The 144,179-nt window shown below is 34.3% G+C and overlaps 1 long non-coding RNA gene and 1 pseudogene across 1 annotated transcript; both read left to right on the forward strand.

The window, feature by feature from the left end:
- Positions 1-37,434: 37,434 nt before the first annotated feature.
- On the forward strand, positions 37,435-37,534 carry LOC141519700 (U6 spliceosomal RNA; annotated as a pseudogene).
- A 21,159-nt stretch (positions 37,535-58,693) lies between these two features.
- Positions 58,694-99,291, forward strand: LOC141516382 (uncharacterized). The gene is made up of 5 exons (XR_012476679.1): positions 58,694-58,863; positions 73,556-73,633; positions 86,669-86,820; positions 95,875-96,035; positions 99,161-99,291. It is a non-coding gene; the product is annotated as an uncharacterized LOC141516382 (long non-coding RNA).
- The last annotated feature ends 44,888 nt before the right edge of the window (positions 99,292-144,179 follow it).

Below are 144,179 nucleotides of genomic sequence, written 5' to 3' on the forward strand. Positions count from 1 at the left end.
GATTGTAAACTCCTCTAGGGCAGGGCTAGAGACACTTACAGCTCCAAAACCACTTCCCAGCATTTAAAATAGTACTAAACATATAGCAGGAATTCAGTACCAATAAGAGCAGCCTCTCCCCATTCACTATAAGTGAGGCATAAGAGGCAAAGTCAACGACCTAAAAAAGAGGTTGATGTTGGAAGATTGTCAGAAATTACATGTTGGATCATATCTATAAGGAGAAAGTGAGGTTGATTTCAACATAATTGATTCCAAATACTTGATTTCCATTCTGAGAAAGGAATAGAAATTCCGTATTCTTTACTTCTCATAATGTGGTGGAGTGGAAAGAGAATTGCCCTTGGAGTTATTGAGTCTGGGTTCAAATCCAAGTACTTACACATACTAACTGGAGAACTTTGAATAATACTCCTAACTTCTCTAGGCTGTAGTTCCTTTACCTTGACATGGAAATAGGAGACTAATGTCACAGGAGGTTAAAGAGGAATTTTATGAAATCTCTCTCCATCTTCCATCTGTCCTTAGATGTCTCAAAACAAATGAGACTTCTTATAAGCAGTGTTTTTTAATCACTTGGGTTGGTAATAATTTGCAATCATACCCAGAGCACTCCTTGAATAGCACATGCCACTTTGTACTTTTCCATTGCATCCAATAATTGATGCATTATTTTGTACTGTAGTTTTTATGTCTATCAATCTTTGTGTTAAAATGTTAGTTTCCTGAAGAAAGAGATTGTGTTTTAGCTAGAAATTTTTGTCCCCTACTCCCTAGGCATAGTGCTCAATGAATAATATTAAAATGTTTATTGAATTACATTGAATTTCACTTATAGAGAAATTGATGAAAGTTCAATCATTGCTTTTTGGATCTCTAATTTCTTCTCCCAGTTGCTTCATTATTTACATAATAAAGCTCTTCTATTATGTGGATAACAAAGACAACCTTATAATCAGGGTAGATAGTAGAATCCTAGAGGAAAAGGAATAGTAGGAACTTAGAAAAGTCAGGACATCATTCCTTATCATTCCAACCGTGTCGTTGAAGGGATCTTTGACTAAATCCATATTAGAAGATTTGGTTTTACTTTCTGGCTAAATGGGAAGGTTAGTCTAAATATCATTTAAGGTATCTACCAGTTTTAATCCAATATCCTATAATGTATGACATATTAAGGTATGTAGTCAATCTCCCTGTGTTAACTTGTTTTATGCTGAACAACATATAAAGCCCAAAAGTTCTTCCTACCATCATTCCAATTCCCTCTTGCTGTCATTTAGACTCCTTTCTTCTCAGTACTGCCTTAATGAGGTGGGAGAACAGCTGGTCACCATCCTCCATATATAATCACATTTCTTGTAATTGAAGATGGTTATTGAATCACTTCAGCAATCCCCAGTTCATTTAACCTTCCTGCACAGCTCCATTTGGTATGTGGTTGAGAAAGATGGTAACAGGGGAAAATATATTTATAGCAAATGTGTGTCTAGTGAAATCCCGGTTCAGAAACTGTTTTAGGCTTGGAATATCAGATCCTCATTATCCTAATACAGGTTTGCTTTCTGCTATTGTTTTAAATCCATAGCCCATTTAGTAACAGCTAATGATATATAAAAAATGGTTTGTCATACAATTTGGATTTGGTTTTATCTGGGCTTGCAGTAATTAAGTAAAGCAATCCAAGGTAATAAGCTCTGGGAAGGGGCCAGTAGGATATCTGATCCAATGCACATGTGTCTGAAATTAAATTTAGGAGTTAGAATGTGCTTTTCTCAAATCAGAACGACAAATGAAGGCAAATGTTTTGTATGCTAAGAAAGAAAAGAATGGATAGGTTGTTGCTTTATAGGAATTAAAGGGGACAGGATAATTTCCAGAATATATATATATATATATATATATATATATATATATATATATATATATATATATATAGACTGGATGGGTATTTGGCATTCCAGAGAAGGTGAAATAGGAATGGACTTTTCACTCTAATTACCTCATCCCAGTTCTCTCAGCGGTTGCCTCCGTCCTTAGTGAACTCTGGCATTATAAAGAGGAACCCTTGGCAGCTGCCTATATGGTGTGATTTTGTAGGAGTTGAGTGGGGTCAAGGAGGGCACCTGCCTCAAAATATCAACCTCACTGCTTATTACTACTACACTTTTTTTAGGAAGCTTCATTCCTTTGGCTCTTACCTTATTTTTCTTAAGACATCTAAGAGCTGGATATTGAGTCACAAATGCCCCTGAGTAGTATATTCAGCTAACACCTGCCCTGAAAATGGAAGACAGAGATTAGGGGACTGATTGAGGGGGGAAAAAAAGGAAGGAAAAAACTTATGCTTGAGAGAGGAGAACTCTTCTACTAAAGAAGATGGAAGATGCACAACACAAACTTCATCTACTTTATCCATGAAGCTTGTCCCTTAACGAAGCACAATTAGAATTCTGGATCCAACATAAACCCAATGAAACTGGGGCAAATCATTCCCCCTCAGAGGCCTATTAAAATATTTTTTGTTTGTTTACTTTTTACAGTAGTCTTATAAGATGAAGGTATGTTGGCTTTCCAGGCAAGCAAAGGAAAAAAAAACTCCTTTTCTTGGTTGACTTTTTCAATTCGTCAACAGATATTAAAGATGACTTACCATATATATGCTGTTACAATCACTTTAGACATTTTAATCAATAATGGGAATATCCACACAAAGAAAAACTTGGTTACCATTATAAGGAACCCAATTTTACTAGAGGTAAGGGAAAGGCAAGATTCATCTTTACGTGCTTTACTTTGTTTAGTTAAAATTTGAAGAAGACAAGCATGGAGATTGGAAGGTGTTGAGGACAAATATACACATTTAGTAATCACTTATTGAGTTTCTGTTCTGTATAGGAAATGGAGCTAGATGCAATGATAAGGCAAACAGAATTCACCTTTGAGGGGCTTGGTAGTAGTATGATATATATATATAGTATGAGAATACATAAAATAAGAGTAAAATGCTATTGGAAAGATCATTTCTGGATGAGAGGATTAGTGAAGGCAGTCTTCATTGTAAAGCTGCAAATAGTTCATAAGGAAGGTTCAAATTAAGATGATAGCAGGAGAAATAGAGAGGAATATGTTTATCAGTTAACTAATTGAGTCAGAAGACATTTTTAAAATGTCTAGTATATTCCAGACAATGTTCTAAAAGGTGGGGTTACAATAAGAGTAAAAAAGACAACCTTACACTCAAGCTCACAATATAGTGGGGGATCAATAAGCAAACAACTTTTTACAAACTATGAATAAGATAGGAAATAATTAAAATAAGCAAAGCAGTAGAGTTAAGAAGAATTGGGTAAGGTTTTCTAATATAAGATACTGCAAAGGTAGATTCCATGGGACTTGACTTGGTGACTATTTGGATCGGAGATCTGAGGGAGAAGGTAAAGTCAAAGGTACCATATTTTGAAACTCAGTAGTTTCATGCTGTGCTATCACTGACAGAAATCATAAAATCAGAAAGGAGAAAATATTTTTGAGGAAGATATAATTTTGGTTTGGGGCAGACCAAGGTATTAGTGGGATATTAATTGAAAATGTCTTATATAAACAGTTGGATATGTAGATCTCAATGTATATCTATTAATAACAAAGCTTTTTTAAGCATTACAATTCTATTAAATGGAGACTTTCTTTGCATAATATAACTAGAAACATTCAACCTGACACTAGATCATTGTTCTATCAAGGATGACATTGTAGGGCATAGTGAACAGAGATCTGATTTTAAAGAAACTCAAATTAGGTTCAGATCCTGACTTGGCTCTTTATGAACAGTGGGAATGATCACTTAACTTCTCTATCCTTTAGCTACCTCATATGTAAAAATTAGGACATTATTTCTGAGATATCTTCCAGTTCTAAATCTATGACCTTAAAAGGGGTTTCTATCTCAGATAAAAAGTTGGTCTAGATTATTTGCATATCTCTTCCAGCTAAGAATATTTGCTAGTAGAAGATTCTAAATGGAGTTATGGTTGGATTAAGTTTTGTTGTTTTTTTTTTTTTCATGGAGAATGAATAGTTTTGTGGACCACTAATTATATATGAGCCTCAGCTGCCTCATCCTATTAAGAGAAGGGATAGGGATCTATGATTCCACTGGAAAAAAATATTGGTCATGAATAGTCAGAGTCAAAATAATAAAAAAAATGATTCCATTGATTTTGCAATCTCTCAGATGAAGAAAATCCTTTTACCAAGCAGTATCTTTTCTGATCAGTATCTTTTCTGAAACATAGTCCTAGAGAATTGTCTAAACTACGGTATTGAGGTCACACAGCTAGTATTGATCAGAAGTGAGACATGAATTCAGGTCTTCCTTGCTTTGACACTGGTTCTCTAATGACTAAACCACATTGTCTTTCTCCTCATCTGGAAAATTAAGTTAACACTACTTTCACTAATTGCCTCCCAAAATTTATTGTAGGGAAAGTGTAGCATGGGGGCATTTAATAGATAGAGAGGTTACAATATTGTACTTAGCGTTAGGAAGACATTATGTTGAATCCTGCCCCACTCACTTACATGGCTTCAGGACCCTGAGAAAATCACTGATCCCCTCTCACGTAAAAGCATCTATCTCACCGCTCGGGAAGTGAGATCATATGAAATAGCACAACACATAAACAGAATGTAAAATTATACACAAGTCTTAAAACACTGTATGAATGCAAGTGATTATTAAATCATGCAGTCTCATAAAAATGTATTATTATTTCTTTATCTTTGACACAGACAGCATTTATCAACAACTCAATGGTCAGAGGATATAGCTACTACAAATCTAATGTATGAAATAAAATTAATACCAAGCAAATGCTACTTCCTGTGGAGAAGTTGGCTTAGAATTACGAAAAGAATAGAAAACAAAAACAAAACTTTCTCCCAAATCTATGGCTGCTTGGTAGAAAGAGAATTTCTCTTGAATTTTTGCCAGAAAATTTTTCTGTTGTTTCCTAAGCAGACCAGACTCCCTAGGGCAGCCCAAGTATAGAAGAGTGCTGAAGCAAGCTGAATTGAACTCTAGGACTCCTTTCACCCTACCAATTCCCAACATACCCAAGGCGAGGCTGTCTTGCATCTCATAACCCAAAGTAGTCTTCCTTCCCACATCTGTGTTTGATGATGGTGCTTTCTGACAATATCCTGGAATTCAACCCAAGTTTGGCAGCAGGAGGGCATAATGGCATAAGACTTTTGTTCTCTTGCAAAAAAGCACCCAGTGCAGCAGCACTCTTGAAAATCATCTCCAAAACATTTTTATTCCAGTTTGGCAAGTTTGCACAGTTCAAACTGTGTAAATAGTTATAAGTTATGTTTTACAGAAATACTGACTGTATTACATCATTCTGGCAATTTTCCCTCTAAATACTGAGCATATGAGATGGAAGGCACCTAGCAGAATGGTTGAGATAAGGTCATTTGCCAAGGAACTCCTGGATATGACTTGTGGTTCAAGCTAAGCTGATATCTTCCTTGCCTGAGCTCCTCCAATATCAAGTCCTTGAGGCACCCAATAGAGACCTTTATTATATACAATCAATGAACATAATAAGAGACCTCATCTTTCCAGACTCAAGTTTCTATCACTACCCAGTTCTCATGATCACTTTGGAAATTAGTGGTCCAAATGTTCTCCCTGTGAAATAATTATTTCAGAATTTCAGAATTAAAATTTATATAATATCAAAATATTTTAAGTAACCAGTCAAATCAGAGAGCAGCTTCAAATCACAGAAATTAGTAATCAATGCACTAGCATTAAGCACCTACAATATACACAAAGACAAAAGTGAAAGAGTTTCTTAAGAGTTTATAATCCAGACCAGGGAAATGCTACTTCATACAGACATACACACAGGTACATATATGTATATGTATGTGTGCATGTACTTATATAAATATAAATTATAGACATGATAAGTCTCTTTGGATAAACATTATGGAATGGTGGCACATACAATTGGCATTTAATAGATATTTTCTGAATAAATAAATGTTAGTGGGAATCTATGAGGAAACAACAAAGTATTTCAAGTTTTATAAGCAAATTTCCCAGATTTTTCTCTTTTCTTCAAGTAAAAGCTTCCTTAGGTACCACATCTTGGCAAGGAGTTATCCCTGAGATTAGAAGGTTAAACCAGTGGGAGATATACTTTGCGAGAGTGTATTAGACTAGAAAAGTTCTGAGTGTGGATCTGTATACCTACCCTTGTCTCAGAGCTATCACAACTAAGACGTTCATCCTTAGGTTGTTTATAGGATATGAATTTTTCAACTTTCAGAACTTTCAAAATTATCAACAAAGGGGGTGATCTGCATTATTGGAGGAAGAGCCTATACTGGAGTTGTTTGTGGTACTTAAGCAGTTTCTTTATTTTAAGCATCATGCTATTGGGCCAGATAAAGAGTCTTATGCATAGTAGAGCAACAGCTGATTGTTTAATTTATGATATTATGCAAAGTCCTAGGAAATATGAAAAAGCTATATCTTCTAAGTAAGTTTCAATTAATCTGTAAAAAATGACTTGGTGTTTTAGTGGATTGTAAGTTCAATACATATATATATATATATATATATATATATATATATATATATATATATATATATATATAGTCAACATGATGTGAGAGACATAAAAACTAATGTTATCTTAATCTGCATTAGAAAGACACATTCATCCAGGACAGGTGATGATTCTAGATTTGTTGTTTATTCAATTTCTTGTATCACATTATCACATTTTTTTATTTAGGTTTTTTTTTTGCAAGGCAAATGGGGTTAACTTACTTGCCCAACAAGGGCAGCTAGGTGGCGTAGTGGATAAAACACCGGCCTTGGAGTCAGGAGTACCTGGGTTCAAATCCGGTCTCAGACAGTTAATAATGACCTAGCTGTGTGGCCTTGGGCAAGCCACTTAACCCCATTTGCCTTTCAAAAACCTAAAAAAAAAAATTAAAGAAAAGTTACTGGCCCAAGACCACACAGCTAGGTCATTATTAAGTGTCTGAGACAGGATTTGAACCCAGGTACTCCTGACTCCAAAGCCAGTGCTTTATCCACTACGCCACCTAGCTGCCCCTCTTGTATCACATTTTGCAAAAGACATTGCATTACTGCGAGAGGGTCTAGAGGAGGTCCACCAATACTGTGAGAGTCTCAAGATCATGCCATATGAAGAGCAGTAGAAAGAATTGGGATTATTTAGTAGAGAAATGAAGACTTAGGAAGGACACGATAGTTGTATTTAGATATTAGATAGATTTTCACATGAAAGAGGGATTGAATATGTCTTCTTAGACATGGAGAACAGAACTAAAAACATTGGTTGGAAGTTAAAAATTGACAGACATAGGTTTTTCTGTAAAGAACAAACTTCCTAATAAGTAAAATGATCTGAAAGGACAATGGGCTGGAAGACTTTAAGGTAAATGACCACTGTTTAGATGGGAGACTTGTATAGATTGTACTATGTGACTTCTTAAATACATTCTAATTCTTAAGATTCATGACTCTAGGAAATATTGCCAGTTCTTTTATGCTGATTTAAATTATTCTATGCTAAAAATAGTTGGTAGTGACAAGAGAGAGTGCAGTTTAGATGTCATTGGTGTGTGGGCAGACAAGGGAAGAAGGGAGATGTAGTAACTAAGTTTCCACCATACTACTGAACTTGTAGAAAATATTAACAACGACAACAAATAGCAAGAGTTAGTTTCTGGAGAGTCCATGCCTCAGTGGGAAGGAAGAAATATATGAGGGATGGGGGGCTATCCTATATTTGTGGCATTCTGATTTCTCTCATTGAACTTCCCACTCCCATTCTTGCTTATTCACTGTGGATTCTACGACACAGTTTAGAGCTTCATTTATATATGAAATGAATCACTGTTGACCTATTCTCAGCATCAATGTGCTCAGGAAATCACACTCATCCCCTTCCCCCTGGAATTCTGAAATGTCCACTCTATCCCTCATCTCTTAATGAATCTTTACCTCATCTTGCCAATACTCCAAGGCATCTTTGTGGCCCAGTGATTAGAGCTCTGATTCTGAAGTCAGGTAGATCTTAAATCAAACTCATCCTAAAATACCTTCTGGGAAACTTATTTAACCTCTCTCTGCTTCAGTTTCCTCATATGTACTATGGGAATAATAATAGAAACTCCCTTCCCTGGTTCTTTTTGAGGATCAAATGAGATTATATTTGTAAAATTCTTAGCATTGGCACATAATCCATATTTAATAAATGCTTTCTTCGATTCCACTTCCTGGATAGCTCCTGGCCATGTCTACATGTACCCACCCTTTATTTTGAGAGAAATGATTATTTCTCTTTGATTAATAATCAATGATTGATTCAGGATCCACGGTTTTTCCTCCTTCAAAAATTAATAGGTGTGGGAGATCTTTTTACAAAGATTTATCTAGGAAAAGATATTCTAATTTTAGGCAAATGGGTAGATTGCTGATCATCATGTTTCCAGGTTTGGAAAAATGTGTGTTCTCCCTTTTGTCAGACAGGTGATTTAGAAACTGATAAGTCTCTTTGACCAAAATGTGAGTAGTCTAAGTCATATACCCCAAGGTATTTATTGTAATATAGACTACCTCTCATAATATTCATTCTCTCATTTATTGGTAATCAATCAGAGCTGATTGCCACTGGGTTCACAGTTTATATATCTTTGGAAGATTTCCCACTCTTCCAAAGATATATAAACTGTGAACCCAGTACCTTGAAGGATCTTTAGCATTTGAGAGTGTCACTGACTTCTTTAATAAATAACAGGCTAGCCTGATTGATAAAATGATTAAACTAACCAGAAATTATGTCTCTCAAACTTTTTAAACTTCACATTTTACAACACTTCTTTATGTATTGTCTCCCCAGTTAGAATGTAAGTTTCTTAAGAAGGAATTATGTTGTATGCTTATATTTGTATCACCAACATTTATCATAGAACCCTATATAGAGAAAGCACTATATGCATATATGTATGCATGTATATGTGTATAAGAATATGTTTATATTTGTACCATTGGCACTTATCATAGAACCCAATACAGAGTAAGCACTGTATATATATATATATATATATATATATATATGTATATATGTATATATGTATATATAGTGTGTGTATGTATAAATCACAGAGAGAGAGAAATCAATAATTTATAAATGTACATATATAAATAGATAGATATTAACTTCCATCTGTCTGAAATCAATAGGCTTGAAACAGGAGAAGAAAATTTTAAAGTTTGTTACAAACAAAACAAAATCTAAGGTATCAGAGTAAAAAATATAGAGCAACTGTGGTTCTTCCATTTTATCCCCTATTGTAGGGACATTCTGCCACTCCAATGGCGTATTTGATTTTGGTTGCATATCAACCTGATTATTCTATGTCCCAGTCAAGTTTGCCTATGGTATATTACAATAGAAAGTAACTGTACTTTATACTTAAATACTGGTTCTGGACACTGCTGTCATTGACTTCACAAGGCTACTGAGAGATTTATAGTTTTAAAGACCTAATCCCATAATTATTATGTTTGAGCATTAAAATAGTCTTACAAATAACACTATGATTAAACTTAAAATATTTTAGCTCTTACTGAAACTATCCTAGACAAATGTATTTTCCTCGAAAGCATCATATTGCAATTTAGAATTTGTATTCAGAGTTCAATTTCTCCAATTCAGGAACCTCTTAAAACTCCTTGAAGGATCTTTCACACTTGGATCTCCATGGGACACATGTATAACTTCCCTCTTGCTTGGATAAATTGATTAATTTTAGTCCAATTACATCCTTCATACTTCAGTGCTTCTGTGATCTAATTGATGTAAGTACAGATTCCAGTAGTGCTCATCAATTCCAAGGCATGTCATTCTGTATAGCTCTTATTAGTTGTCCTTCTGTCCATACTCCACAAGGAATCCAGCAGGGTCCTGGGGATCTTCCTCTCAGTCTCTGAACATCACAAGACTATCACTGTATCCTGCAAGTGCATGTTATCCTTTTTATTTTTTTAATAATATCATGCAACACGCCTTCTCATCTCTAGACCTTTTTGAGGTTATCTTTAACTTTTAGTGGAAAAAAGAAAGAGAAAGGAACAAACATTTATTAAGCCTCTAATAAATGACTGGCACTGTGATAAATGCTTTGCAAATGTCTCGTTGCATACTCAAAATGGGAGATCATTATCTTAATTATACATTTGAGGAAACTGAGACAGAGAGAAGTAAAGTAACTTTCCTGGGGGGGGGAGACACCATAGCTAATAAATATCAGAACTCAGATTTAAAGGGAGGTTTTCCTGATTTCAGTTCAAGCACTCAATCTGTTTCTCCAACTAGATTACGTCTTATATACTTCTTCCCTAGTAAGATGCTGCAGCCCTTTGGGCCTAACAGATGTCCACTGGGTGGCCTTCTATTCCATATTGCTGTCCCATAACATTACTAGAGGAATATGTGCAATGAAATATAGGTGTCTGTTCCAGTGAGAAATCTTGGATCATTAAACACAGAGGAAATTTTCCCAAATGCTTTTCAACTGCCTTTCTGGATTCAGTTCTTTGTCCACCTAATGTCTTCTCAAGATGATGGGCTGAAATATCACCTCTATGAGTTCTCCATCTAAAAGCATATGACAGTTTGGATAACACATATCATTTTATCAATTTTTTTTTCCTTTGCGAAGGCAAAAAAAAAGACAACTGACCAATTAGCACCATAACTGTAAAATAGATTATAAAACTTAGGGACAACCAAGCTAACATTGACATAATATTGCAGACATGGAGAAAGTTAGACAAATGCAGAGAATGAGATTACTCTCAACTTTGCTAAAGAAGAATGAGTCCTTTGGAGATCATCTGGAGTCTTTAAGAGTTCATTTCTTAAACTACACCTGTAAGTGGTAGGCGTGGGTACTCAGGAATGTACCTGAGATTATTTTCTATTTCATTAATAGTCATTTCTGTTTGAGAAAATAAGTTTTGACAATATTCTTCATTAGCATGTCAGGAAACAAAACCAGCAAATAGTTAGATCTGTGTTGTATTCCTATAGCCACTCTTTTTTGAGATAGCCAGATCATACTGTTCCTACTTAAGAAGTTCTAGGGGTTCCCTCTTGCCTCAAGAATGAGATGCAAATTCCTCAGTCTCATAATCCCCACTACTTTTCCAAGGTTTTAAAAACATAACTAGTCTTCACATATCCTTAAACTGGAGTGTTCTATCTTCTGGCTCCCTACAGTCTTCTTACCTGTAATTCATTTCCTTGTTATCTTTACCTCAGAAAATTCCAAGCTTTTTTGAAAGATCAACTGACTTTCCATCCACCTCTTAACAGAAATCTATCTTGATTCCCCTGGTTTCTATTTGCTTCTATAATCACCATTGCCTTAAATCTACTTTGCAGTCACCCTTTCCTTAAAAATTATCCTTCCCTTTCACCAAATAATTAAATTAAACATAAACTCAATGAGGTAATGAATCATTTTTTGTCTTTGTCTAATGTCCAACATACTGACTGGAACATAGGCGGTTCAAGATAAGTGCTTCTTTAATAAGTAAAGGAGTGAAGCCAAGATTGGCAAATTAAGAAGAAAAGTTCCCATGATCACAACCTTAAGACTATGAGAGTCTAGAGACTATTAAACTCCATAATATACATAAGAATTTTTTATTTGATTCTTTTACTGGACAATATGAAAATGACCAAAAATATATGAAAATATATGAAAATGATAAAAAAATTGTAAGCATTTAAAGTTCTCATTTGTAATATAAATATTAATTGTTATTCCAATGTATTACCAAAATAAAATCTCACTACTATGGATGGAACCTTTCACTTCCATCATTTTTTTTTTAATATGAGAAGTCATATCAGCAGACCCTGATCTATTATCCCTGCAATTGGGCCACAGGGCAAAATTTTAAAAACAGTTTAATTTATACCAGTTAAGTTTAAAATAAGAAGTCAAATAGACTTTTTCCAAATATACTTACTGTCACTACTCTAAACCATAACTGATATATTGGTATTATGTGGATCTGATGTTTATACCATATAATATCTTCTCTTTTTTAGTTTTTCCTTCATAGATGCAGCTGCTATTCACCATGATCAAGAGTTTTCAATCCTGTGATCATGACCATATCTCTATCCTTTCTTTGTCTCTAAATTGTTTCACTTTCTCTAGTTTTGGTCCCTGCATTGTTCCTGAGATTGAGAAATCAATAGGAAACACCTTTCTATACCTTAAGAATACTTATTCATAGGTGAGCCACTTGCTGAGCTAAGCCACCTTGTGTGTTGGAGATAATTGGGAGGGAATGACTTATGTAAATGGATCAGGTTTGACAAATAGTCAATGACAACAAAATGACAAAGTTGTTGTATTTAGTGTATGATATGCTATGTCAGGAATCAATGAGCCATTCAGCTTCAGCTCAAATTAGAGAGCAATAAAAAGGAATTGTCAGATCTATCCATTTGTCACTCTTCTGTCACTTGCATCTCTCTCTGTCACTGTCTGTCTGTCCCTCCTCCCCTCTAACCCCCCTCTCTCTGCCTTTCTATCTGTCTCTCTTATGCACACACACACACACACACACAACATCTTCCTTGAAATTTATAATCCTCATACCCCCAACTTTTACAAGAGTCAAGCCAAAGCCTCAAGAGTGAGATTTGGCTTTGGCCTCTCAATTACTCTGGCTCTTTCAGCTCCTTGTGTTCATTCCATCCTTCGTTCCTTTTGTATGTATCTCTTTATATAGCTCAACCCATTCTTCTTACTGCCTTCTAGTAAACTCAAAGACAAGGATGGTTTAAAGGATGGTTTAATCTTTGCCTTTATTCCTCCAATGCCTAAAGTCATTCCCAGGACAGAATGACCATTTACCTGAACTGGAAAAATTAGAGATAGCATCAATAAAGAAAAATGTATTCCAATTATGCTACTAGGCAATGGGAATATCATGATAAAAAAAAAACCAACACAAAACTGTCCTTGCCCTTGTTCCCTGTGACAGGTGGAAAAGAGACAGATTAATCACAATATCTTAGAGTTTGACTTGATCTCAAAGGCCATTTAATACAAAAACTATATGAATAAGAATTATTTCCATGACATAGCTTCTTTGCTTGAAGGTACCCAGTGAGGAGGGATATCTTATTGAATATGGTAGCTCATTTATTTTTATATAATTCTTTTAGATAACTCAGGAAGAGTTTTGTTTGTATGTATATTTGTGTATATATATGTATTTTCCTTGATAAACTAAATTTGCCTCTTTGTAACTTCTAATTAATGCCTGTGGTTTAATGTTCCAGGGTCAGGCAGGACATTTTGAATCCTTCTTTCACATTCCAGTCCTTCTAATGCTTAGAGACAGGTATCTTGTCTCTATGAGTCTTCTAATCCTCATATGACATGATCGTAAGGCTCTTTACTTTTCTGATTGTGTCCAATGTGGAGTGTCTACTGTGGACCAAGGGCAGACAAATTAGAAATTTGAAATCTATATCTAAAAGAATTGATATAGATATTTATTCATATTGATATCAATATCTATGGATAGATTTCTTTGTGTATAGAGATAGTATTATTTATACAGCTTTATTTAGTCAAGGAGTTTATAATATGTTGAGGGGATGCAGCTTACCCTTAGGAAATGTCACAAGATAAAGTGGTCTATAATCAAATACTAGATTATAACCAAATAAAGCTAATATGTACTGTGGTAATTTTAAACAGGAATAGAGCAGATATATCAGTATAATAATCAGGACACATTTCATAAAGGAGTTAAGATGTGAAATTTATTTTTGAAGGATGAGAAGGATTTGAACAGGTATATGAAAAGGTCAAGGGGAAAGATTCCAGAAGGAAAATCAAATTGAGTAAATCCACATGAACTTGTCAAATTACTCATCTCCCTGGGGCATCAGTTTCCTTTTTCATGGACTCAGTCAACTTGATCTCCCTTTTACTCACACACAACTTAATCTTCTTTCTTTAATATATATGTATAATTTATTATTAACATTCTTTGTTTTTAATTTTGAGTTCTGAATTCTCTCCCTCTCTCAGTATTTCCTCCTCCACCTGCTGAGAAGGCAAGCAATATGATATCAATTATACATGTGAAATGATGCAAAACAGATTTCCATATTAACCATGCTGAAAAAAAGTAAGAAAAAAAAGCAAAAATAAATGCTTCAATTTGCATTCAGACTTCATCAATTCTCTCTCTGGTGGTGGATAGCATTTTTCATCATGAGTCCTTGGGAATTGTCTTAGATCATTGTACTGATAAGAGTGACGTAAGTCTTTCATAGTTGTTCATCTCCGCTCTTCATACTTTTTACCAATCACCTTTTATGTTTCACCTATACTTTTTAGAATCCTTTACCTTTTCTAAGATTCAACTCAATCATCACCCTCTACTTTTAGTCATTTCTTTGTTGGATAACTGGGCAAGGGACACATCTAATCCTATTTACCTTAGTTCCTTGTCTGGAAAGGAAATGGCAAACTACTCCAGTATCTTTGCCAGGAAAATCCCAAATGGAATCATGAAAATTGGACAGAATTAAAAATGACTCAACAACAGCAATTTATTGGGCAATGGCATGAAAAGAGGTCAGGGGGAAAATAACTTTTAAAAATTAAAAAAAAAATACTTTCCTTATACCCCAAATGGTTACTTGTCCCTCGTTAACTTCCTTTTCTAACTATTTTGTGTTCAAATTGGCTAAAATGATTGAAGGAGAAAGCAACAAATATTGAAGGGATATGGAAAAACTGGGACTCTAATTCACTGTTGGTGGAACTTTGAACTGCCCTAATCATTTTAGACATAATCTGGAATTATGCTCAAAGATTTAATAAATTACCTATAACTTTTGAACCAACAATATCATTGCAAGGCACCTTTCCAAAAATGATTAGAAAAAAAGTAAAAGAACCTATATGTTCTCAAATATTTATAGTAGCTTCTCTTTATGGTGGTAAAAACTGGAAATTTAAGACATGCCTGTCAACTGGGGACTGGCTGAACAAGTTGTGGTATACAATTGTGATGGAATATTATTACACTCATAAGAAATGATGAAGTCAATGATCTTAGACAAAATATTGAAGAGTGAAATGAGAGGAACCAAGAGAACAGCATATATATTTATATTATATATATATATATGTAAAAGAAATATTGTTTTAAGAACAACTTAAGTGACTAAATCATTTTGACTATTATAAATAAATACCCAATTAACTACAAAGCATCTATGAAGGAAGGTCCTATCTGCATCCAGAGAAAGAACAGCTCAATATAAATATGTATAGGATGTTTTATATATGTGTGTATGTATATATAACACACATTTACATACACATACACATACACATACACATACACATACTACATATTTGTGTCTAATGGTTGCCACTGGAGGAGAGAGATGGAAAAAGAAAAAACTATGATGTAACTATTCATATATTTAAAAAAGAATAGCAAGTTATACATGAAAGATCTATATTTTCCTGTGCAATCACCTTTTCCCCCTTATTCTACAATGTTATGGAAAGGCTTATTTTATTTCTACAGTTCAGATTAAAACAAAATTTAAAAAATTATATTGTGCTTATTTTGTATATACTTATATATATATATATATATATACATATATATATATATATATAAAATGGTATCCTTTTTATGACATTCTTTTTCACTGAAAGATGCAGAAGAACAACAACAAAAAATATTTGTGTAAGAAACATTAATAAAGTAGATTCTCAGAGTAAAAACAGAGATCTGAGAAGGAAGTAGCCTCTCAGGAAAACACTGAGAGTATCTGTGGAAGGGAACCCATGCAAAAGAAAGTTCACTGAAATGTCTTATTTCCTAGCAACTCGTTTACATATGACAACTCTGCAAGGTCTCTGAGGGTGATTACTGGAAAACCCAGATAACAATAAATATATAAATATATATATATATATATATATATATATATGTATATTTAACAATAGGACAATTGGACATTGCCCATTTATGGTATTTATGATAGAACTGAGAATTAACTATAATAAAGGTGAGTTGGTTAACATCAGGGGACTACTTACAGGTAGGATTAAGTCAATGATCAGAATTTTTTTAAAAAAGCATAGAAAACAGAAGAAGTTGAAGAAGGACAAAAGTTCTGATTTTCAAAACTATAAATGGGGGAAAAATCCTCTGCAATCTGAAAATCTGCCCATTTTTCAGAATAAATATATTTAATATATATTGAACATTTGGTATGTACAGAACACTGCATTAGATACAGTGAAAGATACAAAGATGAAAAAAAAAACAGTTTTTGCCAAAACAAAACTATGTACTTCACTGAGTTTTTTTGCATTAAAAATAAATGTTTGAATCAATCAATTAGTTGTATTTTGAGTTTTATATGATTTATACCCTGTCTAAAGGCAATATAGACCACAACAATTTTCCATTGAATGAGAATATGGAATTGGTGTTTATTACATTCTTGATGGGAAATATATATATTTTTTAAATCATGTATAGTTTGTCTCCAGCTATGACACTGACATGTACATCCAGGTGGGTTTACAGATATCTAAATCCCATCCCAGGTCTAATCCAACAGCTTGACTGTCAGTAGTTTTTGGCAAAACCCTAGAAACAGAAACTTAATAAGTAACTATAGCAGATGATCCAGTTGGTCAACTTTAGAAATCTCCTTTTTCCTGTTTTTATAGCTTCTCACTGGCTCATTGAGTCCAGACTGAGAATTTATATTGTGTGAAGGACCTAACACTGTTGGTGGTTACTGAATTAGTAATAATTTGTAGTAAGAGTAAAAGAGTTCTTAGGATTTAAGTAAGTTCAGTCTCAAAGATTTCATCCCTTTCTTACCTAGACAAATGTCTTCCTGAAGAACCAGCATAGTGTCTGCTTATCCCATCTCTATTTCAAGGCCAAAGTCCTACCAAATCTGATTTTGTAAAGCAAAAGATGAACTAATCTCCATTGAGGAGCTCTCTAATAAAAAGATGTTTAAGATATCAGCATTTCTAGGGGTCTTTGAGTTTAAACTGAGTATTTGCGAATTTCTAAGTCCTTGAAACCAAAAAGAATGAAATTGTGGAGTTTTAGTGACCATAAAGGTATTTTGGAGTCGTCCACAGGAACTTTCAAATCATAGAAGAAAAGAAACCACCTATTAGTCCCAACTATCATCTAATCACCTATCAGTTCACTCTCAATCATAAATAAAGATTTTTTTAATCTGATAAATGATGAACACTTTTGTAGGAATTATTAAATGAAATGCTGAAATTTTTAACCCTTTTAACCAAAATTACTAATTGTTAACTATCAGTTTGAAAGAATATAGTTGTTAAATAATTAGTCTCTTGTTAATTCAGTATAAAAGTAGAACTAAAGAATTGTACAGATTCATAGAAGCAGAACATATGAATGACAGAGCTTAAGTTAGAATGGGAAAAATCATTTTAGGTGAAAAGTATTTCATTTTTGCCCATTACAAAGCTTTGCATACAAATATTTGACTTATTTTATTGGATGACTGAATGAAATAGAAACAACTTGGGGGGCAGGAAGTGATTTTTTTTTTCTTTAGTGTCTTGCGTAGAGTAGTTCTTAACATTTAACCTAAATAAATTTTCACAGTTATAAGTTTAAAATTTTCAGAGAAAGCAGTTTAACATACATTTAACACTTGAATCATAATATTCATTTTTAAAATTAATAACATAAATTTTAACTTAGAGATCTTCTAGTGTCACCCTGTATTTTTTTGGATGGCGAGACTGAAATATATACTGAGATATAACATCAACATTACATTTTGGTATATTGTAGATAATGGATTGAAAAAATACAAACTACTCCTGAGTTGGTGATGGTCATAATAGGAGAATTGCAGAGTGTAGTTTTTCAGTCTATGCATATGCATGCATGTATATGTGAATATGTTTATAGATTTTATATACATATATATGTAACTATATATGTAAAGAGAGAAAGAATGAGGGACAGAGACAGAACAAGCAGCCACATAATTACCCACAAGTTTAAAAAGAAATTGAAACACTATTGCCATCTTGTACTGAACTGTACTGCACTGGAAGAGTAGGTAAATTCAGACTAACAAAAAAGATGATTTAACAAATATTTAATAAGTAATTACATACATATAATGTGTGTATACACAGACACATACATTTTCAAGCCTTCATATCTTCTATTATAATTATTTCTTGTAACAATTATTGTTGTATGTTATTTTTTATCAATTCTCTTTTTTTCTATGATCTATGAGGTCCTTAAGGTCAGAAATTTCTTTATTCTTTATTCACATTTGGAACTCTTCCTCAGCACTTTACACATAATAATTGATTGAATTTTTTCGTTCTTTATCAAAGAAGACCAGGACATCAGAGAGATGATGCCATGAGAAGTGTATGAATTGAATTTGAGGAAGGGGTGTTGTGTTAAATCACCAGTCTCATCTTCTCTTCTGGAGTCACCTGGCCTCAGAGGCAGATATAATTAGAATGACTGGAGATAGCCCTGATTGTGAGGCAAACAGGGTAAATTAAGAGCCTCCCCCAATGTCACATAGCTTGTAAGTGTCTAAGGTCAAATTTGAACTCAGATTCTCCTGACTTCAGTGCTGTAGCCCTAAGCACTGAACCATCTAGCTTCCCATGCATAATAACTGCTTATTGTCTACCATTTTAAATTATAGTCACACTAATTTCTTTTGGTTTTCTATACCAGTGACTTCTGAATATTACAAACCTTCATTCTTCTCAACAAGTGAAACTTTCTTTGCAATAAAGAAAAACTTTAGGCAAAATGAATGAACATGGCCACCATGTCATAGAGCATATGCAGATTTTATCCCCAAAGACCAACCCTTCTCCAAAGCATTCAGAGAGGTTCATATATGCATCTATTTTTATCACTAACATTGATCAACACAATTATATTACATTTGGCTTTATTTTAGATACAAATGATTGATTCTAATTGTTGTATAGAAGTGATCCCAAGTTTTCTGATAGATGATGGATAAGGGAGGATATAATTTAGGTTTCCATTTGAGATGCCATTGTTTTCATTCATTATCATGAGACATTCAGACAAAACTTGGAAGAAATTAAGTCAATTCTGTTCTCTATGAGGCAGTATGAAGAAAAGGACAGATAAAAGAGAGAAGAAATGAAAATGCAGGAATGAAAAAATAACTTTACAAGAAAGTCTGCTCTGTAACTGGCAATTATAGAAAATAAAATAAGTAAGTGGGAGTCAAATTGAGGAATTTGAGATTCAAGAGTTTACACTTTATTCAGTTGGCAAAGGGGAGTCAATAATGACTCACCATGCTGTGTTGAGCATTTAACAAAACAAGAGTGGTGACCATGGGAATGGAAAAAAAGTCTAGATCCAAAAGGTATCAAAGACTCAGAAAATAATAAAGAATGTTAATGTGAAGAGTGAGGGAGAGAAGGAACTATCTAATTTGAACACTCTTCTCCATGGCTAAAATTGAATTCATAGTAATCTAAAAGACCTGAATATGGGTTTACTTCCTTTTAGATTAATTCAACATGTTAAAAATACCTTACTTCCATCCCTTATATGGCTAAGAAATTAATTCAACGTGCAATACCTGAACAGTTGACTTCGTGCAATGATCAAGTCTGATTTGCTTCACATTTTTATAAAATTAGCTTACTTTGACGGAGCTACTAGAGCAATTGCATTCATTGTTTCTATTCTGCTCTGTCCCTCCTTCATTGAGCATAGAGTACAGAGAAAACTATTCATTGTTCAATGCCAAAAAGTTTCTGAAAAATGTTGGAAATCTGCAACTGAGCCACTAAAGAGTTGGGTATTCTCCTAATATTGATTAACAGGACCAAGTTTTGCAAAAGCTGAGGGACTTCCATGTGATTAAGTGATTTGGCCTTGACCAGTATCTCTCTCTCTCTTAGTGTCTCAAATTCTTTCTTTGGAAAATAAGATAGATTAGTTAATTGATTTTAAGGTGTCCTTTAGCTCTAATAGTCGATGATGTTAAATTTCTTTTCTCTGTTAATTGTTGGGTTGTCAAGTCAAGCAAAAACAAGGTCTTAAGTTTAACTTTCATTGATATTTTGCGATTTCTTTTGGATATTTATTTTATCAGAAAATCATCAATTTCCATTGATGTAAAAGAATGATGTGCTAATTTCAGAATTTTAATGTTCTGTATTGGAGCAAAAAATGGTAGACTACTATGGCATTGTTAAATGATAATCAGAAAACATGGACAGAAATGTGATTTTAAAAAACTTATTAAGAGGATTGTCTATCCTCATCTTTTTCCTTCTCCCTAGTAATTATATCCATCTGTTACAGAGGTTCTTTTGTCTTTTTTAGTTTTTGCAAGGCAATGGAGTTAAGTGACTTGCCCAAGGTAACGCAGGTAGGATATTATTACATATTAAGGCTATATCTGAACTCAGATCTTCCTGTCTCTAGGGTGCTCTATCAGGTGCCCCTGACACAGAGGTTCTTAACCATTTTTTTGACTTGTATTATGGATTCCTTTTTTCAATGTGGTAAAGTCTAGTTATCCCATTTCATAATAATGTTTTGAAGCAATAAAACAAAATAGAATTAAAAAGGAAACTAATTATATTAAAATATTATAATTTTTAAAATAAATTCACTCACCCCAGGTTAAGAAGTCTTCCATTCTATAAAGCAAAGTATAATGACACCACCATGGCATATACTTTATTTCAGGCATAGAGGTCTTCAAGTGAAAGAGTTGCTCCTCTTCTGTCACAGATCACAACTCTTCTTTATCTCAATAAATCATATTCATGAGTGCCTTTGTCAGAAAAAAAATGATAATGCCCTTGTGTCCAAGCCCTTAAGAAGAAAAATATCAGAACTTGAGTATGCTGATCTTCAGATAAGAAATATTTTGATAAATGTTGGTCTTATACTCAAAGCTCGAAGTTCTAGTTTGGTAGGACTTGTTTATATTATTTAGTAAAAATATATCATATGGCATATAATATATTACATTAATAATATAACATATTAATGGTATAAAATATATTGATAATTTTACATAATCTATAACATGTTAAATATTGTGTATAATATATTATAAATATGTTTATATAGTATATATATATTCAAAATATCTTCTGATAGTTATGGAATTACATTTTCAAAAACACAAAATAAAACAAGTTTATTTTTCTCTCTTCCAATGAAACTCTTGTTTAGTGTAAAATAATTCCCAGTAGTCCTAGACTTCTCTGCTACAGCACACTGCCTGGGTCATTGCCAATGTAGTTTCTTAAAACTTATTTCTAAGTAGTCGAGATACTTTCTCTGAGCATGGTGAGAATATGATGTCAAATAAATGAGATGCCTACTGGAGGTGGAATAGAGATTGGGAGCTAGCTCATGGTTTGTGCTCTGTGTCAAAGATGTTAGCTGACTTCCAAAATTATCTCTGCATTTTACGGTTATTCAGCAAATCTCTCTCCACAATTGAGAGCTCTCCTGTGCTGCTTAAAAAGGCCGTGGCATTCATCTCATTTCATTTCATGGAGCACAAGCAGCTTGTTATTTGGACTGACAAGAAGTTAGGGCTGCTATTGGCTTCTTCATTCTCCCATTTATAGCTTGATCTGGAGATTCAGAGTAACGATTTTTTTTTTGTGGGCTTCTTCTGATATGACTTTTAAAATCTATCAGATAACAACAATTCTTCCCTTCAAAAGAAATCAATTTGGGATAGTTGTTTACCATGGAACACATATCCAGGCATTGTTTGAAAGTTACTTGCAAATGTCTTTCAAGCTTTCCTCTTGATTTCTTAAGGGGGGTGGTATTTATTTGTTTTGTTTATTTTGCTTAATATTTTTTCTGGATGATTATGATTTCCTGCAACAGGAGATGGAACAAAGTCTTTTCCTTTAGGAATACACATGATCTTTGTCCTGACATCACATTGTTCAGTTTTGAAAGCTGTCAATCTTTGATTTTATCCTGCCTGACATAGCTTTCCATGTTTAACCTCTGGCTACTAATGCCCTCACCTATTTTTTTAGTGATAACCCAAAAGTCATCTTCTATAAAGTCAACTCTTTTAAATTTCTGGCAAACAATCTCTATCTGAGGGAAAGAATGGTTTTTCTTTCACAAGTGAAATTTAGCTTCAAGAACTTTTTTTCCTGTGGTTTCCACTAAAAGTTGAAAGAAATCTCAATATCAAATATGCATTTGTATATATACAAGATATATTCATGAGTACATAAACATATGTATGTTACATGAATTTTTTTATAAATAGAATCTGTGTTATATAGTTCTGTTAAGTAATTTAGGTCTAGAAGTGCATATCAAGTAGTTCTATATATTTAGAAACACTTGGACTAAATATGATTATATGCACATGTCTATACACATATATATTGTGTATACATATCTACTGTTTCTATATGTATAATATGCATACATACATACATATACTTCATGGCCCATTTCTCTGCTGACCTGTGGTTGTTGCTAATAACTTAATATTAACTACAAAAAGATAAGCTGAGCTTAGATTGTATGAGGAAAAATTAAGACCAAAGAGCTATTAGTGGGGGGTAAATTGTATAAATAAGGTGCTGAAAGAAGACTTCCTTAGTCTAGCCAGCTGCTATTGACTTCTAGCATTATTTGCTGAAGGGGTTGGAAGTGTGGGGGTAGGAAAAGGGTTATGATTCCTATGGGAATAAAAGACTTTAAGAAGGTCACTGACCTCTGGCTGTCTTTGCACAGGCAAGCCTCCTATGAGTTATGAAATGTCAACTTTGAGGCATAATGTTCAGTTTACTTCACATAATACAGTTTAACCTCCACCTGTACTTTGTTTGTGAATCTAAATTCTCATATCCCTTTGGGGTGGGAAGGAAGAAAAAAGAGAAAGAACAAAGACATAAAAATATGAATTATAGAGAGAACTCAAAGGCACCACATGAGTTATCCACCTGACTTCATATAGGATGATGACGAAGTCTTGAAGTAGTCCATGCATACAAACTGTTTTCAGTTTGTTCAAGTTAGTTCAAGTACTAAAACTCCAGCTAATTAATTGTTTAGGATAGACAGTAAGCTTTTGTGCATGTGCATGTGTCTGTGTGTGTGTGTGTGTGTGTGTATGCGTGTTTGCGTATATGTGTGTGTGTGTCTGTATATGTGTGTGTGTGTATGGTTGTGTATGTCTTGCCCAGATAATGATTTTAGTTTTAATTTTTACCTTTCAAACAGTTTTTCAATAACCCTTTTGAAGCTTTCCTTGGATGACTCATCATGATAAAGAGGTAACTTTGGGTTCTCAGAGATGGATCTGGTAAAATGTAAACTCTAATAGGCAGTTAATTCTTGAACCCTCCCAGGGTCATCTAAGAATTGCCATAACTAAAATTTGGAGAGATTCATTATTGGATTGGTTTATAAGCTTATTTTGGAGGGGGAACCTAAAGGACACCATATATTAGGTAACAATACAATTGTTCCCTGCAGTTTAGTGGGACTACCTGCACTAACCATGTCTCCCCCAACAAACATTTAAAATAATTATTGTTACCACATAGCCTTTACTTCTGTTCTAGTCTTAGTCATTAATCCAGAGAAAGTGTTGCACAATGGATAAAGGGTTGACTTTAATACCAGAAAGACTTGAAATTCAAATCCTACCTCTGTCATATAGCAGGTCAATTAAATTCTCAGGGTCCTGATCTCTCTTCAAGGTTATAAGTTGAAAAGAAATTGCCTACATGTACTGATCGAGGAAATTCCTTTTGAAAATGAAGTAATGGACCCAGTCCCCCATGCTTATGTAACAGGTTCTAATTGTATGGTTTAGTAGAAAGGACATTATATTTGGAGTCAGAATATAAGGCTTACCAGCTATTATATTATTTTCAACTATTTAAATCTTTATTACCTCCAGTCCTAATCTATTAATAGGGAATAGCAGTCTTAGCATGGGTTGCTCAGAACAAGTTCAAATATGATTTCTTATTAGCCTGCTTCCTTGATCTCAATTATCTGAAAAAGTAGACCTTGATTAATATAATAAACAGACATTTTCCCCTTCTCTGCTATAAATTCAAAGTTAAATCATCTTCTAAGGAGTGATAATATTTTTAAGCTCTTTGTTTTATTGTTGTTCATTCATTTCAGCCATATTTGACTCTTTGTGATCTCACTTGGGATTTTCTTGGCAAAAATATTAGACTTGTTTACCATTTCCTTCTCCAATTCATTTTTCAGATGAGCAAATAGGGTTAAGTGACTTGCACAGGGTCACACAGGTAGTAAGTGTTTATGGTAAGATTTGAACTCAGGTCTTCCTAATCCGGGGCATACTATTTTATTTACTGTGCTCACATAACTTTATCTGTAGATATAAAAAATTTAGATTACTTATTGCTTCTCTATGTATGATGTAGATCAGGTGAACTTAACTACTTAATAATGTGCCTAAGGAAGAAGGTGAATCATTATTTGAAACATTCGTTCTATTTCCCTATAGAAGGTGTGTAGGCACCTAGGTGGCACACTGGATCAAGAAAAATAGAAAAAAGCACATGACTAAGATGACTAAACAACAAAAATATGCAACACAATAATACTTTTGAAAATTCCCATCGCATCTCACAGATACCTTCAGAGGGTTTTGAATTTCCTAGAAGGAAAAATACATTTTAGAATTTATAGATAGGAAACAATCTTTATATCACCTCTTCATAAGCTATGTAGTTCATGATAATAGAGAATAAAAGAAAAGTCATTGACTCTCCCCGTATTATTGTTTTAGTGCCTAGAAGTTCCTCTGAGTGTGTGGGATAGGTTTGAGGGAAGGAGGAACAAAGGGTAACATGATATTATCTTTTGTTTTTCTCTTAGACATACTGTTCAGGAAATTCCCTTATTATGGAATAATATTCAGATCCCTAAATTCTGAAAGTTGGGGTTTCTCATTAGGCCACCCTTGAACTGAACAAGAAATCCTCTTTCTGTCTAAAGGTTAGATTTTAGTATTAATAAATTTAGGGTTATCCTCAAAACAACTCCACAGATCTGTCACGGTCCAAGAATCTCCTTGTGAGAAACCTGGACCAGTTCATATAATTTAGCATGTGTTTTTGCTGAAAGACAGTCATTAAGTCATTCCTGCTGGAATGAGAGCAGTGAGGAAAAATAACTTGTTCCACCTTCTGTATTTTTAGGATCAATCAAGAAGAAAATGGGGGTGGGGTGGGGGAGGATAAAATGAGAGTAAAAGTGGTCTACATGTTCCCATTTAAAGACTAACAAAAAAAGGAAGGGGGAATTCATCTTACAAGAGACCATCATCCAAAAAGTTTGAAGTACTAATTTGTTTTGTATTAATCCCACACTGATGAGGACCATTTCCTAGGATACACCAATAGCAACTTCAAACCAACAAAATTCTTTGAATGAGTAATCTCAGTCACTGAAACTCATTCTATAAAAGGTTACCCAATGGCACAAGTACCCTCCACAGAAAGTATAAAAGGTTCATCCACTTTAAGCTCATAGAGTTAGATGGAAGAGAATCCCCTGATCAACTCCCTTGAAACTTTTAGAGTCATTCTCACCTCACTAAGGATGAGTGATTGCCTCTCACAGCATCTGGGTCTGATTTGATTAGTTCCGGTTATTGTGTATGTCAATCATGGAGTTGAAGATATCCAGAGAGGAAGTTTGAACAGTTGGACAGAGAAATCAAGATCAGAGCTGAGAGAACACAGATAGGAGTGGGGGCAGTGGGAGGGGGGGGGGACTGTAAATCTCTATAACTTCCCCTCCTCCATTCCCTAATAGCAACTTTATAGAGATTCATATTGTTGCCCGTATTTTCTACCTCACAACCCAAGGTGGCAAGCAAATAAGCAATATGGCACACTGAAATATATGGGTCAAAGAGTTTGGGGGTCTTGAAATCTAGCCTTTTATCATTTTCCTGATCACTGTCCCCTCTATTAATCCCAAAACCCACAATCTAAAAACCTAATAACTGAAATCAAATGGACCATCAATTGCAATTTCACAGTCTTAGGCAAGTTAAACTTCTTCATGTTGTCAAGAAGAAGGAATGAGCTCAGAGACCTGCCCCATTTGAAGGCAGGAATGTAGCTTATTTTGCTTAAACCTATTGTACATAAGAATGTTCAAACATAGCTCCCTATTGACCCAACACACCTTGACTTGTGGAGTTCCCAGCATATCTCTAATGCCTATATTTGTTGCTTCTTGCCAGGAAGAAGCCATCAATTTCTACCTTCTATGTCACTTAGCCTCCTCTGTTGACTTAACATTTCCTGAAAAAAAAAAGCCTTCTCTGACCTAGTCCTCCAGGAAACACCAATTTAGCATGGCAAATTGTCATTATGCATCAACATTTCCAGCAAATACCAAGTTTTTGTTTTGTTTTTATTGTGTGTGTGTGTGTGTGTGTGTGTTTGAGATCTACAATTAGAAAATAGATTTAGATGTGCAGACCTATTACAGAACATAATGACAGGATGCCCTCAAGTGGCAAAATTCAACTTCCACCCAAGAGGATCCTAAGTGGTTTCTTACATAAATATGCCGCAGTGTCAAATGTAACTTCTCTCACAGAAATGGTTGCTGCCTGAGAAACAAAAGCAAATGGAGTTCTTGGAAGAAGATGAAGAGGGCTTCCCTTCATCTTCTGAGATAACCAGTTCTCTCTCTCTCTCTCATGAAAGGATCTGTTCTGACAACCTTTATGGAAATGCCACAGACTGGCTCAATAGCGGAATAGCATCCATCTGGTTATGCAACTTGTCAGCTAGATACATTTTCTAAGAATGATGACTCTTAGAAAGTGGCAAGCTAGGGAATTCTGTCTTAGAGAAGAATTCAGTTACAGTTGGTCTTAGTCATATGAAACAACTGACTTTGAAACAAGTGATGATGGGCAAATCACTTCAATTTGCTAATTAACAGCTTCCCACATGGAAGGGTTATTGTAAAAGTGCAGATAAAGTGTTGTTGTCCTTAAATTTAATATTAATAGCAGTTATTATTACTACCTTGGCTCTCCATTTCAAATTTGTCCCAAGAATAGGGGCTAGTTTAATAAGCAGGAATCAACATAAATCCCTATCTTCTCAGTGAAAAGTAACTTTAAGAGAATCATATACTAATGATAAGAGGGCTGCCCTCCAGCTTTGAATGAAGAATTACAGAAGAGTCAGCAGAATTATTCCTCATCAATATCTTGCTTGTCTTGACAGGATTGTAGAGGCCTGTATTCAAAAACTGGCTCAATTATTGGCAATATATGTGATCACAGACAAATTTAACCTCTCTTAGATCTAGGATGTTCCACAGCAAATTTAAGGGCAATAAATTATTAGCCACCTGATTTGAGCAAAACACTGTAAAATGAGGATAATATCATATGATGGATCACTGAGAAAATATATGTAAAAAACTTTGAATAAGTAAAAGGAAATAATAATAGTTAACATTTCTATGCATCTTCCATGTGCCTTAACTAACATTAAGTGACTCATAAATATTATCTCATTTGATCCTTACAACAGTCATACAATGAAGGTGCTATTACCCTTATTTTCAGTTGAGGAAACTGAGGCAGAGATTAAATGACATTTTTAGGATTGTGCATCTAGAAAGCTTCTGAGGGTAGATTTGATCTCATATATTGCTGATTCCATGCCCAATACTCTATCCACTATGGCACCCAGCTGCCAAAGTGTTCTCATTCTGCAGGTTCCTTTCTTCACTCCCATCCATCCTCTATTTCACTGTCAAATTCATCTTCCTTAGATGAAAATGTGATTCATCCTGTTCAAGAAAGTCCTGTTTTTTTAAGTTTTACAATTATAAACTGAGAATAAATAAAAATCTTTCTTTAAAAAAAAGGAAATTCCTGTGAATTTCTCCAGTGTCAAATATAAAATCCTGTTTGTATTTAAAAAGCTTTGCATTGGGGCAGCTAGGTGATGCAGTGGATAGAGCACCGGCCCTGGAGTCAGGAGTACCTGGTTCAAATCCAGCCTCAAACACTTAATAATTACCTAGCTGTATGGCCTTGGGCAAGCCACTTAACCCCATTGCCTTACAAAAACTAAAAAAAAAAAAAAAAAAAAGCTTTGCATCAACCTAGCCTCTTTCTATATCCCAGTCTTTCAGTATTCTACTTCCCTCCATATAGTATACAATTCATTAGGCTCCTTGATATTCCCTGAATAAACTATTTTCTCCCAGTTTCATTGGCTGTTTTGCAGCCATGGAGTTCCCTCTCCCCCATCTCCTTATCAACTACCTTTTAGATGAATCTTTTTCTTGTCCTCCTTAATCTTGGTACATTCTTTCTATTGGTTAATGCCACAGCATGCCATCTGTATATGCTTTTTCCATAGTTGTTTGCATGTTGCCTCCTCGATTAGAGATGAATTCCTTGAGGACAGAGGCTGTTTTATACTTTTTTGTGGGTATCCCCAGCATTTGTAGAATATGTTGATGTTTAATAAATATATTCTGATTTGGCTTGTAGGAAAACTAGTATGCTGGTAGGAACTAGGGATTTTTTAGCCTGGAAAAGATAGAATTTGATAAGGGTAATTGGGTGGGGACAGAGAAATATTAAATATTTGAGAACTACTGGGGGGAAATATATTAAATTTATTCTAATTGACCTACAATTCAGAATTTGAATCAGAATGAGACTTGGAAAAATACTTGGTCACAATTATTTATCCTAAAATCCATAATCCCTGGAAGTATTCAATCAAAAGTCTGATGACTATTTTTTATAGTGGTCACTTTTGACTTGGGCTTTATGCTCTCTATAATATCATATAATTGTAAAATGCTGTGAATCTGTGAAATGAAATTTTAAAGTGATTCATATAAAGTCTGGTGCCTTTTTTCTAATTATGAAATTATAGCATGACTTGGATATTCAAGATCAGAATGGGAAAAGTATACCTAGATAACATTCATGAGGAAAAGCCCTGAAAACTTTAAGATTGAAAATATTTAGAATTAGAAGTTATTTCAAGATAATTTGTCTGATTTCCTCATTTTATGAATGTAGAAACTAAGTTTCATAGTTTGTTTTTACTAATAAATAGGAAATCTGGAGTTAAAAGTCAGTCTTCTATATCCAGATGCAGGCATTCTTTCAGCTACCCCACATTTTGATTCACTCCAAGTTCAAAGGAAATTAGCAGTGGCACTTCTGCCAAAAATGCAATCTTGGGTTAATGTACTCGTGGGTTGCATTCAGTGATATATAGTAAAAGATAATGTCACGATTTCTCCATTGGTCAGACCTAGCTAGAGTATTATGTTCAATTCTGAACCCTTAATTGAGGAGAGATACTGACAACACATTCAATCCAATCCAATAAGAATTTATTGAACGGATTCAAGGATATCCAGGAGGTGAGGAATAGTTGTTAGAAACTGGAACTGGTTAACTTATATAAAAGAAGCTATGAGGTGAAGTGGAGTTGGAGGGGCAAGATAATTAACCGAAGACTGGAGACAACATGATGCAGTGGAAGAACTATTGTATATGGAGTCATAGGGCACATAGGTTTTGATCCACACAAAGTCAGTATCATAGCAACCTATATGATCCTGTGCAAACCACTTTACCTGTGTCATTTCCAGTCCTCTGGTCTCTCTGTTATGTCTCTCTATCATAGAGAGGGAGGGTGGGGGAGAGAGAGAGAGAGAGTGAGAGAGAGAGAGAGAGAGAGAGAGAGAGAGAGAGAGAGAGAGAGAAAGAATGAGAGAGAAACACATACTGTAATTGCTATAACTTATCAATAAGTACCCTTTTGTAAAAACCAATAGATGTCAACTAGTTGATAAATGTTGATGTTCAAACCAAATAAGGGCTCATAGGGGGAAATAATAGAAATTTCAAGCCTTTAGAGTTATCCTCCTAGAACCTTTAGTATAGAAGTGCTATTCTTCCCTTTTGGGAACTTAAATTTGTCCAAATTGGGAGAATGAATCCAGAGGAGGTGTTATATAGTTATCATTATATATTTTTAGCTTCAGGTCATTTTTCTGAGAAAGAATGACATGTTATAGAACATTATAATGAGCTGTCTTCTGGAACTTCCAAGCTCTTATTTTATAGCACTTCCTAACTTTCCTTGAATTACAGGGCTCACATATCTATTCATATTCCAGGAAGTGCTCAGCAAGCATGGCAAATGAGCATTTTCATGGTTGCATCACTTTTCCTGAAAAAATCCAATTTTGGCAAAAATCCAATTGGAAAACAGTATACTGCTGCCATTTAGATCACATCACTTCAAAATGGTTGTGAATTACCTCATAATTTATAGCAGAACTATCAGGGTTCAAGGTCCAGGTGGAAACATATACATTTGTTAGTGCTGAAAATCTACTTTCCATCCACACAAATACACACACACACACACACACACACACACACAAACAGACTCTATACAGAATTTCTCTGCTTTCATATTTCTGATCTTTCTTCTCTTCCCTATTCCTTCTCCTCTCCTCTTTTTTCTTCTTCTCTATCTCTCAAACTACTTAAGTTAATACATTTTTTCTTGTTTTCTTCTTCTGCTGCTTCTTAATCCTGCTTATTGCAAAGGATAGTTAATTAAAGAATTTTCAAATTCCTATAATTTTTAGAATTGTGAGGATAATTAAAATGCTATAGACAGGGAGAGGTATGACAAGCAGCCATTAAATAAATTTTCAAATTCAAATAATAGTGAGAATGCAAAGGTTTCTTTGCTTCCTAATTGTTCTAATGTAAAAGAGATACATTGTGGACAAGATCAAGGACAGGTTGATCCACTTGCATCCCCATGGGTCAGTTTGTGAATATCCTATTAGCATGAGGTAACAACAATATGTTTCAATCCTCTCTAATATTCCAGATTTTCATAAAATTTCCACCCTTTTACAGGCAAATTCCAGAGAGAGGAAAAACCCCTTTTTGTTTCCATTTCCTCCTTTTCCACTCACTTCTGAACCATCTGCAATCTGGATTCAGATCTCATTGCTCAACTGAACTACTCTTTCCACATTTAGTAATGATTAAGTAATGTTTAAGAAACCCCAAGGAATTTTTTTTTCTCCTTCATCTCATCATACTCTCATCTTATTGGCCTTTCAGTTTTATTTCATGTTATTCTCTTTCACTCCCTTTATGTTCCAGCAAAACCGATTGAGTTGCTCTTTCCTAAAATGTGTCCTTCTATCTGTCTTCTTCATGTCTTTCCTCAAATGCATTCTTACTCTTCATGTAGGTTACTGGGATTTAAATTCCCTCCACTCCAATTGAGGATGCCTTTCCTTCTATTTATACCAAGGAAAACTATTAATGTCTTAATCTCTAGTTTTTCAATAAATGATATAATCTTCTAGTCACATAGTTTTAACCTGTGAATTTGTTAGTTTATTTTTCCATATAACTCTATTTTAACATAATTGGATCACTTTTTAAATGCTATATTTTATGCATTTGGAACCTTATTCTGAAAAGAAACCTATAGACTTCAACATAATGTCCAAGGAGTCTCTCTCTCTCTCTCTCTCTCTCTCTCTCTCTCTCTCTCTCTCTCTCACACACACACACACACACACACACACACACACAAAGACACAAAAGCATTATAGGTATCCTCTGCCCTAAGTAGAATTGAATTGAATTGAATTTGATCTTCATGAATTGAAAAAAAAATAAATGTTCCATTGCCTTGGTTTCATTGTCTCCATAATGAGGTCATGTAAAATAGAAAATTTCATTCTATTGTCACAGTATGTTCTCCATTCAATTGTGAACTTGGTGTTTAAATAGGTTAAAGTTAGATTTCATTTTGACAGTAGAGAGCCAATGTGAAAAGTGCTCAGCTATTAGAAATCCATTAGACTCATGGCCCAAAAGTTACCACACATCCTGCTCTCTGGGATCTCTGAGACAGAAGGCTCATGTTTGGCTCCACTTGTATCACTGGATATGCCATTTCAGGATAAAGTGACAAACTGTTGCAAATTGAGAATTTACCTAAACACAAAGGTCAATCCACCTAAGAAGTCAATAATACTTTGCTATTTACATTATATTACACTCTGAAATTCTCATTTAAAATGATAATCTCCCATCTTTCTCTTTGCCTCACTTCTCATGAACTTAATTTTCATCCTCCCTATTATATTCAGATCCTTCATTCCTCACCATTCTCCTTCAATATCAACACAATTAGGCCTCACTTTCTTCTCTCCAAGGTTTTGAACTCAATTGACTACAATCTCTCAAAAGTAACCAGGAACGTTCCTTTTTCAAAGATTTTACTCCTGGTCTTTCTCTTTGCAAAATATCCTCAACAGGGTACTGAGTGGAATTTAGTAACTAAGCAAAAGAGGAATTGTTTCATTTCTTTCTCTTTTTTTGTTCTTTATTAATTTTCAATAGGCTTTTTCTCTAGTTTCTCTTTTCTGGAAGTCCCCCTGCAAACACACAGACACAGATACACACAACTTCATGTTTAGGTGCTTGAAAAATTCTTCATCTCTATATCCCTCATAAGTTTAAGTTAACAGTCTGGAAAGCATCTCTACCTTCAAGAAGTCAATATATATTCCCTTCTCAGTGATTGATATTGCTAAAATACACATCAGCACAATAAAAACTACCACCAGCTTAGTCTAAAAAGTCCCTCATTATCCATTTTCCATTGCATTTTAAAATACAACATCATAGGTATATATTTCTCACGTAAATTACTCTAGTCTACTCACATCTGTCAGGGGTTGTGTCTCAATCATTAATCATTTCTTGAAAGGGAATTACATAACTTGTCCATTCTTCCAGTAAATAAGGACTGAACTTTAACTGCAAAACAGCAGTAGGTACCCACTTCCTCATACAATCCCTACCAGAAAACAGCATTGGCTATCTAAAAGAACTGTCTTCTGAGATTTCCTTTTGCCTAACAGTTTCAGAGAGGAATGTTTCCAAGAAGATGAAATGAAAGCAGTCAGATAATCTGTGAATATGTTTCCTGAGCTACAAAGGTAAGGATAAACGAGGTAACTGTTTCAGTCTCTTACATCTCTAATATGATTTTATGAAACGTGTACCATGGCTGAAGACTAAACATCCTGGATAATCCATTACCACCTTTACTTTCTCCTTTATCCAATTAAGGTATATTGTTTTTCATAATCTATGTATTTGGTTTGGATTTGCTATGTAATTGCTTAATAATTTGGCAGTCACATTTTCCTTCCTGTTTTTATTCCTTTCTTTCCTTCTTCTTCCCCATTAACTTCCCAAACTAGATGATATAGATAAAAATATGATTTTTAAAAATAACCTTTTGTTCACTAATATGCAAGAGATTATATTTGTAAATTTCAAAATGTCGCTTGCAAAAATAAGACCTGTGTCTTTTAGACCAGAGGTGTCAAATAAGTAACCTGCAATATTTCTGAGTGAACCAGAACCAGATTAAAATGTAATCTTGACATATTCAATAAAATAAATAAAAATGCAGTAGGACATAGCTAATATGCTGTTTTCAAAGTCAATAAGCTGTCTGTCAGGGTCGTTATGTAGGTTTTATTGGCCCCCTGTTTTTATTTGAATTTGACACCATGCTCTTAGACCAAAAACTCACTGATATAGACCTTGACTGCATTTGACTTTCTTTTTATTTATTCTTTTTTCCTCCATGTAGAGCTATTCTACATGATCCATCTTGACAATTTCTTTAATTTTATTCACATTAGCACTTAAGCATAATGTAAATATCCTCAGTCATTGTTATTAAGTTTTATTAATAACTAAACTATTATTCATCTTCAAAAACTTTAATAACAATGATGATGAACTCAAATCATCCCTGCTTTAACAAATACAATTTTCTTTGTTTTCTAAAATTGAAGCATGAAATAGTCATTTGATAGAATATTATGGTTAAATTATGATTCAGAAAATCTCTTGCTCACACAGTGGATTTTTATGAGAACCTTAATTGTGGAGCTAATGCAAGCTATGGATTTATACTGATTAAATCCAGATGGCTCAATCTCTTGATCCTTAAAAGACTATATTGTCAGCTACCAATTCTTTCTATTCCACTGTGGGATCTCAGTAATCATTTCTTCCTTCTTTTGAAAGGATACTACACTCTTTGCTTCAAATTTGGAGCAACTTTTCAAGATTGTAGGGCTTGAAGTTTGATGAGACGCTAACCACATGAAAAATAAGCAGCATACCTGCCATTTAAATATCAAAAACACCCCAGTGCCCCCTGAGCTCTCATTTTCACACAAGGTAGGATTGTTTTCATGGTGCATTTGAAAGTAATAATTTAATTTGAAGGAGTAAGAAAAATCAACATAGCCAGCTCACTAGCTTCATATAAGTTTCTGTTGACAACCTAAATCTCCATGCTTAGCACAGTCCTTTATGTGCAGTAAGTAACTAATAAATACTTGTTCAACTGAATAATAACTTAGGGTAAGGAGTAGGACAAAAACAAGAAGTTAGTGAGGCTTTATTTTGAAATTTTTGCTGTTGCTGTTATTGCTCCTACTGCTATTCCTGTGGAAGCCTCCAGACTCTTTCATTGGGTAAACATCTCTTGCTTCCTTGTGTTTCTATGGGATTATAGAGGGGATTTGGGATATATCATTTAAGTTTAACATTCGAAGTATAAATTGGCAAGGATCAGATAGATGATTCTGATCTCTAAAAATGTTGGAGTTCTGACTGTATTTTTTCTGCCTTTTGTTCTGAAAGATTCTATGGTCTTTACTTTCAAAGAAGATAGGGGACTATTAACTCATTGCAAGAGCAACTAGGTGATTCTGTGGATAAGATTTACCTTCCCAAGTTCAAATCTAGCCTCAAATACTTATCAACTGTGTGATACTGGGCAAGTTACTTAATCCTGTTTGCCTTAGTTTCCTCATCTGAAAAATGAACTGGAGAAAAAAATAGCAAATCATTCCACTGTGTTTGCCAAGACAACCCCAAATGGGATCATGAAAAGTTGGACACAACTGGAAAAGACTCAACAAACACCAACAGTTTTTAAGGTATTGGAGGGAAATCATAGGATCATAAATCTAGAACCAGGAAGGACCTAAAAAAACATTTTATGCCAACTGTAACATTTTACAAAAATTAGCTAATTATGGCCCAGGGAAATTGTCTTGTGAGAATTCAGGTTTTTTTGTGTTCAGAAAATAAAGATTAAATAAAATTAATACAATTAATTAAAATTAATAAATTAAATAAATTAAAATAAATTAAATATTTTTTTAAAAAGTCTTGTCATCTTTTCTTCCCTATTCAATTGGGGAAAGCTTCAGATAAGGGCAAATTGTATACATTGTGTTTCAGTAATCTTAGTATATCATTAAGCTCTCAAATTTCAAACATGCACTAAAATTTTGGGGATGTCCTGTATTGTAAACTTCAAGTTCTAGACTGTCTAAAGTTCTTTTTGACATTGAAGGCAGCCTACATTCAGAAACAATTCTACTCATGCAATCTCATTTTCGACTGCTCTAGCTGTGCTTTTGTCCACACAGCGATGGTCTATTATCTCTTCCCAAATTTTTTTTTATGTTTCCTCACCTGAATTCTTTTGTCCATAGTCTTCCATTTATATATAAATGACCTTTCACATCCTTTCTCAGGGACAAAAATTATATCTTCTATTCAAATATTAGTTTAAAACTCACTTCCCCCAGGAAGATGTTACACTTTAGTTTCCTCCAATCTTTTCATTCTTTCAATGTGATTACATTTATGTTCCAACATAATTTAGTATCATTTCTCCCCAAGTAAAATGTAAGCTTTATGAGAGATATAACAATGTTTTATACCTTCTTACATCCCCTTTAGCTTTGCCATAAATACAAGATCAATTGAGACTTAATAGGTAATAGTGATGAGAGCAAGGAGTCAAGAAGAGAAAAGCCACATTGATGACAATGATGAAAGAATGCTAAATGGAAAAGCTAGAAAGAAAATGTGACAATCAAGAAGTTTAAGCTATCACTATGAATCTAGAGGAAAGATGGTAGTTAAAATTGAAGATTTTGATTTATAATGGAAATAGAAAAATAAAGTTAAAAATCAGCTGAAATGTCTTTTTTCTCTCATTGTATATTAGTTAGAGAGCATGCCTAACTATATACAAGTATGTTTGCAAAATTCTGTGTCTTCCTTTGGCTTGTCAAAAGAATATTCTATATATCCTGAATTGGACAAATGTCTAAATCTGTGAATGTTCAGTGGCAAATAGAGAAGATCAGAGGCAGGTTTGTCTAAGAATCAAGTAGCTATTTAATTCATATTGAGAAAGGCAAGTTTGTAAATGAAGACTTCCAAAAGCTCATCTTGCTGGAGCAAAGGCAGAGTTTATATACATAAATATCACTAGGAAGAGAGGGGAAAAGTGTATCATCTCTGGGTATTCTCAAATATTATGGGAATAGGCTTTAGCTTGATTGTCTTGAGTCTTAAGAATTGTGATTACTCAGTGTGCTCCAGAACCAGACTTCTCTAATAGAAACAGGTTTTGCAATCTGATTGGTTCATTTGGCATTTGCAAGTTCTTGATTGATCTTTTAAAGCTTCAGTGTGGTTTTGACTCTAGAATGTCCTGGGAAAATGGGAGATTTAAAATATCTAGAAAGAATAATCATTACTCATATCATATCAATTAATATGAAAAATCCCTGGATGGGCAAAAGGTCACCACTTAACTTTTCTGGAAAAGACAGTCTATGGATACTCTAGAACTACTATGAGGACTCTCCTCCTGAAATGAGAGAAATAAATTTATTTGCTAGTAGTCCAATTCCACAATTTCTCTTTACGTGAGAATTGCCTCTTTTTGCTGGATTCATCAGAAGGTTCAGTTATAGATAGGATTTTTGTTTGGTGACGATGAAATGAATCTTCAAATGGGGTGGCTGTTGATAATCTTGGATTTGGGATCAAAAAAGATGGGTTCTAATAGTTCTGTAGCTATTTATTTATTATATGACCCTAGGGAAGCTACTTAATCCTTCTTAGACTCACCTGCCTTTAACTGTAAAGTGAAGTTGATGATAGAATATATTTAAAATTTTTATGAGAACCAAAATATAAAAAAGAAAGAGAAAAAAATCAAAACATAATCATGATGCTCATTTCAGCAGCACATATACTAAAATTGGAACGATACAGAGAAGATTAACATGCACAAGGATGACACGCAAATTCATGAAGTGTTCCATATTTTTGGTAAACAACCTTTACAACTAAAAAAAATAATCATTTGCATAAGGAGCTTTACAAAATAAATGTATTATAAGTAAGCTTTAATAATGATAATAACTAACTTGATAATATCTTTTTAAGTTGCTGAAGTCCTGATAAGAAAATCAATACATCCAGTGACCTAACTGTCATGGATAGATAAATCCAACACTTATTACTACATATAGAGTAGAATAGTCACCCTCCAAATGAAGGAGTAGAGAGAAACAGAAGTATAGTGGGAAAACAGGACATTGGTGGATATTATCTGGGAGATAGAGAGTATTACAAAATATCCTGTACTCATTTGGATGTTTTTAAAAAATAGCATCATGAAAGAACTGGCTTCTAAGTAAAGAGAAGACCTTTGCATTACATCAACTGGTAAAAAGATCAGAAAGAGTGTTGAGCCTTGAGTTTGTATCATTCGTTTAAAAAGTATGGGCACACTGGATCCAGCATACTTAAATAGCAACACTAGAACCATTTAATATGATAATTGTCAATGCCAAGGTTCTAATTATCATTCTTAATATTTTGTTTATTTAAATTACTTCCCTGACTATATTTTTCCCTAGAATCACTAAAGAGTAATTCTATTTCTTAATACTTTCTAAATTTCTCTTTTAAATATATGACTCTCTATTAGAGTAGGAATGAAAAAAAAAGGTGTTTTTTAGAGATAATTGGCAATGAGGAAAGAGAAAATGAGCTTGAAGTTCCTTCCCTTTTACAATGAATTTCAAAAAAATAGGTAGGTAATATTATATTGCATTATTCAAAATTTCCTCCCTTCCTTCTTCTCATCTTCCTTTATGCTGCCTAATTCTACTCTTTTGTTTGTTTATTTTCAAAGAAATATTTGAAGATTCCTTCATACATTTTTGAATATTTTGACCTGAATCAAGCAAGGACTTATTACTTCAGCAGACTGAAAGCTGAAAATGAATCAAATGCCTGGAATTTTTCAGCCTTGTCTTAAAATTAATTTGAATAACCATCCTGTATTCCTAGGTTTTTAAGCTAAACCTTCATGCTTCCTTACTAAATTAAAACCTATCTCTCTTTTAACCTCTTCTAAACCTTCTACAACACTGATTAATTTTTCTTTCTCTTGTATCTTTCTGAATCTAGTCTTTGTGACTGCATGTTATCATTTGTATGTGACTTACAACCATACCACCTTGGTGTTAGAACCTGATATTAAAAGAATTTCAGTTCTGTGTACATAAAATATTAGATCTAGTTCTGTTTGCATCTCTTGATTACAGAATTCAGTTTTTCATTTGCCAAGTCCTCCTTACCTTTATACTTGTTTGTCTATATACTTGTGTGTGGAGGGAAGATGTATGTACACAAAATCAGAAGTTGATTTGATTTTTTTTCTCTTAAACTCCAAAATGGAAGGAGAGTGTTTTTCTTTCTTATTTTTACACTTTTCCAAGCCTGCAAAACTCTGGTGCACTGCTAACAATAAGATAATGAGATTATACATTCTTTTACTGCTCCCAAGAGGGGCAGTCACTACATATTGTTTTATACTTGTCTTTCATCAGCTCTTATGAGCTGGGGGAAGGGGAAAAGGAGATATGAAGAAAAAGGAGAGGGGAGAGACAGAGATAGAGAAAGACAGACAGAGACAGACAGACAGACAGACAGACAGACAGACACACACACACACACACACACACACGAAACACACACACAAACAGAAAGAGAGAGACAGAGACAGAGAGAGACAGAGAAGTTTCAGTGGACTATAATTTTCTCCAAGACCAAATGTCTGGGGGGCCTCCAGTGTGCTGGTCACATTCCATTCCTTTGATTGGAATTCCATGATTAAACAGAATCCACATTAGGTGGGATGCCCTGAGGTACTTGAGACTACAAGATGGGACTAGAAATTCTGTAAGAGCTGCCATTTCCCTGAGCTTTTTGTTTCTTCCTGTTTTCTGTCAGTTTTCAATCATGAAGCCCTGAAGAAAATTAAATGTTTGTTTAAGAGGTGTTCTCTCCCCTATTCTTCCTATGAGCAATTCTGACCTGTTAGTACTCTTCCATGCAGAGCTGAAGTAGGTTTTTTGTTTTCTTTTGTTTTGCCTAGGCAGAGGAATGCCTTTGAAAAGAGAATGAGAGAGAGAGAGAGAGAGAGAGAGAGAGAGAGAGAGAGAGAGAGAGAGAGAGAAAGAGATATGCCAGGGAAGGAGTTCTCACTCTTCTTTTCTTTGGACTGGTCTACCTGGAGCTCCAGGTACAATTGAATTCTGTACATCTTTGGACTGATAGCTTTGCCCACTACTTCTACTCTTCTTTCTATTATTTTGAGGATCCAGAAAGCTACTTTTCATTCATTCAAGTTTAAAATAAAATCATGTTCCTTCCACCAGAGATACTATAGTGCCACATATGGTGCCCACAACAAATGTAATTGGGAAATAGTTAATAAAATAGAAGTAAAATAAGAAGTAATAAAAAAGAGGTAAAATAAAACCTAGATAATATTGCATTATAAATTTCAGTCATTATACTACCCAAAGGAATATCCTTATGTATGGATTAGTGAAGTCAAAGAGTCAGTTTTCCCAAAACACTGGATCAGTTACTTGTAGTAACAAGTTATGACTCTACTGAAAAAAATTAAGTAGCTCCAATATTTGAGAAAGCTAAATGGCACAGTGAATAGAATATAGTGCCTGGAATCAAAAGAAACTAAGTTCAAATACTGCCTTAGATATTTACTAATTTTGTGAATGATCATGTCACACATGTTTGCCCTCAATTTCCTCATCTGTAAAATGTTGAAATAGCAGCACAACCTCCCAGAATAGTTGTAAGAACCAGTCAGTCAGCCAACAATATTTTTAAGTATATACCATGTGCCAGGCACCATGATATAACTTGTAAAGTGTATGGTGAATTAAAAAATTTAAAATACTAGCTATTACTTTTATTGTGGAAACATTCTCCAATGATGTCAAATTGAACTCAACAAGTATAAAATTTTCAGTAAATCCCAAGCAAAAATAATGATGCCTTTGAACTTGAAGCAGGAGCTCAGATAGAACCAATGAGTCAAATTGAGCCTTATGTCTTCATCTACTAGATGCAAGTCTAAATTTATCAAAGAGAAAGCTATAACTATGATTGTCAAAAGACTCACTGGCATCCTAAAATCAAATTTAAATGAGAAGAATACTTTAGAGCAATTAACACTTAAAGAAAAATAATAGCCATAATGTTCACTTTTGAAATAGTAAAATGGATAATTACTGATTTAAAAAGTTTCCAAACAAAACCTTGTACCTTATGAGTATAATAGAAGACCCACCACTACATGGAAGCTGGGGAAGATTAACACTTACTCAATACAAAAGAAGAAAACAGATACTCTTAGAAAAAAAAATGATAAACTTTTAAAACTTACAGAAACATTCCCTCAACAGATGCCACTTTGCAGAAGAAAAGTTAAGGCTAATAAATGATTTATGACAGAGGATCTTTGAAATTTAAATAATGATTTTCCATGATTTGTAGCCTATGAGGTAAAATTAAAAAGTGAAACCAAGAGGTTCTTGATAAGCAAAGTCTACATTAGCTCAACCAACAATATGCTGTCACAAAATGTTGTCAAGCCATTTGACTTATAAAAATGGAAGGGTTGGTGTTAATATAAGTAAACTATAGAAAGTTCCTTCTCAAGGAGCCTATGTAACATTACTTCAGTCTGCAAAAAAAGAGACAGGTATTGAATACCTAGAAAAATCACTTTTGTACCGAATATCCTAAGATATAATAAATATCCACAGAACAAATCAAAAATAAATATTCTATATTGTAATTGAAGCATATTGCAGAAAAAAAACATAGCTCACAATCAACCATAGTAAAAAATTATGAAAGACATTTCAAATAGATGCTGCCAAATTGAACTTTAAATTAAGGAAGAACAAAAAGTTCTCAAACTATGAACACTTAACTGATGAAATCAAATTCACATGGAATATGTAGAGATATACATTGTCCCCAATCATCCTTTCTACTACTGGGGTTGTCTGATAAGCAGTTTCCCTGAGCCTATAGAAAATGAGTATATAACCCAATATTTTGTTTATTAAATTATAAAATTCAATCACTTTATCTCCTTATGCAGTAGTTAACTGAACATAAAGTAGAATAGCTATTTACCCTAAGCTTGTTTTTATCTTAACTTCATTGATATTAAGATAAAATGAATGATGATGAGATAATGAAGTCAATAATGACAACTATCCACATTTATATAATGCTTTAAGATTGTCAAAGTGCTTCTGTATATTAACTCATTTGACATACTCAAAAAAACACATTACAAAAATATTGCAGATTGTTGTTCCCACTCCGTAAATGAAAAAGCCATAACTAAGTTTGTATATTTCATTGCATACTTCCCAAAAGAATGGTAAAGAAATTAATAATATTTGTACCTTTTGCTATTTTGGTGAGGGTGGTGGTGGTGATGATGATCATAATGATGTTGACTAGAACCTATATTTCATCTTATAATTGAGGAAAGACTTTTTATTGTACTATAACTTATTTCTGTAAGAATTGTTGTATTTATTGTTTGATATTCTGGCTATACTTGAATTTTCGATAAAATAAAGCTAAAATTTACATGGCACTTTACATGTAATTTCTATTTTGTACTCACAAAAAATATGTATCATTATTATTCCCATTTTATCGATTAGGAAATTTAGTCTGAAAGAAATGTCCAGAGTCCCAAAAGCAGCCTGAATTCAAGCTCAAATATTCCTGACTCCAAATCTATCCCTTATCCAACACATATTTTAAATGCCTTACAACTGCCATCAACTAGAAACATTTAGCTCTGAATAACAGTATTGTACCATTTTTAAGGGGGGGGATAATTCATTTGTCTATGGCTTAAGTAAAATTTATATTTTGATTTAGTAAATTAAGTTTTTATTCAGTAATTTTTTTCAAGTTGTTGGGTTAGTACTATGACAGATACTTTTTAGAAAGAGAGAGCCATTATCCATACCTATTAACCACATCTAAAAGCTAACCAAGATGAAAAAGAAATCAGAAAAGTGCATCTTAAAAGTCGTGAGGGTCTTGGAGAGGATCATTTAATTAGAAGATAAAGTTAAACTTCCTTTTATATCCTTATCATTCTTCTGGGATTCGCCAACATGTCAATTTATTTATCCAGAAAGACAGATGAAACTAGAGCCTTCAAAGCAAACAGCAGCAGCTGTTTATAAAAGGCTGGTGAGGAAAAGGACAGCTTTATCACTGTCTGCATCAGTTTAGCTGCCCAAGGTTCTATATTCATGGGATATTCAACCAGCAACTATCAAGTCATTGGAAGTCTGATGCTGAATCCAGGTATGACCCTTTAGAGTCAAAAAGACATTGTCATTCAGAATGATTGAGCTAATAATGCTGGTTGACATTGAATTAAGGGCTTCAGAGTTTACAAAATTCTTTTTGTGATCTCATTTGATCCCCATGACTGCTGGGAAAAACCTGAAGAAACTAAGGATCTGATAAGAGTATCTGGTACTTATATTAAGGTTTTTAAGGTCTCTGAAGTGCTTCACATACATTATCTTATTTGATACCCCTGACAGCCCTGTGAGGTAGGTATAAATGTTATTCATGTTTTTTACAGGTGAGAAAAATACAAGGAACAATGAAAAAGATAGAGGAAACTCAGGTTCAGTGGGTAGAATTTTGGTCTTATAGGCAGGAAGATCTGGGTTTGAATGTTGCCTATGAACTTAACTTAGGAATATGACCCTGGGTGTCATCCAGCATCCTTAGTTATGCAATGGGATAATGATAGTTAACTCATAAGTTTGGGAATATCAAATAAAATAGCATGCACAGAGCTTTCCATATTTTAAAGCATGATATACATTCTGTTTATTAGTAGAGAAGTTAATCTGAGAAAGGCTGTGTTGTTTCCAAGTCATATGGATAGTAAATGATTAAACCAGGCCTAGAATCTCAGTTTTGTGCCTCTACCATATAAGAGATTCTTAAGCTCTTCTACCAAATTGGAGATTCTTAAACTGGGTTCTGCAGGCACCAAAGGGACTGTGGATATATTTAGAGGAAGTTAGATAGGGACAAAATATATCATTATTTTCACTAATCAAAATATAGCATTTTCTTTAACCAAGATTTAACAAACATCATTCTGAGGAGGTTTATGAAGGAAAAATTAAACAAAAAAGGTTAAGAATTTGTGTCAAATGGTAAGAAGTCTCTCAGTGAAAATGATGCTGGTAAACAAGGAAAGAAATAAGTCCCATACTTTCACAATATAAAGAACAGGTATAAGACAACAAACAATTTCTCTTTCTCTTTAAATATTATTAACACACATTTTTAGGTTTTTAGTATTTTTTTTTGGTTTTAAAAAGACATTTTTAGAAGTAACTAAATTGTGCATGATATATCAGTTTTGATTTTAGAATGTGGACTTGGTATCAGTTTTTCTTAGGATGCATATCTTGGGTATCTTCAGGGTAGGGGTATTGACCTTTGGTTTCATACAGCAGCCATCACTTTCCATCACATCTCCTCCCTATTGTTCTCTCATGGCGAATAGCATGGAAAATAGTATCATTTCATAAAATGAGTAAAAGTGCTCTTTTTTTTCAGTGAATATAGGAGAAAGAAACCCAGGATAATTAAGAAATTAGCAATACTCTGGTAGAAAAGATAAAACTGCCTCTTTGAATAGTGATAGCCACCCAGCTCTCTGCTCTCCTCCCTTTACCTAATTAATCTCAAGATAAACTTACCCCTGGAGGAGAACTTTTTGACTTCTCATTTGAAAATGTCTGCTGGGGGAGAAACTGGAGATGAGAGTTTGGAATGATTAAAAAGGCTATCCTCACACATCCAGGTATAACACTTCTAGATTAATCTGTCCATTTCAAATGTTCACCTGCTAATCAGTATGCAATAGGAAGATCAAGAGTTTTATTATGAAATTTGAAGGACAATGAAAAGACAGCTGTTCAATAATTAATCATGAGAAGACCCCAGACACTGTTAATGGACACATCATATTTACCTTGTTATTAAAATACGGGTACCACAAAGATTTTTCCTGAAAAATAAGCTTATAAAAATATCTTGCTTGTCTGTGAGTTTATGTTGTTTGGGGAAATGAGAAAAATTAAAAAGCTGTAAAAGAGTGTCACATTATACATCCACTCAGGTGGAACTAGTGAGGCCAAAATTACAACCTAGTTTGATAGCGAGATAGAAAAGATGGCTCTGTATTATGTGAGAAGACTAATAAGCAGGTGGGAGGAACTTGCTGATCACAAAAAGCAGAGGTAGCGAGAAAAAATTATGGTTACTTTAGAAAACCAAGAGTTAAAAGTTATAAAAAGAACCCAACAGAAAGCCATAGAGAAATGATAGGTGTACAGCCTGGGCCAAGTCAGCAAAGATTTATTTATTGGGCTTACTGTGTGACAGACACTATTAAATCCTCACCATATAATAATTGCAATGCCAATGATAATAGCAACTAGCATTTACATATCACTTTGAAGTTTGCAAAGCACATTACATATATTATCTCATTTAGTTCTTACAAAGACCCTGTGAAGTAAGTATCTCTATATTACCTCTGTATTACAGACAAGGATTGATGTCTATTGATTTATCCAGGGTCAGACAGTTATTTAATTGTCTAAGATAAGATTCAAGCTCCCTGACCTCCAAGTTTAATTCTGGAACCATCTGCTATAGAAACATTAAAAGCCATTTTTTTTTAAAACTGGAAAATAAAATTTGAATTTGTATGCATCACTTCTTGGGCCACACTGAAATTTCACTTGGAGAATTTCTTTCAGTCATTTTTTTGTAAGATAATTGACTGTTATGCCATTGGCCTCCTACTTACAGATATCTAACAGCCCAAATCAAATCAGAGATATATCTAAGTTGGCAGAATAGAGATTTCTTTTTTCTATATGCAGTGTATGCTGACATCTTGAAAATTATAAAGTCTATTTTAATATTCAACCTCCTTCATATATCAAATGCTTATAGTTTTGAGAGAAAAAATGGTATCATTCCAAGAAATTGAGGATTGGTCCTGCAACTGTTGAAGTACCCATAGCCACGAAGGAAAATTACTGATTTCATGGGACAGTTGAAAATTCTCTTACTTTGGATTAGATGGACAGGAGTCTGAGATAAGCCATCAAAATCCCCTGGTAGGAGGAAAGGGGAATAACTTTCTTGCATCTGCTTTCCTCATCAGTATGCAAAAATATCTCTTTTCTTCAAGGATATAGGCTTGCCTCAGAGTGAATCCTTTCCTTGGTCTTTAAAGAATATGTTACAGATGGCATCTAGCCATTTTCTTCCTCAGCTAGGTTGGTCCTCTGACAATTGCCATTTTTTTCCATCTTCATGTCTGTATCTGGAGACTTTCCAGTTCAGTAGAACCTTCCAGAGTTTGTGCTGTTGACTTTGCTTTGGAGATTCAAGAGCTTTACTATGTAAATTCACTCAGCTATCAGCACTTGTCATTTTTGTCTTTGTTATCTTCTTAATTCTACTACTCCTTGTCTACTCCTACAGTCTCCACTGTAGTTCAGACCTTCTCCTTAACTCCTTTTGCCTAGGATACTTAATATCTTATATTCCATATACCAGACTCCAGAATATCCAATATCCAATTCACCCCACACATAACTGCTTGATTAATATTTCTAATACATTACTCTGTATTATTTCCTCTGTTTGAAATCTTTCAATAATTACCCAAGGCATCATAGTAGCACTTTAGTGGAAGATACAACTCTAAAGTTCCTTTAAATATTGTGAACAAACAATAACAGTGAATTTCAAATACAGTATGGATGCATTTTCTTCTAATTTGTGTCTATAATCCCAAATTTGCACACTTAAAAGTTTGCTTTAATTCCCTTGATAGCCTCTAGTCATTTCAATCTTTAAATTTCATGCCTAAATTTTTTAAAATTATCCAAGTAACAATAAACTGGAGCTGAAAAGCTTTCAGCCAAAATCCAGAGGGAATTGAGCTAGTCACAATCGAATCTTCCACCATCAATAACCAATTTAAACCATTATACCAATTAAATATCCTTCTGAAGCAATCTTAATCAACCTAGACTTGATAGATTTCCTGAAAGAATTGCTTAATTAAACTCTTTATAGAATAAGTGATTCTGCTTAATAAACCTATGCCTACAGGAAATAGAGGGGAAAAATTTGAAGTTAACATGTAGGAAGACACTAATGAGAGCTATAGAGATAGTAGCAGGAGAAGTACTCAGCAAAACTCTGAAGTCAGCACACTTGCCGTTCTTCATCCATTCTTGGTTCTTTTCTGCACTGCATCCATCCCTTTCCCTTCTCTGACCATTATAATATTCTCTCTGGAAAGGAGCTACTATCAGTAAATTTCTTTTAACTTCAGAGTGAATTTAAGTCAACATTGTATTTAGGGGCAGTGTGCTGTGGTCAATACGATGTTGATCTTGGGGTTAGAAAGTCAAGGATTCAAAAAAATACTAGTTTTATGACCTTGGACCATTAACTTCACTGTTGCTTGAGCAATCCCCTCAATTAAAATAAACCTCCCATTGTGACTTACCTAGATGTCCACTCCTACAGCAGCAAATTAAGATAAAATTGTAAATTTGTTTGATGTTTTGATACCAAGTCATCATAACAGACTGGATTTGGTTAGGTTTGCTTGTTTCATTTATTTTTTTATAGCTTCAATTTCCCCACTAAGAATGGGAAACTCATTATGACCACCTCCCTTACTATTAGATCATTGAGACAGGTTTTTTTTAAAAAAGAAGACATGAACCATCTAAGTGAAATGTATGAACTCATCACCAGATGAAAACTGTGTTGGATAATAATTACGGTATTCACAATAGAGAAGGTGTGTGAGTTCCTGTATATGTATATGTATGTATTTTCAAAGGATAACTCATTTGCTAAGCCTTGGGATAAGGATCCTACACCTAAATGCATTAAAGAAATCAAGCTATTAATATGCTACATGGTTGTGTACACACACACACACACACACACACACACACATATATATATATATATATATATATATATATATTTAAAGGGATATGCACATATGTCAATTTAACATATCAACTCCATGGATTCAGACCTGTGAGGCAGTATGATATAACAAGAAAAAGGCAGTATGATATAACTAGAAAGAGGGATAGGCTTGAATTCAGTAAGGATTTAAAATGTTATCTCTTACATTTGCTAGGTTTATGACTATAGATCAATCCCTTAAGATCTTCTTTATCCTATTTATATTTTGATACATATGAAAATATATATGCAAGTATATCTATCATACTAACATGTATATGTGGGGAGAGAGAGAGAGAGAGAGAGAGAGAGAGAGAGAGAGAGAGAGATTTGTTTGCATGTTGTCTCCTCTCATTAGATTGTTAAACTCCTGGAGGGTAGAGAATGTCTTTTGTCTCTTTTTTTGGTATCCTTAGGGCTTAGCACAATCTGGCACACAGTAGGCACTTAATAAATGGTTACTGATTGATTGATTGATGTTATCTTCTCATCCTTGAATCTGTATGATAAAAATACCTATGGTAACCATAACTATGTGAGTCAAATATTAATGCTTATTGATTCAATCAAAAGCATTCATAAAGCACCTACCAAGACCTATGTGAGTCAATAGGTATGCAAATACAAAAGTGAATCATCACTTGTCCTTGAGCAGTTTATAATTTGTGAGAAAGGATAAGGGGGAGACATAAACAGTTTTACAGCCATTTTCAATATATCTGCAGTAGGTAAAGTGTACAGCCAGCAAGACTTCTTTGCTTTTCAAAAGTATTGGAGATTCAAGATGAAGAATTCTCAGGAGTACTACCCCCTGACTCCTCCTTACCTCTGGAAATGTTCTATAATTCAAGTCTCTCAAGAATTCCCTTCATGTCTCTGTTCAAAATAAAAACTAAGTGCAGTTACCCTGGTATCTCTTACGCAATAATAGTTAATTCTCTTAGTCCTTTTGCAGTTTCTTCACCAATGACAGTTAATTCCCTCAGTCCCAATTGCTCACAAAATAACAGTTAAATATTTTCAATCTCAAATAGCATGACAGTTAACTGTCTTGTCATTTCAGACTCTTTACAGATGACAAATCTCTCAATCTTTCTCCTCAGAAAATAGCAGATTAAGCTTAATTCTTTCATAGTAACTCCACAAATGCCATCTACCAATAGAGTTAACACACCCAGTTTTTGTGAAAAAGGATCTCTCTCTCTCTCTCTCTCTCTCTCTCTCTCTCTCTCTCCTTGTTTCTTTCTGTCTGTCTCTCTCTTTTTCTGTATGTGTATATGTGTCTGTCTGTCTCTCTGTGTCTGTCTGTCTCTCCAGCCCTCTTTCTCCCTCTCCTCGTAAATATGTGTTTTGAGACAAAACAAAAACAAAACAAAACTTCTTTTCTCTGAAATTCATTTTTCTATTATATGAAATTGATGGATTGAAGTGGATAATCTATTGTTTTTTAAAATATCTATGACTATGAAATTAATAGAAATTATTTAATTAAAAACAATTCCCATATATCCTTTTTTAAAGGACCCATGTTATAGAGGTCTAAATTTATGTCCACATTATCCAGCAGCAACTGATCAAAAGAAATGCAAAAATTAAACTCATTTTTCTGTCCAATACTGAACTCTTGAAATTATTCAGCCTGAACTTTTTACTAAATTGACTTATCAATATGAAAAAAATGTTTGTGTTAGCTATGATATGTGTTAGCATACATGAATAAGGTAATAGAGAAAAAACACCATGTGATAAAATTCTATCAGAATTAGAATTGTAAAATATGTTTGAAAAAACCTCAGAGAAAATATAGTTCAAAATTTGCCTGCAAAAGAAATCCACCTCCATCCCCTACAAACATAGCCATCAAGTAGGCATTCTTTTTTTAACAAGTTCTATTTAAAGAGGAGCCTAACTAAATTTTCAAGAGACAGAATGCACACAAAGATCCAGTGAAACAATTCTCCAGCCCAAGGTAACCTTGAAGATTATGGGAAGGCTCTGTTTCACTGGGTGGAGGTGGGCAGAGCAGCCAGAATCAACACCAGAGCAAACAGCCTGGGAACACCAGCTCCTGGCAGTAGAAGCAGTTTCCTGATCTGCCAACCCAGTGAACACCAAGCACAACTTAGAATATCAACGAGGGTAACCTCTGCCAGAGGGAACATGAAGTCTAGGCCGACTTGGTCCTCAACAAAGATTTGGCCCTTAGCCCAGCAGTAGTAGTCAACAAAGCCCACATCCCAGAAAATGGAATTAGACCCACAGAGTCACCTAGAGAATCACCCTCAGCTGCTTCCAGAGCACTCAGCCCATGGAAGGTAAGGAGATGGGGGAGATGATCAAGGTCTCTCCTCTCAGACCCTGGTCATAATCTGGGCCCCCATATGGAAATAGTGGAGCAGGGATTCTCCCCCCAGCTCTAGTGCAGATGTACTTGTACTCATCCACAGACCAGAGCACAGGCAAGAGAGCTGTCAGAGCCTCTCATAATACCTGGAAGGAATTGAGGTCCTTTCAGGAGGTGTCCCAATAATACTCAAATGTTTAAGAAGCATTCCAAAACCAGAGACAGGATGGTGAAATGAGGAAACAGAGAAAAGGAACCACTGATGCACATGGAGGATCAAAATACATGTTTAGAAGATGACAAAGTCTAAGATTCTGTATCCAAAGCCTCCAAGAAAAATAGGAATTGGATTCAGGCTATGGTAGAGCTCAAAAAAGATTTTAAAAATTAAGTAAAGGAGATAGAGGAAAAATTGGGAAGAGAAATGAGAGAGATGCAGGGGGAAAAAAGAAAACCATGTGAGCAGCTTGGTGAAGAAGATCTAAAAAAGTGCTGAAGAAAATAACATGTTAAAAACCAATTTAAGTCAAATGAAAAAAGAATTCCACAAAGTTAATGAGTAGAGGAATGCCTTAAAAAAGCAGAATTGGCCAGATGGAAAAGGAGATAAGAAAATTCTCTAAGGAAAACAACTCCTTCAAATGTAGAATGGAGCAAAAGAAGTTGATGACTTTGTGTGGCAAGAAACAGTAAAACAATATCAAAAGAATGAAAAAGTAGTAGAAAATGTGAAATAGCCCATTGACAAAAACAACTGATCTGGAAAAAACAGATCCAGAAGAGACAACTTAAAAATTATTGGGCTACCTGAAAGTCATGATCAGGAAAACAGCCTTGACTTCATATTTAAAGAATTTCTACAGGAAACTTGCCCTGATACCCTAGAAGAAGAGGGCAAAACAAAAATTAAGAGAATCCACTGATCTCTTCCAGAAAGAGAACAATGCCCAGGAATATTATTGCCAAGTTCCAGAACTCCCAAGTCAAAGGAAAAATTTTACAAGCAACCAGATTGAAGCAATTCAAATAGTGTGGCAGGCTCATAGGTCTTGGAATATAATATTCTGGAAGGTAAAAGAGCTTGGAAAGCAACTGAGAATCAACTACCCAGCAAAACTGAACATCTTCTTACAGGGGAAAAGATGGATTTTCAATGAAATGGGAATTTCAAATATTCCTGTTGAAACAGCCAGAGCTGAACAGAAAGTTTGATCTTCAAGTACAAGACTCAGGTGAAGCATAGAGAGGATGGATGAGAAGGGTAAATTACAAGGGATTTAGTGATAGCCATTATGTGGGATTTAATGATAATGATGCATGGGAAGATGATTCTGATAACTCATATGAACTTTCTCACTTATTAGAGCAGTTAGAAGGAGCACTTGTAGACAAGGCACAGGAGAAAGCTAAATTTGAAGGTATAATATATTGTAAAAATGGAGTCAATTGGGTGAAAATGAAATGCACTGGGAGAAAAGGGGAAAGGAGGGGTAGAATAGACTAAGATATTTAATGTAAAAGAGTCAGGAAATAGCTTTTGCGATGGTATGGAAGGGAGGAAGGTGATTGGGGAATGAGGGAACCTTTACTCTCATCAGAAATGACTCAGAGAGGAAACAACATACACAATAGGATACAGAAATCTAGAAGTAAAAGGAGAGGAAAGGGGATGGGGGAAAGGGATGGAGGAAGGGAGGGGGAATGTAGGTTATAGAGGAGAGGGTAGATCATGTGAGGGGTAGTCAGATATAACATATTTTGATCTCTGTCTGGGTCTACGGGACTGGGTGGTTGCTAGACCTCTGGGGTGGTATGTAGGCTTCTGGCTGCTTGGCCCCAAGTGCTCTGTCCACTGAACCACTAGGCTGCCCTATAGCACACTAGAGGGCAGAGTAAAAGGAGAGAAAGAAATATAATAAATGGTAGTGGAAAGGAATTGATGGAGGAGATTACAATAAGCAAGAACAACTGTGGAAAAATATGGAAGTAACTTCTCTGCTGGATTTATTTATGATAAAGAATGCAATGGACCTCAGAGACAGAGCTAATGGTATCTGAACACAGACTGAAGTACATTTTTTTCTCTTTCTTTCACTTTATTTCTCATGAGGTTTCTTTTTTTTATTTTTGTGGGGGGAGGCATTACAACAAGACAATTTTAGTAATGTATAAATAAATAAAAATGTAAATTAAAAAATAAAGAGGTACCTAATCTGTCCAAAGGACATCTATTCAACTTGTACTTGGACCTAGCTATCAGAAAGTATTAAACCTTATTTTTCTCAGTTTTTCCTGTTTTACCCTAAGGATCAAAGTTAAATAAAGATGACAAGTATTTATTGTTTCTTAGATTCTCAACGTTGGAAAGAAGGAGTAGAGGGGAAGAAAAAAAAATAGCTGAAATTTGAAGGAAATCATGGAAGCTAGGAGACAAAGATGAAGCAAAGCAAAATTAATAAGGAAAATGGCCCAGAATAAGGAGACTAAGTGTCTTATATAAGGAATATAGCAAGGAGTTCAGTGTCACTCAGTCACAGAATACATGAAGGGGAATGAGGTGAAAGGTGAAAGAAGACTTGAAAGGTTATGAGCTTTATGAGACAGAACATTCAATATTTGATACTGAAGGAAATAGAGTTTATTGAATAGGAGAGAATAGGGAGAGGTAAATTTGTCAATCCTGTAATTTTGGACAACTGGTTGAGTTAAAGATGGCTTAGGGCAGGGAGATACTTGAGACAGGGACTTCAACCATCAGGTTCTTGGAATTGTACAGGTGGGATGTGATGAGATGCTAAACTAGGCTAAGTGGCAATATAAGAGAAGAGAACAGGTCACATACAAATTCTGTGAGAGTAGAAATAATAGAACTTCACAGTGATAGTAAGAATAGTAAGAATTTGAAGATGTCATCTAGGATGTGAACTTAAATAGCTGGGAGAAGGGTGATATTCTCAACATTATAAGGAATTATAAGGAGTTTAATTTTGAAAATATTGAATTTTAGATGAATTCTGAATTGTAGACATTACTTTCACGATACGGAACAGAGAGTAGAAGATATCAGACTTGGAGTCAAGAGAAAGATTAGAGTTAGACAAATGTAAAAGAACAAGGATAAAGTTGTATATCTCTTCCTCATCTGCTAATGTACCAAGTTTTCTATTCCTCAAATTCTCTTATTTCTTTTCTTTGAATATTAACTTCCTAATTATCGTTTAGAAATCATCTTTTCTTTTGGGCCATCTGTTGGTGATGAAGTTTTGCCTTAAATCATTCATAACAATTTGTTTTGTATTATACTTATCATATATAATTCCAATTAAAATTATTTATATTAATAATTTCCATTCACACAGTAAATGCCTAGGAAGCATAAACAACAACAACAACAAAATTCCAATAAAAAAGAAGGTACAAGGTCTTATCTTATTTTTTAATCTCCCCTATATCTAATATGATAAATGTTTGATGTTAATAAATGTTTGATGATTTTTCTGTTTTTTTTAATGTCATGAGCCAACCGTCCATGCTCCCCCAAGGAATGACGACTCTCATTGATTTGATTCCATTTTGAGATATTGACCTATTGAGGTTTTCCCCTCCATCTCTTAGTCATTATTTAAAAAGGAAATCTAAGGACTCATTCCCAAATAATGCTTTCATATGTTAATGAAAACATCAGTATAAAGGAAGCAAATTTTATTGATTTTTTTTAATGTTTATGAACTACAGGTTAGTTACCTCTATCTTATGTATTGATCTGCCAAGGTTTCTTCAGATATATTGATATAGCCTCCATCTTCCATATAGGCATTCTATATAGAATATGAGTATTAGATTTGGTATAGTCTTTATGTCCCCCACTATAGAATATCCTTAAGATATTCAGGAATCTACAAATAAATACAGACATAAAGCAATCATATAGTCATTTAAAATTTCGCAGAAGTTTAAATACTTTGGGGAGTTGCTTGACAAGTATTTCTTTCACTTTCCACCATCATTATCTGATAGTAGAATTAAGAAGGGTTACAAGGTGCTTGATGTGACTCTTTTCTTCCTTCCCGTGAATGTCTCCATGGCAGTTCATTTCCTTTGAAATGGTCATCTAATGAAAGAAATCTTAGCACAAAGGTTCTTAACCTGGGGTTCACAAATTTCAGGTAGTCCAGGAAATTTTTTCAATATATATTTTGTAGACAAAATTTCAATATAATTGTTTCCTTTATGATTCTATGTATTTTCTTGCATTTAAAAACTTTAAATTCTGGGAAGGAGTAGAAAAGCTTTTTTAGATTTCCAGAGAGGCAAATAAAGTTAAGAAATTTTACTCTAGGAGGTTTTGTTTCTGAATTTTTGAATTCTTGAATCCCTGACATTAGAATTACTTAGTAGTCAACCTGAGAGATTGGGAATATCCATTTTTAGGAACTCTTCTCCTTGAACATCTGCTCAGAATAAGAAATAGAAAGGCAAAGGAAGATAGTAAGAAGGTAGTTTCAGGAACTTCATGTATTTTACCTAAGAATTGCCACTTTTTTTTTTTACTTTTTGCCACTAAAGTGTGGTTGGTAGGGGAAGGTAGGGCAGAGAAATCTATTTCTTTCCCTTCGGCATTTCAATGATGATGTACAAGGTACATAAAGTGGTAGAAAAGGAGGTAGCTAGGTGGCAGAGTAGATAGAGCACCTGCCCTGGAGTCAGAAGGATCTGGTTTCAAATCGGCCTCAGAAACTTAATAATTGCCTAGATGTGTGACCTAGGGCAAGTCACTTAACCCCATTGCCTTAAATAAATATATATTTTAAAAAGTAGTAGAAAAAGTTTCACAACTTTTTCAAAATAGAATCATTTCACAACTGGCATTAATAAATTGCAGGGGAAGAAATGACTTTTCCAGACAGGATCTGAACCCCACCTTCTCAATTTTTCCAATCAGTTATCATTCATTCCATTCACTAGAAACTATGGGATCAAGGTACTATCTCCACTGAAACTTCCAATAGATGAGAAGTTCTTAATTTTTGTCTGTGTATCTTGTATAAAAGACTATGGGACCCTTTTCAAAATTATACGCATATATGTACATAAATACACATATAAATACATACATGTATATAATTATACTAATTGCATGTATAAAACATATGTATACACATTAAATATAATTATACATGTATGTATTTAAATACATATATATATATGTATATATATATATATACATATATATATATGTCTTTGGATGAATAATTCAGTCAAAATTCTATGGGTGAAAGATCTATAAGACGGCAAGTAGAGGAGGTAGATCAGCCAATGTTGAAATAGCATTATACTGAAAAAATTGAGTAATAATCATAAAAGGCCATGATATTTCTAATGCCCAAAACTTAATGAATTCTAGCATGGTCATTTTCCTTTAATTTGACTAGCAAACTCTGTGCTTCTAAGGAAGAATGCTGGTTTTCTTTTCTATTCCTTTTGAAGTCCCTAACCCTGGGTACTCCAACGTCTACATTAATGTAAGAATAAATAACTGTTCAACTTTAGCTTGCAACCTGATTTATATATGTCAAAAAATAACCAGACCTCTGGTAGCAAACAAACTCCTGGGAGCAGCTAGTGGTTCAGTGGATGGCTCTGAAGTCAGGAGGACCTGAGTTCTAATCCAACCTCAGACACTTAATAATAACCCAGGTTTGTGACCGTGGGGAAATCACTTAAACCTATTGCCTTGCCAAAAAAAAAACTTCTAGATAGAAGAGATATTAAGAATTATAAAATCTATTCATCTCATTTTTACAGTTGAAGAAACAGAAGCATACTTACCAAAGGTCCTAAAGCTAGTTAGTGGTAGAAATTTAACACTGGTCTCCTAACTACTTCTCACTAATAAACCAATTCATTGTGTAAAGCCTTTTGGGCTTTTCTTCACTTGATCTATGTTTTCTGATATTTTTACAGATTAGAGTCTCACATTCATAGACATGGAAGAAGCCACAGAGATGATTTAGTCAAGTTTGGTGAAGAGAAAAAGAAATTGACTGGTATAAAGTTAGACAAACTGAGACAAACAGGTTCTCTCATTTGTTAACTATTTGACCTTGGACAAAAACTCAAATTCAGGGGTATCAAGTTCCTCATTAGAATAAGGAGAATGTTGAATTCATTCAACAAAATTATTGAGCAACTCCTGTGAATAGATAGTACTATAATAAGTTGAAGGATAGGTTGGTATAAAAATAGTTTAGATATGTCATGTCTCCTGCTCCCAAGAAATAGGATGATAAAGTTCACAGAGATAATAGAGAATACCACAGGAGGAGTGACTTAGTCACAATACAAAGTGCTTATGTGTGCTCTAATGAGAAATGTCATTGTTGATAATCAAGAAAGGCTTCTTGACTAATGTGCCATTTAAATTTTATTTTAAAGAATAGATAGGAATTCAAAAGATAGCAAAAATGCAGGCATTTCAGATGTGAATATCTGACATAAAGACATAAGACATAAAGACAAAAAGACATAAGAAGAGTATTGGGTATATTTGGAGGGCAAAAACATCTCCATTTTGACCAAGATATAGAATTAATTAAAAAAAAAGTCTAGGATTTTTTTACAAGGAAATTATGGAAATACAAGATGATACAAGTCTGTTGAGAGCCTTAGCTTTCAGGTGAAGGATTTATTTAGATTTTAACAAGAATTAAGATCAAAGGACTGACACAACTAGATCTCTGCATAAGCAACAACATTATAGCAGCAGTGTGGAGACTGAATTAGAGGAAGGAGAGTGTTGAGCTTTTCAGAAGACTTCTTTATTACCCCAATACCATGTAAATGAGGGTCCGGATTAGAGTACTGACAATGTGAACAATGCAGAGAGAATTGATACAAGTGATGCTGCAGAGATATAACTGGTAGGAATTGAGAGCTAGTTAGATATTGGAAACAAAGGTAGTAGAATGATCGCAAAAAAATATCAAAGTTTCTACCATAAGTAGCTTGTTGAATAAGAGAATCACAAGTAATATTAATGAAGTCAGGAGAAAGATGTTTAAGGGAAAAGAAAATGGGTTTTAATTTGGACTTGTTGACTTTGAGATGTCATTGGGATGTCAGGCTAAAATGGCATTGGCAGTGGCAGAAGAGAGGTCTTCTCTAGAAATATAAGTCTGGGAGTCATCTAATTAGAGATAGTAATTAAATCCAGAGTTTCTGGAAAGAATAGGGCAAAGTAAAGAAGTATAGAGCATAGCTACCATAAGGATATGGGAAATACATGAGGAGTCAACCAAACAAATATTTGGAATGAGTGGTTTGGGAAGTAGGATGAGAACCAGGAGAGTATGGAGACTCTGAAAGTGTGGTAGGAGATAATATCTAGATCTAGAAGGATCAATAGGATGATAGAAGTGATCAGTAGTGCCAACTGCAAGATAAAGATCAAAGAGGAAAAACAGGTAAAAATATCTCACTGTATTTAATGATTGAGATGACCTATGAGAAAAGACTTTCAGCTGAGGGATAAACCAGATCATAAGAGATTAGAATGGATGATAAAGGAGCAGAGAAATGGGTACAAGTAAATGTTTTCAAGTAACTTAGCAGTTAAAGTCAGAAGATACATGATATTTAAGGACCCTTTTGATTACACTAGCTTATGACTACTCCTTACAAAGTTGTTGGGAAAATTAAATGACACAATCTGTGATCGGGTTGTTCTTACTCATAAAATGTTATGTAAACATGGGCTATTACAAATAGTATCTAGAGAAAATGACTTGTCAAAGATTATATAATAAATTAGTATCAGACCATGGAATGGACTCCAGAAGTTCTCAGATACACTAAATTTTTTCTGCTTAGATTCATTGTTGACTAATTCTATCCTTTTCCATCTGGTAGTATTAGAAAACTTTTCCCATTCATGCCTGAAAAGTTTTGCAGGAGCCACTCATGATGTCTAATTCAAATAAAAGTCAATCTATGCACTCATGTGCAGGGTTTATGCTAATGGTTGATTGTGGTAAAGACATTTCAAGAGCCAACAAAATGCTTCCAAACTAAAATTCTACTCTGACATTGATAATATTCTATGGTCTAGGGCTACTTACCTAAAGATGATGTGAGAAAAATGGTTGCATTCTTAAAATTATTATATGAATACTATTTTGCTACTGGTAATACATCGTGCTTAGGGGCAAATCTGCACAGAGGGAAATTTGTCCACTTGAGAATTCCTAGGGAATTTTCCATGTTTTCAAGCTTTGTTAATATCATTATTATGTATATTATCTCATTCAATCAGATTAAGTGGTTTCCCAGGCAAAATATTTTACAACCTATAAAATATTAGGTAAATGATAGTTATTGTTGTTGTTATTATAGTTTTCTGTGCTAGGAATTATGGTCAGTTCCATTTCATCACAGATATGAAAGTAAAGTCTATATAACCACACATTGGCTATGCTCTATATGGGATAGGGTTTCAATCACATGGAAACTGAGATTCCTTTCTACTCAGGAATTATATGATTCTATGAAACCTACATCTGAAATTGACAATAGAATTTAGAACATACAAGGTCATAACTGGAAGAAATCTTAGAACCAGATTATGTCAGAACTGAAAAATACCTCAGAAATCATCTGAATCACTTCTGGCCAAGATGGCAGAAAGAAGCCAGGCACTGTGGTAAAGTTTCCGGGTTTCCTCTCAGAAATAATACAAAGGAAACCTCTTAACAGAAATTCAATCAAGAAAACCCAGAAAAAGAGGCTAGAGGAAGAACATCTATCAACAAGGTCTGTCTCAGGAAACCATAGGTAAAACAGGGACAGAGAGCAGAGATCCAATGGGGGTGGGGTGAGAGCCAGACTAAACTAAAATCAGCCATGGAGACTTTGGCTGTGGGAGCAGCAGTGTGGGGAGCTCCAGTGGGGCTGGAAGGAGAATCCTAGAATAGACAGGTGCAGAGGGCAGCAGGGCATCAATTTGTTCTGATCTGGGCCCTGAGTTCCATACTTTCAGCAGAGTCCTCTTTCCAGAACAAAGACAGAAGCAGCCATCACACCCCAACCACACAATCCACCCCACTACCAGGTTCAGGCATGGGAGGCAGAGCTCCCTCAGCTGAATAAGGAGATTAATTAACTGGTCCCAAGGTCCAGGCCACATTGTTCAAGGATTACAGTATCTAGCTGTACCCCCTACCCCTCCAGGCCTAGGGACAATGGCTCAAATTAAGGTCAAAGACTTTCCAGAGAAAGTAACCAGTACCTCCTAATGCCTGGCCCACTTGGAGATACTAAACTAAATGAACAAAATTTCTACGGTTTTCAAAATCACACTTCTTTGAACCAGCCCCACCCCCACACAAGATCCTAGGGAAATGAGCAAAGGCCAGAGAAAAGGAAGGCCCATTCAAAACTACTTAGAATGCAAAGATGCAAACCAAAAGAGATCTAGAACTTCTGAGGAGACTATGAATTGGTCTGAGGAGACTATGACTTGGTCTCCAGCCCAGAAAGACTTTCTAGGAGAAATGAGGAAGGTATTTAGAAATCAATTGCAGGAGGGCAGCTAGGTGGCACAGTGGATAGAATACCGGCCCTGGAGTCAGGAGTACCTGAGTTCAAATCTGGCCTCAGACACTTAATAATCATCTAGCTGTTTGGCCTTGGGCAAGTCACTTCACCCCATTGCCTTGCAAAAAAAAAGAAAAGAAATCAATTGGAGGGATGGCTAGGTGGCACAGAGTACCAGCCCTGGATTCAGGAGTACCTGAATTCAAATCTGACCTCAAGACACTTAATAATTACCTAGCTGTGTGGCTTAGGGAAAGCCACTTAATCCCATTTGCCTGACAAAATCGTAAAAAAATAAAGAAATAACAACAGAAATCAATTGGAAAAACTGGGAAAAGAAACTCAAGAGAAAATTAACACCTTGCAAGAGAAAGTTAACATCTCGCAGCAAGAAAACAAATCTTTGGAAAATGCAATTGGAAAAATTAAAAAAGAAAATAATTTTCTCAAAACCTCAATTGGGCAAATGCAAAAAGCAAATAATTCTCTTAAGTCTACAATTAGGCAAATGGGAAAACATCTACAAAAATATAATTAACCAATTTGAAAAAGAAGTTGCAAAAGGTAAATGGTAAAATTATTCTCTAAAAAAAGCATGGAATCTGTGGAAACTAATGAATTCATGAGAGAACATGACTCTGTTAAAGAAAACCAAAAAATTGAAAATATAGAAGAAAATGTAAAATAACTCATCAACAAAACCACTGACCTCGAGAATAGATCCAAGGGAGACAACTTAAGAATCATTGTGCTTCCTGAAACCAATGAAGAGAAATATTACATGAGTTAATGATAGAAAACTGCCCTGATATCATGGAAACAGAGGGGGGGAAATAGTTATTGAAAGAATACATCCATCTTGCAGAAAGGGATCCTAAAATGAAAAAATCACCAAGGAATATTATGGACAAATTCCAAAAATATAAGATAACAGAGAAAATACTACAAGCAGCCAGAAAGAAACAATTTAGATACCAAGGAGCCACAGTAAGGATTACACAGGACTTGACTGCATCAACATTAAGGGGTCAAAGGGCCTGGAAATGATATTCCAAAGAGCAAGGGAGCTTGGAAAGCAGACAAGAATCAGCTATCCAGCAAAATGAATCTTCTATTACAAGGGAAAAGATGGACTTTTAATGAGATAAGAGACTTCCAGCTTTTCCTGAATAAAAGAACAAAGCTAAATAGAAAATTTGGGCATCAAACAGGAGACTCAAGAGATACAAGAAAAGGTAAAAAATAAAAATATAAAGAAAAAAAAACTGCTATCCAATAAGAAGAAACTGGCTATATTTCCCACCTGGAAGAAAGAGTCTAATACGTCTGGAGAATTGTAACTCTATTAGAGAGAATATACTTAGACCGAAGTAATAGACATTCATGACTTTTCCTTCACCCTGATAGAATGATTTAAAAACAATACCTCCTTAAAAAGGGGGAGGGCAGTAAAGAGATGGGAGAATGGAGGAGACTGAATGGGGTAAATCACATTACATAAAGTGGTACAAAGGACCTATTGCAATAGAGGGAAAGAAGGGAGGATTTGGGAACTGCCTGAATCTTACTCTCATCAGAGCAGGGCTAAAGTTAACATACACACACTCAGTTAAGTTGAGAAACTTATCTTACCTTTCAAGTATTAAAAGAGGAAAGGGAGATGGGTGAGGAAAAGAGGAACTAAGAGAAGGAAGGGAAGAATGAAATGGGCAAAAGGAAAGGGGAAAGAAAGGAGAGGGGGTTGAATATAAGATAGCAAACATAGTGAAGGGAGATACTCATAAGTTAAGCACTGGGGAATATGGATGAAGTAAAGGGGAAAATATAAACAGAACATAGGATAGAGGGCAATAAAGAGTAATTTTAACTTTGAATGTGAATGGGAAGAACTCTCCTATAAAACAGAAGCAAATAGTAGGCTGGATTAAAAACCAGAATCCTACAACATGCTGCTTACAAGAAATTAATTTTAAGCACAGAGATATAGGTTGAATAAAGTAAAAAAGGATGGAACAAACTATATTTTCCTTTAGATGAAGTGAAATAAGCAGGAGTGGGGTAGCAATCCCTATCTCAGAAAAAGTAGCTGCAAAAACATATCTCATTAAAAGAGATAAGGAAAGAAACTATATCCTCCTAAAAGGTACCATGGAAAATAAAAACAATTTCAAATATAAATATGTATGCACCAAGTGTTATAGCATCCAGATTCTTAGAGGAGAAGTTGAATGAGTTACAGGAATACATAGACAGCAAAACTCTACTGGAAGGAGACCTCAACCTCCTGCTCTCAGATTTAGATAAATATAACCATGAAATAAACAAGAAAGAAGATAAAGAGTTAAATAGAATGTTTGAAAATCTAGACAAGATAGCTCTTTGGAGAAAGCTGAATGGATATAGAAATGAATATACTTTTTCTTTTCTGCATTACATGGTACTACACAAAAATGGACCATAGAGTAGGGCATAAAAACCTAGTAAGCACATAAAGAAAGGCAGAAAAAATGAATATATCCTTCTCAAATCAAAATTCAATAAAAATCACATGCAATAACGGGCCAGGAAAAGATAGACCTAAAATTAATTGAAAATTAAACAACCTCATTTTAAAGAATGAGTGGATCAAAACAACAAATTATAGAAAGAATTAATGGCTCCATCTTAGATAATGATAATGATGAGACAGCATACCAAAACTTACGGGATACAGCCAAGGTAGTTTTCAAGGAATATATTACCTCTTAAAATACTTACATGAATAAATTGGAGAGAGAGGAAATCAATGAACTAAACATGAAACTAAAAAAATTTAAAGAATATATTAAACCCCTCAATTAAATACTAAATTAGAAATTCTAAAAATTAAAGGAAAAATTAATAAAATTGAAAGCAAGAAAACTATTGAATTAATACACCAAGAGTTGGTTTTATGAAAAAAACAATAAAATTGACAAATCTCTGGTCAATTTGATTAATAAAAGAAAGTAGAAAACCAAATTGCAAGTATCATAAATAAAAAAGGTAAACTCACCACCAATGAAGAGGAAATTAATGTAACAATTTGGAATTATTTTGCTCAACTGTATTCTAATAAATTTGATAATCTAAGTGAAATGGATGAATATTTACAAAAATATAAGTTGTCCAGATTAAATGAAGAGGAAATTAAAAATCTAAATAACCCTATCTCAGAATAAAGTAATTCAACAAACCATTATTGAACTCCCTAAGGAAAAAAATCTCCAGGGCCAGACAGATTCACAAATGAATTCTATCAAACATTTAAGGAACAATTAGTTCCATTTCTATATTAAATCCTTGGCAAAACAGATGAGGGCAAAACTCTACCTAACTCTTTCTTTGGCACCAATATGATGATGATACATAAACCAGGAAGAGCAAAAACAGAGAAAGAAAATTATAGATATATCTCTCCCTGATAAAATAGATGCAAAAATCTTGATTAAAATCTTAGCAAAATGATTACAGCAAGGTATCACTAGGATAGTATGCTATGATCAAGTAGGATTTCTTCCAGGATTGAAGGGTTGGTTCAGTATTAGGAAAACTTTTATTTAATTAACTATATCAGTAGCAAACCTATCATAAATCATATGATTATATCAATAGATGCTGAAAAAGCCTTTGAAAAAAGATAGACCCCCCTTCCTACTAAAAACCCTGAGGGTAGGAATAAATGAATTGTTCCTTAGAATGATAAGCAGTGTCTTTATGACAAGTATTATGTGCAGTGGGGATTAGAGGCATTCCCACTAAGATCAGGTGTGAAACAAGGATACCCATTTTCACCACAACTATTATATATTGTCAAAATGTTAGCTTCAGTTATAAGAAAAGAAAAAGAAATCGAAGGACTTTGAATTGGGAAAGAAGAAACAAAACTTTCACTCTTTTCAGAGGACATGACGGTATACCTAAATATTGCTTCAAAAATTATCTAAAAACTACTAGAAACAATTAACAATTTTAGCTAAGTCACAGAATTTAAAAACCCTGATAAATCCTCAGCATTTCTATATATTACTAGCAAGGTGCAACAGCAAGAGCTAGAAAGAGAAATCCCATTCAAAGTAACTTCAGACAATATAAAATACTTGGGAGTCTACCTGCCAAGGCAGACTCAGAAACTCTATGAAAACAATTACAAAACATTTCTCAGATTTAAATTATAAGGCAAATATCAACTGTTCATGGGTAGGCCAAGCTAATAATGACAATCCTACCTAAATTAAAATACCTATTTAGTGCCCTACCAATCGAAATTCAAAAAAAAAAATACTTTAATATGAGTTAGAAAAAATTGTAAGTAAACTCATATGGAGAAATAAAAGGTCAAGAACTTCTAGGGATTTAATATAAAAAGTGCAAAAGAATGTGACTTAGACATCCCAGATCTAAAATTATATTACAAAGTAATACAAAACTGTCTGATATTGGCTTAGAAATAGAGTGGTGGATCAGTGTAATAGACTAGGTAAAAAAGAGATAGCAGGAAATTATTACAGTAATCTGCTGTTCAATAAACCCAAAGAGCCAGCTTCTGGGATAAAAATTCTCTCTTTGATAAAAGCTGTTGGGAAAATTGGATGTTAGTATGGCAGAAACTTGGATTAGACCAGTATCTCACACCATATATGAAGATAAGATTAAAATCGGTACAGGATATAAACATAAAAGATAATATTATAAGCAAACTAGAATATCAAGGAATAGTCTACTTGTCAAATCTATGGAAAGGGAAGCAGTTTATGACCAAGGAAGAGATAGAGAAAATCATTAAAACAAACTAGATAATTTTGATTACATTACATTAAAAAAAAACTTTTGCACAAACAAAACCACTGTAACCAAGATCAAAAGAAATGTAGTAAATTGGGAAGTAATTTTACAATTAGTATTTCTGACAAAGGACTCATTTCTAAAATATACAGAGAACTGAGTCAAATTTTTTAAAGAAAACCCATTCATTCCCCAATTGGCAAGTGGTCAAAGGATATGCAAAGGCTACTTAAAGATGAGATAAAAGCAATCCATAGTCATACAAAAAATTGCTCTAAATCATGATTTATTAGAGAAATGCAAATTAAAGCATCTCTGAGGTACCACCTCACACCTCTCGGACTAGCCAATATGAACAGAAAGGAAAATGATCATTGTTGGAAGGGTAGTGGGAAATCTGGGACACTAATACATTGTTAGTGGAGCTGTGAACTCATCCCACCGTTCTGGAGAGCAGTCTGGAACTATGCCCAAAGGGCAACAAAAATGTGCATACCCTTTGACCCAGCAGTACCACTACTGGGTATATACCACAAAGAGAAGATAAAAAAAGGATAAAAACATCACTTGTACAAAAATATTCGTAGAAGCCCTATTTGTGGTGGCAAAAAATTGGAAACTGAGTGAATGTCCATCAATTAGGGAATGCCTGAACAAACTGTTTTATCTATCTATCTATCTATCTATCTATCTATCTATATATATATATATATATATAATATATATGTATATATCTGTGTGTGTATGTATGTATGTTATGGAACACTATTGTTCATTAGAAACCAGGATGAAAGAAAATTCAGAAAAGCCTGGAAGGATATGCTTGAACTGATACTAAGCAAGATGAGCAGAACCACAGCATGGTACACCCTAACAGCAACATGGGGGTGATGACCAAACTTACTGAACTTGCTCATTTCATTGGTTCAACAATCAGGAATAATTTTAGGCTATCTGAGGTAGAGAATACCACCTGTATGCAAAGAAAGAATTGTGGCATTTGGACAAATTCCAAAGACAAATATTACCTCTAATTGAACAAAAAAGGGTATCTTATTGTGAAATTTTGCTATCTCTTACATTGTATTTTTTTTTTCTTGAGGATATGAGTTCTCTCTTAACACATTCAATTTTGATCAATGTATAGCATGGAAGCAATGTAAAAACTATTAGACTGCCTCCTGTGGGGGGGGGGGAAGGAAGATTGGGGGAAAATTGTAAAATTCCAAAAACAATTAAAAAAATGTAAAAAAACAAACAAAAAAGAATAAAGTTCAAATGTCTGCAGCTCCGTAAACAACAACCCCAAGAACAACAACAACAACAACAAAATCATCTGAGTCAAGCCCCTAAACAACATGTATCATTAGTAATATTTCAAACAAATGATCAGTCTTGTTGGTTTACTCAACCTTATTGCAATTACCTTCAAATTTTATATTTATATTTATGGAACTTTAGAGAATCAGGAAATCTTCAATGGGCCAATACATAATCCAAAAAAAACATATAAGATTGAATTATTTCCAGAATGCTGAGCATACTAACATAGAGGGAGAAGGGAGGTAAAGTAAATTTTAGAAAGATTTTCATTGAAGTTAAAACAAAAACACATTTTCTGATATCCTCAATTAATCAGAAACTCAATGAACTCAATGAAACATCTATCCTTTCCTTGATGGTTCCAATTAGTTATGACAAAGGCCATCTTTGAACAATTAAGAGTTCTTCTGGTCTTACCTAGAATGAGATTCAGTTTTGAACAAACATTCTGATTTCTTTAGTGCAAAGTCCTTAACTGAAAGTATGGTATGAACAGAAAGTTACATGTTCAATATGAAGAACATTACTCTACATTCTAATTGTGTTGCTCACAGAAGAAGATGAGTGGGATTTTGGAAAGAAATTTTAAAACAAAATATTTTTTTCAAGGCTTGCCTGTGGGCTGAGAAACATACTCAGAATAGTGCAGATTGCATGAAGATATAGTCATTTAGTCTCTTGAGGTTGACTGCCAGAGGAAAACTTGATTTTCCCTCTCTATAGTACTTATACATCTAGCCCCAGATCCTTGTCACCTCCCCTGAGACAAGGAGGGTAGGAAAGGAAAGAGAAAAAGAGGACATGACAGGACAGGGAAAGAGAAGAGAGGAGGGGAGGGGAGGGGAGGGGAGGAGATGACAGGAGAGGAGAGGAGAATGGAACAATGGGAGGGGGCTGAAGGAAGGATTTATTAAGCATTGACTATATTCCAAGTACTGTGCTAATGGTTAGAAATAGTCTCTAATTTGACCTTAACACTAATCCCTAGACAACATCTAAATCAGAGCCACAGCTCTTTTACAATAGCCTAATAGGAAGAGCCCAATCCAGCAGAGAGGGCAATGAGGACCTGAGCATTCCATATGTCCATCTCAGTGTTAATTGCCACCCTAAATCCCCACCTCCAAGATACACCATAATGCTCCTGGCACCAATTTTCAAAGACTCTTTGTTCTTCTCCTTGGGGATTCAGTTTCACCCTAACAAAAAACACAGATGCAGGTTTGTTTCAAAGTCACAGTTACTGAGTGTTAGGAGAAAGAATGGGATTGTGCCCTCCAGAAAACACCTTCCTCTTGGTTCCCTTGAGTCCAATCTAGTCCAATCACTAATGAGAAATTCTCTGCACCAGATAAAACTAATGATCATCTAGCTTCTACTTTGATATTGCTGGAAAGCAACCAACTGGAGAGCTCTCACTTTTGAAGAGTTCTCATTATTAGGCTGTTTTTAAGCCCAAAGATACCTTTTGGGTAGATGAACCCTGGAAACCCTAATATCAGGGAACGGGAACATAATTACAACATAGAATGTGATCAGGGGCAACAGGAAGGTGACTTTTCCTTTGGCTCCTTCTGCTCAACCTACTTTTCAATCTCAAATTCTACCATAATCATGATGTTCAGCTAAGTGGTACTTAACTCCTCCCCAGTAGGTCCCAGGATCTTGTTTCTGGTGGGGAGATAGACTAGTTCTGGGAGTCAGAAACAGGTGGACTCTGTTACTCAAAACTGAATAAATTGAAAATAATAGAGAAGGCACTGGAATTAAGAAGAGTTGGGGCAAGCTTCCTGGTAGAAAGAAAGATGATAGTTGGGACTTAAAGGGAGCCGGGAGGGCAGGGAGACCATTCTAAGACAGTCATAGAGATGATGGGAGTTGAAGGATTGAGTGTCTTATTCATGGAGCAATCAGGAGACCACTGTCATTGATCCTGTATTGGGCAGTAAAGTGTAAGGAGACTGAAAATTGACAGAACTGGCCATTTATGAGATAACTATATTTTAGGAATTTAAATTCAAATCATTTGTTTTTAGAGATAGCATGGTAGAACACTGTCTCCTTTAGTAGACCTGTTTGTGAATGCTTTTCCCTAAACCACCCTAAACTTCTGGTTCTCTGTGTGTAAAACAGGAACAATATTACCTCTTATCTCTCAAGGTTATTGTTAGGGAGGTGTCTCTGAAATCATAAAGTGCTATAGAAGTACTAGTTGTTATTTGACATATGACAATAGGCAAATTATTTTACCTTTTGAGTTTTCACTTTCCTCATCTATGGGCTAGATCCAGATGTTCTCAGAATCTCTTCTGGACTCTTTTGGTATTTTACTAATTAAACTACATAAATGTCATCCAAAGTACATTTCCCTTGTAGCAAATTCTACTTCAGGGCTATTCATATAAATAGATTCCAATGGAATATTTTAAATCTTTTGTCATATTTCTTGGGCAGGAAGAAAATAGGACACTTCCCTAAATGGATGTATTCATAATTAGGCCCCAGAAGATAAGCAAATCAAAAATGGAGAGAACTAGAAAATAATGTGTTTATACTCAGGTAGTCTGTACTGATAGGCACATTAAGGTGCTTACAAATATGTTTTCATAGACTGTGTGATTTTAAGTTGATGATTACATTGTTTCTCTGTGTGAATTATCAGGTTGATAGCCTGGTATTGAGAGCCTCCACAATTTTCCCAGACTGTCCAGTCTTATCTCAAACTGTGCCCCTCCACATGATCTATATTCCAGACCAACAAGACAAATCAGCTTCTCCCAGTGTCTGCCCTCATAGATTTTTATCCCCAGATCAGGAATCCCATACCAATGATTATCCCCTCTTATTGAAGTATTAAGATTTCTGATAAAATCCAATTCAAATGCTACTTCCTTCAGGAAGACTTTTACAATTACCTCAGCTGATCCCTCCCTTCTCTTCTTAGACTTCAACTGTGATAGTAATTTCTTCTTTTGCATTTAAAATTTACTGATTAAACCATTGAATTTTTTTACATTACATTGTCTGAAAGTCTTAACTTTCCAATTGTAAGCCTATTGAGATCAAGGACCATATGCAATTTGTGTTTTTTTTTTTCATTTTCTCTAGTGCATTATTGTTTAACATTTTCCTATCATAGACCACTTTGGTAGTCAGTTGAAGACTGGAATCTTTCTCAGAAACCATTTGTTGTTGAAGGAAATGCTTAATTCAATTTAGAGGTTAGTGAAAATGAGATGTAATTCTTTTCCTTATCTGAGTATATGGGACTCCTGAAATCTATATACTAACTCTTTGGGGACCCATGGACTCCAGATTAAAAACATTTGTCTAGTTTCTATCACAATGTGCAAAATAGCAGCTTAAAAGATAACATTTCTAATTAAAGATCATATTGAGAAAAAGAAAGAGAACTGTTCCCATTTATGAGTAATAGACCCACAATTCATCTTTTGCTTCTTCCCTTATCTGTGAGTCATATTGGGTTATTTTATTCTACTTCCTTGCTAGTGTCCCAAGAGGGGTGATTATTTAGTTGAGAACAATGGTTATTTAGATGGCATCACCACTGGCAAATGCTTTGTGCATCCTCATCTGAAAAAAGCTGATCTTGACATCAATGAAGATCACTTTGTGGTAGGGAAACAACAGATGATTGGAGGCAAGTGGGTAACTGCATCTTCTCCTCAGTGGCAGTGCCAATTTGATTAGTCTGGTTCATTTATGCAGTGCTGCTTGATTTTTTTTCTTTTATAAAGAATTCTCTTCCTGACTACTTTCCCTATTGCTTTAGGTCCTGTCTCACTGCCATTGTGTATTAAAAATTGTAAAAGAATCTAGAAGATATTGTTTACTTTGGTCAAACTCATACTTTATCATTATCATTATCATTATTATTATTATTATTATTATTATTATTATTATTAGGCTGATTCTACTACTACAGCTTCTAGTAATCAATTATTTCTTTTTTTCTACTATAACTACTAGTTAACTAATTTACTATTTGTTTATTTTGGAATTCATGTATTAGCTGAATTTCTTCAAGAACTCATCTTTCATGTCTGTCTATTCACTGACTCATTTGAATTTAAAGTAGAAAATAAGAAAGCTGAAAGAATGTAATTCATTCATAAATTCAACTCAGTCTTCTAAAAGTCTGATCCCCCCCCCTTATTTCTGAATTGTTTTGGTCAAAATAGATTTCAAAAATACCCTGAAGTATCTTTATTGTTTTTAAGTTCTCCCAAGTTTTTAGTGTTATTTTCTTCTTTGGATTAGGGAATCTTTCCTGACCTTACATATTTTTAATTTTACAATGATATAAACAAAAGCATAGATAGATTGTTTTATCAGATTTACAGATGACACAAATTTGGAAGGGAGAGCTAATTGAAGGATGGGATTAAAAAAATTGACAGGATAGATTATTGGGTTAACTTGAATAATATAAAGTTTCATAAGAATAAATTTTCAATCTTATAACTAGGTTCAGAAATCAACTTCATGTGTACATGATGAAAGAGGCATGGAACAATTCTAGTTCATCCAAAAAGACCTAGGGATTTAAAAAAGGGTTGCAATTTCAATGTAAGTCAGCACTATACCAATATTCCTAATGACTTCTTAGGCTACATTGTTTTAACTTATTTTTAAAATATACTTATTTTTATTAAATATTTTATAATTACATGTAAAAATTTTTAACACTCATTTAAAAAAATTGAGTTTCAGGTTCTCTTACTTCTTCCTGCCCTTCTCTCTCCATGAGACAGTAAACAACTTTATACAGATTACACATGGGCAATCATGCAAAACATATTTGCTTATTAGTCATGTTAAAAAGAAAAACAGAGACCAATAATTTTTTAAAAATACATAAAAAGAGAAAATAGTAAAAAAATAGCATTCTTTGATCTTGGATAGCATTTTTCATCAAAAATCCTTTGTAATTGTCTTGGATCATTGTGTTATTCAAAATAGCCAAGTCATTCACAATTAATCACTATACAGTATTCTTGTTACTATTAATGTTCTCCTGGTTCTCCTTAATTTCATTTTGCATCATTTCATGTAAGTCTTTACAGGTTTTTCTGAAATCATCCTGCTTGTCTTATAGCACAATAGTATTTCATTATAATTGTATACTACAATTTGTTAATTTTCCAGTTAAAGGATATCCCCTCAATTCTCAATCATTTTCCTCCACTAAAGAGCTGCTTCAAATATCTTTTTTACAAATAGGTCTTTATCCTTTTTTATCTCTATGAGATGAGGAAACTAGGAGGAATATTGCTGGGAAAAAACACATGTGCAGTTTTATAGACTTTGGGGCATAATTCCAAACCATTCTGCAGAATGGTTGGATTAGTTCACAATTCCACCAAAATGGTTCCATTTTTCCCTTCCCTTTACTATTTGGCAATTTCTTTTTCTGTCATATTAGGCAATCTGAGAGGTAATAGGTGGTATCTCAGGATTTTTCAATTAACTTAATTTTTCTAATAAGTAGTGATTTAGAGCATTTTAAGGCTTCACTTAGAGATCAATAGTGCAAAACAATACAGGGTAAAAGTCCTCTTTTTCCTCTATCACACCTCTTTTGGAGAATTGTCCCAAGTTCTAGTCAGGTAATTTAAAACCATCATTAAGAAATTCTGGATTCCAAAAGAGGAAAACTAGCATAGTAAAGGATTTAAAGTTTATACCACATAAGGGTCATTTGAAGGAACTAAGGATATTTGTCCTATAGAAGGCAAGGATTTCTTCTAGTATTTGCAGCACTACCATGTACTCCTCATGAAGTAGGAGAAGCAAGAGGACTCTAAAATTTCCTTGGCTTAATGTCCCTCTCCATGCAAATATCACATATCCAGGAATTAGAATTGTTCTGCTTATCCCCAGAGCACAGTGCCAATATAATGAAAGTTGCAAAAAGGAAAATTCTGATTTAACATATGGAGAATTTCCTTATAATTAGAAAATTAGAATTGTCTAAAATTGAAATGGACTACCTAGAGAGGTTGTGGTTTCTCTGTTTATTGGGGGTCTTCAAATTGAATAAGAATTGTTTGGGTATGTTATAGAGGGAATCTTCTTCAGGTTTTGGTTGTATCTGATGACTGTTGGAGTCACTTCCAACCAAAACATTCTGTGTAAGCTTTAGGACAGGTTGCTGGCATATTAGAGTACATAAAATTAGGTGAGGCATATAGCAGTCAGAACTCTGAAATCTGAAAAATACCCTTAAGGGCTAAAATTCTTGAGAATCGATAAATCTAGTCCAGGAATATCTATAGATAATGTGCTACTTTGAAGGGCCTATGCTTTCATTGCATCATCTCCATCTTAAAGGTATGAATTGCTTTAACCCATATTAGAAGATGATCTTCCATATTTTGCTATAAATACCTATAAAGAATAAGTCTTAGCCATGGGAATAACTTTATTTCATGCCCTATTTTTTAAAGATTTGTAAATGAGGGGCGGCTAGGTGGCACAGTGGATAGAGGACCGGCCCTGGAGTCAGGCATAGCTGAGTTCAAATCCGGCCTCAGATACTTAATAGTTACCTGGCTATGTGGCCTTGGGCAAGCCACTTAACCACACTGCCTTGCAAAAAGTCAAAAAAAAGAAAGAAAGAAAAAAAGATTTTTAAATGATAGTTCAATCTTTCCTATAGACAAATATTTCACTGAATCTTTTCAGATAAATTGAAGATTTTATGGCCCCTAGCCAAAATTTTTAACTGCAAAGAAAGTCTATCTTTAGTTTCTTTATTTTTGTATTTGAGGAAAAGGAAGAGAGAGGAAAATCTTTAATTTCATCTATTTAGGGAAATCAGAGTGATAAAATCAAACCATTTACTCAAATTTGCACCTGCTGTTTGATTAGCATCCTGAGAGAATTGAATAGGCGGAATTACTTTCTCAGGATCCTAAAGACAGTATGTGGCAAAGGCAAGACTTGAACTCAGATCTTCTTGATCTCATCTGCATCTTATACATCACAGTGTCTCTGTTCAGAATGGCTTTGGATATGAAACAGCCTGATTGATTTCCTCCCATTGTTATCCTCATAAAATAATCACCAAAGTTAATCAAACCCTCTGACATTGTTAGCATTATTACTCTCAGGTAGAAAAATCATATATATTTTTCTCTATCTGAAAGTCTTCCTTTCTCAAAACTTAATTGCATAATTTACAGAGTAGAACATTTCTATAAAAATTCCCTTCTCACTAGATTGTTCCTTAGGGAACAGGTCTGGTTTTGCATTAATGAAGGAACAGGGATGAAGAATCAATCTATAGGATATAAATGGCAAAGGATTTGATAGCTGGAGCTTAGAGTTCAAGGGCAGGGTGGAGAATTGACCAATGTGGGAAAATTCTCTTTTCATGCCCCAGCCAATACTTGATCTCATCCCACTAGTGCTGAACCTCCATAAAGAGTAATGTGGGTCATTTATAACCCAGCCAAAGAACCAGAAATGCCAGAAATCATTAAGAGGTTGGATTGGGACAGAGAGGGTGTAACTGACAGTGGGTAAAATGTGCAGCATCTGTATCCTAGATTCAAATTTCTCCCTCTACTGACTATACATGTTCTCAGACACAGAATATATTAGTTTTCATCTTTATACTCTCAGCACCTAGCATAATACTGTATATTTTAAATATTTCTTGAATTGGAGTTCTTAGTAAAATAGCATCTTTCAAATTTACCAGGTAATGAGTCTACTAGAAATGGCATAACTTGTTATTATTGGATATGTTTTAGCTTTCTGTGTATAACTTTTCTAGGTGAGAAGAAAGAAATGATGAAATATCCAGTTGAAGAAAGGAAAACAAGGGTGACTGAGATTTTCTTCAATAATTTAGGTAATCAGAGTTTGTGTGGAAAAGAGAAAAGCAGGACGGGAGTCAGGAGAAATTTCTTCTCAAATCTGACTTCTGATAGTAATGAGCTCTGTAAGTAGTTAGCATGCTATTTAACCTCTCTCCAAGACTCAATTTTCGTATATGTACAATGGTTATAATAGTAACATGTAACCTACCAAATTGATTTGAGAGTCAAATGAGTTCAAAGTATGTAAATAATTTTGAAAAATTTAAGATATCATGTAATTTTTTTTAGAATCATGTACTTGGTAATAAGGCAGCCAGTGGAATGCTTAGGACCATGATTTTATTAAAAAGGACTTTGCCTCATCTGAGTTTCAATTGCATTACACTATAACTTCATGTGTACTCTACATAAGGAACAAGAACTGACAGCTGAAAAAACTTTTTAAAGCATGTTGTAATATATGACTGAAAGAAAAAACAACAGCATCCTTTAATGATAGATCACATCTATAAATATGTATTAGAGTATGTGTGTGGTTTGTACATGGGAAAAAAGGAAGGAAAGTGGGAGGACAGGACAAGCACTGGAATGGAATTCAAGGCATGGTGTCTGTATGACCTTATTCTGGGACAAAGCTATAAAGAGAGTTACATTTAAGGTATGCCTCACTTTCAAAAAAGTAGAGAAATGCATTCTCTATCAATGAATGGGAAAAAATTAACAATATTCTAGTTATAAAAATTTAACTTATTTACACTAAAAATATAAAATATCTATTTTTGCCTTCAGAAGGCAAAAGATCATTCAAATCTATACATCCTTAAGAGAAGAGCATGCAAATTGATCTGAATCCTCTTGACTCTCAACAAGAAGGGTCATTTCCCATCACAATGGTATGTTTGATTCTCCTTCAGGCAATGGATAACCTAGTTAACTTCTTCCAGTTGATAAGACTCTTGAAAGGTTGATTATGATTTGTCTAACCGTATATCAATTACATGAGTAGTAGAGGGTATTCTTTAAAGGAATTTTCAGAGATAGCAAATCATTAATAATCATTTGGAGGTTTATGGGTAGGGTGTTATTCCCATTTCCTACACAACTCCATTTTCCAAAAAGAATTTATAATTGTTCAGTCAGTATAAGGTATGAGTCTAATGGAAAAGAATTTTGAAAATAGGGAAGCTGGGGAGGCTAGGTGGTGCAGTAGACAGAGCACCAGCCCTGGAGTCAGGAGTACTGAGTTCAAATCTGACCCCAGACACTTAACAATTACCTGGTTGTGTGGCGTTGGGCAAGCCACTCAACCCCATTTGCCTTGCAAAAACCTAAAAATAAAAGAAAATAGGGAAGCTGCTGCTTAGAGACGAGATATGGAGACAATTTAGATTTGCTAGCAGAAGAGTTTGATTGAAGTCACAACTCTCATATTTAACAATGTGATCTTGGAACTTTCAGTAGTGTTCTCCAGGCTTCAGATAATTCATAAACAAAATGATAAAGTTAAACTAGGTAATCTTAAAGATCTAAACTTTATGAAATGATAGTTTTCTTTTACAAGAAAAATTCTAATTCTTCGCAGAAATTCTTTTAACAACCCTTTGCATTAGGCAGGGCAAGTGTTATTATAACCTTTTAATACATAAGAAAACTAAAACTCAGTAAAGTTGAATTTTCTCCCCAGGCCCAAACATAACCTCAGCCCCAAAGTCACACTGTTGGTCAATGACTTCTCCATGGTAGGAGCCAGATTTATTTTAAAAACAGCACTGATTCCATAATTTAAATATTTGGGTGAAAAGTAGTTAAATGAGAGAGACCATATAATTTTCTCAATGAATATGCCATTGCTGAACATCATATTTTTTAAACTCCTTATTTGGAAGGACTTTCAAAGTCAGTGAAAGCCAAGCACATTGATTTAGAATCATACTTTGGTTTTAGCCAAAGCTATCATTATACAATGTGATTCCTTGCCCAGTTCAAAAGACTTGATTCTGAATGGTAGGGCCCTCTTTCAGAATATAACATTTAAAAAAATAAGTTTTGTGACTAATGTGATCATTCAATACAATGGGACTAGGACATGCAAAAAAGCTGTCTATTCTCTTCTCATTCACCTCTTATCCTTTGACAATATGCTTTCTGGACCCAATATTCAACCAAAACTATATCATTTAAAAGGTATTTAAAAGGCTAGAAGAATAAAGGATGGTAATTAATGTATTTTTTTTAAATTGCATTCTGGAATAATAATCATATGTTCTTTACTCTATCAATTAAAAAATGCAGGGGGGGGGGCAAGCCAAGAAGGTAGAGTGGAGGTAGGTATTCCCACAAACTCTCCCCCAGACCATTTGAAATAATTTTAAAATAATGACTCAAGCCAAATTCTAGAGTGGTACAACCCATAGAAAGACTGAATGAAGCAATTTATCAGCGCAAGACAACTTGGAAGATCCATGGGAGAGATCTATTACACTGGGGTTACAAAAGGCCAAAGCACAGCCCTGACCATGCCTAAGTTAACAGGTCCAAATATCCAGAACAGACCCTGGGGCACCTAGGTCCCTGGGGTCGCCTGGGTCAGTGGCATCAAAGGTGGTTTCTAGAACTCTCAGCACAGGAATTGCCAAAGACAACTTGGAAGGTCAATAGGAAAACTGTAGCACCAGAGTGAGCATGGATCCCAGTCTAGCACAGGCCTCAACATAGACCCAGCCCCTCAAAGAAGACCTGGGGAAAAGGTCAAGAGAAGACCTGGGGAGCCAATTCCGGCAGCTGCCTCCATACTTAATTCATGGACAGTAAGGGGGTCAGGGGAGACTGCAGAAATCTCTCTACTATCTATCCCTGAGGCAGGACTCTGTTGCTTTGCCCAAACTCAGATCCAGGTCACAGTCTAGGACCCCAGTCTTAGTAAATGTAGCTTTACTGTCATTGTAGAACAGGGACCCTCCTCACAATTCCAGGGCATAGGGGAGTGCTTCTGGTCATTCACAGACCAGAGATCAGGCCAGGAGAGCAGTCAGAACCTCTCACAAGACCTTGGAGGAACTAAGGTACCTGAGGGGCTGTCCCTGAAAACAGTTGCAAAACTCTTCAATAGCTTGGAACAATTCATCCTTCACCCTGGAAGTAGAGCTTCACCTTAACAAAGAGTTCAAATCAAGTCACAGGCTGGAGAAATGAACAAACAACAGAAGCAAAAAATACTACAATGATTTTGGTCCCATGGAGAATCAAAATACACACCCAAAGTTTCTGTATCCAATGCATACAAAAAACTATAAACTGGTTTCAGGCTATGGATGAGCTCAAAAGTTTTGCAAAGCAAGTAAAGGAGGTAGAGGAAAAAGCATGAAGAGAAATGAAAGCATCATCAGTCTAATGGGAAGGGAGTGGGAAAGAAGGGTGGTAGAAAAATGTGCAACATAAATATGCATCATACATGATGAAAACCAAGTCAGAAGCATGGTAAAGGTAATACAAAAAATACTGAAAAAAAATAACATCTTAAAAAACAGTTTAGATCAAATTGAAAAAGCAGTCCAAAAAGTCAATGAGAAGAAAGTCTTAAAAAGCAGCATTGGCAAGATGGAAAAGGAGATATAAAAGCTCTCTGAAGGAAATAATTCCTTAATATTTGAAGAGAGCTAACGGAATCTGATGACTTTATGAGAAATCAAAAAGCAATAAAACAAAACCTAAAGAATGAAAAACTAGAAGAAAATGTGAAATATCTCATTTGATAAGCAAATGACCTGGAAAACAATTCCAGAAGAGATAATATAAAAACTATTGGAGTACTTGAAAGTCATGACCAAAAAAAGACCCTAGACTACATTTTTAAAGAAATTTCCCAGGAAAATTGGCTTGATATCCTAGAAGCAAAGTGAAAAAAAGAAATTGAGGGAATCCTCTGAACACCTCCTGAAGGATTCCAAAATGAAAATTGCCAGTAATATTACAGCCAAATTTCAGAACTCCCAACTCAATGAGAAAATATTATAAACTTTATGAAGAAACAATTCAATTATCATAGATAACACAAGATTTAGTAACTTTTATAATAAGGATTAGTAGGACTTGAAATATGATATTCCAGAAAACGAAAGTTTGGATTAAAATGGAGAATCAAATGCCCAGCAAAACTGAACAATCTCTTTCAGGGAAAAAAGATGGACATTCAATGAAATAAGGGAACTTTCAAACTTTCCTAATGAAATATCCAGAGCTAACAGTCTGATTTTTGATAGAGGACTCAGGCAAAGTATAGAGAAGTTGGATGGGAAGGACATCTTAAGAGGGATTTAATGATTCTGAACTGCTTGTGTTACTGCATGGGAAGATGATACTGATAACTCATATAAATGTTCTCATTTATTTAGAATATAAACTGTGCCCTAAGGCATAGAAGGGAGTTGAATTTGAAGGTATAACTTATTAAAATATGGAATTAATGGGGGGGAAGAAAAGAAAGTATGGGGGATAGGGAAAGAGAGGTAGAATGAGATATTATTTCATATAAGTGGCAAGAATAGGCTTTTGCAATGAAGTGGAAGAAGGAGAAGTTTATGGGGAGTGAATTAGCCTTCACTCTCATTGGAAGTGACTGTGAGAGGAAATGATGTACACACTCAATTGGGTAAAGAAATCATGTATAGGAGAGTAAAGGGATGGGAGAAAGGGGCAGGGCATGGAAGGGGACTGCAGGTGATAGAGAGGGAAGATCATGGAAGAGGGTAGTCAGATATAATACACTTTTAAGGAGGGATTGGGTTAAAGGAAAAAGTAAATAGAATAAATGGAGGTGGCTAGCAATGGCAACTATGGGAAAAAATATCAAAGCAATTTCTATGATGGACTTATGATCAAAAATGCTATCCATTTCAAAGAAGGAACTGATGATGTCTGAATACAGATTGAAGCAGACTTTTTTCCTCTCATTTTATTTTTCTTGAGGTTTCTGTTTCTTAATGGGATGGGGGGTGTCTATTGAAACAATATGTGTCTTGGCTATATATTTTTAACCTACACCAAATAACTTGCTTTATCAAAGAGGGGGAGTTGGGTGGTAGGGAGGGAGAGAATTTGAAACTCAGAATTTTGGAAGTAAATGTTTAAATTTGCTTTTGCATGTAGCTGGAGTAAAAAGAATTAAAAATAAAATGAAAAAGACATAACAACTGAAAATAAACACAAAACTTTCCTACAAGAGCAAAATGACTAGACATATAATAGTCATATAAGTAAGTCCTGAGGGTTTAAGAGAAGAGGAATGATCAGAATGGGATGAGAGGAGGAGAGTTAGCTCAATTTTGGTTCTGAAGAGTATTCATAGGAAGAAGTGGTAGACACTTCAGTCTAATGGGAAGGGAGTGGGAAAGAAGGGTGGTAGAAAAATGTGCAACATAAATATGCATCATACATGATGAATGTTGAAAAATTTTCATGACATATAATTGGAAAAATAAATTATCAAAACAAAAAATGCAGTGTTAATTGATACATCTTGATCCTTTGAAGTAGTCTTAAATTCTAATCCTTCTATTAATTGTCACAGTTGATGGTATCTTCTTAAACCTCACCTCTCTGAACCTATCCACTCAACTTGAGTAGCTATCATCAACTCCTCTTTTAAAATATTTCCTTTTTTTGAGACATTATATAATCTTTGTTTTCTTCCTATGTACTAAGTTCTCAGTCTCTTTTGCTGGATCATAAGCCATATCATGACCCTTAACTGTATACATTCTACAAAGTATAGATTTTCTCAACTTCTCTCTTTATAGTCTTCACCTTGAAAATCAGTTCTTTGAACGTGAGTTTAAGAAAATATTTGATGATAGTTCAATAATTTTTATATATAACCCCAGTCTCACCAGTGAGTTTCAATTCCACATTCCAATTTCACATTAGTCATTTTAAATTGGATACCACAGCATATCTCATTCTCACCATATCAAAAACATAACTCATTATCTCCCTCCCTCCTAACCTTCCTCTCTCTTCTAAATTTTACAATTTTGTTTTAAAGGCATTACAGCCTACCATTCTCCCAGTTATGTAATTTTAACGTTATCCTTTAATCATCATTCATCCTCACTTCACATGACCAATCAACTGCCATATATTTTATTATTTGGTACTTCCATAACATTCCTCACATACAACTCTTTCTACCTACTTGGCTATTTTATTTTAATACTCACCACATTTTGTCTAGATTATTAGAATAGTCTCCTACTTGGTGTCGTTGCCTGAAGTCACTCCTCATTCCCATTCATCCCTCATACTGGAAGTGAATCATAACCCCCAATCCCTGGAGACACTTAAAAGTAATGAAAGGTTATATAGTAAGATATCAGCAACATTTTAAAGTGGACTTGGGATCATAGAATTAGTAGAAATGTTAGAGGTCAAATGAAAACCATTCATTTTTTGGATGAGGAAACCAAGGTCTACAGAGATGAATGGTCTATCCAGAATCACAGAAGTAAAAGGTAGAAAAGTTTGGATTTGAAACCAGGCAATCTAACTTAAAATCCATTACTGCCTCATTTTCTTCCTTTGCATTGGGAAAAAATATTGAACAATGAGACCTCTAATGTTTTCCCTCCTAGGAAATCCCTGAAACTATACATTATAATCTAATTTTTTTCCTTTGTCTTCACTGAGTAGATGGTTGGATAAGATTACCACTATGATTTCTCTCATTTCAAGAACCTATGGAATGATATCTTATTTTCCCCAAGGCTATATTTTTCCTATAATCTTATCACAAAGGAGAAAGAGGGCAGAGATATGATGTGACAACCCCCTTTGATGACATTCCTTACTTTTGTATTTATAGGAAAATTGTATCAGTCTCTTATACAAGAAATAAGAATTTAAAATTTGAAACTTGTTATCACTAAATCAAAAAACATTTCAGATACTGAAAGGAACTGACAAGTCAAGTAACCTCAGAAAAGAAGAAGAATCATCATCACTGGAGATATCATAGTAGAATGCTGGGTTTTCAGTATAGCAGACCTGGCTTCAGATGGCCTGTCAATATGTATTGTTTTGTATACCTTTTCCAGAATCAATTGTCCCACCTATAAGATAGTGATGAAAACTATAACACTTATCTCCTGGACTTGTTATCAAAATCACATGAAATTATGTAGATGGTTTAGACATCTCAAAATATTATATATATATATATATATATATTAATAACACAAAATCCAATTTGTATTATTTCTGGGTGGAATTTTAATCTGAACTGAGAGAAATGACTTATGATAATAATGATATAATAATAATATTGATACACTGCTTTATACTTTGCACATTTTTTTTCTAATAACCTGTGAGGTAGGAGCTATTATACTTCTCATTTTAGAGATGAAGAAAACTGAAGCAGACAAATATAAAATGACTTGCTCAGGATCACACAGCTAGTAGGTGTTTGAATTTAGATTTAGTTGACTCAAAATTCAGTACTCTATGCATTTCACCACATAGCTGTAGATTTGAAAATCACAAAAGAAAAGAGAACTGCTTTAGAAGACTCTAGTTCTAACCTCAGTTCTTTTACTAACTAGTAAAGTGATCACAGACAAGACTTTTGAGCTCTTTGAGCTTCAATTTCCTCTTCTATAGAGAGGGCAATCTAGACTAGGAAAAATCTAAAATCTGGTATGTATCTCAGAATTATAAAAGTCTATGCTTCTGTGTGCAAAAACCAATGAAGAATTCTTTTTTTTTTTAAATTAAGTCCTACATGTTATTCCTGGGTGAATGAAGAATTAATGTTAGGGTTGCATGGCTTGGGAAAGACACAATCTCCTGGGTTTCAGTTTTTTTAATTGATTGACTGAAACAATTGGACTGGATAATATCCAGGGTTACTTTTGACTTTAAAATTCTTCGGTTTGACCTTTCCCTTACAGCTGAAACTCATCATGTTAATAAGATTTTGATTATGTATTTTTTCTTACAAATCTGGATACCTTTGAATCTTAGGTAATGGAAAAAATCATTAACAAATAGAAATATCTCAAATTCTCATAAATCCAGATGAAAAAAATGACACCATTATTTCCATTGCAAGTGACATTTTTCCAATCACTCAATCTCCTCACATACTCATCTTTCTGAAAGCCAGATTCTTATGTTTTCCTACTGAATGAGCATTTTTGGTGATAAAGTTTAAGTGAAGTGCTTTGACTGTTTTGGAAGCAGAAATAGGTGACAAAATATTTTTACACCTTAAAATTCTTTTGAGATATAGTTTGGCACAACTCACTTTAAAATGGCTTTAGCATTAGAGGAAGAGAATGTATTCAATCACTAGCAGAGAGATATCTCTAGGGAGTCTTATGAAATAAATTCAGGCTTAACAATGTTAGAAGAGAAAATCATTTTAGAATATGCTTCTTATAAAATGCAAATGGAATTTGAAGTTGTATGACTAGACTGTATCTATCCCTATGGAATTTTATATCTTTGTATTCTTTCCAGATTCCTAGCTCTGCTTCTTCCCAAGGAGTGTTCTGAGGTTAAAAATAGATGTACCTACCTTCTTAATGATATGTCCATCAGAACCTCCCCTGTGGGCACATGACAAGAATGTGTGTGAGGGTCCCAACTTTAAGAAGAGGACATATGTAGTACTTTGGATGTCAAAATTGTCTATTATACTTTAGCCTGCTTTTCATTAGTTTAGTGTAATGCAAACTTCCTCAATGCCTTGTCTAGGAGTGACAATTCTTTTATTTTATCTTCATTTTGGCTTTCTATTCTAATTTGATTCATGTACATTGATCCAACCTGCTCTCAGGATTCTCTCCCTTTTGCTAGCTTTTGGCAACTCCTGATTTGTATTAGAAAAGAGTGTAATGACCCAGAAATTCCCTATAAAAATAAAATCACCAGTTCAGGCTCTGTCCCAAGTACTCATTCTACTAGAGAAAGATGATATGCATATGCAAGTAAATTCAAATTAAATAAAACAATAATGACAAAGTAAAAACAAAGGAATCAGGAGATTGGGGCTGGGTGTGAGAGTAGGTCACATCATGAAAGGACTCTGCAGGAGATGGCAATGGATCTTGGAAATGAGAACATACCAGAAATATTAAAAAGGCTCTACAAAAATACAGACAGAGGATTTAATGACAAATTGAGAAAACAGTAAAGAGAGATCAGTAGGGTTGGACCATAGGCTTCATAATGGAGATGCAAATAATTGTGTAAAGATGGATGGAAATGAGTATAATGAGCTTTACATGACAGAGGAGTCAGTATTCTATCTTAGTAATAATTGGGAGCCACAAAAGGTATTTTTGGACAAGAGAGTAATAGGATCAGAATTGTACTGAAAGAAAATCACTTTGGTATCTATGTAAGGAACATGAATTAGGAAGGGAAAAAAGCTTGGAGAAGTTTGGACAGTCATTTTGGAGACAGATGACATGGGATTTGAGAAAGATGATTGTTAAACTTTCAATTTGAGCATTTGGACCTCAGAAATAGACAACAGTAACAAATCAGGGCTTGTATATTGTTTTGTGGATTATCTAGACTTAAGAAAGTGATGAAGAATATATTAGTCATGCAAATTGAAATCAAATGTGAGTCATGTATACATTTTTAGGAGTAGAATCAGTTATTAAACATTTACTAGCTTACCACTAAATCAGGGGGAACCAATTAAGATACTGTTGCAATTGTAATTCACTATGTGTCTTGCAAGACTCTATTCCAGCTCTTTGACCCCAAGTTTCTTCAACTATAAAATGATTAGATAGCATAAAAGCACACTTGAAATTCTAGGAATCATTTAATTCATAAATTGTATAGACAGAAACAGAATCTAAGTCAGCTTCCACATTAATAGGAATAATAGAGAATGAAAATCATTCTTGCCTTATTCCCTCATTGCATATGCTGAAGTTACTGTTGGACAATTCAAATAATCAGAAGATTGAAGGGTAGAGGTAGAAGAGAAATGGCGATGTGGGGAAGAAATGGGGAAAAATAAAAAATGTATCTATAGCTAAGAAGCTATCCCTCATCTGATTATATCCCTTCCTAATATTTACTGTCTTCTTCCTGTATAATACTAGGGCTATGAAACTGAGGTACATATGGCCTAGGGAGGTCTTAAATTCCACATTTCATTTCTCTCTTGGTTCCTATTCCAGCTCTCTGAACTACACCATCATACTCAACTGATTTCTTAACCTGAAATTTCCCTCAGTCTCTGTGGCCTTCTCACATCAGGACATTTCTCTGGTCCACGGCCCAGGATCTATATTTGAGGATGAGTGCAAGATGGTTATCCTTCTTTCCTTTCCCATTTCTGTCTCTGCCCCTGACTGCCTCCCTTTTCAACTTCCGAATGTGTATTGTTTTCTCCCCTGTGAATCGAAGTTCCTTGTTCCTTGAGAACAGGAGGACAGAGACTATAGAGATAGAGATAGAGATAGAGATAGATAGATATAGATATATAGAGAGATATAGATATAGATATGGATATAGATATAGATAGACATAGATATAAACATATATATGTGTATATATAGCTTGTTTGTATTAATATCTGTAGCACTTAAAAAAGTACTGTAATACAGTAAGAGTTTAATAAATACTTGTTGACTTGTTGATTATAATTAACCATCAAATTAAGTACCTGCTATTTTCTAGATACCATAATAGATACTTACGAACATGAAAATAAAAATGAATAGTCTCTGCCCATAAGGAGCATATACATTCTGGCTGGGGCAGGGGGAGGAGGGGAAGGGGAGAACAAATCCAGTCATTTGGCAAACTGTTACACTCTTTTCCTTTGTTTACAGTACTGTACTTGACTAAGCAGTTTAGGGAAAAAAAGTGCAATCACTTTCTCCAGAAAATAGGTGATTGCTGGACATTTTAATTTCTTGTTATTCACATTGCATTCTTCTTTAAGCAAATTATTTAAGTTTGTTTTTAGTGTGATTTTTTTTCTACTTGGAGATAGAAGGGACTTTGTGAAAGAATGAATGTTTATGATTGCTCATTTTTTTACTAAAACAGATTCTAAGTTCCTTATTAATGCAGGAGAATTACATGTATTCTAGGAGGGAGAAAAAAAGGGTAGAAGGGGTTGCCTAAGTAAATGAATGATGCAAACAGATGAGATGTGAGTGAAAGAAGAGTGGCTATTTAATAAAACTGATTCTAGTGCTTTAGAATCATGATTTTCAATATAATTATTCACAAAGTCAACAGACATTTATTAAGCATCTACCATGTTATAGATACTGTGCAGGGAATTTTTAAAAGGCAAAAAGAAATCCCTGCTCTCAAGAAGGTGAGTCCAGTGATTTTGTGTTTTATTATTCTGATCAGTCAATCAATAAACATTTTTAAAAGTACCAGTTATTGGTCTACCACTGATCACAAAATAATCCTTAGTCATTAAAGTAGAAGCCCCATAAGCCTAAATATAAGTATTTCAATACATTTCATGAATGTTTGGAGAATCTATCCAAGGAGTATCATTATGTATCTACCATATAGCCAGAAATATAATTTAGATTTCACTAAGTGAATTTGGTCTCCTCCCTCCATTTTATGAATCAGTAAGATTTAACTTTTTAAATTTTAACTTATAAGTAATGACTAAGAGAAACTGTATAGCATAAAAGGTAAAGGGATGGGTAGTGGGATCAGGAAGACTTGTATAAGTCCCAACTCTAACAGACTATCTATATGACCCTGACCAAGTTACACAACTAAAAGCAGCACTGCAAGGTTCTAAGTTATAGAATAGTTGCCAGTCTTCACTAAAAGAGAGAATTTCCTCATCTGGCATTCCCTACATCCAAGAAATCACAGATTGAGACAGGGAGACAGAAAGAGACAGGGACAGAAACATGAGTCAGAGACAGAAGCAGAGACAAAGAAAGATAGAAGGAGAGAGAGAGAGAGAGAGAGAGAGAGAGAGAACTAAATGTACACTGGTAAATTTAGTGATCTATTACAGATGACTTTTCCAGGCTTTGGTAGTGACTGTTATTAGAAGGAATGGGAGTAATATGTGTTTGTTTTTCAAAGAAATGTGGAAAGGAGCTTTGGAATCTGCAAATCAGCAGCTTAGTCATTCTCTTAGAGGGGGAAAAAGGGAAAAAATGCGATCTCAAAAAACTAGAAAAAATTTAAGTTAGGAAAGAAAGGCTCAAAAAAAGTAATTCATCATGTAGCTTCTTTTATCATTTTGAAAATGAGGGATAATATGAGCTGATTGCCTGAACTCACTTGTGTTTTACTCCTGATGATCAATTCTTTCTGTGGAAATGCCCCAAAAGTCTGCATGTAGATATACCTACATTTGAAAGTCTAATAAATAAAGCATGTAGAAATTAACACTCACAAGAACATGATCTAAAAAATCAGGAGGGAACAATCCTAGAGAATAGATAAGAAACAAAAAAAATTGTATTATATTTTCTTTTTTGCCCTTCTGTCTACTTCCCTTTCCTTTGATTTTCATGGTAATCTATCAGGGGGGCAGTAATTAAAGTAATTAAAACTACTTACTATAGGAAAATATGTAGTACTCTGAAAAGAACCTTGGACTAGAAGAGCCAGAACCCTTGGGGAGAAGCATAGGGATCCTAAGAAAGTCACTTAATTTCTTAATTTCCTCAACTGTCAGAAAAGTGAGAGCCAGCCATGGAGTCAGGAGGAACTGAGTTCAAATGTGGCCAAAGACACCACCCATGCGAATAGGCGAGTCAGTTATGTCATAACAGTTTATTTTTGTATAAAATGAGTTTAAAAAAGGAAATACAAACTATTCAAGAATCTTTGCCAAGAAAGGCCTAGATGGGATCACAAAGAATTGTACACAATTGAAAAAAATGACTGAACAGCTAAAAAAAAAAAGAAAGAATAGTTTTTATTCTTGAACTAATTAACTGACCAATTTGTTGTGAGGAAAAGGAGTGGTAAATTTCAAGTGTTGGAGACAAGCATGCCATTGTGATTTTAAATGATTGGCTTTCATATCCTATATATTATAGAATTTGCATTGTCCTGCTCATCATGAATTGAACTGAAATTTAACTGCAGCTGAAGAAACAATATTAAAGGAGAGAGAAGACAAGAAGCAGTCTGTGTTGGCAGTTTGGTCTGATGCAATGACAGGAATCCACTTAGGCAAACTCTATCTACGGTAATCTATAAATGAGTTACTCTCTGCTCTCAATAAGACCCAGGCATCTAGGACATTTAGTCTGCATTACACAGACCAGGCCTGAATGTTATCAAAGAGGATCACGCAAGTGGATTTTGTTCTGGCTCCTGATCCTGTAGGATCAGACTACTCTCCTGCTATTTATCACTAGCATGGTCCATGCCTCCTTATCTGTTTATCGCACATGATCTGGCTTTCTTCCAGTCACTAAGACAACATGATCTGGCCAATCTCCAGACACTTATTCAATAAGAGTTGGCCATTCTCCAGATTATTATCCCAATTTCTGCCTCTACCTATGTAAAATGTGGATACAATTTGGCTTTAATCTCTATCCTCTGTCTGACAATATTAGACCTTCGTTGCTAACACAGACCACATCCGCCTGTACTCAGGGCCTTTCTTTTTCATATGTTTGTTGTCAATGGTTTGGACCTTCTCTGGTTGCTTTGCCCCTTGGCTTCCTCAATTTCCACTCACTGTTAAAAAGTGTGGGGCAGGAGAAATCAAAGTATTTAGACTGAGAATCTATCTTAAATATCATATATTCCATGACTTAAATTTATCAAAATAGAAACTGAGGCCACAAGAGATGAAAAGAGTCTTCCACCATTTCAAAGAGTAATAAGAGACAGAACTAGGAGTTAAAAGTATAGTGGTTTGATTTCAAATGATGTACATATATGAGTAAAATTCATACATGTGTGAGTTTATATACTCACTAACTATATATGTATATATTTGTGTGTAATATATATATATATATATATAATTATATGTAGAGAGAGAGAGACAGACAGACAGAAAGACAGAGACAGTTATAAAAATCTTCATTTTATAGATGAGGAAAATAAGGCAAGCAGAGGCTAAATAGCTTGCCCAGATTCATACAATTAATTCACACAGTCCTTTCCTTAACTCTAGATCTAGTACACACACACACACACACACACACACACACACACACACACACATTTGCTGACTCAGAATTGAAGAACTTCTTGCAAAGTGATTTGATCTTGATCAAAGTGGCAGAATAGACAATCAAAGATGTTTATCTTTTAAAATTTTTAATCATCCATGCCAGACAGGTGTAGGGGAGTTACCACAATGCACTATGCAATCACAGGAGAGGAAAATGTATATGGCATAATGGCTAGGCATTAGACTTGGAGTGAAGAGAATCTGAGTTCAAATCCAACTACAGACACTAGTAGATAAATGACATAGCTGGTCATTTAAACTCTGAGCTTTAATCCCTTTCCTCATCTGTAAAATTGAGAGTGGTTGAACTTGAAGGACTCTATGATCCTTTTTAGCTCTTTTTGAATACTTACAGAATCCACATTTGCTACCTGACTTTGTTGGGTCATGAACCTATTTTGGAAGACTGTGATGAGAAGGATACCTACAACTTCAACATTTGCCACTATTTAGCCTGAAAGGAAAATGACAGAGCATCATTAATGAGACTCCTACACTAGTCCCTAAACATATCTTTCTTATTCCTGTTTCTGAACCTTTGCTTACAACTGTCTACTTTGCCTAGAATGTTCTTTTTTATTGTCTCTATCCATATGAAACTCTCCTATTTCTTCAAGGACCAATTCAAATTCTATATACTCTATGAAGACTTTCCTAAATACTTCAGGTCACATTGTTCTTTCCTTCCCTCTTCTCCAATTGTTGTAGCATTTCCTATGTATTCTACTTTATTTAGCATGTTCTCAACGTGACAAATGAACTTAAGCTTTTCTATTGCATTAGATCAGCTGTCTAAACCAGACTAGTCATCCAAGCAGACCAGGAATCTATCTCTTCCCATAGGATATTTTAGGTATGAGTTGATGTTTGTTCTTTATAATCCCCATCTAGAATAGGAGAGTCTGTACCACATTCCAAATAAATTTTACTATGCATATATGTAACTTCAAAAGTATGAAGATATCCTATATTCACTTAAAACTAATCACTCACCAACCATCTATTTAGAACTGACCATGATCCAGATACTGCATTAATTTCCCTTTAAAGAGAAGAAACTATATAACACCTAACACTGTCCTAATAAGCACTTTATATGCATACATACATGTGTGTGTCTGTGTGTATATGTATGTAACCTCATTTGACCCTTACAATAAATAACCTGGCTTGATATCATTATACCCATTTTTATGGAGATAGATAAATGATTTACTCAAGGTCTCTCAGCTAGGAAGTGTCTGAGACTAGATTTGCACTCAGGTTTTCCTAAATAAAGGTCAGTGCTCTATCTATTGTACCCTCTGGCTACCTCTAAATGTTAATGGTACAAAGGCAAAAAGGATTCCAGGAACTCATATGCTGATGTAAGATATGACAAGATGTCAATTAGGTAGCTAGGTAGCACAGTAGGTAGAATGTTGGCCTTGGAGGCAGGAAGACTCAACTAGTTCAAATCCAACCTCAGACACTGCTGTGTGATCCTGAGTAAATCAATTAACCTTGTCTGCCTCAGTTTCCTTGTCTGGGAAATGGACTGAAGAAGGAAAAGACAGAGCACTCCAGTATCTCTGCCAAGAAAACCCCAAATGGAGTCACAAAGTCTGAAACAATTCACTACTATTAGCAAACTATAGTGTTTGTGAGGATCATTTGAGCTAATATATGTGTGTGTGTGTGTGTGTGTGTGTGTGTGTGTACACACACAGTGGTGAGTAAACCTTAAAACACTATATACATGTTATCAAAATTGTGAACCCCATTCAGACTCAACTGAAGGACTTCCATTAAGGAAAATTCCACTCTTTGCTGAGGTTGTCCATTTTAATTTTAAGGAGATCTAGTTGTTTGAAGCTCTTTCTAACATCAAACCTTTCAGCTTCCATCACTGCAACAGGACCAAGAGTCAACAGAAATAAGTCTCATCATTTTTCCCCCTTGAATGCTCCAGACACCTGAAGGTTATCAATAATGTCCCCTACCCTTACATATTTTGTTGCTATTAGCTAAATATTTCCAGTTTTTTCAGTCAGCTCTTGTATGGCATGGACTCAAGGCCTTTAATAAAAAACAAAGAAACAAAATACCTTGATTGCCCTTTCCTAAAATCTCTCCAATGCCTTAAAATGTGGCATCTAGAACAGAATACAATATTTCAGATGTGGCCTTACCAGGGCAGAGTTTTTGTTATTATTTATTTGCTTTGTATAAACAAAAACTAAAATAAGCTGCCTTATAAAGCAACTCAGTTCTTGGTCACTAGGACATTCCAGATTAGACTGGACAAGTAGAGAGGATTCCTATTATGGCATGTAGAAAGTGATCTTTAAGCTCCCTTGGGAGATCTAAAAGAAGAAAAAGGACCTTAAAGATCATCCATTACAATCCCCTCATCTTACACATATGGAAATGGAAGCATAATCAAAAATTAGCAACCTACAACCTGTGACCCATTACTTGCTTGCTGCCTTGGGGAGGAAGGAGGGGGGGGAATAGAAAAATAATAGAAATCAAAAGTCTAGAAGAAGATGAATGTTAAAAGCTGTCTTTTCATGTAATTGGAAAATGTAAAATAAAAAAGCTAAAAATTAGTGATCAGTTATGGAATATTTACTATGTACTAAATACTATAGTAGGTGGAGATGGAAAAACTCAAAATAAATCAATCCCTTGACCTCAACTAAATTTTGTAGAGTGTCCTAAAATTTTTAGTGCATTTTTGAGCCATTAAAATTTTTGAGAGCCCCTGTATATAACACAAAGAAAGCAAATAGCTTTACCCAGGTTAATAAGTAGTAAAGCTTAGATTCAAACCTTTGTTCATTGATTCCAAATATAGTCTTTTAGCTACACCATGCTTCCCCTTCCAGTGCTGGGTTCCTTTATTTTGATTTGTTCTTCAAATGTTAATCTATATCATTAGTTCTAGATTTAAAGTTATATTCTTTTGACACAATATTAAGGTTGAAATTATACCAATATAATCAGGTGAAACTTTTTTTTTAAAGGTTTACTGAAGAATGCCTGGAATGTCCCACTGAGGAGGAGACAAATGTGGGTTTTTGGAAGGAAAAGGCACATTTGCTCTTTTCTTTCTTATTCTTTTCTAGGCTAACATTTCACATGTTCTTCACTCATGACATATTTAGTACAGAAGGCGTCTTTCTCTTGAAAAAAGCATTAGAGGGATCATCATAAATTTGGCCATAAATAGAGCAGAACCCAAACAACTCTCAGTGATAATGGAGAAGATAATGGAAGTCAAATACTTCCATGGTTCATGTCACTGAGCAGGATTACTGAACTAGGCAATCCAAGAGATTCTAAGGAATGTTGCCTGTGGCTTGTACGTAAATATAGTGAGGACAAGAAACACCCTCTGTGAGAGGTCTGGAATTTCACTCCCAAGAGTTTCATGTAAATGGGTCAAAGAGAGTCTGATGCTAGATGTTCCTCACTTGCTATGAGAGTTGGGAGACAAGGTTACATGTTAGGTCTTTTTCTGATCGTTCTGGGCCCATACCAAGTCATTCTTTCTCCCCACATTTTAATAGACTCTTGTGCAGGATAAGAGTAATAAGTTCATACAGGTCACATACCAGACTCATCAGGGGTCTGAAAGGATGATTGACTCAAGTGAAGCATGGGAACTTCTTTAGCTATAAAGGAAGCACCATGTAGAGTAGCAATTTGGTTTAGTGGATAAGAGCTTACAATCAGAAAAACCTAAACTGAAATCTTTCCTCTGACAAACAAGTCACTTCTCCTTTCTTCTCCATTTCTTCATCTGCAAAATATGGAGAATAGCAAATGTAGTGCCTATCTCACAGAACTGTTGTAGCTTATTCTATCCTGAATACCAGCTATTCTTATTGTGCATTTGAAGTATGACCAAAATAACAGGATGGATTTTCCCCATTGCTTAATTTAAGCAGACTCATCACTTTAGAAAAACACCTTATATAAGATTTTTCAAGGTCCAAGGTAAGGATTAATGGGAATTTATTTTTAATGGAAAAATGGTTAAAAATGATGTTAGCAACTTTGAGCTTTGGTACTTACATTTATATAGAAAATTTAACATTAGTAAAGTTCTTGAAAAGTATTACCTCATTTTATACTCACAACAACTTATGGATGTAGATGCTATTTTAATCCCTATTTTATAGATCACTAAATTTGAAGCAAAAAGAAGCTAACTGATTTTCCAGCACCATATTGACAGTTTATGAATTATGATTTGAACACAGGCCTTCTTGGCTTCAGACTGAACCTTCTATTCACTTTGGCACTTAATTGCACACACATGAAACTTCTATGTGATGCCAGCACATTTAAATAAAAGGAAAAAATTCTCATCATATAAATTGTATTTACTAGACCCTAACATATCCTAAAGTTATTATCCCCCCCTGCCAAACTCCTAGGAAAAAAAATGCATCTACTTTCTCTTTTTTCACCCATTTCATAACCCTTCATAAGGTTGCTTCTGATTCATTCAACTGTAACTCTCTGAAGTTATTAATGATTTCTTAATTAACAAATTAGATACTCTTTTCTTTGAACTCATCGTCACCATCCTCAATCTAACTGCATCATCATCATCATCATCCTCATCATCATCATCCTCATCATCATCATCATCATCATCATCATCAACCTAACAGTAGAATTCTGATTCTATCTTTCCTTTTTCTTAAGATTACTCTCTCTTGGACCCCCTCCTACCTATATGACCCTTTGCAGGATCTTTACCCATACCATGCCCCCTAACTTTAGATGTTGCTCAAGATTCTGTCCTAGGTCCTCTTCTTACTTTATACTCTTTCTTTGGTAATACCATATGCCCTGCATGGGTTTATTGGAAGGCAAACAAGTAACCATCATGTATCAAGGACTTACTTTATACCAGATAATGTTCTTTATGGAAATACATATAAAACCAAGGAGAAAGAGAGCCCTTGACCTCAAGTTGCTTACATTCTAAGCGTATGTATACATACAAGGGTATGGTTGAGAAAGAAGTTAAGAGAGAGAGAGTAGTGGAACCCAAATTGAGAAAAAAATAAATGATTTAATAGGGATAGCTTGGATACTTTCCTTAAAATGAAGCTTCTGGGAGGAACTGTTCAATGAAAAGAAAGAACAGAAAGTTGGGGGATATGGGGAGCCAGTTGAGGAAAACAGGATATATCCCTGCATATAAAGTCTGATTGAGATTAGTGATGAAAGCATTTTCTGGAGGAGGAAGATGAGAAGCTGCTGATGAATAGTGGAAAATGAAGTGCAAAGGGTCAAGAGTAAAGTCTGACTCTCTTCCTAACAAGTTGAAAATTTTGCAATTTCCAAAGCTATTTATTCAAAGCTATATATTCTTGCATCTAATTCATTCTCTCTACTCACACAGCTATTTGCCTTTGTTTAAACCCTTATCATCTCAAAAGACTTATTGCCACAGCCTCCAAATTGGTTTCTAATTTCCTCTCATACACTGATGTCATGGTTCTTACTATGCCACCTCCTTGTTTGATCCACTCCATTGATTTGCTATTGCATCTATAATCAAACATACCCTCCTCTGTTTAACTTTCACAACCTGGACCCAAGCTATCTTTGTAGGTACATTGGAAATCTAGTCAATCTTATCTTTTCCCTTTTCCTCCCAATAATACACCATTTCCATGTCTTTCATATGTAGATCCCATATACCTGGAATGACCTCCTTCTTCACTATGACTACTTGTGTTCCAGTGAAATTTATAACTGCTCTAAGACTTTGGGGACCTCTGATATATACATTTATGTATGTATACATCTATATGTACATTTACACATGCACATATTCACATACCTGCATAAAAGTATACAAATGAATGGTCCTTAGACTTTTGAGACATCTGCTATATGCATACATGGGTATATATAGCTATACACATATGTTTGCATGAATACAGGTTGTGTACTTAGTATTATGGTAAACAGAACATTTGACCTGAAGACAGAGAGACTTGAATTCAACTAATTTTTCAGACACTTACTATCCATATGACCTTGGGCAAGCCATTGAACCTCTTCCTGACCCAGATTCCTATTCTATTAAATTGGGGATAAAAGCTATATTAACATCCATTATTATGAGGTATGAGATAGCATTTTATGTGTGTTTTCCTAACCTTAAAAAACTATATAAATTCAAGTCAACTAGCTTTATAATCTTCTTATATTCCTAAATTCACTGTCATCTCTCTCCCACTGCACCCTACCCCACCGCCACCCCCCATTAGAATGTAAACTCATTTTGAATTGGGACTTTTTTCATTCTTTCTTTTTGTATTCCCAGTGCCCAGCACAGGTCTTGGCCCAGACTCAGTGCTTAATGAATCCTTATTGATTTATTGAATGATTGAAGGCAAATAATCAAACTCTTTTTCATGGAATTAACCTTGGAGGTGGATGTCATCACTCCACTGCTATTTTCCCTTCACTCTCTTAACCATCCTAAAGAAAGAGAGCAATCTCAATTAGAAAGTAAGTTTAGTGTTGAGGAGATACAGAACTACCAAAACAGCAACAACAAAAACCATTGATTGTGGCTTTAGGAAAATCTGGACCTTGAGGACCTCTTAGTTATATGCTCTTTAGCAAGTCACTAAACCTTTGCAGTTTTCTTATGCCCTATTACTTATCACACACTCATAATTCAGCAACATTGACCTGTTTACCATTTATCATCCACATAATCATCTTCTATAAGCATGCTATGTACACACATACACACTATAAGCATGCTATGTATACACATACACACAGCTATGCTTCCTTACCACTGCTTCTTAGTTTCCCAAGCTTCCTTCAAGAATAAGTTCAGGGACGGCTAGGTGGCGCAGTCAATAGAGCACCAGCCCTGGAATCATGAGTACCTGGGTTCAAATCCAGTCTCAGACACTTAAGAATTACATAGCTGTGTGGCTTTGTGCAAGACACTTAACCCCATCACCTTGCAAAAACTAAAAAAAAAGAGTAAGTTCAAATCCCACTTTCTGTAAGAGGTGTCTTTCTTAGTCCTTAATATTATTCCATTTAAGTATATTAGGGTAGCTAGATAGTACAGTGAGTGGAACACTGGCCCTGAAGTCAGGACAGGGTTTAAATTTGACCTTAGATACTTAGGAGCTGTGTGACCTTAGGTCTATTGCCTCGCATTCAGGACTCTTTCCAATCATCTTGATTCATACCCAGATTGCTCTGGGAGGAGAAAGTGAGGCTAGTGACATAGTACAGCCCCTTTCACTTAAATCCATAACATGGCCTCCCTGATGTCATAGTTTTCTGCAAAAATAAGGACAAACCACCTCATCCTATGAGGATAGTCATAGAACTCTTATACTCCATACTCTGGTGAGTGGAAGACCTGGAATCAGGAAGACTCATCTTCCTTAATTCAATTCTAGCTTCATACACTAGCTCTTTAACCCTGGACAAATCATTTAACTCTTTTTGCCTCAGTTTCCTCAATTATAAAATGAACTAGAGAAGGAAATGGCAAACCATACCAGTAGTCCATTGTTGACAAGAAAACCCCAAATGAGGTCATAAAGAATTAGTTGCTACTTGAAACAAGTGATTAACAACATTCCATTCTCATGTATTGCCTCTGAGATTGTTTCTTTTCCCTAAGTATATAATTTATGTACATTATATTTGGTGTCCCCATTAGAGAGCAAGGATTTTTTTTGCCCTTCTCTGTATACTGAATGCTTGACAAAGAGTTTTTTATAATGTAAATGCTTAATAAATAATGATTGATTGATTGACTAATGGTAAACTCTCAATAATCCACACTAATGAAAGGAGGAGGAGAAGAAATAGCAGGTATAATCATTTAACATTTGAAAAAGTTTTATTTTAGGGATATTTTTGCACCTAACATCCATCTTTGACTTTATCTCATGTACAAGGAAATCACAATTTTAAAACTGCCTGAAGATCTTATTTTGAGAAAATTGTCTAGTTTGCCCTTGTTCATTTTTCCCTGTTATATCAATCCAGGTCTCTCCTCATATATCCTTGTCTCCCATGGAGATACAAGAGATGACCTCTTAGACTAATGGAAATCATCAGACTAAGTAGACCTTTCCTCTCTCATGCTTCACTGCCAAGGCATCTGTCTGACTCACAGTTTTCCAGGATGTGTGGGGTGAAGGAAGAAGGTAATTACATGCTTTTTGTTTGTTTGTTTGTTTAAAAAAATCTTTCCTGGGAATTGGGTCAGGGTGGAAAGAATGGAAATGACTCCAATTACTGAAATCACACTCTCCTAGAATGCCCTTTTCTCTCCTAGCTTCTGTTGGTGTTTCTGCTTTGTGCAAAATATACTCACAGAGAAGGTAAGAAGTTAGGGAAACAACAATCAAAGCAAAGTAACAAGCTACCTTGGATCCTCCAGGCAATATGCACAAAGTGAACAATCTCACAGATAATAAAGAGAGAGCATGCCTGTCTTCTCTCAACTGTCTAGACATTTGAGTAACCTAGTTTTATAAAGCTGATAGTAAATTGAATCTTTAAAAAGAATTATATTTTTTCAGTCATCAAAACCTATTTCCTCCCCGCTCCCCTCTAACTGGAAAAAAAAAGAAAGAAAAAGAAATGAATATCTAATCAATTCCCTTATTGGCCATATCCAAAAACTATGTCACATTCTGTATCCTGCTCTTAAAAAAAGATTGTTCAACCTTAATAACTATTTATTGAATGATATAGTGTAAAGGCCTTAGTGTTATGTGAATTGATATGGCCTAATAACACATCAAGATGGTGATGAGTTTCTCTATGTTAGCTAGGCTAGTTTTCTAATGGTGAATACATAATCCACAAATTAGATACTTCTTAATCTTGGCAGAACGAGCTAAATCTTTCAGAACCTAGGATCACTTCGACACTACAGTGTTGCTAAAGAGGAGTGCTCTCACTGAAATTCAAAGTAATGGGAAGGATTTTTGTCGGAGTACATACACACACATCCCCCTCTCCACTAAAAAAATTAATTAAATAAACACTGTGAACTAAAAACACATATATCCCTGATTATTACATATGATAAAATGGTAGTCTAGCAAATTAGTTTAATAATATTTACATCTTGTACAAGTGTTTCAGGTGGATAATGAGTTAAACCCAGAATTAAATAGGAAATTAAATAGCATTGCATTTAGTGTTTTCAATGATCCTAAACTTCACTCTATTATAAAATCCCAGGTCTTCAATAATGATGCTATATAATGATAATTAATGAAACAGTACAATAGCTGATTAATTGAAATTATGAATAACCTAAGTTACTCACTATCAAAAGCCCAATGGCCAGAAGCAGCTTAAGATGTGCTGCTAAAAACCACTTGCATAAAATGAGTGTTTTGAAAGGCATAGTACAGAAATATATGAGTAGGAAAGGAACTGGGAAATCATATGCTGTAAGAAGGATAAGAAATGAGAAAAAAGCAGCAGACAATGGTGCCCCCTGTGGTTCTAAAAATATAGGAGGAAAAACCTTTAGAGACTTGTCATGTGGACTCTGGAGAAGTGAAGGGAAGTCATCAATAAACCTCATAAAGATGGAGAGCCATGGAGGTAGTAGAGAAGGGAGGAAGAGATGCGATCTAAATTGATGGAAGAAGACCTCACAACGTTAAGTACCAAAATAAAGTTAATGAGTTAGAAATAGCACAATACTGTAGATATCTAAACTTAAATCTTAGTCATGGACTGGGTGACTGGAAGCAAATAACCTCTATGAAACAAAGTTTCCTCAACTACAAATAATAATATTTGCTTTATTAACCTTATAATTTTGTTTTAAGGAAAGATATATAGTTATCTGTGAAATACTATGCAAATGTTAACTGTTGTTATTATTACCAGCAGCAGCAATATGCATGGTCCTGTACTAACTGTGAAGAACATACGGATTTTTCCAAAGGAAGATTAAGTGAATGACAGATATCACAGAACAGCCCTCTTGAATGGCAGTCAAGGTCTTTTTGTTCTGCCCCAATCCTGCGGCCTTACCTAGTCCTCTTTGGACCCATAGTATGAATTTGTAAGGTGGCTGGCTGAAAGTTGGGACACATTCTATAGCCATGAACCAGAGCCAAGTTAACTAACCCATATGGGGACTGCGCCCCAAACCTTGACCTCATTAGTACTCTACCCTTATGAACTAAGTTCCCTGGCTTAATGCTCATGTACTATTTTAAGATGTGCAGAAGGTAATTAAGGCTCACTTTGCAGCCTCCAGCTCTGACAGGCCAGTGGGGAACGTTCATTACTGCATTGCTTGGCAGTCTGGGCTTCTCATCCAACTGTTCAACATCCATCCCTAAGTCCTAACTCAAGGTGATTTATCCTTAAAGCTGAAACTCTCAGCCTTTCAATCCCTCCCTACTTAACATACAATTTGAGCTGCTATTCTAAACTGTTCCTGGAGAAGAAATGATAAAAGGAGAAAAAATTAAAACCACAATGAATGTCACAAAAATCCCATGGCTTGTGGCTGTCTTGTTCTGAAACAAAAGATGTGCCTCTCCACACTATTTGCCTTCATCGAGAAGCTAATCCAACATTTAGATAAATATTTTCTTTCCTACTATTATTCATTCTGGAGAACCACACAGATTCCAATTTCTGCCAATCATCAACAGATGCTCTCCTCCTTCCCTGCATGAATGTGATTTCTGTGTAATGATTATTCCCAGAATCCCAGATTTCACACATTGTTCTATTAGTTTACACCACTGAGCATACCCTCTGTGCTGAAGCCTTTATCAGACATACTTCTATTTCTGCACAGTTTATCAAGTAGATTCTGAGTGTTCGTGAGATCTACATTGGTCAGGAAAGCCCACTAACTTATGCAATCATGAACTTGGTGACACTGAGAAAGGATTTGCCTACTCCTTCTGTCAGGATGCCATCCTTCTACAAGACAAATATCCTCATGGCTATCTAAATTGATTTCTTAATAGAGAAGAATAATAGACAAACCCTAGATATTTGTAAATTAAAATATAGATAAATTAGTTCAAATAATAAATCCTCTGAAATGGCCACACTGTGACACTGCAGGCATCGACTGGACTTGAGTCAAAAGCCATATTTTATATAATCTTAATTTTATAAGGTCCAAATTTGGATACATTCAAGTAATTATCTATAATAATCAAACCTAGTTATAGCACAGAAAAAGGACAGAAATGGGAAAAGATAAAATATTACATTTAAGTATCAAGTTCAACCATGAATGAATCAAAAAATCACTTCACTTTTTGTTTTCCAGACTGGAAGTCTAAGCTTATGGACATAAGCAATATTAAAAGAAGAAAATACACTAAACTTGGAGTCAGGAAACCTGGACTCTAGTCCTACTTTTGTCATCAAGAATCATCTCCTTGAACAAATGATCTGACCCTTATCCTCTATAAATACAAATTTCCTTACTTTTGAAATTAGATATTTGGAGTAGATAGATACTAAAAGTAACTCTCATGCTCTATTCTCATAATCTTATAGTTTTCGATGACTTAGTTTTCCCAAGTGTAAAATAATGCTATTGAAATAGCAGACTTTAGAAAATCTTTTTAGATTTAAACCTAGGCTCCAAGATGACTGTAGACATCCTTTATAAAAGAAAGGTTATATGATCATGTCATAACTCAAAACATAGGAGGAAGCTTGGTATGATACAAAGAACAATGGTCTTAGAGCAAAGAGATTGGAGATCAGGAGTAACAATGTTGGATGACATTGATGTAGGCCTTTCAGGTTGGTAAAGAATTTTATAAATTTTATAAATTGATCTCTTTTGAGTGTCATAGGAACTCTGATACTGTCTACTGTCCCCATTTTATAGATGAGGAAATAAAAAGATCAATTGACTTACCCAAGATAATACAATTAGTAAGTAGCTGAGCTAAGATTAGAATCCAGGTCTTTTGACTCTAAATACAAAACCCTTCATTAAGCCATGTCTCTTCTCAACTGCATATTGTATGTATAAAACATTTATTAAATTACTTAACAACTGAAATGTAATAGACTGAACTCAGATTTCTTTTTACAATTCAGTTTTGGAAAATGGGGCAATTTTTAAAACTATGATATTTAAAATAAGGAAGCAAAATTGTGAAGTGAATAGAAGGTTAGAATCTTGGATTTTATTGAGTAATGGTAGTCATTAACTTCTTTATGCCTCAGATAACTCCCTAGGACTTGTTTTTAGTAGAATCAGTATAACTTATTGTCAGAAATTAGTTGTGATCTATGTTGATAGATAGAGCCTACATATCAAGAGTTCCAACCTGATAAAACCACAGATGAGTATTGCTTTGGCATATGCTTTGGCATATGATATTCTGGCTTAGTGTAATTAGAGTGAATAGGAAAAGAGAGTGAAAATTAAATTAGACAATTGGCAGTAGCCTGGTAGACTTGGAATCCAAAGAACTGGGTTTGAATATTGACTCTATCATATACTAACTGTGAGAATCTAAGAAATGCTTGGTGATACATAATTCTTTTCCATGGAGGTCTAAATCAGTCAACAATTATATCCCATTGTGATGATTCTATTAATTATTAACCAGTCAGCTATGAATGGTCCAAAATCCACATATTTGGGGGGAAATCATCAATTTTTTTAGCTAGGAAAATGTCCATGTTTTAGAAGACAATAGGCTTACATCCAAGAAGAGAAAAGGGGTCACGGAAAATGTCAATATATTGATTTCATTGCTCACTATGTAATAAACAATGTAGAGGAAAGGGGATTTTTTGCCTATGTGGATAGTAATTGTGCAAAATAGGTCTGTTCTATTATATAGATTAGAAAAAGGGCAAGTGAAAGCATTTAACCTTGGGGTGAAGAATTATAGTTGTTCAGGGAGGGAGGATGGAATAGTTGCAAATGGCTTATCCAGAAGCTTCTGTGGTAAAGGATGCCAGTATTTGAGATACTTCACTTTCCTTTTCCTATATTTTCAGCTAGTTGCTAGGAATTCCAATATAGATAGATGATAGATAGATGATAGATAGATAGATAGATAGATAGATAGATAGATAGATAGATATAGATATAGATATATAAATATATATATATATATGAAGAGAGAGAGAGAGAGAGAGAGAGAGAGAGAGAGAGAGAGTAATGTACCAATACTATAAATTAGTAGAATTTACCAGGAAGTTTGGGAGGTAAAGTATTAACATTTGGGGGAAATCAGGAAAGGTCTCTTTTAGAAGATGTGCTTAAGCTACACCTTAAAGGAAGAAGGGAATATGATCTGAAGAAAAGGAAGGAGTATATTCCAAACCAGTAGAACTGGTACAAAGGCAAGGGAATAGGATATAAACAAACACTAGAGGAATAAATATATTGCAAATTCAGGAAACAATTTTGTGTTGAATCTAGCATTCCTATAGGAGAGCATCAGGAAAATAAAACACTGGAGATTCTCTCTTTCCTTTAAAAAAAGTTTTGGAAATATGGTTGTATCTCTTTGCAATGAAAGAACATTAAATATCACCCACAAACTGTAAATGGTGTGATTTACCAGCCACTCATATTATTAATAGTTTGTATCCCCAAATATAAAATCTTTGATATTCTAGGATTCACTCATTTAAATCTTGATTCTGTCCTCGAAGACTAGGTTGCAGGCAGATTTCAAAGTTTAAAGGACTTCTCCAGGCTCATTTGGAGAACAGAAAAAAAAAATAGATAAGAAAGAAAAGATTATCTGAATATAATACCCTCATTTCTCTTTTAGGATATTAAAAAGAGATCTTTTGTGGACATTGGAAGAAGCATGTAGAGGACAGGTTCCATTCTTTTTCTGATCTGATGCTGAGTTATCATTGATAGTTGTTTTTTTTCCCTGAGATGTTGGGAGAATACACCTAGTTCTGTGTAAAAAAAAAATAACAGGAGATAATTCTGCTAGAGAAGGAGGAAGTAACCAAAGAGTTGGAAAGTCAGGTATCATTTTTTTTTGGTAAAGGAGTTAAAAAAAATCTTTTGTGAATGTTAAATTCTGCATTAGCCAAAAAAAAATGGATAGACTACTTTGAAATATTTCCTGTCTTTCTCATTTAGTAATTTATGGGTGATTTTTTTAAAACATAGTAAAGAGGGAAAAAAGAAAAGAAAACAGACCAGCAGAATATTTTTTTCGGTCCTACCCCCACTCTCAACTCCCAACCTGTCATCTAACCCTTGAGGAAGAGAGAATGTTAGTAGAGGGTGAGATCTAGGAAGAGGAAAGGAATGTGGGAAGATGGTGGTGATAAATAACTGGAATATAGTAATGTTAGAAGAATGCTTCTTATAATTAGTGACTACTTTGTTTCATCCTACCAACTGATGGATTTTTCTCCCCCTGCCCAAGAAGGTCCCCATGGATAATTAAAATAGATAGGTTTAGCAAGACCAGCTGAAGTTTTGCATTTTTTTGGTGATTTCATTGTTGCAAGGAGATCCCAGTGAGAAATCCTCTATTTGGTCAGCTCAGCATTTTCTCTGCAAAGCACAATCTTAGGAATTTGCTTGGAATACTTAGAGGTTGAATTATTTGCCCTGGATCACTTAGCCAAGTATGCCTCAGAGGTAGAAGCTGAAGCTAGATCTTTCTGATACTGAGGTCATCTCTCTACTGATTGCTTCTGATCTGAATCTCTTTCTTTGTATTTTTAATAATTGAGTATTTATCCAGAAAATAATATTTGTCTAATGGATATCAAGGAATACATGAAAATCTATCCATTTTCAGGAGTCCTTTTCAAGTTCTTTCAACCATTTATGAACATTCAAATGTAATCAAGGTTTTAGCACACTCTTAAAGAGTAGAAGGATGAGAAAAATTGAGTCCTTTGTTTTTAAAGTCATTATTCTTTTCAATGCTTAATTCTGTTTCTATTGAAATAGCCAACTTAAGAGTCAGGAACATTTAAATTGAATTATTGACCAAAACTGTGGGACCCTGGACAAATAACCTATCTCTCAATGCCCCAAGGAACTTGGTAAAAGTAAGAGTTGTAGTATAGTCACTGGAGGACTCCCCATTTGGAACTTGTTATATCAAAACAATCACAAATTCAACCTCCACATAACTCCACTCCCAAAAAATGCTCATTGATTGATTGAACTTGGAAATTTCAAAATTACAGAATTGGAAGGAAACTCAAAGGCCACTTAGTTAAACACACATGTGAATATATGCATACACATATATGAACATACATGTATGCATATAAATGCATATTGCAAATATGAAACAAAATGCCAGCAAATGGTAATTCAGTCTCTATGCAGATCACTAGAATTAATTTTTTGAAAAGGCATGTCTATTCTCTCCAGTGGTAGTTCCTTCTACTTTTTTATAGTTCTTATTGTTAGAAAGTATTTTTCCTGTCTTTAAATAACTAACTCAAATTTTTAGAAGATCTGCCTTCTAATAAGTCAAACCTTAGCTTATACCTATTGTGTCTACTTTTATTCTTTATGGGCCAAGCAGAGTAATTCTGTTAAGTTTCTCTACATAAAGTTCCCTTACTAACTCTTAAATGGATGATGTAGTCATCATTCCCTTCATGCTCCTAGTGATCTTCCTCTGGATATACTCTGATATGCAGCTATGCTTTCCAAAATGTGTAACCAATAGATTAAAGTTAGACTTTAAAGTGCTAATTCATCAGACAAAAAATAGAAGAGCAAAAGTCTATATTGTCCATCTTTAATGGGTCAGGTTGATGTGAGAATGAACTTGAAATCCTCATGCATTAGAACACTATACAAATCCTATACCAGGTCAATCATTAATTGTTGTGTTAAAAATATCGGGTTTTTTTTGGTTGCATGAATGGGAAATATTGCCCAAAAGCTGAAAAAAAAATCATCTCCACATGAAGCATATTTCCCAAAAGCAACACATGCCTTAAGAAATGGATTTATGTCTAGAGCATTTCTCTATGAGGTAATTTTGACAGTGATAAATCAACTCAAGAAATCTGAAAGAACATGAATCAAAAAATAGGAAGAGAAAGCATCGACTAGATATGTCCTAAAAATAACAAAGTTAACTGAATAAACATTATGAAAACAAAACATAACCAAGGGAATAGAAAGGAAGCAGCATAACTACTTCAAAGAATCCTTATTTTCATGAAAAACAATGCTGTGATTAACATCAGTTTTCTACCCTTGAGGTACTTTTATCCCCAAAATTCTTTTGTACATTATTCATAATTTTAACTTAAAGAGCTAAGCTGGCTCCAACCTGATTGGTTGTTATGTGGCAGCCACATTATTTTGCTGTGTCTTTTAAATTTTTTCGCCTTGAAAAGTCCATCTGAATAGCAAGTTGGTTTCAAAAACTGGTTCTGCAAATATGATTTTTTTTGCTCCTCAGACAGAGGTAATCCTTGACTTATAAAAATGATGAATCAACATAGCTGTGGAAAATTTCCAATCCCTATTTACATAGGTGAAAGGGAACAACTTTTTTTGTTTTTGTACTAAAAACTCATGAACAGTGGTATTTCTGGAGGTCTGTAGGGACAAGAAAAATACTGGATTTACATCAAAAGCCATTCTGATTTTTTTAAATTATCATATTAAGCTCATAGATGACAACAAATAATTTCTTTGCAGTTATTCAATTAAACAAGCATTTCATAAGCACCTCCCTCAAGAAGACACTGATCCTTGGGAATGGGGATCTATAAGAAATGATGACTCAAGGTCTACTCTCATTAAAATTATAATTCATGAATAGAGGATACAGTTGCAAAAATAACTGAGATATAAATGAGTGAGTTTACATGGCAAAGACGAAGTAGGAGGAAAAATGTGAGGGGAGAAAGACAGTCTTCATCTCTTTTAGCCCCCAATATAAATTATATCATTCATTTCATTTCTTGTAGCTTAATTTAGAAAGTAATTCTTATTTTTAATATGCAAACTATATTTTCAGAGCATGCAACAAATTTTACCCAAGTAACCCATGTCATATTTCAAAGAATAAATTGAGCCATTTCATGTCCTTATGCTTCTTCAGCCTCTTAAGCTAATTTATTGACTGCCTCATTAGTCACTCTTAGAAACAATGATGAATGATTGCATCCTCTCCTGTGATACTGTAGGACAGAGTCCACATGAAGGGGGAAAAAATTCAAATCATTCAAGAAAGATCACATAGGAAATAAGAAAAATGGTTTATCATTTTGGATTGGATTGACTATTTCAAAAGAACTCATTTGTGCTCATGGAAAATTTATTGAGAAACTCAATAGATTCAGGGCAATTGTGTGGTTCATTTAAGAGTGACTTTAAAATAGCTACTTCAACATTGTTTATTTACCTCCCTTGCAATCAGGAGGATGGGAGTTCAAATATGACCTCAGATATTGGATGTTTACTAATTGTATAACTTTGCATGAGTCACTTAACCCTAATTATCTAACATCCAGGGCCATATCTAATCATACTGACTCATATACTGAATGCAGATAACTCTGGAGGAGAAAGTGAGTCTTGTGACTAAGCACAGGACCCTCTCACTCCAATTCAGATGTTTGTCATTGTATCACTTCCCTCTTCTTGGAGAATGAAGGAAAAACATCATCATCATCATCATCATCATCATCATCATCATCATCCTTGCCCTTGAGTAATGACAATCTGAATTTATTATACTTTTGTAGCTCTTTTTCTGATGCTTTTTATGGCTTATCTTAATATAGAGACTCTGTGACATAGATCAACACAAGTGCCTTTCAGATATATAGATTCCCTCCAACTGCACTGCACCCCATTTTGGGGAAGGCTTTCATCTGAATGAATTATGTGGTCAAGAGAGAATGCAAGTTTCTTTGTGTTGAATAAAAAAAATTAGTGGTCATAGATTTGGGCAATCACATTATGATACATGAAGATACAGGGATATTAGGGTACCATAAGAAATTACAAATATGGGTAATTTGGAAGAAAAGGAGAACATTTATATGAAAAATTAAGTACAATTAAGATAACACTATAAAGATCTAAATTACACAATGAAAGTAGCTCAACTGTGATGAACTAAAATGAACCTTTGGGGGCACAAATAAATGAAAATAAAACATACTTCTCATTTAGAAAGGTAGGGGACTGTGGATGTTATATGATGCAGTATTGTTTAAAATTTAGTCCATTTAAAAAATTCCTTAAAAAAGTTCACTAGTGTAGTATAGTGGATGAATGATGAAATGACCGAGGAAGCTAGGTTTGGGTTGCTGACTTTTTAATTTATTAAACAATGTATGCCAATTGTTCAAGAGAGTGGGATTAGATCTACTCACCTTAGGTTTGGATCCTAAATACAGGGGGAAGACAGACCTTTATACATTGAAACCATTAATAAAATAAGACCAATTAACTAAAAGGAAACAATACAATTTAGGCAATCTGATTTCTAAATAGATTCCAGTTTAGGAGAAAGAAAGTGAACAACTGCAGTTCCCTGAAATTAGAAAGTGAGAGGTCTCATTCCCTCTAAATGTCTGTGAACTAACATGGAACATGGAAATAAAAGCCGATTGATGGTAAAGGCTCAGTTTTCGGATAAGACATAAAGGTTTCTTGAGATGTATAATATAAGAAAATCTGCATCGATCTTCAGATTGGACTGGATTTCTAGTCAGTATAACCTAGGTCCTTAGTTAAGGAATCTCTAAACAGCAGGAAGAGGTGGTCCATATTCCCAGACATTCAGGGCTAGGTTCAATTAGTGCAATAGTTGTTTCCCCCAATTCCCTCTATTGTATTAGTATTTTTCACAAGACAGAATTTGAACTGGACCCAAAATTAAACAGAAAGGGAACTGACTTAGGTCTAAAAGTGAGTCTCAAGATGGAATCAATATGGTTAGCTCAATTAACACAATTAACCACTTGCTGCCCCATTCTTCTTAGTACCTCAGTAGGAATAGTAAGAGTCAGGGAGGATAACTATGGTTCTTATAGTATAAAAATTTTCTTATAGGAAAAAGGACCAACAATAAAAAAAATTAAAGCAATTTAAAAGGAAAGAAAATACTATTTTTATCTACCACCTGAGTATACTGAATAATTTGATACACACAATTCAAAGTTTTAACCATTCAATATTAAAAAAAATTGCCAGGCATTTGTTTTCCAGATGATAACTCCATGTAAAATACATTCATAGCTTTCCTTTATGTGAATGATTCTGATATCTAGCTTCCTTCTTGATCTCTAACATCCAAATATTTTGCAGCCACATTGAAAGAGTTCTTTCTCTGTAATAGCTTTATTCCTGTCTCACTTGTAAGTTAACTTTTCATAAATGCTGCCATCTAGAGTTCATAATTTCAACTGTTAGGAATGTGGTTCTAAAGCAATTGTTCATGTTTTCGTCATCCCTACACTTTCTCTAAATGAATAACATTAAGCTGATTGAGTTCATGTTTACACTATTCAAAAGAATTCTAATTATTGGTCTGAAGAAATAATGTGGAACTATTTTTAAAAATTCAGAATATGAACTTGTGAGTGAATGTATTTTCAGGTCATCTTTCAAGAACCATGATTTGTTTCTTTGTAAACTATCTAGAAAATATCTTGACATTCTTAGGAAGACTGAGTTACAAATGTAAGTAATGCAGCATGTTTAACTGTACTGAATGACATCAAATACAACATCCTTTAACTTTTTTAGGTCTTTTCATCTTACTTTTATTACTATAACTGGTCTTCTTACCTTCAGCCTGTCTCTTCTCTAATAAAGCCTTCACACCATTCCCAACACAACATTCTGATGCACAGCAATGATCATGTCTTTTCCTACTCATTTCCTGTGACTCATTTCTGATAAAATTCCATAGACTGGTAGGAATTTTCCCCCTTTGCTGATTATCTTCATGTACCAGAAGCTCTAAACAAATGGGATAATTTCTTTCCCTCAATCTCATCCAATTCTCTCTCAGTTTCATTCACTTTTACATATTATCTCCTCATTAGAATACAATACCCAAATATCTCTGCCTGTGTAAATGCTGTTCATTCATAGGCTATGTCACTCACTCCAAGAAATCTTGTCTAATCAATATGCAAACAGAAATTATTCTTCTAACCTCACTTGTTAAGGTTACAGAGCTTATTTACTTCTATTCAATTATTTTTAAATTCTAACTTCTCTTATTACTAGCTAATATTTTTCTTCCCCTTACTAGTTGATATTAATTTTAAGGATAAGGGTCTTTATGAATCATTGCTGCATCAGTTACAGGGCATTAAATATATTTAATAAATATTTATTGAATTGATTTAAATTGTTGAAGTCAAGAAAAATCGAACTGCAGAGCATAAAGAAAAATGAATTTAGAATCAGAAGACGAGTTCAAATCTTGATTGTATTTTAGGAGCCTTGTTTTCCTTTTCTCTATAATGTGAAAATTGAACTTAAGATCATCAGAGTCCCCTTTAGCTCTAAATCTCATATCCTTTGAAATATGTTCTGCCTCTCAGAATCATGGAAATACAAATATCCTAAATGATAAAAGAGTAAGGAAGGCAGACATAGTAAAACTTTGCAGTTAAATAATAATAATGATAATGTTAAAATTGACACAAACAATTGATATTCCATTTTTATCTTTGGAGGTAGGTTGTTAATGGTTCTTATAATGACAATAATAAAATCTTCTAACAGTGATAATAACAGAGGTCAGTTCTTTAAGTTGATTCCAATTTCCCCTACATTGCCTAGTTTCTCTTACATCCATTAAGAAAATATAGGGCAGTTCTGTAAGTGTAGCTATTTTTTATAATATTCAATTTCAGTTTCATAATTGTTAATATACTTGTACAATTTCAGCTCTAAAGTTCACTTGCTCTCCCTCCATTAGAAAATAAAATGAAGTTGGCAGGAGGCAAAGGATTGTGTACGGGGAAGGGAGAGACCATAAAAAGAAACTTGGGAAGCAACAGACCATGACAGCTCTTAATTAAGGGCCATTGTGACCACAATTGTACATTGTTCAAGTCCCTCTTCTTTCATTGATTATTGACTTCATAAGACTGCTTAATAGGCACCCCTGTGGTCTATCTGATTAATCTTTTGGCTTGGCATACCAACATTCCACAGAAATATTTGGTGACAGAAAACTGTCAAAGTAGTAGAAAGGGTTTGGACCTTGGAATGCCTATAAATACATTTTTTTTTAACTAATGAGAATTAATAACCAATGATGGTTTAAGTCATCTGGTCTTTTTACAAAGTAGCTTCATTTCTCAGAAACACAAGGTTATAGAAGAATCAAAAAAGTCAAATGTTTATTGAGGGGAAAAGGTCTCCTTTATGAATCATGAAAGAAAAAAAACACATCTTGTTATTTTAATATTTTGCTGTAAAAAAATACATGATTTACTTTAAAATTTGGTGTTTGATTTCATACATTCCTTTGTATGAAGTCTTCTGGAAAATTGGTTGGGAACTATTATTGTCCTAAAAACTGAGAGATATTAGTTATTTAAATTTATACATTGTTTAGCAGTTTCAATTTATTATAATTGAATGTGTTTGTAGAATAGTGCTTATGTTAAAAACCTTCTGAAGTATGAACTTTCCCCCCATATCCTCTACAGTACACAGTCATAAACTAGACCTAATGTTTGGCAACAGACTTAAACTGAGGTATACATGTGATTCCTGTTAATTGAAAAAATTCTGAATTGAATTCAATCATCAACACATAATTTTATATCCACAATATTCATGGCACTGTGCTAGGAACAGAGAGATAGAGTTTAAAAATATATTGGCCTGTCCCATGTATGTATCAGGGAGACAATAATTTAGGTGGCCGAATGGATTGAGTACTGAGTCAAGAAGACCTGATTTCAAATCCTAATTCAGACACTTAGAAGCTGTGAAACCCTGGAAAAGTCACTAAAAGGTTCTCAGAATTAGTTTTTTTTTTTAATATGTACAATGGGAATCATAAATGACATCTACCTCAGAAAACACTGGTAAGGATCAAATAAGATCGTAGACACATCCCCTAGAATATGATTTACATGTTAGGTGTTATTTAAAGGTGGACAGAACACATCTACAAATGAGTATAATAAAAGTTCACTTTCAGAGTAGCAAAGGAAAGCTTCAGTCAAAAAGTCCTAGGAAAATATTAGACAGAAAACTTGCATCTAGGGCTTCAGATGGGAATGGTAGATAGAAGGAAACAAGGAAGGTTTGAAGAGGGAATGGAACCTGAGATGGACCTGTAAGGAAGAGAAGTAGGATATATAGTCTAGGCAAAGACAATATGTACACATGATTGTCTCACTAATAGTGAAGTAATTTAAATGATTTAATCCCCAGGGCCAAAGCAAGATAGAACATTTTTTTTTGCATAACAATACTTTTTACCTTAAACTGGTAGTGGAGATCAGAGAAAGGGTTGTCCCAGCCTACTGAAAACAATTCTGGAAAACGTCCAGATAACCCTATCAAATAACCGAAAGGCAACATGTTATAGTGGGCAGGGTCTTGATTAGGAAACCTTGCTTCAAATTCTGCTATATAGGTTGATCCCCTTTGTGATCCTGGACAAGTTCATAATACTTTTGTGCCTCAGTTTCTTCATCTGTAAAATGAAGGAATACATTCCCTTAGATTCCTTCCAACTCCAGAATCAATAATCCTTTCACACTGCACCTAGAAAAATCAAAATTATTTTTAATTTTCTATTTTAAAATACTTAAAATTTTAAAGACCCCCAAATGAGTGAACATTTCTCTCTATAAAGATCAGACCAAAAAAAGAATATATGTGAACTTTTAAATTTCTATTTATTACAATTTGTTTCTTCTTATTATTATATATTCAAGATATTAATTTCAAACATGCCTTGATTATCTGTATCTCCTCAACTCCATTTTGTTTTGTGCATTTTAGAAGTTTCAATAATCATCTTTATATTAGTTTATATTACTTTAGAAATCCAATTACTTAGTCTCTCCTCTTATCCCCTTCAAGTTCCAAATGAAAAAGAAAAGAAAAAAGAAAAATGATTCTTGGAGAAAACATGTTAAGTGAAAAAAAAAAAAACCCACACTTGCCATGTCCAAAATGTCCAAAATTGTATGCCTCATTCTGTACCTTGAGACAATACTTTTGTTAGGAGGTAGGTGGCAGACTTCATACTTGTTCATTTGCAGTCATGATAGTCATCTGCTTTGAGAAGAGTTTTTGAGTCTTTCAAATTTTATTTTTCTTCATATTGTTGAAATTATCTAAATTGTTTTCCTGGTTCTCACTTCATTCTTCAAAAATTTTACAGTGTTAACAAAGTATAAATTATTACAATTATACTAGGTGAATAAGGGATAATAGCTAAATAGGTCTTGAGATTAAAGGAACATAAACTCATAGATATAAACTAAAAGGACTTTTAAAAGCCATCTAATCCTACCCTCTTATTGTACATACTGAGAAAGTGAGAGCTATGGCCGATTAAACACTTGAATCCAAGACCTTAGAATCAAGGTCTGAAACACTTTCTCCACTTCTCTTAAAGAGAAAAGTATGTTAAGAAGTTATTTTGGCTTTATGTTTAATTAAAATCCATGACCACAAATTATTTTTTCAGTAATTATCATGTGACTCTTGAGAAATTTTATACTAGCAGAATTTCAAATTTCCATATATTTCAAATTTCCATCTTAATTCAAATGCTACTACATTCAGAGAATTCTATGTAATCCTTCCATGTGAAAATATTATTTCCCTCATCTAATCGTACACTCTTTTAACACATTCAAAGTCAAATGTGGGGGGCAGCTAGGTGGTGCAGTGGATAGACTACCGGCCTTGTAGTCAAGAGTGCCTGAGTTCAAATCCGGCCTCAGATACTTAATATTTACCTAGTTGTGTGGCCTTGAGCAAGCCACTTAGCCCCACTGCCTTGCAAAAACCAAAGTCAAATGTGTATTATTATTATTTTTGCATAATTTTTGTTTTTAATTGTAACTGTTAAGCTAAATGAAGACTGAGATCATAAGAGCAAGGAAAGTTATGGAACATCTTACCCAATGTCATCATTTTGAAGATGAGGAAACGGACTCAGAGATGGAAAGCTACTTGCCCAAAGTCACATAATAGCAGAGCAAGAAGTTAATCCCAAATCTTCTAACTCCTAGAACACTGTTGTTGACCAATTAAAAGTTCACAGAACATAACTTTCTTTCAACTCATAGGAATGAAATTTTTCTTTCGTCCAACCACTAAGTAGAAAATAATATATAGTTAGTAATAATAAGGGATCCCTGAATAGCAGGACAAAAGGTAATTGTGATGAGCATTCATTCATTCATTTACCAAATAAATACTCATTATGAATAAGGCCTTGATCTCAATAAAGAGCATGCATATAGGTATATTAGGCAGTTTCCTTTCAGATTCTATAACTGATATAGTAAGAGTCAGATATTAAAGACAGATTCCTACAGTGAAATATGTCAAAATGGTAGTTCCTCATTTCAAATGATGAACTGTAACTTTGATAGACACATCTCAAATTTTGAGACAGAAGACATTTTAGGCATCCTATTTCCAACTCAGAAATTGAGTTAGAATACAGGAAGAAATTGCACTTGTTAATACATTAAGTAGAAAGCATTCTCTACATCCATAGGGAAGTAGAAACTGAGTCATTGACTGTTGACCATTTCATCTTCATCTAAGAAGGAAAGAAGAATGAATAAAACTACCATTACAGAAAGAAATAATGAAGAATATGGGTTTCTTTTTGAATTACATACATTGTCTAGGGGAACCTAGGTGCCTCACAGAATAAAACACCAGGCATGGAGTAAAAAACACCTGGGTTTAAATCCAGTCTCTGGTAATTACTAAGTGTGTGACTCCAGGCAAGTTCCAACTCTTTTGCCTCAGTTTTCTCATCCTTAAAATGGGAAGGAGGAGAAAATGGCAAACCAACCCATTGTCTTTACTGAGAAAAGCCCAAATGGAGTCACAAAGAGTCAAATGCGATTGGAAACTTCTGAACTGATACAACAACATTCATTGTCTTTTTACCCAGACTGAACTGCAGTCATTTCCTAATAATTTCAGTGTTAAAACACTCTTCCAGCTTGAATCACTAGTAATTTGAGAATTGAATCATCTTAATTCAAATACTACTACATTCAGACAATTCTATGTAATACTTCCATGTGAAAATACTATTTCCCTCATCTAATCGCACACCCTTTTAACACATTCAAAGTCAAATGTGGGGGGCAGCTAGGTGGTGCAGTGGCCCTGTAGTCAGGAGGACATGAGTTCAAATCCAGCCTCAGATACTTAATATTTACCTAGCTGCGTGGCCTTGGGCAAACTACTTAACCCCATTGCCTTGCAAAAAACAAAGTCAAATGTGTATTGCTATTTTTGTATAATTTTTATTTTTAATTGTAACTGTTAAGCTAAATGAAGGTTGAGACCATGTTTTATTCTTTGCAGAAAGCAAAATGATTAATTAATATTTGTCAAAAATGAATGTTCAAATCAAAGGATCATGGATTTCTGCTTACTAGTTCTAAGACTCTGGAGAAGTCACTCAACTTCTGTTTGTTTAAGTTTCTTCAAGTCTAAAGTGAGCATGATTTTAAAAAAAGCATTTACCTTTCAAGGTTGTGGTAAGAATCATTTGAGATAATAGTTGTAAAATTCGTTAACATAGTATAGCAGGCACATAGTAGGGGCCATATAAATGCTGACTATTTATAATCCACATCATAACTATTATTGTCTAGAACTGGTAAAAAATCTTAGTCTTTATTTTACAGATGAGGAAATTGGGACCTAGAGATTTTAAGTGATTGTCTATGGTCACATAAATAGATTATAAGCATCAGAAGCAGAATTCAAATCCAGATCCTAAAATATCTGAGCCAACGCCCTCCTCCCCACTGGACTATATTGCCTCCAAAATAAATTCAATGGATTCTAATGGATTTCAATCATATCCATGGTTATATGTTTGTTGCCACTGATACAAAAACAACAACAAAATCAACAACCAAAGAACAAAAATAAAAACAAGCATATAATTTGCAACCTAATAGGAGATTATAAAAATAGACCAATGTTCATTTAACCATTTACATGGCTTGATGTTTTACTTCAATATTGATAGATGAGCCCTTAAGAAGATGTGGCAGATCCTTGTTCTTTCTTTATTGCTCTGTGCAAGGTCTAATGCAATGTGGAATTCTAATTCATTATAATCCACTATGAAAATGTGAGGGATGAATTAAAACATTACAATATTTTCCCAAACAGAAAGCTAATAGCACAATGTTCAAAAATAGATATATAGAGAATGTACAGTCAGAAAAAAACACAGTCTTATGCAACCATAGTGGTCTAGAAAGAAACTTCTTTGAGATCCCATAAGATAATCTAATAGTATCTACATACATATATGAATAGCACTAATGTTGAGATATTGGATTTGTCAGAGGGGCAACATTTAGTGTGTTTGCTACTTGATATCAAAGCAATAACCTAGTAATGAGGACAACCAGTTCAGATAAAAATTTTTGACATTTCCAACATTACTTGAAATGCCAACTAAAGAAACATATCTGCTGTTTCCTTAAGAACCACATGGCATTTAATTTATAAACATTAAATTACAAATAAAATACCTATAGAATTTTTATTTTCTGCAAGGAAAGAGCATCCTTTGGAGAGACAGTCTAGTTTTTACGCTTTCTAAGTTCTGCTGCAATGCATCAAGTTATCATTCACTGAACCACTCCTATGACTCTTTTAACAAGAGTATTAGGTTTCTTGAGGGCCATGTCATAACGAATAAATTTGAAGTCTCTATGTGATGCCTTCATGTCCTTAGCTTCTGAGGCATGAGATTGCTTGCATTTGCAGTTGCCCTTGGGCTAAACAAGATAATACGAACAAACAGATTATTGAGAAGATTTGGGTTTTCTTCTGATGTTAAAGAATTTAAAGATAAATGGGTGCCAACTTTTTGAAAAGTCCTCCTCTCTTTCTCCCACCCCCCTTCCCCCCTTGGATAGTATTCAACTCTTAAATGTTAGTTTTGATTTGGTCTTTGGTTACATGTTGCAAAGTCTATCCAAATTTATCTTTCATAGATTTTAAAACTAAAGAAGAAAAAAATTCACAGAAATAGGGGATGCTAGTTGTGGGGGATAAGAGTACGTACTCTTGATGGGGGAGTATGATACCTTTACAGTTAGTAGATTTTGTAGGATTTGAAAAGAAAATCTTTAAAGCATCATACTTTTTAAATCTGTGAAGAATGGCAGCTTCATGCATACTTTCCAGCCCATAAAACTTTTAACCAGCTCATCAGTCCTTAATGGGTAGAATGCCATCATAAATGTGTCATTTTAATAAGCTAGCATGAGCTATTTCTAAGGGGAATTCTTTAATTGTTTTTTTACCAAGTATGAAGTGAAATTGAGAATAAAGATCACCTAAATTATATATTTGAAGTAATAATCTAGTCAAATGATTTGCTGATGTCAAAGGTGAGGGAACATTTTTTTAGATTCCTAATCTTCATGTGTGAAAAGAGACATACAAATTTAGAACTAGAAAGAATCCTAGGGATCTTTTTGTTCATTCCTCTCATTTTGATTTTAAGGAAGCTGGTGCTCAAAGAGACGGAATGACATTGCCAAGGTCACAGTCTTTAAGTAGCAGAGGAAGGACTTTAAACCCAGATCATCTGGATTCAAATCTAGTGCCCTCTCTACTATATCATGATGTAATTTCCTCATTTGCGGATGGGAAAACTGAGACCCAGAGAAGTGAGGTAAGTTAGCCAAGATCTTATATATTAGTAGATAATTCTTCAAATTTTGGTTGCCTTGGGCATTGCATGGAGAAAGAAAGAGACAGAGACAGAAGCACAAAGAAATAAGACAGAAAAACAGATTCACTGAGAAAGACAGGCAAAGGGGGAGAGAGAGAGAGAGAGAGAGAGAGAGAGAGAGAGAGAGAGAGAGAGAGAGAGAGGAAATGAGAATTAAGGTCATATAGTATTCATGAGAGATTGAAACTCATTAGAATGAGGAATAAGACCAATTTTCTGAATCCAGAATTGAAGTGAACCTCCATATTGTCTTTTTTTATCCATTAGCTGAATCAAAGGTCATTCAAATAAATTTTTAAAAAGCAGTTAACCAATCTGAACTGGAAGAGAACCTATGCTCCTGCTAAAATGGAGAACCTGAACCAACTGAGAACACTTAAATCATTTCAGAGTCAAATTAAAAATTCCATTCAGGCTAGACTGCTGAGATTATATATCTAATTGAATATACATATGCATATATGCATATATACAGGCATACATACATACATACATACATACATTAGTGGAAATATGTACCAATGCAACTGATGGCATAATAAATTTCATGCTTTCATAGATACATCTAGATAAATAGATATTGATCAAGCAACCACAAAATCGTAGCTAGAAGAGACATTCAAAACTAGAACAGAAATTAGAGGTCATTTATTTTAACCTTTTACATGTGGGGGGGCAGCTAGGTGGTGCAGTGGTTAGTTAGAGCAACAGCCCTAGAGTCAGGAGGACCTGAGTTCAAATGCAGCCTCAGATGCTTAATAATTACTTAGCTGTGTGATGTTGGTCATGTCTCTTAACCTCATTGCCTTAAATAAAATTTAAAAACATAAAAAATAAAAAATTTACATGTGAGGAAACTGAGGTTTATAGGAGTTAAACGACATGTTCAAAATTAGTGATGGAATTGAAAAACAAATTTTCTGATACTAGCTATCTCTTATAGTAACAGAAAATATTTTTTGGTGGCCACACCATGATGATAACCAGATTTTCCTAAATTAAATGATTAAAAATTAAATTTTTCAGAATTAAAACATTTAATTTATCATAAGTTCACTTGACAAAGGACCTATGATTTTCTCAGTGGAAGGGAAATTCCTTCACTAAGGCAAATGTACAACCCAGTTTTAAAGGCCTGGGAATTTGTGTGATTCAAACTGAGATTAATTGAGGATCATTCAGCTAGTAGATTTCAGAAGTTAAATTAGAACTCAGGGCTTGCTTTTTCATATTTTTTATTACATTATTATATTGCTTTGTTATTTTCTATGACCATTTTCTGAATCAAGCTGTCTTTCCTGTTAACAATGCATTTAAAATTACAGTAGTATTCATTTTATGGAAAAATCTCGTAATAAAGAAAGTGAGTGTGGAAGTTTCCCAATGAAAGCACTCAACATACTTAAATTATAAATACATGCCTCCCTCCACTATACTTTTCAGGCTAGCTGGACAAATAAAAGAAACTCAGAGAGTATGTCCTTCCTTCTGCATGTTTTTTTTTCACTTGAATTGGATAGCCTCTTTAACTCCCAAGCAGTGCTCTGTACTTTGATGTGGAAGAAAGAATTTAACTCCTCACTAGCAAAAGGCTGGATAGATCTTCTCACTCATAGGAAATACTTTAAGTAATTTTTTTAAAGTACTAAAACAGAACCAGTAGCAGATTTTCTAGTTAATGATCCTTAAGGAAACATTACAAAGTATTATTTATGTAAGTAAGCATGACATCCTTTTGGGATGACAAGCCTTCTCATGTCAAAATTAATACAGTGAATAATCTCTTCTCTGGGATGGTTGTCTGAGATGCTGAGTCTTTGTAGATGCTGAATCTTTGTAGAATTAGCAGACTAAAGACCACAACTCTACAGTGGATGTTGACTTCATGTTATGTTGCCTGAAGGAAAAATGCCTGAGGGATGTTGTAATCATTATTACACAACATTGTGATGTTCTAGACAGTTTCTGTTTCCACTGGCCGGAGAAAAAGTAATCCAAAATCTCAATAGGAGGGATTTAACTAACATACAAAAAATAAATTCTTAAAGTTAATTGTTCCTTCAAGATGGAGGAAAATACTGGAATAAATAAATGCTTATTTGGTTCTTCTCTTACCGAAGCCTTAGTAATCAGTCTTATTCTAATCAGAAATAGGAGGGCAATTCTGAAATGGGGTGTCTCAGAGGGCTCTTCTCCATTCTAGATTGATCTTAATGATACCTGGTCCATTCCAGGGTTATAACTAATGTTGAATATCTGTGAAAAGCTTTGGTCATCTGAAAGAATCAATTCTTATACTGTGTTCTTCTATTCTGGCAATTAGGTGAGTTCATTCCAGGCAAACAAATGTGTAGAGGATGTAAAAAATAACCAAAGATTTCAATGAAGTATGGTAATGTAATATGGAACATGGGAGCTACTTTAAGATCATGAATTTAAAAATTGTGATTTCCAAAAGAAAAGTCAAACTACATTTCTTATAATAAGGATTGAAACATTTTTTCTTCTAAAAGGCAGAGTAGATGGGTTCAGATGAGAAGTCAATTTTGTTCCCTTCTATGTTTCTAGAAGATAGAGAATAAAGGAATGATTCAGAAGTTCTAAATTCCTCTTCCCTGGACTTAATTTTGTCTTGTTGTGTAGTTTTCAGAGAGATACTTGTTTCCAAGTCAGTGAATGGATATCAAGATCATCTATTCTACATATGGCATTTTCCTAAGTTTAGATCCTATAAAATGCAGTATCTACTTTTTATAAGCTTTTAATTTTTAATTCAACATGATGTAGTTGATAAAGCTTTAGACTTGGAGTCAAAAGACTCTTTCTACCATATAGTACCAGCATAATATTGAATAATTTAATGAAACTTTCTAGGCATGGATATTCTCATGCATAAAAAGAGAGGATTGGGCTAGATCTCCTTTAAAGTTTCTTGAAATTCCAAATCTGTAGCTCCTCTTACCTGATTTAATACCTAAAAGACCTTCATAATTCAAGGAATCTATGACCCTTGCATCTCACCTCCTATCAGAATATTCCTAGTGGAACAAATTTCTGGAATTATTGTGTAAGTTGTTTTGTTCTTCTTCTACTCTGACAACTAGGTAAAATCATTCCAGACAAACAGATCTATACACTAAAAAATAGTCAAAAGCTTCATATCCCTAGGTCCTACTATTTGTAGATTTTGTAGCTACTACTTATAGCTGTCTTAGAAAGTGAAACCTGGCCAGAATCATAGCAATAACAAGAATGCAGAGAAATAATTCTATGAATCCAATAATAAACAAAAAACTAAACCTCATATTATTAAAATTTCCCAACCAACACCAAAGCAAAGTGGATAGACTTATTCCTTTAGTTCTTAGTGCCACTGTAATAAGAACATGAATAAAATGGATTGCATGAGGGTGACAGGACTATAAAACATGGTATATGATAATAATTTGGGTGTTTTTATTTTTTCTTTTAGTCTGAATTCTCACTCTCCCCTACCCATTGAAAAGGTAAGAAATGCAATACTCATTATATAATTAAAGTCATAGAAAATATATTTCCATACTAGCCATGTTACCAAAAGAAAGCAAAAAAAGTAAAGTTACAAAATAAATTTCAATCTGCATTCAGAGTTCAAAAGTTCTCTCTTTGGAGTAAATAACATTCTTCATCTTCTTTGGAACTAGTCCTTTGGAATATAAATAATTATAATGATCAGAGTAGCTAAGTCTTTTACATTTGATTTTCATTAAAATATTCCTATTGCTGTGTACAATGTTCTCCTGGTTCTGTTCACTTCAGTTTGCATTAGTTCACATTTAAGTCTTCCTAGGTTTTTCTGAAACCATCTTGTTCATCACATCTCATAGCAAAGTAATATTCCATCATAATTATTTGCCACATCCTAATTAGCCTTTCTCTAATTGATAGGTAACCTTTCAAATTTCAATTCATTGTCACCACTAAAAGAGTTGCTATAAATTAATTTTGTACAAATCAATCCTTTTCATTTTTCTTTGATACTATGATCCTCTTTAAAAGAAACTGAAATTACTACTGAGAAGATGAGACTAAGGAGGGAAAAGGGAAGAAGGGAAAATAGCTATATTCAAGTAATTGAAGATCACCATATGAAGGAGAAATGAGATTTTCTCTACTTGGGGACCAATGGCAGGTCTATGTTTCATGGTTAAAAGGAGCAGAAAAAATTTAGTCTTATGCAAAGAAAGACCTTACTACTGATCAAAAATGTCCAAAAGTGGAATGAAGTCTTAGAGTAGAAAAATGTACTGGACCTGATATAAGAGTTATTGGATTCAAATCACAACTCTGACAGTTTCACAATGTGTGACCCTAAGTAAAATGATTTCTTCTCTATAGAACTTAAATGGAAGCTCTATTGGTAAAGCCAGAAATATGTACAAGATCAATTTCCTAAATTATAATTTTCATCTGGCTCATTATACTCCAGTGTGTGTGTGGCAGACTGAGTGATACCTCTGCACTAGATAAATTGTAAGGTTCCTTCCTGTGCTGAGATTATGTTAGGAAAGATGAATTGTTGAGTAATAGAATTCTTCTATGCAGGAAAGAAAATGGTGACTAATCATAGTTTCTGTACATTTAGCCTAATTTGACCAATGTAGTTGGAGTGCTGAGCCTGAGCACTCAAGACTTTGATCTGTATTCTAAGAACAATACCAGCAGTGTGACCCAGAAAATACTTTAACCATTCTAAAACTATTTTCTCAGATGTGAAATAGAAAAAAAATACTTATTCTACTTGTCAAATGGGATTGGTCTGAGGAGAATAATTCATACAGCACTTGAGAAATGTGGATTAATATCACTATTACTGTCATCCTGATGAATGTTATTAATTCAATTAAATAAAGCAAGTTGATAATAGGTACTTCCCTTTTATCCCAAAAATGTCTTAGGGTCATTTCATATTCAACTTAATCTTGTAAAATCTGCACATTTCACTTTCACATTCATTGAACTGAACCAAGATCTTGCTGTCCCAGGTGGTGCAGAAACAAGAAATCAGTTTCAATCCTAATTCTTTCATTTGTAATTTGGGAGCCCATTGGAAAGTCACTTCAGATTCAGGTCCTTAATTGCCTCATCTGTAAAATTAGGATGTTGGACTAGTTAAAAACCAATGCCAAATCTGTGATTTTATTATCTTCAGTCTTCTCATTAAAAAAAAAAACCCTTTTCACTTGTCTATATGGTTACAACAACCAACTACTAGAGATTTGTTATCATTCAGTTCAGACCTCAGAGCCTACTGAGGCACAAAGATGAATCTCAACCTTTAATAAAGGCTTTCAATAACAAATGGAAGACAAAGGACTTCCTCTAACTAAAAAAATCCAATTATCCCAAGATCTCCTTCCCTCATCATTCTGGTTAATCAAGGTTTTCCTGAACTGTTGAGTAATTCAGCATGTGGTCTAAGGAAAGCTCTCTCATTGTTTCCAGAATGTCCCCTTAGAGTAAGAGTGTTGCACCTGGAAGCAAGAAGCCACATCCCACCCAAGGGAAAATGGAATCCGTGCTCTGTTTTATGGACTCTCTGGCACACAGTATCAGGAGAGAGAATATGACCTCTACAATTGCCAGAAAAAACAATGTAAAAAGGATCTCATTTGTTTTCTTTCTGTCAGTACATTTGATTCATAATGTTAGTGGTAAAAGAAGTTTAGAAGAATGGGTCAGGGATCACCAATCCTTTCTGAGCAGTTTTATTATCTTAGTAGATATAAGTTAAATGGAAATAACAGTGGAAATCACTGATAAGCAATCAAGAGACTTGTTGTTAAGGAAGATGTGATTATAATATGAAGATAGTAAAATGCAGTTTACAGTCTGAAAAGAAAACCCATGCCCTTTATTTTCAGGGACAGCATGGAATTCCATTACGATGAATTTGATATCAGAATAATAACTACCATCAATTATACCATATTTTAGAACTTTATATTTAAAATCTCATTTGATTAAAAGGTTGAGTTATTATTAATAGTAATAATTATATATTATTCATATATTAAAATATAGTACTAATAGTAATAATTATATTGTTTTAAAGTTTGCAAATCTTTTATTCTTTTATTCTTACAACAAACCTGGGAAGTAGGTACTATAATTATTTCCAATTTTTTTAAGTTGAGGAACTTGAGGCAGGCAAAGGTTAACTAACTTGCCCTGACTTACATAGATATTAAATGTCTGAAACCTTATTTGAACTCAAGACTTCCTGATTCCAAGTCCAGTCTTCTATCCACTATACCTTTTAGAAAAGGAGAAAGATAATATATGTATATATTATCTTCATTTTACAGGTGAGGAAATTGAAACCTAGATATGTCCAGTGGCTTCTGATGTGTATTCAATTTGATCTTCCTAACTTATCTCTGTGACTTTTGACAAGTCATATAATATTTCTGAACTTCAGTTTTCTTATATGTAAAATGAAGTTGATAATAATAATAATTGGACTACTTGTGTCATGAAAGTGTATTGATTTAGATAGAATGACGAATGGGACACATTTCATAACAGTTCATATTACAATAGCTCTTTAAATTTGACATATTGAAATGTGGAATATACAGTGAGAAAACCTCAGAGGCAGGATAAAATGTTATGCCAAATTTCTTTTTAAAAATAAATTTTATGGACATATCTTGTTTGCTACAATGTGCCCCAAAATATACCTTTCCCAGAGAGTGATTCCATATAATAAATAATATTTGCAAAGAAGTAGAATAAGAGAAAAAATCCAGTAAAACCTTTCAATATTTAAAAAAAGTCTGATCACATAAGCAACATTCCACACTTCAGAGTTTTCCATACCAACAAAGAGCAGAATCAGAGTGTCTTCCCATATCTCTTTTTTGGAGTCATGCTTAATCATTGTATTTTTGTAATATTCATTGTTTTGTGGTTGCTCTTTCAATTTAAATTGTATTTCCATTATATATTTTCTTGTCTCTGCTTGCTTCACTCTATCAGATCATATGCATTTTTCCATCTTTCTCTGCATTCCGTCTTATTTTTAGTGTCTTACAATGTAGGAATATGCCATTAAAATAGAGATCACAGTTTGAATAGCCATTTTACAAATGAAGAAGAAACAAATTTACTTTGTTTCCAGTTTTTGCAACCAAAAAAGTGATGTTTTAAGTATTTTGGTATATATGGGAAATTATCACTTATTAATTACTTCCTTGCAGTAAAACCTTGGTAATGGAATCCCTGAAAAAAAGGGTGTGAACATTTTAGTCACTTTATTTGAACTAATAACAATTGCTTTTTCAAAATGAATCTACTGATTCTCACAGTTACTAAAAATGCACTATTGTGTCTCTCTTACCACAAAACTTCCAATATTGACTATATATATATATTATATATTTTAGCATCTTTGCCGATTTATTGAGTATGAGGTGAAATCTTAAGATGGTTCCAACTAGTGTTTTCTTCTTATTAGTGATATAGAATTGCCTTTCTTGCAGCTGTTAACATATTGCATTTCAAATTCTAAGAACAATTTGTTTATATTCTTTAATTATTTAATGGGAAATGATATTTGGTCTCATCAAATTCAATAGGTTCTCTAGTTATATAGCCAAAATTGCCTTTTTTTCACTTTACACACTAGAAATGAAGTCCAAACTCACAACTGTCCTTCCAAGAAATCTGTCTAAGGTAGATAGAAGTTACTTGCCAAGGATCATAGATATAGGAAGAATCAGAAACAAGTTTTGCATTCAGATCTTCCTGACTGCTAACCACCACCACTTTGTAGTCTAAATTACAAATAGCACAAAAGAGTACTATTGATAATAAGACAAGAAAAATAAAAATTTATCATTTGATGGACAACATTCTGGTGATGATGCTCTCTGAATTTAGCTAGACTGGTTTCTGGCCTATTCTTCTGTAGCTTAGTCATTGTCATCATCTGATACAATACTACAAGCATTTATTAAATACTTGTAATTTTCATGGTGTTTAGGCTATAAAAAAGAAAATTTAAAATATTCCCTTCTGTCCAGGAGTTTATATTCTAATGGATGGTATGGATGGATTATAGGCACTATATATATAAATAGATACAAGCATGAACATTTGGGGTAGGCAAGACAATAATTAGGAGGAGTAGGAAAGATTTCACTTATGGAATGGGACAAAGAAGAACTTTGAACGAAGTCAGAGTCTAAGAAGTATAGGTGAGAAGGGAAAATGCATGTCCTAGTCACAGAGCTGGAGATACAATATCACATATAATGAATAGTGATTAGATCAATTTAACTGCAACATAGAGAAATAGAAGGGAACTAACTTGAAACAAATCAGTAAAAACCTTTCAATGACAAACAGAGGACTTTGTATTTCACCTTAGAGGATTCAATGAAGGTTCTTCAGGTGGTAGCTAATATGGTCCTACTTGTGCTCTAAAGTATGTGTTTTGGTAGCTGGGTGGTTAATGACTTCAACAGGGGAGAGAAAATGAAATCTAATCAGGAAGGTATCATCATAGTCTTGGTTAGAGATATTGAGAATTTCAACTGGCATGCTAGATAGTCACATGAGTTCAGAGAAAAGAAGAGATGTAAAATCGGTTCTACTGATCAAATTGCCAAAACTTGGCGACTGATTAAGTATTTTAAATAAGATAGAGAGAATAACTCTAAGGATGTGAACTAAATGAGTGAGAAAGATGAAGGTATTTTCAACACAAAGACAGAATTCTGGAATAAGGAAAGTTTAGGGAGAGAAATTATGGACTCTTTTTCTGACCTGATGAGTTTGTCCAATATTGGACAAACAGTTCAAGATGTTCAGTAGGTTATAAGCCATTATTGGAGCTTATAAAAGATATTAACAATGGCTATCTATTGGGCATAGTCACTGCTGACAGATAGAAGTTGATGATATTGTCATGAATGAAGGGGTATAGGGTGAAAAATAAAAGGACTGATGATAGAACCTTGAGAAATTTTTATTGTTAGGAGGAGATGGATGGTGAGCCAGTGGGAGTAAAACAAGGAGGTGTAGTGCAGTCAATACTCAACTTTCAGGAGGGTAACATTTCTAGAAAACAGGCAAAAGTCAAAAAACACAAATTTTGTTACATCGAATCAATGAAAAATTGGGGGAGTTAGGTCTCTGCAAAAACCAAAACTGCAGGATTCCACCAAGATTACTGACAAAAAAAATTTACATATAATTCTTATAACAAAACAGTATACTTTTTCCAATACAGTAATCATGAAATAAAATATGACCCATATGATAAAATTGGTAACATGCAAGACATTTTTCTTGCTAGTAATTCCTTGAATTCTGTGATCTATTTTGCTAACATACACTTCAAAAATTATTTCAGATAATATTCACCTTTTTTAAAATATTGATTACATTTAATATTAAATTTGGTACAAAGTAGGGTTTCCTGAAAGTACAGGGGTGAAGGGGATCAACTCAGCTTGAAAGTTGGAAGGCAAGTGTCAAGTTAGTTACCATGTCTTTTGGGTTAATCATGCAGTAGATGATGTTCATGCTGTTGAAGGGGCAGACTAGCCATTGGAGGGGCATGAGCAGGGAAACTGATGGTGGGTTGAGAATTCCTCCCTGGAGAAATTCTCAAGGGAGCTAAGTAGTAGCAAGTACAAAGGTGAGAGTTGACGGGGCCCAGTGACATGGGGCCAGGATTTGTTCTTGGAAGAGGGGTCCAGGAAAAACAAGATGGTGGTGATGGGCTTGATGAAGAACATCAATTAGAACAAATAAAAGATTTATAAAGGAGACAACTGGAGCACAGTGAAATTGATAATAGTCCCCAGATTATATTCCCGGTATACACCAGCCCTGGGCATAGGGTCTTTCACTGGATCCTAGGGATCTGGGAGAGCTTTGGAAATAGTCATCCTCTTCCTCCTTGACCTAGCTCAGCAGGAATACCACGGTACAGGGGTCCTCCTCTTTTCATTAAATGTGTGATATGGATCCCAATTGTCCCCTAAGGGAGCTGAGTCACATCCACTTCTTAGTACCAGTTGTTATCGGAGCTGAAGGGTCTGCTCAGCAAAGACATGAGGGTTAGCAGAGCCCACAGGATATAGGCTACCCCCCTGCCAGCCCTCTAACCTTCACACTCTTCAGATCCTCAGAAAAAGTCTTCAGTCTTTCCAATCACAGATTGAGGATTTAGCAATATAATTTTTTCTGTAACTGAGAATCTTATCTGAGGAAAATCTCAATTCATCCTATTGGCCCTATACTTTATTGCCCACCTTTCCCTTTGACTAGGATTCTAATGGTAGCAGATTCATTTGCACCACTCATCAACCTCCACAAGAAAAGACAATACTTTTCTAGTTGTATGTGTGTGTGTGGGGGGCGGGGTTATTGATGGTTTTTTGTTTGTTTGTTTTTTTCTTTCACTCCAGTCCCAAACAGTTTCTGGATCATTTTATTCCCAAGGCAACAATGTCACTATTCTTGCACAGGACATTGTGTCAGGGCTTTATGTTGGGCATACAAGGAAAAGAGGGGGCCTGACACTGGAAAGGATGATTCATAAGCCAGGGGAAGTCCTTGTAGATCAATGGGGATGCTTTGGTGGTGGGATATTTTAGTTATCACTTTCCCCATATACTTGCCATACTTCAGGAACTTCTCCTGATATTTCTTTTCAGGCTTTTCTTCTTCAGGGGCTGGCAACTCTCTGGGAGAAAGGGAAAGTGAACCCTGTCCTGAGGGGGTTTTGAAGTCTGTAGCTGCTTTTCTAGGCCCTCTATCTCCTCTCCTTCTTCCTCCTGTTCCTCTAATTGTGGGTACTGCAGGAGATAGGCTGCCTCCTCCTCCTCTTGCTTCCACCTCAGGAACTGAGGAAGGTATCTGATGTCCCTCTTCCCTTGGTGCCTGATGCCCACAGTCATTCTGCCCTTAGGGCTGCAGATGTGAGGCAAATGCATTGATTGACTTCTCATTCCCAACTCCTTGACTTCTTGTAGGGCCACCCTACAGTGAGTGTCTGTCGTGGTTTGCCTTCTGGGCACTTGCTCCTTCCTTTCAAGACTGTAATATTCACCTTTCATAACACAAAAAGTCTACAATACCATAAACACCATACAGCAAATAAAAATGTTAAAACTAAAACATATTTTAACCTGAATCTTACTTTCCACTCCATGGTGCCAAATAGTGATATGAGGTCATTGTACTGTATAATATATTGCTGTAACTTCTCTACCTTATTTGCCCTCTGAAAACCAAAGAAAAGTGTGTTGGGACTTTAATATCTATTAGAAGATGCCAGACTGGAACAATCTCAATATCACCTTCAATACTCTATCTTTAACCTCTGGTGGATGGTATTAGAGATTGTCAAGGATGGATGTCTTGAAAAATTAAGTCAATATTGTCTGTTTCTTGCTCTATTTGAGATTTTTAAGACTCTCAGAGTATGGAAGTAGAACATAGGTAATTTGAGGTTTAATCTTTAGGTTGCAAGTCATGATGAGATCAGAAACCTCAATGTTTAGTCAACAACTGGTCGATTATGCTGTCAGCTACTTCAGAAATTCTGGTGAAGTTTATCCAATATCATTATATTCTTCCTAAACTACATCACTGACTTTGCATTCTTGGACCTGGATCCTAAAAGAATTGCACCAAAGTTGAAGGCATAATTACAACAGCACTCAACTTTTAAAGGAAAACCATGGATATATGCATGCAAGAGGAGCTCTATACTCTTCAATAGTAAAGTTAACAAGACCAGTGAAGTACCTAGTAGGAGATCAACTACAACATAACCTTGTGTATCCTGCCTCTCATTTTATTATCTACTGCGCATAACCTGTGATGATGAGGGAACTGCCAATGTGAAAGCAAACATGAGATTCCTATTGAAATCACCCTGAATACTTGAAGTAGCAAAACTTGAACATGGTAATGTTGAATATTGGCTGCATCATAAAATATAAGATAATAAAGATTTCCAGTAAAAGAGAATGATCAACTGTGTCAAATATGATTTAGTAAGTAGTAGATCTTTGATAACCTTAGAAAAAAAATTTCAGTTGAATAAGAACAATAGAATCCAGATTTCAAGGGAATGTGATTTCTATTATTGGCGAGAAGACATTATAGTGAAAATATTAAAATCTATTTTAAAAATACATTATCTTGAATCCTTCACATCATTTGTTGATCTACTTTCCTTTATTAAAAATACATCCAAAATAATCAGTCACACAACGAATTTTCTTGGTTCTGAGCAAAAGATAGAAGGAATAATAAGACAAGTGAATACCAGAGCTACCAGATTTTGAAAGTAGGGGAAGGTAAAAATACATAAAGCTAGACACTAGTGAATGTAATAAACCATTGAACATAGAGCTGATAATGGGATTATAGATTTAGGGCTGAAAAGGACTTAAGTGATCCTTTAATCTATTCTACTTTTACAGATAATTCCCAGGTGATATGAAGGTCATTTATTTAGCTATTAAAAGTCAGAGCCTAGATTTGAACTTAGTTCCTCTGATATCAAAACCAGAGTTCTAGGCACTATAGACAAATTAGATAGATAGATAGATAGATAGATAGATAGATAGATAGATAGATAGATAGATAGACAGATAGATAGACAGACAGATAGAATATTCATTTAGTATATACACTATCTGTTGATAAACTAAGGAGTTCATCAAATTTGAAGGATATTACATTCTATTCATTGAAAAGTGATATCTGCGGCACCATAGTTTGTAACATAATGCTCAGTTCAGATGGGAGTCATAAAATGACATACAATCTAGGGAAGATTATTAATAATGTTAATTATTACTAATAATGTTCCATATCTGCAGCAATATTTCTATAAGTTCCTGGTTAACCAGCAGTGCTGATATGAATTAGAAGTTATAAGACCTGGTGTGTATGGGGTTCATCAAGTCTTTTTTCTTTACAGTGATTTACTGAAACATTGAAAAGGTATGTCTAAGAAATTTCCTTAAAATACTAAAACCAACAGTATCTAGACCATCATCCTCATTTTACAAATAATTAAGTTGAATTTCAGGAGAGAAATTGTTGAATAACAGTACAAATTTAGCAGCTTTTTGGTAGATGTTTTTAAATAAAGGAGAGGGGGAAAAGAGAAACAGAGACAGAAACAGGAGAGGAGGACAGAGAGAGAGAGAGAGAGAGAGAGAGAGAGAGAGAGAGAGAGAGAGAAGACGAGGAGACTGACTGATTGACTTCAAAGCCTGGATATTTTACCCTACTACTGCTTTCCATACATTCTTATTAGCACATCTTCATATCTCATACTACTTTTCTGTTGTAGGTCTTCTGCTTATACATTTGTGTTTTAGGAAGATATATTAAAAATATTCACTGAATCCTATTAAAATACTAGATTTTACCATCAAGATTCCTTTTACAGATGAAGACATTTCATAGATTAAATACCTTACAATTGGCAGGGTTGGACTCATTCTCAGATACCCTGATTTCTTTCTAGTACAACTGCAACTCCATCAAACTAGACATAAGTTTAAATGGTTCTAATTGAGATGACTCCTAATGAATAACAGTACCATTTTGCCCTGGGCTCTTTCAATCAACTTATGGAGTATCTAAATTTTATCTTCATGATTCTCCCTTTGGCTACCAAACCGTTTTCCTGGAAAAAAAAAAAAACTCAGTAATATTATTCTAGCCCAGGCTAATTACCCTCTGACTCTGAAATTTAATCCACTCTCAATAGCAACTCAGTCTGACTTTTTTTGCTACTCCCATCAAAAATCACCTGTCCCAGAGAAAACCAATGATCTAAATATAAAAAAAAAAGGATCATAGCATTAGGGTTATAATTTTAGAAACTATTTATTTCAGGCTTCAGTTTTTAGATGAAGTAACTGAGACTCATTCAGATTCAGTAATTTGCCCATTGATTACACAAGTCTCAAAGCAAGTATCCAGATGTTAACTCCAATCCAGTATTCTAATAAACACACTGACCATGCAGTCTAAGTTTTGCTTATAGGTTACTCAAATGCTAATGAATACTAGTATTCTGCCTCCTAGGTAGTAATTTGGCATTTAAAGATTAGAAGAGAGCATAAGTAATCAAGGAAAACTGAAAAAGAACAAGGTGTACAGGTAGAAATGTAATATTACAGAGATCATTTTAAACAAAACAAAACAAAACAAAAAATAGACATGGCAGATATAGCACTCCATTGCTGACACAACCATAATCCTCTAGACCCTCTAAAGAAGATATTTCATCACATTGTTGATTATGGATACCTGTTGTCAAATAGTTTGAGACTTCAATTTGATGTAGACAAGTCTTTTGTCTTCTTACTGCCCCCAAGTTGTTATATAAGATTAGAAGTTGAAGAACAGCTGGTCTCTTTTTTTAAAAAAAATTTATTTATTTAAGGCAATGGCATTAAGAGTGACTTGCCCAAGGTCCCACAGCTAGGCAAGTATGAAGTGTCTGAGGCAGGATTTAAACTCAAATCCTCCTGATTCCAGGGTCAGCACTTCCCCCACTGGGCCATCTTACTGCCCCCTTGTTGGTCTCTTTTGACAGAGCTCCCTAATGGGAACTCCTGACATCAATGAAATCATAGGTTCAAAAGAGCATTGCTCTATTGAACAATTAATAAACATCTATGAAGTATTTATTGGGTGCTATATAAATGTAATCTACTATTACTATTACTGGGAGAGAAAATTAAATGAGAAGATTAAGAGGAGAAGGAGGATGAAGGAAAAGTAATGAAATAAAAATGAGTAGAAGGAAAAGAGGAAGAAGAAAGGTAAGAAAAGATGGAGTAAGAAAAGGACAAAGATAGGGAAGGAAGAGAAATTTATTTAAATAAATTTATAAACAGAAAAAAGAGAAGTAACATAATATCTGTATTGCCGCTGTTGACTCCTGCAAAATGTTTGACTCATTTCTAAACTCAAAACTTTTTCACATGTACAAAATAGATTCTAATATACTAAGGATTCAAAAATACTTATTTATATGGAAAACTAGAAAAACTCTTCTTAATTTAAAATATCAAGAACATAGGATCTTTCATTAATGTTTTTCTATCCCTAAGCTCACAGGACTGAGAATAAGACTCAATATGGTTTGCAAGTCAAATAGGGAATTATAGAATAACATTATACGAATGAATTGATGTATTTAGATGACATCAAGTTCTAGAACTCTATCTAAAAGCATTAAATCTTCATTCCCAAGGGAATATTCACTAATCATATCAAAATTTATGCCAGTAAATACTAAGCAAAAATAGATACTGAAGACTCTTAGCTTGAATTATGGAATAAAATAGAAAGAATGAACTTAAAGTGATGGCTATAGTTACCCTTCACTATAGGCAAGAATCATGGAGGCACAAAATTGTGGGTGTGAAAATGCCAAGACCCTTCTTGATAACATGAAATCAAATGAAAAATAAAATAAAAATTAAAGCAATCAACATTTCTGCAGTCTTATCCTTCACCTTTGAAACAGTAAAATGAAGGACAAAGGCTATAAATATCAAACAGAAACTTGTATTATAATAATAATGATGAAATATACTAATATATTGCTATTATATATTGCTGTAGTATATTTATGTACATAAATATACTACTTGCTATCCCAAGCCACAATAGAAATATTGAGGCTTGTTTGTTAAAAAAAAATAAGAGAAGTATTAGATGTTGATTTAAAAGCATACAGGCTTCCAGAACAGACACTATTTCATAGAGAAATAGTAGAAATTTATAATAAAGACACAGCAAAGTAAGGATTACATGCTAGTAATATTACTTTACTTTTTGATGGAGTCTAAAATGATCATGATATATGTGTGTGTGGAACTAAAGGGCCCTCAATAAGGAAAACCCTCATGAATAATAAAGTATCTTGGTGAAGAAGCACAAAAATAATGTCTGCATCAAGTAAATTTGTTTAGAAATGGAGGGGTTCATAGAAATGATAAGAATTTAACCTATTCTTACTGTGATTACAGGTATTCATCTTTTATTATACTGGAGCTATTGGACAATTTCTCTCTTTGAAAATAGTTGAAGTCATATTGAATAATGGTGTTTAAATGATCAAGTTTTGGGGAGAAAAAAGGATAATTTTATTTAAATGTTCTGTGGCATGAAACTTTTACAGAGATGAGAATATTTTGGTGAGATACAAATATATTAAAATGGAAAAGAAACCAAAAATATACTTTTACTACATATGTATGTATATTTACTATATATATATATGTATATATATATACATATATATATATAGTTATTATAGTTTATATTCTATATTTGGTGTATTTTTGTGATATTTCCATTGTTCAGGCTGCCAGTTGTTATCTTATAAATATTTTTGTATTTTTTGTGTTCAAGAGCCAAGTGAGACAGTCTGGATAAAGGTCAGCAATGACCAAATTCTGGGCTTATGTGACCCTCTTGCAAAAGGCTCTCCATGGAACTCTGCTGTGATAACATAACTGCATCAATGAGTGACTTCACTTGTGTGATAGCCTTGACCAAACTTCTTGATCTATGTTACATCATACAATGTCATTGACTTGTTTTATCTTGTCTACTAATGTTATGGTTTTCCCCTATTGAAAAAAAAACTGTCTGATACTGTAAACAAACAGCTCTGCTAGTTGTCCTGCTAGCATTCCCACTCAAGTGTTCATATGTTTCATTTCTTTCCTGAGCTGAATTAATCCCCCTGCCAGTCAGGGGGTTTCACCATTTTTTGATTATTCAATGGATTTTTATGTCTGTACTTAATCAAATCTTGGATATCAGACATAATAATACATCACCACCTTTTCATGTTATTGACTACTAAAACATGTACACTGAAGTACACAAGTAATGTGATAGTGTAGCTTTTAATAAATAACCACACTAAAGCATTGTATGAATGACGATGGCAATGTTGATGGTTTATTATTCACTAGATCATTTCATTATGCAATTATAATAATTAGCATGGTTTCTACAGATTAATTTAATAATTTAGTTCTGCTGAACCAAAATAGAATCATGAGCAAGACTTGACTGGATTTTTGAATTGGAAGCAATCTTGACCTTCTAGATACAGCATTTCATCTGAGTCATCTGAGATTCAATTGAGTGAAATAATATTTTATTAAGGCCACCCATCTGGCTGATACTGGAGTAGAAGCTAAACTTCATGTTCTATAAATTATCCTCTCAATTATTCCTCACTACCTATGAATATAACTTGATGCCCTAGCCCACCCCAATTCAGTTAATCTGATGCATTCAAATAAAGTTTAGTCAATTAGTATAATCCTCCATTTACCATGTCCTCAAAATGTTATACAGATATATAGAATACACACATACATATGCATGTAAATATATACTTAAGTCTTATATAAAAGATACATTTTCTTTGCACAACCTGAATTTGTTAATAACTCTTATTCATCCTTATAATGATGCTCTGGGGCAGTATGTTGCTTAGAGTCATAAATTACATCAAAGAGTTGGTTTTGAGCAAGTCACTCAGATTTTGATTTTGTTAATAAGAGACTAGACCATCATATTTCTGCCTCTAGTGCTCATTTATATCAAAAGCACATCAGAGAAAAATTAGCCCCTGGCCTTCAACACTACGTCTGGGATATTATAATTATATACTAAGTTAGAATCTGCCAAGCCTGGAGGATGTGGACTGAAGTGAACTGTAACCTAAATGTGATTGGGTACCATGAATTCTTCAATTGTGAAGTACTTTATTTCAAATTATCAACAAGTAACCTTATCTGACTTTCTCTGTAGTTTATTAAAATTATAGAACTGTCTGAATGTAAATGAATCATGGCATAGACAAATATTCTTCCTTCATGTTTAAGCTGCCTTGTCCACAGAACTGCACTAGCAAATAAGATAGGAATGATATCTATGATTTCTTTGGTATAGGGAATTACTCCCTCATTTCAGGCCAGAACTATCTCTAAGATTTATAATCTTACAATGTTGCTTAGAATACAGAAAGGATAAGCCACTTACCCTGGATCATACAGTTGGTGTGTGTTAAATGGAGGACTTTAACCCAGGTCTTCCTGGTTTTCAAGCCAGATTTAAAACCATGATGTTATATTACCTGGAGAGAAATTTTTAAAAAATATATATATGTGTACATCTATATATAAAACAGAGCTAACTTCCAGAAGAGTAAAATCCAGTAAGGGAACATTATATAAATAAATAAAATAATGAAATTAGAATATCAAAAAAAAATCTTTGATATCAGATGAATGAGAGGACATTTCTAGCTGGGTTGACCAGGGCAGGATATTGAGTTGGCACACAAAATGGGGAAGTATAGCTACTAAGCTTGACCTTCAAAGATAAGGTAGAGTGTCAATGAGTAGGGATAAGGATGGAGTTAGAGATAAGCTCCTAAGCTAAGATAGATAGTAAAAGTGACCTCCTATCTGGCTGTACCATACCCAGCTTCATTGAAAAAACAAGACAAAACCAAACAAAACTGCATCCATGAAAAACTCTATGTACATTTACAGCTTTTTAAAAAAATTTGTGGATACAGGCTGAGAATAAATAAGGAAAATTATAAGAAGAGGAAAGAGATTGGAGATTGTGATCCCAGTGGTATAGTGAGTCAAGGTCAGCATGATCACCAAATTCACCATGAGTCTAAACTTTTTTTTTCCCATACATAGACTGAAAATTTTCCTCAGGTTTTATCATGCCAATAGAAATTCTGTATTCATTTGTGAGAGAAGTACTGTGTGCCTGATGGAGGTCAGGACCAGTGGAAAAGCTCTTTAAGGCGTCACCCATCCCTATCAAAGGGTGGTTGAAGTTTTCCAGCAGGATTCAGTAATTCCTTCCCTTCCCCAATGGCATCACTGGTGTCCAAAGACTCCTAACTGCAGACTCTAGTTAAGAAAATCTCAATCTGTGGAGCTACAGAAACCAAAAATGAGCTTCCAAACCTGGTGATCTAGAAACCACTGAACAGAAGAAGCTTCAAGAAGAAGGAAGAAGAAGTGGAAGGAAGGAAAGAAGGAAGGAAGGAAGGAAGGAAGGAAGGAAGGAAGGAAGGAAGGAAGGAAGGGAGGGAGGGAGGGAGGGAAGGAGGGAGGGAGGGAGAAGAAGAAGAAGAAGAAGAAGAAGAAGAAGAAGAAGAAGAAAGATGAGGAGGAGAGAAAGGAGAAGGAAGAGGAGGAGGAGGAGGAAGAAAAAGAAGAAGAAGAAATAGAAGAAGAAGAGAAGCTGAAGAAGAAAAGAAGAAAAGGAGAAGAAGAAAAGGAGAAGGAGAAAAAGAAAAGAAGAAGAAGAAGAGGAAAAGAAGAAGAAAAGAAGAAGAGGAGGAGGAGGAAGAAGAAGAAGAAGAAGAAGAAGAAGAAGAAGAAGAAGAAGAAGAAAAGAGGAGGAAGGGAGGAAGGGAGGAAAATCCCAGAACCAAAATGAAAAGGGCAACAAGGGCCAAAATAAGCCCTCTGAAAGTAAGCAATATGAACCTTCTAGTGCTAAGAAACCTGCAATCACAGTGGGGAAGGCAGGTTCTAGTTCCATTGGATGTTCTACAATTGCTCCTGCCAGCAAGCTGGGCTACTTCATAGCCATGAATATTCTTCATCAGCAATTGCATGTGAAAATACAAGAGGGCAATGGTCTGGATCACAGCAAAAAGCTGTCTTCTGACACACTGGTGAAGAGGTAGCAGAAGCTGGAATGGGAGAGGAAGAAATGGAAGTGTAAGCAATTCAGGGCTCAAGGTAGACAAAGCTGAAGCCAAGTTAATGCTAAGGGAATTAGCCTAGAACCTGTTAATGATCCACAGGGCTGTCAGAAGTTGTATTCTATATGTTGGAGGTAAATGAGGGGCCAATCAGCAAGTCCCAGAAGAAGAAAATAAAAGAAGAAATGAGTAAAGGAGAACCTGACCTGCCCCCCAACAGGAAAGAACTACAACAGTTGGAGTGTGTGCAGGTTCACAAGAACAAGCTCTAAGAGAAAAAAAGAACATGGCCTCCTGTATAGGACTGAAGGCATGAAAATCCATGAGTAAGGTAGAAAAATAGTAACTAAATTCATATGGAGGAACAAACGGTCAAGAATATTCAGGGAAATAGTGGGGAGGGAGGACAGCAAAGGAAGATGGACTACCCATACTACATCTGAAAATATAAAGCATAAGTCATTAAAATGAGTTGGTACTGGATAAGAAATAGAGTGGTAGATCAGTGGAATAGATTAGACGCAAAAGAAATAGTAGGAAATGACTATAATATTCTTCTATTTGATAAACCCAAAGACTCCAATTTCTGAAATAAAAACTCACTCTTTGATTAAAAAAACCTACTGGAAAAACTGGAGGATAATATGGCAGAAACTAAACATTGGACAACACTTTATACATATATCAAGATAATGTTTAAATGGGTACAGGATTTGAACATAAAAGGTGGTACCACAAGCCAATTAGAAGAACATGGATTTATTTAAAGGGGGGGCATTTATGATTAAAGAAAAGATAAAGAAAATTATAAAATGCAAAATAGATCATTTTAGTTATATTAAATTGAAAAGTTTTTGCATAAATAAAATCAATGCAACCAAGATTAAAAGACATTATATACATATTTTTCTGATAAAGGACTAATTTCTAATATTTAGAGAGAACTGAGTTAAATTTGTAAAAATGAAATCATTCCCTCATTGATAATTGGGCAAAGGATATGAATAGGTCAGTTCTCAGATTAAGAAATTAAAACTATAGTCATATGAAAATACTCTAAATCATTATTGATTAGAAAAATGCAAATTAAAACAACTCTGAGGTACCACCTCACACCTATTAGATTTGCTCAATATGACAAAAATTGAAATGATCTATGTTAGAGATGATGGGGGAAACCTGGATTACTAATACATTTTGGTGGAGTTGTGAAATGATTCAACCTTTCTGGAGAGCAATTTGGAACTGTCTAAAGGATAATAAAATTGTGCATACCCTTTGATCCAACAATACCACTACTAGATCTGTATCCCAAAGAGATCACACAAAAGGGTAAAAATTCCAAATGTACAAAAATATTTATAGCAGCTCTTTACATAGTGGCAATGAATTTGAAATTGAAGGGATACTCATCAGTTGAGGAATAGCTAAACAAATTGTGGTATATTTACGTATTGAAGTATTATTGTTCTGGAAGAAATAATGAAAGACAGAACTTCAGAAAAAGCCTCGAAAGACTTGCATATACTGATGCTGAGTGGTGAGCAGAACCAAAAGAACACTATACACACTAATAGCAACATTGTGTGAAGATCAGCTATAGGGGCAGTATAATGATCAAAGACAATTCCAAAGGACTTAAGATGGAAAATAATGTTCAATACCCAGAGAAGAAACAATGGAGTCTGAAGACAAACAAAAGCTTACTTTTTTCAATTTCTAAAATGTGTTTTATGTAATATGGTTTTTCCTCCTCTTGTGTTTTTTCTTCCCTTTTTTTATTCTTCTTTTACAACCTGATTAATATGGATATATTTTAATATAGTTATACATGTTTAATCTATATTAGATTACTTTCTGTCAGGGAGAGGGAAGGGAGAGGGAGAAAAATGTGAAACACAAAACCTTAAAGAAAATGGTTGTTGAAAATTATCTTTGCATGTAATTGGAAAATAAATAAGTAAAATATTTAAGATATAAAAATAAACAAATTAAAAAAAAAATAAAATCCCTTACTGATGTGAAAAATAAATAAAATATCACATTAAGACATTGGGATACAAAGAAATAATTCAGAATTATTAGAAAAACAATTAAAAACAAAACAGTTTGAGCTGTAAGAAAGGGCTAACAAAAAAAAGGAATAAGGACAGGGTTCCTATTACAAATTTCTATTGCTGTTGTTTGTTGTTTGTCCTTTGTTCTCTAAGAAGACCACGACTTCAGGGAGGTGAGGCCTTGAAAAATTATTTGGTTCTAATTGAAGAGTGGCTATACAAGGCCCTAGCTTCTCCTCAGGAGCCATCTGGGTCCACTAGCCGGATGTGGATCAGGACAACTGGAGATGATCCTCAGGGAGACTTTGGTCTTTTTAAGATAAGGTTTTCAACAGGTCTCAGTCTGACTGAAATAAGATCCATTCTGTGATAATGCTACATAACAAAAGTGAAGCAAAATATGACCTCTTTTACCTAGTCAAAATTAAAAAATTGATCAATCAACTGAGAGGGCAAGACCCTTAGGGTCTCTGGCCAAAAAAAAAACAATTTCTGTTTACATTCACTCAAGACTCAAAGATCAAGTGGCACTTGGCCTGGGACCCTTTCTTAGTCCATCAGTGATTTGGAACTTGTAAACTCAAAGATAAGATGCTGGTAAGGTGGAAAGAGCATTGAACTTGTTCTCAAGGGACCTATTTTAGTGCTTGGTGCTTCTCCTGTAAGACTTAGGAAGTTACTAGAGAGATTCTCCAGCAAGCAAAGATGGCATTGTCAGGTTTGTGCTCAAGATTTTTTGAGCAGTTAAGTAAAAGAAAATTGATTAGAGAGGCAAGACTGTAAGTCTGGAGTCCAGATAGAAGACTGCTTCAATAGTTCAGCTGATGAATGATAAGGGCCTGAACAAAGATGACAGTTATATGAATTGAGGAGATGTTTGGCTTAATGGACTTGCTCATTCCATCAGTGCAACAATCAGGCACAATTTTGGGATATCTGCAATGGACAATACCATCCGTATCAAGAGAAAGAATTGTGGAGTTTGAACAAAGACCAAAGACTATTACATTAAATTTTTTAAAAAGTTATCTTATTATGTACTTTTTCTATCTCTTATACTTTATTTTTCCACTTAAGGATATGATCTCTCTCTCTCATCACATTCAACTTAGATCAATATATACCATGGAAACAATATAAAAACTAACAGACTGCCTTCTATGAAGGTTGGGGGGAGGGAAGCAAGATTAGGGGAAGAACTGTAAAATTCAAAATAAATAAATACATTTTTTTTAAAAGAGGATATGGTTGAAAACTATCTTCAGGTAATTAAAATAAATAGAATAACATTAAAATTGTTTTAAATAAAATAAATTCATTTGAGTTGATGGAAATCATCATGTAAGTTGATGGATATTATCATATGCTCAGCTCAACTAAAATAAGTAGATTGCAATCATACAGCTAATAAAAGAAATTAAAACAACAACAATAATAATATTGAGGTTTCAGGATAATAAAAGAACTTTGACGTCCTTGTGAGAATAGTATCAAAAAAAGAGATGACTAGGTTCCAAACTAAAGCACATATTTTGAAGTTTTGCCTGTAGCTATACATATCAAGAGCCATGCTCATGAAATTTCGGGTAGTTTGAGCAAGAAGACAGCTAGAGAATGTCAAATTCATCCTTTTAATGATGAACAAGCTAAGACTCAGGAAGGTGGTACATTTTGAGTGAAATGAGCCAACCTGGCAAGTTTTTCATTATTTACAACATCTATGTGACAAAATCAGTTCCAAATTTCAATTAACAATAAGATGAATTTTGCGGACATACTAATTTGTGAACTCCCTGAAGAATGTATCTAAAGCAGTTATTTGGGGATTGGACTGGGATTCAGGAATGTCTTTTAGAGTTGGGATATAATTTCTCAAGGAGTGAGGATGGAAAGAATAGTAGAGTTCATTTCTACATTTGTATGTGCTTCATGTCATTAAAATGAGCACTAAAATATTGCAACTAATCAAGAATAGAATTATTCTTTTTAAAACTAATTTAATATGGAGAATTCCTAGGGTTTTTAAATGCATACACTAAAATTTTAAAATTCTATCTATGGAATACAAAAAAAAAAGGATTGTAGATAATGCCTCAGGGTTCTCAGTACCCATATTGAATGCATATCAAGAGTCTCAGAACATAATTGGTATAAAGTCGTAGAATGGAGAAATTTAGATATTTGAAGTAATCATAAGACCCACAAATAATACAGAATTTATTAGTGTTTACTATGAGGAAGATACTATGTTGGACAATGTGAATTCAAAAATAAACAAATAAAACAACTTCTTGCCATTAAGGAGTTCCTATCCCAATAAGATGATAAAGACATATATTTCAAATTGGGAAGGATCATTAGCATAGCTCTTTTATAGGATATGGTGTTGGAACTGGATAATTTGAATTTTTCTACTTTTATCAAAAATTCTTAAATGAGAACAAAGGATGGACATTGAAAGAAAACTATTTGATATAATATTTAAAGAATATTTTTTGTAAGAAAAATCTTTCTAACAGAGTTCTTCACAAATAGAATTGATTGCCTCTGGATGTTGTATGATACCCATCTACCAAAACATTCAAGCAAAGGTTAGATAACTACTAATCAAGAATATTGTAGAGAGATTCTTGTTTAGCAGTGGTTTTCAGTGGTTCCAATATAAGATCTCATTTTACCTTGGAATTTCTGTGATTCTTTTACTAGAGAATTCATCTTCAGAAAGTAAGAAGGAATATTTAAGTGACCTGTAGAGATTATGCTAAGCTAATTTCCAATTTTCTCTTCCTATATCTTGTTAATACAAAGTTGTTTGTAAGCTGTCTTCCTCATTAAACAGTGAATTCCTTGAGAAGAACACTAATTAATTAGTTTTTTTTTTCCTTTGGGAGTTTTTGTTTTGTTTTTTCTCTGTATTCACAGTGTTCAGTACAGTCCTGGTAATTAATAATACTACTAATAATTATAACAATACCAACATTAGCTAACATTTTATATAGCATCTATTATGTGCCAGCTATTGAGCTAGGCAATTTACAAATATTATCTGAATCATAGTAGGTCCTTAATAAATCCTTCATGACAGTTTACTGGAAAACCAGTTCCACATAAGAACAATGTATTTCACAAAGTTTAGGTTAATTTCTATGCTAGAGATAAATATAAAATGACTATAATAGGGATTCTTAATTATTTTTGTATTATGAACCCCTATAGCAGTCTGATGCAACTTATGAACCACTTCTCAGAATAATATTTTAAATACATAAAATAAAATCTATATATTATAAAGGAAAATAATTGTAGTGAAATACAGTTACAAAAAAGATCCCAGGTTAAGAATGCATGACTAGAGGAATACCTTTATACTTTAATGTTTTATAATTTATTTTAAATGTGGAAGAATCAAAGAAATATTCCAAGGGGAATACATAAACAAAAAGAATAAATATTGCTAATGTCTTTCAAGAGGCTGGAGGATAAGTTTTGCTCTAGCAAAATAATAATTATAATCTAGTACCAAGTTATTTTCCAGTTTTTGCAATAAGGAGGGGGGTACATTGACTTTATCCTTCCTCTACTTCAGTCCAGGCAAAAAATTTAGTTACCAGAAAATCAAGTTCACTGGACTAAGAAAGTAACTGTTAATAGACCCTGTTGATTTCAAAACTCCTGTAATTTGAAAAGAGACTCCCAGTCGAAAGTGCTCTTCAAAAGGCTTTCCCATGTTCAACCCCACCCCCCACACCAAAACATGAAAAAAGCAGCAGGACAGAGCCTGGAACAGCAAAACCAGCAAAGTGGAGGAGATGAAACAATCTTTAGCTCAGGAAGCTTGAAGGATCAACACAAAATCAATCTCACTCCAGGGAATGGAGAGTTTAGTCCAGTGACAAGCCCCACCCTAGTAAACCAGTAGGAGAGCCCCAGAATAGTGGAGCACTTAAGCACCAAGACCCCACCCCACCCCCAGGCAACTGGCAGGCTTAACCTCAGAGAGCCACTCTGGGGTGGGCAGGCATTCTCCAGCCACTAGACTGCCACAGGTATTAGGGAGCAGGAATCCTAAGGCAATCCATTTGCATACCCATAGCCTCATGCAAACAGGCATCCTTCAGAGATCAGACACCCAAGTGCTTCAGTGCAGCCCAGAAAACCCAGAAACTCCCCACCAGTCTCAGCACATGCGAACTACAGTCAGAAAGACCTCAACTCACCACCAGGTAAGCTGCCAGATACCTACAGTCTCCAAAAGTGAAAATCACCCTCCACTCTACCAGCTCAGCACAACATCAGAAGGAAAGCCCCCTGTGGGCCTCAGGCCAACTAAATATAGCACCAGATAGAGTCAGTTCCTACAGCCAATGGAACAAGAAGTGTTAGACAGTGCCCTTTTCACCCTGGAAGTGAAAGTCATTTTTAAAAGAAAGGAAAAAAGGCAACAAAAAAATCATCTGATCATAGAAAGTTATTATGCTTTCAGGGAAGAACTAGACACAAATTCAGAAAAGGACAACAATGTCAAAATACCTATTGAAAAAACCCCAAATAAAAATAGCAAATAGTCTCATATCCAAAAAGAACTCATAGAAAAACTTAAAGAGATTAAAAATTATATGAGAGACAGAAGAAAACAGAAAAAGAAATTAAAGTGATGCAAGAGAATTGTGAAAAAAAAAAGAATCAACAGCTTAGAAAACTGCTTTGAAAGTAGAACTGACCAAATGAAAAATGAGATAAAATAATACAGTGAAGAAAACAACTCCTTGAAGAATACAATTGAGGGGCATCTAGGTTGCCCCGTGGATAGAGGAACAGCCCTGGAGTCAGGAAGACCTGAGTTCAAATTCTACCCCAGACCCTTAATAATTACCTAGCTGTGTGACCTTGGGCAAGTCACTCAACCCCATTGCCTTGCCAAAAAAATAGGAATACAATTGACAAAATGAAAAAGAAAGTACAAAAGCTAATTGAACAATACATCTTAAAACTTAGATTTGGGAAAGTGGAAGTTAATGACTACCACACATCAAGAAGCAATCAAATAAATTCAAAAGAATGAAAAAATGTAAGAAAATGAAAAATACCTCAATGGAAAAACAATAGATCTTGAAGGATCAACACAAAATCAATCTCTTGATGATAGATCCAAGAGTGACAAGATCACATGTATTAAATATCTAAAAAGTCATACTCAAAAAATGAACTGTGACAGTATCTTTAAGGAAATTATCAAGAAAAATTGCTCTAATAACCTGAAACCAGAGGGCAACATTGCCATTGAAAGAATTCATCAATAACTTCAGGAAAGAGATCCCCAAATAAAAACTCCAAGGAACATTATAGCCAAATTTCAAAATATTAGACCAGGTCAAGGAAGCAAGACATCAGGTGTCCAGAAAGAAGCAAATCAAGTTATCAGGAAGTTGCAATCAGGACTTGACAGCTGCAACATTAAAGGATTAGAGGTCATAGAATATTCCAGTAGGTTAATGAGTCTAGTACAACAATCAAGAATGGGGCAGGGGGGGGGGGAGGGGGAGAATGACATTCAATGAAATAAAAAGATTTCCAAATTTTCATAAGGAGAAGATCAAAACTAACCACAAAACTTGACCTCCAATATAAAGGCAAAAGAGAAGTATAAATATCTTTTTAAAGTGGAAAAGAAAACATAAGGAATTCAATAGTTAAACTGTTTATATCCCTAAGTGGAAAGAAGATACTTATAATTCTTAAAAATTCTATCACTGATAGTATAGGTAAAAGGAATATAAATAAAGTGTATGGATAAGGTAAATAGAAGAGAATGATATAAAATAAGTAAGGAATGAGAAAGCAGTACACAGGGCAAAGAAGGAAGGGAGAAGTAGAATGAGATAAATTATCATATGAAGAGGCATGAAAGACCTGTTCGATTGGCTGAAGAAAAAGACAAAGGGAAATACACAAATTGTAATCATAATGATGAAGATAAATGGGATGAACTCTCCCATAAAATGGAATCAGATTGCAGAATGGATCAAAACCCAGAATTCTATAGAATGTTGCTTACAAGAAATATGCATGAAGGAGAGAGGGAGAGAGAGAGAATGAGAACACATAATAAATATGAGGGGCTGGAGCAGAATCTATCATGCTTCAGTTGAACTTAAAAAAAAAACGGGTAGCAATACTGATCTCAGACAAAGTAAAAGCAAATTAGACCTAACTGAATGATATAAGAAATGAAACTGTATGTTGCTGAAAGATACCATAGACTTGAAGCAATACATAACTCTGATAAAAGTTCATTTCTCAAAAACATAGAGAATTTTGTCAAATTTCTAAGAATACAAGTCATTCTCCAATTGATAAGGTCAAATGATATAAACAAGAAGTTTTCAGATGAAGAAAAAGGGTTATCTATAGCCATATGAAGAAGTACTCCAAGTACACTTTTGAATAGAGAAACTTATATTAAAACAACTCTGAGGCACCAGCTCACACACTTCATATTGATTAGGA

The sequence above is a fragment of the Macrotis lagotis genome, chromosome 3, assembly GCF_037893015.1.
Source record: "Macrotis lagotis isolate mMagLag1 chromosome 3, bilby.v1.9.chrom.fasta, whole genome shotgun sequence".
Classification (NCBI taxonomy): Eukaryota; Metazoa; Chordata; class Mammalia; order Peramelemorphia; family Peramelidae; genus Macrotis; species Macrotis lagotis.